This window comes from Microcaecilia unicolor, chromosome 12, assembly GCF_901765095.1.
Source record: "Microcaecilia unicolor chromosome 12, aMicUni1.1, whole genome shotgun sequence".
NCBI lineage: Eukaryota > Metazoa > Chordata > Amphibia > Gymnophiona > Siphonopidae > Microcaecilia > Microcaecilia unicolor.
In genome coordinates, this window is record NC_044042.1 from 43,804,864 (window position 1) to 43,929,137 (window position 124,274).

The window sequence follows — 124,274 nt, forward strand, 5'->3', positions numbered from 1 at the left end:
AGGAGCAGGAGATGAATGGGACTGGGAGGGGTGGGAAGCAGAGGGAAGGAGCAAGAGATGGATGGGACTGGGAGGGGTGGGAAGCAGAGGGAAGGAGCAGGAGATGGATGGGACTGGGAGGGGTGGGAAGCAGAGGGAAGGAGCAGGAGATGAATGGGACTGGGAGGGGTGGGAAGCAGAGGGAAGGAGCAAGAGATGGATGGGACTGGGAGGGGTGGGAAGCAGAGGGAAGGAGCAGGAGATGAATGGGACTGGGAGGGGTGGGAAGCAGAGGGAAGGAGCAGGAGATGGATGGGACTGGGAGGGGTGGGAAGCAGAGGGAAGGAGCAAGAGATGGATGGGACTAGGAGGGGTGGGAAGCAGAGGGAAGGAGCAGGAGATGGATGGGACTGGGTGGGGTGGGAAGCAGAGGGAAGGAGCAAGAGATGGATGGGACTGCGAGGGGTGGGGAGCAGAAGGAAGGAGCAAGAGATGGATGGGACTGCGAGGGGTGGGGAGCAGAGGGAAGGAGCAACAGATGGATGGGACTGGGAGGGGTGGGGAGCAGAAGGAAGGAGCAAGAGATGGATGGGACTGGGAGGGGTGGGAAGGAGCAGGAGATGGATGGGACTGGGTGGGGTGGGAAGCAGAGGGAAGGAGCAAGAGATGGATGGGACTGCGAGGGGTGGGGAGCAGAGGGAAGCCTACTGGAAAGAAGACACTGAATAAAACAGAAGACACTGGGACCAAAGCGAATAGAAAAACTAAATGATCAGACAACAAAGGTAGATAAAAGTATTTTATTCATAATTTATTAATTGAAATGTGTCAGCTTTTTGAAATGTGCATCTGTGATATTTTGCCTGTAAATTCAATTCCTTCCTCCACATTAGCATATTCATTTGCATATGTATATATGCAAATGATATGCTAATATGCTCCGCCCATTCTTTGCCCCCCCCAAATGAAACAGTCAAACTACGCCTATGACTAAATGGCACATGAAACATTCCCTGGTATCTTCTCTCCATTTTCAAGCAATAGCTGTCAACCATGCCAGTATCTGCAATCTCTTTTTCTTAATTTCCAACACTGATCAGGACCTTCAACATGCTCAGTCAATCCCCTTGGGAATAGCGGTCAAGTCTCTAGCATCCAGGCCCTGTTCCCAGCAAAAGCAGGAGAAACTTCTGTAGGCAGAGAGCAACCCCTGCTCCTCTGTTGCTTTATTTTCTACTTATAGCACTATCCTCGTACTCTGTCTTTCTGAATAAATTATAGGCTGGTATAACTATATCCTAGTTATAGTAACATATGGGTTGATATTCAGCCCACGGTCGTCAGTGACTTTTAAGCCACCAACAGCTGTGAGTAGAATTAAGACTAGATATTCAGTGCTGGACAATGTTGGACATTGAATATTTGGGTCAGTTGTGGACCTAGAAGATATGTGGGTGGCAGACGATATTCAGTGGCGGCATCTGCAAAGAAAAGACCAACAGTGAATACGGAGGATCCTCTTGACTCCACCCATGGACCACCGTGGCACTAACTGCAGAGTGTTGAAGTGGTCAGAGTAGATGTTCAGCAACACTGTGTGGTTAAGTACTGTTGAATATCCAGGAACAGCCCACAGAGCAGGGTTTAAGCGAATAGGAGCCTCTTGTACCAACTTAAACTCTAGTGAACCACTATTGTCATGAAATCCAAGTCTGCCCCTGCTCAGAACTTTATTCCCAATTCTATGGGCTGCTTTGGATTTAGCATTGTCAATTCAATGCAAGTATGTAATGTTTTACTTACCTGAGAGCTTTCACTACTATATATGTTGTTGGACCACTAAATACAGCCTGATGGTGAAGTCATTGGTTAATTGCAGGCAGAATGTTTCCACTAAATCTATACAATAATAACATGGGAAGGGTATTTTCAATATGACATCTAAATCCAATGTTGGATGTTTTGCTGAAAACATCCAAAAAAATGGCCATTTTCGAACCACATAATGGCTAGTTCCTAGATGTTTTGTGCTCAGTGAATTTTACTTTTGTGACTTTCGAAAAAATGTCCAAGGGAAAAACACAAAAATCAGGCCATTGGGATGTCTGGGGAGGGGGGTCAGCATTCTTAGTAGAGTGGCACCGCACACATCCCAGCAGAGCAATGGGGCACCCTAGGGGGTAGGCACTACAGAGGACTTCACATAAAAGGTCCCAGGTACACATCTCACTGTTACCCCCTTATATTGTATGGTGAGCCCTCCAAAACCCCACTGTAGACCAATACAATAGCCCTTATGCCTGCAGGTTTCACCTATATGTGGGTACAGTATGTTTTTGGTGGGCTTTGGAGGGCTCATACTTTCCACCACAAGTGTGACAATTAGAGTGGAATATGGGCCTGGGTCCCCTTCTCTACAGTGGACTGTACCAACCACTAGGCTACTCTAGGGACCTGCTTGCTCCTCTAATAGGCCTGGTCATAACCTCTGAAGCTATCATAGATGCTGGTATGTACTGTTTTTTTTCATATCTTTGGGGGGGTGGGGGGGGGGGGGGGGTAAGGGACCACTGGGGAAGTAACAAGGGGGGGGGGGGTCATGCCTTAATCCCTCATCCCTCCAGTGCTCATCTGGTCATTTAGGGCACCTTTTAATGACCTAGTCATGACTGAAACAAGTCCAGACCAAAACTTCCAACTTTTAGCCCTGGATGTTTTTGCTTTGTTCCATTATGGCAGAAAAACGTCCAAATTGTGGGAACACCCAAATCCTTCCCCCAACATTCCCCCTTGTGATTTGGATGCACTGCAGATGAACTTCATAGAAAAACGTCCTAAAATGTGTTTCAAAAATAGTGATTTTTTTTTTTTACATTTGTACCCCATGCTTTCCCACTCATGGCAGGCTCAATGTGGCTTACATGGGGCAATGGAGAGTTAAGTGACTTGCCCAGAGTCACAAAGAGCTGCCTGTGCCTGAACTGGGAAGTGAACTCAGTTCCTCAGTTCCCCAGGACCAAAGTCCACCACCCTAACCACTAGGCCACTCCTCCACTCCACTGGACGTTTTTGCAAGAAAAGTATCCATCTGCTGCTTTTTGTCACGTTTTGTATGTTTTTCTGTTTCAAAAATGAGCCCCTAAATATTCTAAAGATTAACTGGCCATATATCTTGCATAATCTGAGTGTGCCAAGTTGAGCATAGTGCTGGAAAGGTCTGTCATCTGTTCATTTTATTTTTCTTTGCTGTACCATGTAATAGCAGTGCACTGAGGCTGTTGCAGTCATTAAAACAGAAACATGGTGAAATGTGTTGATAGAATGACTTGTCAAATTAATGACTTCAAAATTTAGAGTGTAGAATTAACAGTAAAATTATAGTGTCACTAGCAGGGTATTCTAAGGCATGCTAGAAACCAACCTCATACTTCAAAATGTGAAAATACTGCACACAAAAACAGGATGATGTAACTATATATGACTGCGACCTTTGGGCAGACTGAATGGACCGTTCAGGTCTTTATCTGCCATCATTTACTATGTTACTATGTTTTGCTGCTGAAAATGAGCTATATTTGGGAACTCGAAAACCTAAGTAACCTTACTGGTGCCATACAAAGAGGTGAGAGTCCTTAATGTTCAATTTGAGCGGCATTTTAGAAAGGACATCCAAGTCTGTATTTATTTATTTATTAGGATTTATTTACCTTTTTGAAGGAATTCACTCAAGGCGGTATACAGTAAGAATAGATCAGACATGAGCAATAGGCAATTACAGCAGTAAAAATATTCAAAAATAATACAAAGTATGACATGGTATACTACTTACAATGTCAACACAATACGTAATAGAACATTATAATTGATAGTGAAGAGTAAAGCTCATGTATTTTAGAGCAGGATCTGACGACATCAGGGGCGTAGCTGGGTTCAGGCCCACCCAGCAGTGGAGGCAGTGGAGTGGAGGGAGCAGGCTGAGCTCCAATCCTGCATCTGCCTCCCTCTCTCTCTCATGGCAGCACTTCCCAGACAATGCCTACTGCCACCACGATCGCAGGATCTACCTCCCTCCGTCTCAGCACTCAGCAGCAGCGGTAGCGATTCATACACGTTGCCTCCTGCTTCTAACCCAGAAGTGTCTCCTCTGCCGCGTCCTCCTGCCCTAGCAGAAACAGGAAGTTGTGATAATGGGGGCGGGACGTAGCAGAGGAGACGCTTCCGGGTTAGAAGCAGGAGGCAGCGTGTATGAATCGCTACCGCTGCTGCTGAGACAGAGGGAGGTAAATTCTGCGATCATGGCGACGGTAGGCAGCGTCTGGGAAGTGCTGCTGTGAGAGATAGGGAGGCAGATGCAGGAACGGAGCTCAGCCTGCTTCCACTGTAAATTTTTGGGGGGGAGAAGAGGGCGGGCAGGTGGAATGGAATGGGAGGGAAGGATGGGGGCGAAGGAGAATCACAGGACATGGATGGGAGTGGGAGGGGAGGGCAGGGGAGAGAGGAGAATCGCCGGGTATGGATGGCTGGAGGGAGGGGACAGGGGAGAAAAGAGAATTGCTGGATATGGATGGATAAAGGGGGGCAGTGGAAAGAACAGAATTGCTGGGTATGGATGAATAGGGGCAGGGCAGAGAGGAGAATTGCTGGATATGGATGAATAGAGGGGGCAGAGGAGAGAAGAGAATTGCTGGGTATGGATGAATGGAGGGGGCAGGGGAGAGAAGAATTGCTGGGTATGGATGGATGGATGGAGGGGACAGGGGAGAGAAGAGAATTGCTGGGTATGGATGAATGGAGGGGGCAGGGGAGAGAAGAGAACTGCTGGGTATGGATGGATGGAGGGGACAGGGGAGAGAAGAGAATTGCTGGGTATGGATGGATGGAGAGGAGGGGAGAGGAGATTTGCTGGACATGGGTGGATGGAGGGGAGGAAAGAGGAGAGACGAAGGTTGCTGGACATGGGTGGATGGAGGGGAGGGCAGGGGAGAGGAGGGTTGCTGGACATGGATGGATGGAGGAAAGACAGGGGAGAGGAGGGTTGCTGGACATGGATGGAGGAGAGGGAAGGGAGAGAGAAGAAATGCTGGACATGGATGGAGGGGATGGAAGAGTGAGGAAGGAGATGAGATGAGGGAAAAGGAAGAGAGGAGAAAAACTGCACATGGATGAAGAAAATAGGCAGAAGCTGGATCCACTGGACAGTCAAGTTTGCGGAGGATCCAGCTGTTACTTACGGATATAGAGCAAGAAATGAAGAATAAAGGCAGAAAGTAAAGAACTAAATGGAAAGGAAGCCCTGCAAATGGAGTTAAGAGGACAGATAACAGCAGAATCAGATACTGGGCCAGCATGATCAGAAAAACAAAGTCACCAGACAACAAAGGTAGAAAAAATCATTTTATTTTCATTATAGTGTTTGGAATATGTCCACTTTGAGAATCAGGTGCTCAACATTAAAAGTTTATATTTATTTACTTATTTATGGCATTTTATCCCACATTAAACATGAATTAGATTGGAACCTGGGATCATTTTAATTTTTTTTCCTGGAGAGAGTAATGCATTGCCTCCCCCCCCCCCCCACCCCCAGGCTCTCTCCCTGGCCATAACCAGCTCTGCAATTTTGAGGGAAGGTGTACAGGTGGACGGGGGGGCACAGAGGTGGACCGGGAGAGAGAGCCTGTTGCAGTGGCGTTCCTAGGGGGGCTGACACCCGGCGCGGATCGCCGATGCGCCCCGCCCCCCTGGGCGCAGCGCCCCCCTGGAACAGCGCGACCCCCCCCCCCGGTGAAGAACCCCCGATCCCCCGGCGAAAGAACCCCCCAGGTGCACGCCGCTGGGGGTGGGGGTGCCGCGCGCCTGCCGGCTCTTCGTTCTCATGCTCCCTCTGCCCCGGAACAGGAAGTAACCTGTTCCGGGGCAAAGGGAGCATGAAAACGAAGAGCCGACAGGCGCGCGGCACCCCCCCAGCGGCGTGCACCCAGGGCGGACCGCTCCCACCGCCCCCCCCCTTGGTACGCCACTGGCCTGTTAAACATTTACCAGCACACCACTGTCTAGAGCCCACCCATCCAACCTGTTGGCCCACCCAAAAATTGTCCTAAAATACATGAGAAATGGACATCCGTGTGCTGGTGACATCCATTCATTTTACAAACTAAAAGAACCACATTTTGAACAGGGCAAAAGAAGGGACATGGATATCTTTGTGGCAGCATAGGAACATCCATGTTATAAAATGGCCCCATAGACATCCATGAAGAGCAGAAGAGTAGCTTAACGGTTAGAGCAGTGGGCTGAGCACCACCAGTGGACCCAGGTTCAAATCCTACTTCAGCTATTTGTGATTTTGTTTGTTTTTAAACTGTGAGCCCTTCAGGGACAGAAAAATACCTGAATATACTGCTTCACTAGCCTTCAGGCTTTGTAGATTTGTTATACATTCAGGTACAATAGGCATTGTCCTGTTCCTGGAGTGCTCACAATTTAAAAACAAATTAAAAAAATCCACAAAGGGCTGAAATGGAATTTGAACCTGGGTCCCTTGGCTCACTAGCTGCTGCACTAAGCATTAGGCTTTAGCTCTGCATAGATGTCTGTTAAGAAAATATTATCACCCCAAGTTATTATATGAGACAGGCACTAGTTGGTTCTTACAAGATGATTCTGTATAACTATTTCATGGTGTTTTCCATATAATAGACTAGTATCATTCGGTCTTTACAAATTGTATTTGGTTTGATGAAGAATTTCAAGCTTATTTGCTACCACTATTATGAGATATAGGGTCATTTTCGAAACAGAAAAACCTCTACAAAATGGCAAAAAGCAGCAGATGGATGTTTTTTCACCATAATGTACAAATCACTATTTTTTAAACTTATTTTTAAGATGCTTTTCTCTGCAGTTCATCTAAATCTCAAGGGGGCGTATTTCGGGCTAGACTTGGGTGGGCTTACGATTTGGACGTTTTTCTGCAATAATGAAACATTAAAATGTCCAGGGCAAAAAGTAGGATGTTTTTGACTAGACCTGTGCATTGGAGTCAGGTAAAGTGAGCCCTTGGGCTTTTGCTGGATACTGACTAGCGGCAGGCGGAGCTGGAGCTGGAGACAAGCAGGGCTGGAACTGGAGCTGAAGGCAAGCAGGGCTGGAAGTGAAGCTGAAGATAAGCAGGGCTGGAACTGGAGCTGAAGGCAAGCATGGCTGGAAATGAAGCTGAAAATAAACAGGGCTGGAACTGGAGCACAGGTCAGGAAAAGTAGGCCAAATCTGAATAGGAGATTCTGCATGACCAGGCACCCACAACTAGGCAAGAAACCTGTTGCAAAGTCTATGCATGAGAGTCCCATCATTCCTTACAAGGGCCCTCATTAATGATATCACAACCTCAGGTGCTCTGGAATGATGCACTGAAGAATACAGCAAGGGCACCAGAGAGAGGCTAGAATACTGGGGCATCAGACTGAGGCTAGGATAGTCTCTGGAATGAGGTTTGGGAAACAGGCATCAGAGCAGGAGGAACATAGTGCCAGGGAAGCAATGTGGAGAAGCCATGGAGCACAACCACTGGAACAAAAGATGAGTTGGGATGTGGGGGCACGGCCGCAGCCATGACACCATGTTTCAATAATGACTAAGTACCAAAAGGTGCCCAAACTGACCAGATGACAACTGGGGAGCTCCTCTAAAGGATTTAGATGATTAGTGTAAGGTATACGTTGTATGACACTGTCATAATATGGTATATCGTTTTTTAAAGGTGGGTACTTTTTCACCTCTCCTCCCTCCATTTTTTATTTAAAAAAAATTCTTGCATGTTTTTTTTTCTTCAAACATTTCCCAATTCTAATTTCTATTTTCATTTTCAGTTAGTGCACAGACCATAGAAGTCTGTCCGGCATTGGCCACAGTTCCCATTACTCTTGCCTAAGATAACACCTCAACAGCTGCATTGTTTCCATTCTCTTTATATTTAGGCATCCTCTGTGTCTATCCTACCCTCTTTGTGAAAAAGTATGTCAGGAGGTCTTCAGATGAGTTTTCGTCTGTGTGTGTTTGTTGCAGCTCCAGCCCTGTTTGTTCCTGTCCTGCCAGTCTTCAACTTCAATCTCAACCCTGCTTGTTCCAGTCCTGTAAGTCTTCTTCTTCAGTTCCAGCCCTGTCTGTCTTCAGCTTTAGTTTCACCCAGGGGCGTAGCTACGGGGGGGCACGGGGGCCTGGGCCCCCGCTAATTATGTCCGGGCCCCTGGTCTGGCTGGTGGGGGTCCCCAACCCCCACCAGCTGAAGCCTTCTTCAGCGCCGTCTCTGGCGCAGCTGCGTTCCTGCCCTGCTCTTCTTGCTCCTCCTGTCCTGTGCACTCTGATGCTCCTTTACGTGAAACTGAGAAGGAGCGTCAGCGAGCACAGGACAGGAGGAGCAAGAAGAGCAGGGCAGGAATGCGGATGCACCGGAGATGGCGCTGAAGAAGGCTTTGGCTGGCGGGGGTTGGGGACCCTTGCCAGCAAAGGTATTTGTGAGGCGAGGGGGGGGAGGAGGCGCGAGGTGGTTGTCGGGGGGGGGGGGGGGGGTGAGGCAAAGCTTCGAGTCGTGGCAGATGGGGGGGGCGGCTCTCAAAATGTGCCCCCAACCACGGGCTCTAGCCCCCTCCCATCGTAAGGTCTGGCTACGCCCCTGGTTCCATCACTGCTTGTTCCAGCCCTACCTGCTGTCAGCATCAGTTCCAGCTCTGCCTACCTCCAGCTTCAGTCCTGCTTGTCCGAGTCCTGCTGTTCTCACCCTGCCTGCCTTCAGCTTCAGCTCCAGTTCTGCTTTTATTTATTTGGATATTGCTCACACCTTTTTCAGTAGTAGCTCAAGGTTAGTTACATTCAGGTACACTGGATATTTCTCTGTCCCAGGAGGGCTCACAATCTAAGTTTGTACCTGAGGCAATGGAGGGTTAAGTGACTTGCACAAGATCACAAGGAGCGGCAGTGGGATTTGAACTGGCCACCACTGGATTTCAAGACCGGTGTTCTAACCACTAGGCCACTCCTCCATTCCTGTTGTTCCAGTTCTGCTTGTTCGACTACTGCTGTTCCAGCCCTGTCTGCCTTCAGCTTCCACTCCAGTCCGGCTTGTTCCAGTCCTGCATGTCTTCCACTTCAATTCCTGTCCTGCTTGTACTGGTCCTGTCTGTGTTCAGCCTTGATTCTTATTGGGTGGTTTGCCTGCTGCGTGGCCCAAGTGCTCACTATATACCTGACTTTTGTGACATGTGGAGAGTGATCAGAATAAAGCAAATATGCTAAACAAATACTTCTCTTCAGTGTTCATGGAAGAAAATCCTGGAGAAGGATCACGGTCAGCTGCCAAAGGTATATGTGGGAATGGAGTGGATATTACACCGTTCACAGATGAAAGCTTGAAAATCTGAACGTGGACAAAGAAACGGGGCCAGATGGGATAAATCCCAGGATACTGGCAGAACCTCGTAAGAATTTATTTAATAGATCTTTAGAGATGGGAGAGGTTACATAAGAACATAAGAGTAGTCATACTGGGTCAGACCATCTAGCCCAAGTGGCCAAGCCAGGTCACAAGTACCTGACAGAAACCCAAATCATGGCGACACTCCATACTACAAATCCCAGGGCAAGCAATTGCTTCCCATGTCTATCTCAATAGCATCAATAGCAGATTATGGACTTTTCTTCCTGAAATTTGTCCAAAGCTTTTTTAAACCCAGATACACTAACAGCTGTTACCACATCCTCTGGCAAAGAGTTCCAGAGATTATTCATTGAGTGAAAAAATATTTACTCCTATTTGTTTTAAATGTATTTCCTTGTAACTTCCTCGAGTGTCCCCTAGTTTTTGTACTTTTGGGATTAGAGACAAGCTGATGTGGTCCCTCGGCTGATGTGGTCTCTCTTCTCAAAAGCGGGGACAGGGAAGAAGTGAGAAACTACAGGCAGGTAAGCCTCACATCGGTGGTAAGAAAATTAATGGAGTCACTTCTGAAGGAAAAGACAGTTAACTTTTTAGAAGCCAATGGGGCTGCAGAATCCGAGGCAAAATGTCTTTACCAAAGGAAAATTCTGCCAAATGAATCTGATTGATTTCTTTGACTGTGTGACCAAAGAATTGGATGAAGGACATGCAATCTGCCACGTTTACTAAACAGGAACTGGGTTTGTGAGCCCTTTGGCCAATGCTGAGGGGCAGCAGCGGCAGGCAAAACCACCCCACACCAGAAGCAAGGCAGAACAAACGTACCGGCAAATCCAGGCAAGGTCTCTTAGGCGGGCAGCAAGAATAGTCCAGTAACAGTCCGGGTCTAGGCAGGCAGCAGGCAGAAGAAAAGTCCAAAAACAATCCGGGTCTAGGCAGGCGGCAGGCAGAAGAATAGTCCAGTAGACAAGCAGAGTCAAAGCCAGAATCAGGAAATCAGACTAGGCAGAAGTGTAGCACAGCACCAACAAACCAGGGACTTTAGACGCAATGCAAAGGCAAAGCAGAAATGTTCCAAGATGGCTGATAAGCCCAGAAGCAGTTGGAACTCAGCTGCTGCAATCACCAGGCAGCTACGGGTGCTGTGCAGGCTCAAACAGCACAAGCAAACCTGGCAGCCTGGAACGGGTGACGGTCCACAGCAGCCACCGGTTCTGGCCACCAGAGGGCGAAGTGAACACAGACGTAACAAATAGATGTAATCTACTTGGATTTCAGCAGAGCCTTTGGTACTGTTCCTCACAGAAGACTCATGAATAAGCTAAGAGGGCTGAACTTAGGACCCAAAGAGGGGCATTTTCAAATGGGGGCGCCTATCTCTAAGGACGTCCCAGCGAAGCAGAAGGGAAACTCGTATTATCAAAACAAGATGAGCAGCCATCTTTTGTTTCGATAATACAGTCGGGAACGCCCAAATCTCAACATTTAGGTCAAACTTAGAGATGGTCGACATAAATGTTGAGATGGTCGACCTTAGAGATGGTCGTCCCTGGTTTTCGGCCATAATGGAAACCGAGGGCGCCCATCTCAAAAACGACCAAATCCAAGTCCCCCTGACATGCCAGGACACCAACTGGGCACAATAGGGGGCACTGCAGTGGACTTCACAAATTGCTCCTAGGTACATTGCTCCCTTACCTTGTGTGCTGAGCCCCCCCCAAACACCCCCAAAACCCACTACCCACAACTGTACACCACTACCATAGCCCTTACGGGTGAAGGGGGCATCTACATGTGGGTACAGTGGGTTTTGGGTGGGTTTTGAAGGGCTCACATTTACCACCAGAAGTGTAACAGATAGGGGGGGATGGGCCTGGGTCCGCCTGCCTGACGTGCACTGCACCCACTAAAAACTGCTCAAGGGACCTGCATACTGCTGTGATGGAGCTGGGTATGACATTTGAGGCTGGCATAGAGGCTGGCAAAAAATGTTTTTAAATTTTTTGGGGGGTGGGGGTGGGAGGGGGTTGGTGACCATTGGGGGAGTAAGGGGAGGTCATCCCCAATTCCCTCCAATGGTCATCTGGTCAGTTCAGGCACCTTTTTGAGGCTTAGTTATGAAAAAAAATGGACCAAGTAAAGTCAGACAAATGCTCGTGAGGGATGCCCTTCTTTTTTCCATTATCGGCCGAGGACGGCCATCTCTTAATCACGCCCCAGTCCCACCTTCAGTATGGTGCCGACACACCCCCTTGAACTTTGGTCGACCCTGCGACGGAAAGCAGTTGAGGACGCTCAAAATCAGCTTTCGATTATGCCGATTTGGGCGACCCTGAGAGAAGTACGCCCATCTCCTGATTTGTGTCGGAAGATCGGCGCCCTTCTCTTTCGAAAATTCCCCTGAAAGTTGTGAACCGGATTGGAAATTGGTGGTACATGGAATCTGCTTGGTGGAAAGGAATGGGAGTAGTTGAGTTTCTCGGGGTCAGATACTGCGGCAAATTCTGTTTAATATATTTGTGAGAGACATTGCTGAAGATCAGTAGGAAAAGTTGCCCTTTTTGCAGATGATAGAGTGGAGTAGAAACCATGAGAAGAGATCTTCATAAATCAGAAGAATGGTCAAAGGTCTGGCAATTAAAACAATGCCAAGAAGTGCAGAGTGATGCACCTGGGGTGCAGAAATCCAAAAGAGATATACCAGATAGGAGAAGAGAGATTGATAAGCACAGCTCAGGAGATGGACCTTGGGATGATGGTGTCTAAGGATCTCAAGGTGATGAAATAATGCAACAAGGCAGTAGCCATGGCCAGAAGGATGCTAGGCTGCATATAAAGAGGGGTATAACCAGCAGAAGAAAGGAGATGTTGATATCCCTGTACAAGTCGTTGGTGAGGCCCCACTTGGAGTATTGTGTTCAGTTTTGGAGGCCATATCTTGCTAAGGACATAAAAAGACGAAGCGGTTCAGAAAAAAAGTGATGAAAATGGTACGGGTTTTGTCACAAGACATATGAGGAGAGCCTTGAGGACCTGAATATGTATATCCTGGAGAAAAGGAGAGGCAGGGGTGATATGATACAGATATTCAAATATTTGAAAGGTATTAATCTACAAACAAACCTTTTCCAGAGACAGGAATTAGTGGACATGAATTGAGGTTGTTTGTGGTGGTGGTGGGAAATGACTCAGGAATAATGACAGGAAGTACATTTTCATGGAGAGGATGGTGGATACGTGGAATGCTTTTTCGTGGGAGGTGATAATGAAAATGGTAATGGAATTCAAAATGCATGGGATAAACACACAAGATTCCTATATAAAAGGCATGGAACCAAACAAGCTCAGCAGTGATTAGAAGGCAACACCAGTTATTGGGAAGCAAAGCCAGTGCTGGGCAGACTTCTATGGTCTGTGCTCTGATCATGGATGGACAGATTCAGCTTCAACAGCTGGAGAACAAGGCCAATGCCAGACAGATTTCTACAGTCTGTGCCCTGATCGTGGCTGGACAGATTTGGATGGGCTGGAGTGGGGCTTCGATAACAACTTCAGTAGTTGGAGAACAAGGCCACTGGCCAGTGCAGGGCAGATTTATATGGTCTGTGCCCTGAAAATGGCAAGGACAAATCAAGGTCAAGTATGCATATGTAGTATCACATCATACCTTATGCTATGAGTTTTACAACTGTTTGGTGATGCAGTCTCTGTTGTTAATTTTACTTTCCCTCATGGAGTTAGCACTATTCATCAGGAGGGGGCTTTTGATTCAATTAATTCCCCAGATAGAGTAGGTTTGACTAAGTTTTTGGAGTCCTCACAGGATTTCATAACAAAAAGAGCTTTGCTAGTGACTTTTTCTACAGAAGCCCAAAAGGTTTTACTGATAAAAGTCTTATTTTCTTGGGGGGGGGGGGGGGGGGGGGAATCCAAGATGACAACTGTCTGCTAGGAGGGCAGGCTTGTTGGAAGTGCTTTGCAGCATTTTGCCTGAGAATTAGTTTTTCTTTATATTACTTCTTTGCAATGTCTCTGGTTCAAGGGGAAGTTAGGAGCCACCCATATGAGACTCCTAAACACACCCAAAACCAAACAGCTATTGATTACCTCCTATGTTGTTCCTCCTCAACCAGGTCAGGGATCGCTGGTTGAGGAGGCTTTGGCCCACCATCTCTTGGAGTGTTCACTGAGCCCAGATGCGAGGAGTTTACCTCCTCCTCCCCTTCCCCCATTGGGCTTCAGTGGAGAGGTGTCACAGGAAATCTTGAGGAGTATTTTGTTGAGCTGTGATTGGGACCTGCCATGGTGAATGACCTTCTGGATTTGGCAGCCCCACTTGATGATTCCAACCGTGGAGCTAGTGGATCGATCGGGGAGGCTTCATTTATATTTCCAGGGCAGAATTCAAAATCGGTATCAGCAACCCTGAAGCTGGGAAATTTGGTGCAGGCTTCTGGCACAAAGTGCCAAAAAAGAATGCCTCTGCTCCGATGACTATCCACTGGTGATAACACTAGATGCCATATGGTCAGTTCTAGTGCAACTGGACATTCGGTATCTAGAATTACAGAAGATCTTGCTGGAATATCAAACACATTAGAAATTGATAAAACTCATCATGAAGAAAAAAATTGGAATCTTGATTGGTAGAGTGGAAAAGGTAGAAAAAGCAGTGGAACAAAGTAATGTGATTAATTCATTTGCTCAGGATAGAATTTTTGTATGTCAAAGATTAGAGTTGGTGGAGAACAAGTTAAGATCTTTGAACTTAAGATTTGCAAACTTTCCCAGGGTGCCCTTTGAGTTACTGAGAGACACCCTGAAGAGATATTTTTCTGATATCCTAAAGGTTCCAGCTGAGGTATAGAGCCATAACACTCTATCAAGAAGTGGACTAGTGGTCAGTGCAATGGGCTGAGAAGCAAAGAAGCTAGGGTTCAATTCCTGCTTTTGCTATTGTACTCACTCTGCTGCTCCCCAGTATCTCTCCACACTCATCCTTCCCTACACCCCTTCCCGTGCACTCCGCTCCATGGATAAATCCTTCTTATCTGTTCCCTTCTCCACTACTGCCAACTCCAGACTTTGTGCCTTCTGTCTCGCTGCACCCTACACCTGGAATAAACTTCCTGAGCCCCTACGTCTTGCCCCATCCTTGGCCACCTTTAAATCTAGACTGAAAGCCCACCTCTTTAACATTGCTTTTGACTTGTAACCACTCACCTCCACCTACCCTCCTCTCCTCCTTCTTGTACACATTAATTGATTTGATTTGCTTACTTTATTTTTTGTCTATTAGATTGTAAGCTCTTTGAGCAGGGACTGTCTTTCTTCTATGTTTGTGCAGCGCTGTGTACGCCTTGTAGTGCTATAGAAATGCTAAATAGTAGTAGTAGTAGTAGTAGTAGGTATATCCTAAGTGTTGTTTCTTGCCAGTAAAATCTAGGCAAAGAGATAATGAGAAAGTTGGCATTTCTAATGATAGTCTTAATGTTTCCGCCATCCTAGAGAGATCAGCAGATGAAGAGACTAACAGGGCTACTTTACTAGTATCCTTTGTAATCCAGCATGACAAAAAGAGAACATTTACTTTGCTTTGTCATTACTGTACTGCTTTGTTTCTTGGTCAGAAATTGTGGTTATTTCCTGATTTATGTAAGTAACACAAGATAGAAGAAATTGGGGATGCAGGTTTTTGTTAGGTTTCCTTGTAAATGTATAGTTATTTGTGAATCTCATAGATATATTTTCTTTGATTCTGCATAATTTCAAACTTTGCTTGAAAATATGAAGAGGTCTAATTTAGCTGGGTCTGTTTCTGGGATCTAGTTACATCTGCTATTGGTTTTGTGGGTGAGAGTTTATGGAAAGTGGGAATGCACAATGTAAAGGGGAAGTTTAGACAGTCTTTTCCTATCTTATAGCTATATTATATCAGGTTTAATATTCCTCTTTTCCTTATTGGATCCATTTAGATTTCAGTTCTATGTTGTTAACTGATAAAGATTTTTTTCTGAGTTTTTGCATATTTTCTATATACCTTTGGTTTCCAAATTAAGATTATGTTAATTTGATATATATATTGTAAAACTGCTAAATCATATTCTTTGTGGTCAAGTTATTGCAATGTTTCCTGAGGTCTCTAGGTCTATGCATTATTTCATCAATAAAGTTCCATTACCATACTAATGTTCCGTTTTCTCCACCCTCTCCTGTGAATTGTTTCTGATTTTGATAATCTTTGGTATGACCAGCCTCTTTTGCTTCTTTCCCTCTTTTTTTCAGCAGTATTCCAAGGAAGATCTCACTCACAATGTATCTACAGAAAGGTCCTATCTTATGAGTGGCCATTCACGATCAATGCTTCAACATGGCTAGTACCATGGTATTGAGGCTCATGGGAACAGTTTAAAATGTCATCTATGAAAAATTACTCAACACTAATTTTCTTAGAGGTCAATATTCAAATGATTTAAGTGGGTAGAAGAGGCTCCTGCCAAGTTAAATTGCCTTTGTGGGGCTATCCACTGACTGGGTAGACCCGCTGAATATTTTCACTTATCAGCCATTTGGGAACTGGGCCTCAGAGGGGCATTATGGGAGCAGAGTTGGGGAGAAGCCAGCATTTATACAAATGCCGGAATATTCAGTGCCAGTGCCAGCAGAGCTAAGAGGGCATATAGGACCACACAAAGATTGGTCCTAACTAGGCCTGCTTAGGCTGCTTAGCTATGCAGGTATTGGCACTGAATATCATGCAGCACCACCTGCATAACTTCCAAGTACTGGCCTAAAGTGTTCTAATGTTCCCTCCCTCCATCCTACTCCCTAAAACAGCAAGAGGGCCTTCTTCCTATCTCTCTCCCACCCTCTCCATAGCAGCAAAAGACAGCCCTTTTCCAATTCCCCCTCCTACCCCCCCCCCCCATAAAAGCAACAGACAGTCCCCTTCTGATCCCGCTGCCATCCTCCCCATAGCAACAACAGACAGTTCCCTTCTGATCCCCCTCCCCTCCTCCTCATAACAGGAACAGTCTCCTTCCAATCCCCCCCCCCCCCCCACCTCCTGTAGCAGCAACACATTTTTTTCTGAGAAGTTCTGAGAGAAGAGGACAATTCTGTGGTAAGTGAACACTATTTTGCTTTGTGCTTTGGGAACTTAAAGATTGGGGTTTAAAGGAGGAATTGTAGGTTAGTGAGAGGCAGAATAAAAATAGAAAAAAGCAAATTTTATCAACTAATCTCCGTTGTCTTTTTTCCCTTAGTTTTAAAACTTGAATTTTGTACCACAGCGTTAACAGCCTCTAGCAGGCACTGCAGGATCAAGTTTAGTATTAAAGGGGAATAAAAAGAGAGGGGGGTGGGGAGGGAAATAGATTGAGAATTCTGCAGGAAACAAAACATTTCTTGGAATCACTAGGGGTTTAAATTCTATGTGTAAAGGGGAAAAGGATAGTGATAGGAGCGTACTACCATCTGCCTGGCCAGGACGAACAGACGGATTCAGAAATGTTAAAGGAAATTAGGGACGCAAACAAACTGGGCAACACAATAATAATGGGTGATTTCAATTATCCCGATATTGACTGGGTAAATGTAACATCGGGGCATGCTAGGGAGGTAAAATTCCTTGACGAAATCAAGGACTGCTTTATGGAGCAGCTGGTACAGGAGCTGACAAGAGAAGGAAACATTCTAGACCTAGTCCTTAGTGGAGCGCATGATCTGGTGCGGGAGGTAATGGTGCTGGGGCCGCTTGATAACAGTGATCATAATATGATTGGATTTGATATTAGCTTTGAAGTAAGTATACATAGGAAATCAAATATGTTAGCGTTTAACTTTAAAAAAGGAGACTATGATAAAATGAGAACGGTGCAAAAGAGACTTAGAGGAACGGCAGCTAGGGTCAAAAATTTACATCAGGCATGGAAGTTGTTCAAAAACACCATCCTGGAAGCCCAGGCCAAATATATTTTGCATATTAAAAAAGGAGGACGGAAGACCAAACGCCAGCTGGCATGGTTAAAAAGTGAGGTGAAGGAAGCTATTAGAGCTAAAAGAAAATCCTTCAGAAAATGGAAGAAGGAACCGACTGAAAGTAATAAGAAACAGCATAAGGAATGTCAAGCCAAATGCAAAGCGCTGATAAAGAAGGCTAAGAGGGACTTATAAAAAAAAGATTGCGTTGGAGGCAAAAACACATAGAGGGGCATAATCGAACGGGGTGCCCAAGTTTTCCTGAGGACGTCCTCGCAGGACATCCCCACGAAGGGGCGGGGAAACCCATATTATCAAAACAAGATGGGCAGCCATCTTTCATTTCGATAATACGGTCGGGGACGCCCAAATCTCAACATTCAGATCAACCTTAGAGATGGTTGACATAAATGTTGAGATGGTCGACCTTAGAGATGGTCGTCCCCGGTTTTCAGTCATAATGGAAACCAAGGATGCCCATCTCAAAAATGACCAAACCCAACTCATTTGGTCGTGGGAGGAGCCAGCATTCATAGTGCACTGGTCCCCCTGACATGCCAGGACACCAATCGGGCACCTAGGGGGCACTGCAGTGGACTAACTGATGCACTAACTGAACGGAAAAAGCCCTTCCCTTACCGATTCGGAAAGTAATGGGCATGCATGAAGTAAATCACATGCAAATAAGCAGCTCACTGTTAGCTCATTTGCACACGATTTTCTTCCTAAGGAGGGGAAGCCAGTGCATAGCAGCCAAACATTATGCGTGGCTGCTCTGCGCATGCCAAAGACGGCTTCATACATGCAAACAATCTGCATGTATAATAGCTGTCTACAACCTTAAATAAATTGCCATCTACAACCTTAGAAAAATACAAGTCCAGGTGAAAAAGTCCAAGTGCTCATCAGGGACGTCTTATTTATTTATTTATTTATTTTTTTAAGAGTATGGGTGAAGGACGTCCTTAGCTATGCCTCCATCCCTGCAATGGCAGTTGAGGAGGTCCAAAATGTGATGTTTCTGTGAGAAGGATGCCCATGCCTGCTATGCCTCTGACACCCCCTTTATTTATTTGGATTTTGGATCACAAGTATAGCAGTGGGATTTGAATCGGCCACCTCTGGATTGCAAGACCAGTGCTCTAACCACTAGGCCACTCCTCCACTCCACTCCTTTGAAATTTGGCTGTCCCTGTGGGGAGGCAGTTCAGGACATCCAAAATGTTTGAAAGAAAGACGTCCACGCCTTCACTATGCCTCCGCTGACACACACATATCTCCCCTCCCAGGGACCTGCATACTGCTGTGATGGACCTGAGTATGACATTTCAGGCTGGCAAAACAAGTTTTTAAAGTTGTTTTTTTCAGGGTGGGAGGGGATTAGTCACCACTGGGGGAGTAAGGGGAGGTGATCCTCAATTCCCTCCGGTGGTCATCTGGTCAGTTTGCGCACTTTTTTGAGGCTTGGTCGTGAAAAAAAATGGACCAAGTCAGCCAAATGATCGTCAGGGACACCCTTCTCTTTTCCATTATCGGTCGAGGACGCCCATGTGTTAGGCACACCCCAGTCCTGCCTTCGCAATGCTTCCGACACGCCCCTGTAAACTTTGGCTGTCCCCACTACGGAAAGCAGTTGAGGACGCCCAAAATCGGCTTTCGATTATGCCGATTTGGGCGACCCTGAGAGAAGGACGCCCATCTCCCGACTTGTGTTGGAAGATGGGCGCCCTTCTCTTTCGAAAATGCCCCTGATAATAAATTTTTTTTAAGGTATATTAAAAGTAGGAAGCCGGCAAAAGAATTGGTTGGACCGCTAGATGACCAAGAAGTAAAAGGGGTGATCAGGGAAGACAAAGCCGTAGCGGAGAGATTAAATGAATTCTTTGCTTTGGTCTTCACCGAGAAAGATTCGGGTGAGATACCGGTGCCAGAAATGGTATTCGAAGCTGAGTCGGAGAAACTGAATGAATTCTCTATAAACCTGGAGGATGTAATGGGGCAGTTCTACAAACTGAAGAGTAGCAAATCTCCTGGAACAGATGGTATTCATCCCAGAGAACCGATAGAATTGAAAAATGAACTGGTGGAGCTATTATTAGTAATATTTAATTTATCCTTAAAATCGAGCATGGTACCGGAAGATTGGAGGGTGGCCAATGTAACGCCGATTTTTTAAAAAGGTTCCAGGGGAGATCCGGGAAATTTTAGACTGGTGAGTCTGACGTCAGTGCCGGGCAAAATGGTAGAGACTATTATAAAGAACAAAATTACAGAACATATTCAAAAGCATGGATTAATGAGACAAAGCCAACATGGATTTAGTGAAGGGAAATCTTCCCTCACCAATCTACTACATTTCTTTGAAGGGGTGAACAAACATGTGGATAAAGGTGAGCCGGTTGATATTGTGTATCTGGATTTTCAGAAGGCGTTTGACAAAGTATCTCATGAAAGACTCCAGAGGAAAGTGGAGAGTCATGGGATAGAAGGTAGTGTTCTATTGTGGATTACAAAACTGGTTAAAAGATAGAAAACAGAGAGTAGGGTTAAATGGTCAGTATTCTCAATGGAGAAAGGTAGTTAGTGGGGTTTCCCAGGGGCCTGTGCTGGGACTGCTGCTTTTTAACATATTTATAAATGACCTAGAGATGGGAGTAACTAGTGAGGTAATTAAATTTGCTGACAACACAAAGTTATTCAAAGTCGTTAAATTGCGGCAGGATTCTGAAAAATTACAGGAGGACCTTACGAACTTGGGAGACTGGGCATCTAAGTGGCAGATGACGTTTAATGTGAGCAAGTGCAAAGTGATGCATGTGGGAAAGAGGAACCCGAATTATAACTACGTAATGCAAGGTTCCACGTTAGGAGTCACGGACCAAGAAAGGGATCTAGGTGTCGTCATTGATGATACATTGAAAACTTCTGCTCAGTGTGCTGCTGTGGCTAAGAAAGCAAATAGAATGTTATGTATTATTAGGAAAGGAATGGAAAACAAAAATGAGGACGTTATAATACCTGTGTATCGCTCCATGGTGCGACCGCACCTCGAATATTGTGTTCAATTCTGGTCGATGTATCGCAAAACAGATATAGTGGAATTAGAAAAGGTGCAGAAAAGGGAGTGGCGTAGGAAGGGGGGGTGGTGGGGTGGTCCGCCACGGGTGCATGCCGCTGGGGGGGTGTCAGCTCTGCTGGGCGCCTGCTCCCTCTGCCCCGGAACAGGTTACTTCCTGTTCCGGGGCAGAGGGAGCGGGGAGCCGGCGGAGCCGATGCAGCTCCCGGCGACGTGCACTTGGGGCGGACTGGCCCTCCCGCCCGCCTTCGCTAGTGGTAAGAATGCGCTCCAGGGGGGGCGCCAAGGGGGTGGTGCACCGAGCTGCACCTGGGGGGGGGGGGGTGCACAGCAGCGACCCGCCCCGGGTGTCAGCCACCCTCGCTACGGCACTGAGAAAAGGGCGACGAAAATGATAAAGGGGATGGGACAACTTCTCTATGAGGAAAAGGCTAAAGCAGCTAGGGCTCTTCTGCTTAGAGAAAATACGGCTGAGGGGAGATATGATAGAGGTCTATAAAGTAATGAGTGGAGTGGAACGGGTAGACATGAAGTGTCTGTTTACGCGTTCCAAAAATACTAGGACTAGGGGGCATGCGATGAAGCTACAAAGTAGTAAATGTAAAACGAATCAGAGAAAACATTTCTTCACTCAACGTGTAATTAAACTCTGGAATTCGTTTCCGGAGAATGTGGTAAAGGTGGTTAGCATAGCAGAGTTTAAAAAAGGTTTGGGTGACTTCCTAAAGGAAAGGTCCATAGACCATTATTAAAATGGACTTGGGGAAAATCCACTATTTCTGGGATAAGCAGTATAAAATGTTTAGTACTTTTTTGGGATCTTGCCAAGTATTTGTGACCTGGATTGTCTACTGTTGGAAACAGGATTGTGGGCTTGATGGACATTTGGTCTGTCCCAGTATGGCAATACTTATGTACTGTGATATCCCCCTCTTCACTCAGGGTGACCTGGTTCTCAATATGCAGATCATATGCAAATTAGTGTTTTACCCCTTCTCGCTCAGGGTGACCTGGTTCCCACTAAGCAAATTAAAGAGGTCTCACCAACTGCATATTTCTCAGGCAACTCCTTATTCCAGCCCCTGGGCACACTTCTTCTAACTTAATACTTTATGCTTTTATAGGTCTTCACACTGAGCCTCCCCACACAGATACATGGGCTCAGTACTAGCTTCAATACTTTGGGGACTTCTAACCCCAGGCTTTGCAGTCTGCTTCTCTCAGTACTGGGACACACAGTCCCCGCTTCTTTGGACACACAGTCCTGGACTCACAGTCCTTCCTTCTTTGAACACACAGTTCTTTACAAGTACTTGGGACACACAGTCCTTTGAACACATAGTTCCTATAAGTACTGAGGACACACAGTCCAACACTAATGCTTTAGGGACTTCTTACCCCAGGATTTTCAGCCTGCTTGTCTCCTTTGGACACCCAGTCCACCACAAGTCCATAAGGTTAGCCAGTATCTTCCAGGGGGGAACTCTCTTATTCTGCTGCCAGCTCACTTCTCTCCCCTTCACACTCAGGTGGGGTATAAAGTGGTTAATAGCTAAATAGGACCCAGCCCATAACCACCTGCACCTGTAGCCACCCCCCAGGACTCTCCCTAGTCCTAGCAACCTCCCATATTTTCCCTGGACATTTTTAGGGGAACAGCGCCATCTAAGGGCCTGCCCAGGATAGGACAGCCTCTCACTTCTCACAGTATTTATGCAACAGGCAGCCCCTTTCTGACTGTCAGGATCTCCAGGTTAGTCTGGAATCGTGCGCCCTTGGGCTGCTGACGAGGAGCGGCAGCAGCATGCAAAACCCTCCAACCAGGACTGGAGTAGAAGCTGTAGGCAAGTGAGGCAGGAATAAGCAGAACCAGAATGGACTTGGTTTGCAGGGACCAGAATCAGGAAACCCAAGCAGGAATCAGGAACTAGTGTGACTGGAACAATACTTCACCTGCGCTTGACCGCCGTTCCCTAGGGGTTGAACCCCTAGGTGCAGGCAGCTGGCAGGACTTACTGGACAGAGTGGATCAAGACAATCTTGACTAGAAAGGGTACAGGATGCAGGATCTCAAACAGGTAAGAAACAAACACAAGCTGGGCTAGAACAGGGTACAAGGTATAGGGTCTCAAACAGGCAGGAGACAAACACAAGCTTGGTTAGAACAGGGTACAAGGTACAGGGTCTCAAACACGCAGGGAACAAACACAAACTTGGCTAGAACAGGGTACAAGGTGCAGGGTCTCAAACAGGCAGGAAACAAACACAAGCTAGGCTAGAACAGGGTACTAGGTGCAGGGTCTCAAACAGGCAGGAAACAAACATAAGGTTGGCTAGAACAGGGTTCAAGGTACAGGGTCTCAAACAGGCAAGGAATACAGACTAGGGACACTAACTAAGAAACAAGGCTAAACAAGACAAGGCATAAGTGCACTGAGCACAAACACCAACCTGGACCTTTGGTGTTGAAAAGGCAAAGCAGAAAGTTTCCAGAGGCTTAGCTGCAGCAATCTCAAGACAGCTAAGGGTGAAGCTAGCTGCCAAACTACAAACCAAGTCTGGATGGCTAGAACATCTGGACCAGACCGGAAAGAAAGTCTGGAATGTATAGGAAGACAGTCCACGGCAGCCACCGGCTCCAGCCACCAGAGGGCGAGGCGAGCACAGCCAAGGAAAACAGTCACAATCGTGACAGTACCTCCTCCTCAAGGCTCCCCCACCCCCAGTCTCCACGGGCAATTCCGGTCTCCATGGATAATAGTGGTGAAACCTATGGAGGAGTTACAAAACATGACCACGGGTAGCTGGACTGGAACTTGAACAGGAATCAAGAACTGATCCGGGACTGGGACCCAGACTGGAATCAGGACTGGGACCTGGACTGGAACTTGGACTGGACTCAGGAACTGAACAGGAACTGGGACCCGGAGTGGCCTCAACATCTTGGCTGGAACTCAGACTGGGCTCAGCGTCTGGACTGAAACTGGAACTCCACTTGAACTCAGCATCTTGGCTGAACTGGAACCCGGAGTAGACTCAGCTTCTAGGCTGGAACTGGAACTCGACATGGACTCAGCATCTAGGCTGGATCTGGAACTCGGCTTGGACTCAGCATCTTGGCTGGAACTGGAACTCAGACTGGACTCAGAAGCGTAGGTAGAAGGGCAGTTCAGGCTGGACTGTAGGTAAGCCCGGAGCTTGGGATTTCTAAGACGCCTTCTTTCAGTGTCAGCCTCTGGAGTATTCCGCAGGACTGGTAGGGAGACAAGTAGGCGGCGGTATTCAAAGAGCGGGGTCGTAGGATCAATGGCAGAAACTGGGTTTTCAGCGATCATAAGCTCCCGGACACGCTTTCTCTCTGCTGCCGCTTCAGGACGTCTCTTCAAAGCTGGATCAGACAAAAGTGTTCCATGATACTTATAAAGTGTCATGAAAGGATCAAAAACCATAATTAAACTGGAACCGAACTTCACATGGGAGACAGGAGCTAAACCCGGGTGGTGACGTGGATTGCCAACAGGGGAAAGAGTCCTAGTCTGGAAGGCCAGCTGGTAGGATGATCTTGCCGAGCTCATGGCCTTTGCAATCTGTCAGGATCTCCAGGTTAGTCTGGAATCGTGCGCCCTTGGGCTGCTGACGAAGAGCAGCAGCAGCAGGCAAAACCCTCCAACCAGGACTGGAGCAACAGGACTGGAGTAGAAGCTGTAGGCAAGCGAGGCAGGAATAAGCAGAACCAGAATGGACTTGGTTTGCAGGGACCAGAATCAGGAAATCCAAGCAGGAATCAGGAACTAGTGTGATTGGAATAATATTTCAGCTGCACTTGACCGCCGTTCCCTAGGGGTTGAGCCCCTAGGTGCAGGCAGGTGGCAGGACTTACTGGACAGAGTGGATCAAGACAAACTTGACTAAACAGGGTACAGGGTACAGGGTCTCAAACAGGCAGGACACAAACACAAGCTTGGTTAGAACAGGGTACAAGGTACAGGGTCTCAAACAGGCAGGAAACAAACACAAGCTTGGCTAGAACAGGGTACAAGGTGCAGGGTCTCAAACAGGCAGGAAACAAACAAACACAAGCTTGGCTAGAACAGGGTTCAAGGTACAGGGTCTCAAACAGGAGGAAACAAACACAAGCTTGGATAGAATGGGGTACAAGGTGCAGGGTCTCAAACAGGTAGGAAACAAACACAAGCTTGGCTAGAACAGGGTTCAAGGTACAGGGTCTCAAATAGGCAAGGAATACAGACTAGAAACACTAACTAAGAAACAAGACAGAAGTGCACTGAGCACAAACAACAACCTGGACCTTTGGTGTTGCAAAGGCAAAGCAGAAAGTTTCCAGGCGGCTAATAAGCCCATCAGCAGCAGAGGCTCAGTTGCAGCAATCTTAAGGCAGCTAAGGGTGAAGCTAGCTGCCAAACTTCAAACCAAGTCTGGAGGGCTAGAACATCCAGACCGGACCGGAAAGAAAGTCTGGAATGTATAGGGAGACAGCAAGACAGTCCAAGGCAGCCACCGGCTCCGGCCACCAGAGGGCGAGGCGAGCACAGCCAAGGAAAACAGTCACAATCGTGACACTGACCTCACTCCCTATAGCATTGATGGCCCTCTTCTGAACCCCCTCCCATCCCCATAACAGCCTCTAAGGACCCCCCCCCCCCCATAAATGTCTCCCAGGTCTACTTTCTTAATCCCTGGTAGTCTAGCAGTAGACAGGGAAGGAGTGATGCCCACTCATTCTAGCCCATTGCAGCTTCCCATTCAAAATGGCTGCGTGACCTCTAGTGGCAATCTCACAGTACTTTGGTGGTACTGTGAAACTGCCACTAGAGGTCATAGCAGCCATTTTGAAGGGGAAGCCATAATGGGCAGGAGTGAGTGGGCATCACTCCTTCCCTGTCTACTGCTAGACTACCAGGGACTGAGAAGGTAGGCACAGGAGGAGGCCTAAAGGAGTGGGGTGATCCATAGGTGCTGGCTATTGTTGTTAAGAGGAGTGGGAGGGGGAATCAGGGCCATCTGTTGCTACTATGGGAGGGGAAGGAGGAGGGATAGGAAAGGAGCTATCTGTTGCTGTTACAGGGTGGGAGGGGAGATCAGAATCTGGGGGGAGGGGGGAGTCAGGCCCTGGCTGGATACCCTTATTCAGGTCCTGGCTGATATTCAGCTGGGATCCACAAGTGTCTCATGTGGATGCTGGTCTGAATATTGGCTGAGACCCGCATAAGCTCCAGTTGGCAGCACATGCCAAATTAGCCCAGGATATTCAAAACCAATGCCTGGATGTGGCCTGACATTGAATATCTGGGGTTAATTCTGCCCATGGCAATCAGTGTTTCAAAAAATGCTGATCACCTGGGACTGAATATTGATTAGTTATTTGTGGAAGCTGCAGCTAAACTCCATCTTTGTCTAAATGGGTCAGAGGAGGGAGGTAGGCAAGAAAAAGCTGGCATGGAACAAAAAACTTAAGCTGTAACCTTTATGACTCTACAGACTGGACCACCTAATTTCTGACTAGAAGAGAACAAACAAAATTGTACTGCGTTGTCACCCTCCGGTCTCCACCCCACTCTTCCTGTCTCTCACCTATCCACCCCCATCCTGTTAGACTGTCACTGAAATGCTTTGATGTTTCAGTTATTTATACTGTCATCTACCAACATTTGCTTATTTCCGATCTGACGAAGAAGTGCAACCTTCGAAAGCTAATCAAGAAATGTATTAAGTTATGTCCAATAAAAAAGGTGTCATCTTATTTTCTTTTCCATGTTTTATTTTATTTCTATTGATTGCCTTTAAAAGTGGAACACGGCTACCACACCTCTCTACTGACTACAGAACTAAAGCACTACCACCAAGAAGCCAGAAAAAGTTTAGTTTATTACACAATATATAGACAGATAAGAGGAGTTTTATTATATTGAAGTTTATTTTAAAAAATTGAATAAAAATGATATTAGGAACACAATTAGAATATTAACAGGCATATTTTCAAAGCACTTTGGGAGGCTAAGTTCCATAGGTTTCTATGGAACTTTGGAAGGCTAAGTGCTTTGAAAATATGCCTCTATGTGTCCTTTGGATATTTAGAAATATTTGCTAAGCTAGACCAAAACATGTATTTGGAAAAGGTAAGCAACATCTTTGGAGAAAGGTTTCATTTGTCATCCTTTCAGAATGTTTCTCCTCCTGCACGTGAGGGCCAGAAGGCATCTTGGAGAAACTGCTATTTGGCTTTAATAGCTTTCTTTTTCTTTCAACACGAAAATGACGATGACGATCACAATTATAATGAACCCTACGAGGATCCCGACAATGTTGAGGATTAGAGCCAGCCGGGAAGCATTAGCTGCACGATCAAAGTCTCCAGTACCAGAAGCATTTTCAACCTGGGAAAAACAAAGGCACATTAGAAAGATTTACAGACAAAGCCCTCCCTTTCAAAATAACTTCATCAGCCAAACCCCCAGGGATACATGTTTGCATCCGATTTACAAAGACATCCTCCTGTGTGTGAGATTCTTCAGTTACAAATCTCATAAGAGGCACATTTAAAAGGAAATTTGAAAGAAGGTTTTTTTTAGCCTGCCATTGAAAGCTAAAAGAGCTGAGTGGGCCAGTCGTTTTCTGAGGCTTTTTCCTTTTTGTTTTTTTTTTTTGGTGTTTAATTGTTGTGCATGTTTTGACATTGAATTCTATGGGTACACAAAAGAAGCAAGAGTAAGGGAGGACCAAAAGATCTCCAGCAGCCAGAAAAGTAGAAAACAAGTATTGATTGGAAAAGCACCATATCCTATATAATAATTTGCACCTCCAACATTCCACATCTGGATGCCTGGGTTCGTAACATCCATTCCCACTCATTGCCCCGCCCTCACGTCAAAACGTAATGATGTCAGCGGGCAGAACAATGAGGGGGAAGGGAAACAATGAGGCGAGATGATGTCAGGAGGAGAGAATTGCGGGACATAGAGGGGAGGGAGGGAGGAAGGGAAGGGGAGGGCAGGGCAGAGGAGAATTGATGGACATGGATGGGATGGGAGGACAGTCATAGGCGCTCCGTATAAGAGGCTTGGGGAGGTCTCCCCAGCCCAACCGTGACCTTCCCATGGATGCCGCCCCCCCAAACAGAGGGCAGCCAGGCAACTCTCGGACGGTCCCTCCGTTCCTTCCCGCCCTCAGCTCCCCGATCGACAGCCCTTCTCTCTGTTCCTCCCCCCCTTGCGTGTGTTTAACCCTTTTACTTTCAGGCACAGCGATGGCAGTGAAGAGGACAACACAGCAGGCTCACCTCCAGCTTCTCCCTTCCCACACACAGTGTCCCACCTTCTGCGATGATGCATTTCCTGTTTCCGCGAGGGCGGGACACTCTGTGAGGGAAGGGAGAAGCTGTGTTGTCCTCTTCACTGCCGTCGCTGCACCTGGAAGTAAAAGGGTTAAACGCGCGGGGGGGGGGCTGTCAGGGAGCTGAGGGAGGGCATGGAGAATCGTGGTCATGGATGGGAGGGCAGGGGGAGAGAAGAGATGGCTGGAATTGGAGAGAAGGGCAGGGGGAGAAGAGATGGCTCGACAGGAGAGGAGGGGAGGGCAGGGGAGAGAAGAGATCGCTGGACAGGACAGGAGGGGAGGGCAGGGGAGAGAGGAGAATTGCTGGACATGGATGGATGGACGGGAGGGCAGGGGAGAGAGCAAATTTGCTGGATATGGATGGATGGAGGAGAGGGCAGGGGAGAATGGAGAGTTGCTGGACATGGATGGATGGAGGGGGCAGGGGAGAGAGCAAATTTGCTGGATATGGGTGGATGAATGGGGGTAGGGGAGGGAGGAAATTTGCTGGATATGGGTGGATGGAGGAGAGGGCAGGGGAGAATGGAGAGTTCCTGGACATGGATGGAGCGGAGAGCAGGGGAGAGAGGAGAATTGCTGAACATGGATGGATGGACGAATGGAGGGGGCAGGGGACAGAGGAAATTTGCTGGATATGGGTGGATGGAGGAGAGGGCAGGGGAGAATGGAGAGTTACTGGAGATGGATGGATGGATGGATGGATGGATGGAGGGGAGGGAAGTCAGTAAGGAGAAGCACATGGATGGAGGGGAGGGAAGAGGGGAGAAATGCTGGACATGGATTGAGGGAAGGGAAGAGAGGAGAAATGCTGGACATGGATGGAGTCTGCATACTCTTTATCTTTTAAAAAATACTATAAATAAAAATCACAATTAAAACAAAAATAAAATAGATAAAACATTCCGTATCTCAAACCCCTGGAGCATATTACTCATTATACACCCTTCCCAATTATTACTTATCATGATAGACCATTTCTCCTAATGGTTCCCTTAAAAACATAATCACCATTACATGATAAACTTGCTAGCGTCTATTTCATTTGTGTGAGAAAAGGGTCTTTTTTACTAGTTTCCAATAAAGACTTGTTTTCTACTCATCTGACAGCTGGTCATTTTGCTTCCTGTGTGCTTTGGTTGTGAATTCTATTTCGGTGCCATTTGCATCATTGTTGTCAAATAATACCCAAGTCTGGGTGCCTAGGAGCCAACAGATTAATTTCTTCTTTAAATCAGAGCTAATTGCAATGTTCCAATACACTGCAGAGGAGAGAATGAAAATGGTACAGTGAAATATTTCTAGGAGTCACTGGACCAGGATGGAGAGCCTGACATAAGACCTGGAACAGGTGCAAACCACAGGAGAATCTGCATGGTTGTAGGTTTTCTAATAATGCAGAGATATACCAAAAGAGAGCACAGCAAAGGAGCTGATGCTACCGAAAAGCACAGAGTGCACCAATAACATTCAAAAGTAAGACAAAGTTTAATTTTCTGGTTTACAATCAAGGAAGGTGGATACCCTATGGTAAAAAAAAATGCCTTAATAAAATACACAAAAGCAGTCAGGGAGAAAACAGAACAAATACAATCTTAGAAAGTGATAACTTTTAATTCCAATATTCTTCTAAGTACATATATCAAAACTCCTAAGTTTCCAAGAAAGAAATGCTGTCATGAAAAGAATTACTGACCAGTATCAGGGCCAGATGCACAAAGGTATCCATTAAATATGCCTGGCGTGGGAAAACTTAGAGTCACAAACTAGACCACCGTGGAGATTTTTTATTTTTTTGGTGGGGGGGGGGGGGGCTTGAGAGGGATTTGTTTTTGCTTGGGAGAGCTGAGAGGGGTGCAGGGGAGGTTAGAGTTGGGGTACACTGGACCATCAGGGCGATTTTTAAAGGTCTTGGTGAGTGTCAAGAGGTTGGTACACTGAGCACCTACCATGGGGAGCAGTGTGTTTGCACTATACAGTGCAAGCACACTGTTCCCCATAAGGACAGGTCCAGACCTGTCATAAAATTTTGCACATTTAAGATAGGTGCTCAGGTCTGTACATTGCTCAGAATGCTCATTTTAATAGTAATGAGCTTGGTGCGATGCATTTACATAGGGTTGTCAGTAGCTGCTACTGGGAACGATAAAAGGGACACGTGCATTACATGTTAAATAACGTTTCCTTTAGACAGGCAAAAGATGGGCCCTCAGTTTGTTGTTGTTGTTTAAACCAACATATCAGATGCCCAACATGTTTCAATATGGTGCCTACTTCAGGGGCTTCATGGAACCTAGGGGATATGTCTGCTAAAGGATGTTAAGCCCTAATGTGCACTTAGCATGTTTGAAAACACTTACTGCAAGACACGTTAAAAAGTTTTGTGGAAGGCAACCTTTTAGTGAGCACTAAGCATGTGTTATTTTTTTCTGATTATTTTTGCTGGAGGTGTGGCATGGGCAGGGAAGCGTTAATCATATCCATATTAGCGAGTGCTATCTGGTTAATGCTGGCTTAATGTGTGAACCCTTAGCACTTCCTAAATAAGAGGCAGTACATGCTCCCTTGTTAATTTCAGGTAATGCCCACTAATACAAACATTAGTGCATGAGCTTAAACAAAAGAAAAACATTGAAAATGACCTACATACAGGGCACACTAGAAATGGGCTTAGCACCTGGGAAGGTCTCATGTTAGCATGTGCTAAGAGTCCATTTCCTAGTGCCCTTTGGTAGACGTACCCTTAGGTGTTACAACATCAGGGCAGTATACCAAAGGAGCAAAGGACTCACCAGATACCATCACAAAGGTGATGGTGTTACACCCCTATATAAGGGAAAATTAGGTTCTTACCTTGATAATTTTCTTTCCTTTAGTCACAGCAGATGAATCCATTAACTGATGGGTTGTATCCGCCTACCAGCAGGTGGAGATAGAGAAAACTGAAAGCACATGGTGTTCCTGGACGCCCAACTCCCTCTGCATTCAGTATATGAAATTTCCAAAGCAGAGTGAATAAAAAAGGCAATATAACATTAACTTTCCTCACAGAGAACAAACAACACAGAACCGGGGCAATAACCAAACAAAGGAGGGATGTTATCAAACTCCTGCAATAAAAACAGCATGTAGAAACTCTGATAGCTTGTCTTCAAGTACTCCTGATGAGGCACAATGTCTATATGCAACATCTGTACAAAAACTAACATAATAACATAGTAGATGATGGCAGAAAAAGACCTGCACGGTCCATCCAGTCTGCCCAACAAGATAACTCATATTTGCTGCTTTTTGTGTATACCCTACTTTGATTTGTACCTGTGCTCTTCAGGGCACAGACCATATAAGTCTGCCCAGCACTATCCCCGCCTCCCAACCACCAGCCCCTCCTCCCAACCACCGGCTCTGGCACAGACCGTATAAGTCTGCCCAGCACAATCCTCACCTCCCAACCACCAGCCCTGCCTCCCAACCACCGGCTCTGGCTCAGACCGTATAAGTCTGCCCAGCACTACCCTCACCTCCCAACCACCAGCCCTGCCTCCCAACCACCGGCTCTGGCACAGACCGTACAAGTCTGTCCAGCACTATCCTCGCCTCCCAACCACCAGTCCCGCTTCCCACCACCGGCTCTGGCACAGACCGTACAAGTCTGCCCAGCCCTATCCCCGCCTCCCAACCACCAGCCCCGCCTCCCGATCTTGACTAAGCTCCTGAGGATCCATTCCTTCGGCACAGGATTCCTTTATGCTTATCCCACGCATGTTTGAATTCCATTACCGTTTTCATTTCCACCACCTCCTGCGGGAGAGCATTCCAAGCATCCACTACTTTCTCCGTGAAAAAATACTTCCTAACATTTTTCTTGAGTCTGCCCCCCTTCAATCTCATTTCATGTCCTCTCGTTCTACCACCTTCCCATCTCCGGAAAAGGTTCGTTTGCGGATTAATACCTTTCAAATATTTGAACGTCTGTATCATATCACCCCTGTTTCTCCTTTCCTCCAGAGTATACATGTTTAGTTCAGCAAGTCTCTCCTCATACGTCTTGTAACGCAAATCCCATACCATTCTCGTAGCTTTTCTTTGCACCGCTTCAATTCTTTTTACATCCTTAACAAGATACGGCCTCCAAAACTGAACACAATACTCCAGGTGGGGCCTCACCAACGACTTATACAGGGGCATCAACACCCCCTTTCTTCTGCTGGTCACACCTCTCTTTATACAGCCTAACAACCTTCTAGCTACTGCCACCGCCTTGTCACACTGTTTCGTCGCCTTCAAATCCTCAGATACTATCACCCCAAGATCCCTCTCTCCGCCCGTACCTATCAGACTCTCCCCGCCTAACACATACGTCTCCCGTGGATTTCTATTCCCTAAGTGCATCACTTTGCATTTCTTCGCATTGAATTTTAATTGCCAAACCTTAGACCATTCTTCTAGCTCCCTCAGATCTTTTTTCATGTTTTCCACTCCCTCCGTGGTGTCCACTCTGTTACAGATCTTAGTATTATCCGTAAATAGGCAAAGTTTACCTTCTAACCCTTCGGCAATGTCACTCACAAATATATTGAACAGAATCGGCCCCAGCACCGATCCCTGAGGCACTCCACTACTCACCTTTCCTTCCTCCGAGCGAATTCCATTCACCACCACCCTCTGGCGTCTGTCCGTCAACCAGTTCCTAATCCAGTTCACCACTTCAGGTCCTATCTTCAGCCCCTCCAGTTTATTTAAGAGCCTCCTGTGGGGAACCGTGTCAAAAGCTTTGCTGAAATCTAAGTAGATTACGTCCATAGCTCGTCCCTGATTCAATTCTCCTGTCACCCAATCAAAGAACTCAATGAGATTCGTTTGGCACGATTTCCCTTTGGTAAAACCATGTTGTCTCGGATCTTGCAACTAAAGTCAGTCAGGGAGGGATCATGGATTCATCTGCTGTGACTAAAGGAAAGAAATTATCAAGGTAAGAACACAATTTTCCCTTCCTTGTCATCATCAGCAGATGAATCCATTAACTGATGGGATGTACCAAGGCAACTCCGCGAGTAAGCACTTGCACTCCAAAATGCGCATCCTGCCATGCTGCCACGCACGAAAGAGAGCTGAGAAGCCCAGGTAGCCGCACGACAGATCTCCTGAAGAGAAAATACACCTCTTTCAGCCCAAGAGGAGGACATTGCCCTCGTAGAGTGCGCTTTAAATATTTCAGGCGGCGACCGCCCTGAAAGCAGATAAGCCGGAAAAAATGAGTTCCTTAAGCCATTGGGCTATAGTGGCCTTAGACGCCAGAAACCACCGTCGGGGACCTGCCAATAGAACAAATAAATGATCAGAATTCCTAAACTCATTTGACAGAGCCCTGCGGACATCCAAAAGGCAGTTACGAACAGTTACCCCAGATTCCAAGAACTGCAGAAAAGGATCCCGACAGGAAAGAGCCTGAAGCTCACTCTTCTAGCTGACATCATTGCCACTAAAAAAACTGTCTTGAGAGTCACATCCTTCTCAGAAGCCCGTTTAAGAGGCTCAAACAGAGATCGCTGGAGCGCCTTCAACACGAGCCCCAGGTTCCAAGCCAGACATGGCGACCGCAAAGGAGGAAGGAGATGAAGCGCCCCTCTGAGAAAACGGGGAATATCCGGATGAGCAGCAAGAGACAATCCGGAGACTTTCCCCCGGAAGCAGGCCAATGCTGGCACTTGAACTCGAAGGGAATTGTAGGCCAGGCCCTTTTGTAGCCCGTCCTGCAAAAAGTCCAGCAAGAGCGAGACTGTTGCCAGAGTCAGCGAGATAGACTTTGGCATACACCTCGCCTCAAAGGTGCGCCAGATCCGAGCATAAGTCACAGAGGTAGACCGCATGTGAGCCTGCAAGAGCGTGGCAATAACCTTATTAGAATAGCCCTTGTCCCTTAATTGCGCCCTCTCAAGAGCCAGGCCATAATGTAGCATGATACCAGAGTTGTTTAAATATTTTGTTAGATCAGATACAAAGATAAAAGGTTCTGCTGCAAAGAGATTTCAAGTTCCTCTTTTCCTCCCACCTGGAAGACTGAACAAAAGCTTGGCTGGGTGTGAATATCCGTGCATCAGCATAATAAAAACTCGAAGAGGGACAGTAGCCACAGAGACTGCAGTAACAAAAGACTCCACCTAAGACTCAGACTGAAACATATACAGGAAGCCATTTGCCAGCAGAAAGCCATTTGCCAGCAGGAAGCCATTTGCCAGCAGAAGTCCAGACCATGTGATAAAAGCCAGGCGCACGCTCCTCTCTGGGCTTCTCTTCTCTTTTGCTGCTCTTTTCTTCCCCCCCCCCTCCACGGGCTGCTGTAAGGATCTCTGGGCTCCTGTTACCTGCCTCATGCTGCCCATCGCTCAGCTGGATAACAGACACTTCAACAATTCTGCAACAAAGACTTTGTAAGTTAACTTATGATTCAGACCTGTTATCTTGTCGCAAATTTCTCCTGTAAGCAAGATTCTTAAAAACTACCTCTCGCTTGTAACATTATTACATTACCTGTATTGTAAATAAACCTTTTTAAAGTTGAATATATGGTCTTTTATGCTCCGAGCACATGTTCTTAAACCTTGCAGTGCAGGTTAATGTAATTTCACAAATATAATATTTAATTCCCCCTTTTTTCTTACAAATGTAAATCTTATTACCTTATAGGTAATTTGTGGAGAATACAATATAGAATCAAAATATATATATTTCAACACAAGTAACATTTACTGTAACAGTAAGACCAAAGTGGCAAGGATCTTCCATAGTCACCGAACCCTGAACTAACAGGTTTGGAACCAGAGGCAAAGGAAGAGGCATCCGCTGGAGATCCGTGTACCATGGACGCCTTGGCCAATGCGGGGCGATGAGAATCACCAATCCTCGGTGCAGACGAATCCGAAGTAGAACTCATCCTATCAAGGGCCAAGGAGGGAACACGTACAGGAGGCCCGAGGGCCAAGGTTGAGCCAGGGCATCCAACCCCGCCGAGCGAGGATCTCTCCTTCTGCTTAAAGCAGCACATTAGTAAGTTTATAGGTAATACAGTAGTGGGATTTTTAATGCATTTTTTAGCGCTCAATGTTTGGCTTTCAGACTACATCTTTTTGGTGTTTTCGATTATCGTTTATTTTTTAAACGGAAATGAGGCTGCGCTTCTGACAGTCTTTTACACGCACTTATAATGGTACATCATGTGCGACTCAAATATATATTAGCAAGTGAACTTTTTATTGTAAGATGCTTCTAGCATATGGTTTCAGACGCTTCAATATGACATTGCACTAAGAGTCTATATACATCGTAGTATCCCATTGATTTTAGGTGATGTTTATCTTCGGTGCACTATTTAGCGAAAGGAGTTCTCGTACATATACAATTACATTTTGTCAGTCGGGGTAGTACACAATATAGTGGTCATCTAACACACACTATCTATAGCAGCTCACTATTATATTACAATATAGTGGTTATCTAACATACACTATCCACAGTAGCTCACTATTAAATTTGGCAAATGAATGGCATTATATTACTGTATTTGGTTTTTTTCATTTTTATTTATTTATTAATTTGGGGATTTGCCGTATGAGCTGTTTTTTTCTTGCCTACTATGCAACACAAGTGAGTAATCTTTTCATTGTACATAACTGAGTATTTTATTTTTATTTTTTAATTTTTGTTTTGTCATTTTTTCACTTTTTATTTATTATTTTTTATCCTTTATTTTTATTTTTGATTTTCTATTCTTCTATTTTTATTATTTTTTATTTTTTAATCATTCCCCCCTTTTTTATATTTGGTATTACATATCATTGTTTGATTGTGTCCATTTTTATTCTTTATAGTTGTTCCTTTCTGAAGGTTTCAAATTAGGTATGTGCCCTCCTTCTATTTTATTATTCTATTATTTGCCAGTTTGTTATATCTAATTGTATACATTTATTAAAAAACATATTTTTTATATTTATATGTGTTTAAGTTTTAAGCTTACATCAGTGCCCTTGCTTTGCTGTTGTGTTATCTTATATTAGATTAGATTATTGTTTATATATATGTTGATATACATTTTTAAATATTTTAAAGATTTATGTCAAAATTAGTTACTTTATATATTTGTTACATTACATATTATATATAATGTTTTATATACATGTGTTTTGCAACGTGCTTATTTATTTATTTGCATTAAGTGTTTTTTTGGTACACTTTTTATGTATATTAAGTAATATTTTTAAAATATTCCACATTATTTATCTATGTCTATGCTTTGTGTATATGTATGAATGACATTCTATTATGCTTGCACATTTTACTATTGGTTTATTTGTCTATTCGTAGATATATGATATATTATGGTTGTACGAGTTTTATATTTTATATTTTATTTATAATTTGATACATTTGTTTATTGTAGCCCCTGACGCAGCCCTTAGTGGGCGAAACACGGCCTGTGTCGGGCAATTTATTCATATATGTTATCTTCAAATAAATCTTTTTGATGTTATATTGATCTGCTGACTTTCTTTTCCACAGAAAAACTTCGTCTGCCAGTTCCCATTCCGCCGGGTTGATTTGATGTCTGCTGAGGAAATTGGCTTGCACATTGCTCTGACCGGCTATGTGAGCCGCGGACAGCAGCTCTAGGTGGCGCTCGGCCCAGTCGCAGATTTGAGACATCTCCGCAGCCAGGGCCCTGCACTGAGTGCTGCCCTGGCGATTGATGTATGCCACTGCTGTCGTGTTGTCTGACAGAACTCGGACAGGAAGACCCTTCAGCGTCCTGTGGAAGGCCAGAAGAGCCTGAAATATTGCTCTCAGTTCCAAGCGATTGATGGACCATCCCACTTCCGCGGTGGACCACAGACCCTGAGCATAGCGTCCCTGGCAATGAGCTCCCCAGCCCGAAAGGCTGGCATCCGTTATCACCAGACACCAAAAAGGAAGAGCCAGTGGCATCCCCTACCGCAGCCTGCTGTCGGAAAGCCACCAATCCATACTGCGCTGGGCCGCAAGAAGCCACTGTAGTCTGCGTTGGTATTCCTGGGAAATTGGAGACCATTGCTGAAGCAGAGCAAGCTGCAGCGGTCTCAAGTGAGCTCTGGCCCAGTGAACCACCTCTATGGTGGCCATCATCGATCCCAGGAGATGAACAAAGTCCCAAGCTTGAGGGTGAGGCATCCGCAGGAGCAGGCGGACCCAATTCTGAAGCTTGAGCCACCTGCTGTCGGGAAGAAAAATGAACCCCGGCCATGTCAAACCGGACCCCCAAATACTCGAGAGACTGAAAGGGGGTCAGGTGACTTTTGGGCATATTGACTACCCAGCTCAGATTCTGAAGAACTGTAACAACTTTGGCTGCGGCAAGTCAACTCTCGTCTGCCGAATCCACTCTGATGAGCCAGTCGTCAAGATAAGGGTGAACTCTGATACCCTCGCGCCTGAGAAAGGCAGCCACTACCACCATGACCTTGGAAAAAGTCCGAGGGGCAGTCGCCAGGCCGAAAGGCAAGGCGCAAAACTGGAAATGTTGGCTCAATACCGCAAACCGGAGAAACCGCTGATATGGCGGCCAGATGGGAATATGCAAGTACGCTTCCTTGAGGTCCAGAGACGTGAGAAACTCTCCTGCTTGTACCGCTGCAATGACGGAGCGCAGGGTTTCCATGCGGAAGTGTCGCACTCCTAAGGCCTTGTTGACTCTGCTTAAGTCGAGGATAGGTCTGAACGACCCGCCTTTTCGAGGCACCACAAAATAGATAGAGTAGCGACTGCAGCCGCGTTTGGCGGGAGGAACCGGAACCACCACTCTGAGCTTCAGCAACACTTTCAAGGTCTCGTATATTGCCGCCCGCTTGACGGCAGTGCCACATTGGGACTCCAAAAACGTGTCTCCTATTGGGGCGGCAAATTCTAGCCGGTAACCTTCTCTGATCAGGTCTAGGACCCACTGATCTGAAGTAATCTTGGTCCACTCCTCGAAAAAGAGGGAGAGATGACCCCCTACTGCGGGAAGCGACGAGTGGACTGGCGCCCCATCATTGTGGAGGACGCCCCTGAACTCCTGGACATTGCCCAGACGCCACCGCGTGTTTGTCCGAACAAAAAGAGTTCCTCTGCTAGAAACGGGTACGCTGACCAAACCCTGCAGAGTGCCCCAGGCAATACCTGCGAGCTTCGCGAAAACGTGGCCTGGAAGAGGAGGGAAAAGAAGGACTTTTGGAAGAAGGCCTCGGCCTATCCTCAGGCAACCGTTGGAACTTAGAGTCCCCTAGGTCCTTAACAATCTTCTCCAAATCCTCCCCAAATAAAAGAAGGCCCCGAAAGGGTAACCTCACCAGCCTTTGTTTAGAGGCCATGTCAGCTGCCCAATACCGGAGCCAAAGAAGGCGGCGGACAGCAACCACCACAGACATCTGCTTAGCCGAAGCTCTGACCAGATCATAAAGGGCATCAGCCAAAAAAGACAGGGCAGATTCCATATGCGGGGCTCTCCTTTGTCCAAACATGTGGACAAAGGGCAGCCGGTTGATATTGTGTATCTGGATTTTCAAAAGGCGTTTGACAAGGTACCTCATGAAAGGCTACAGAGGAAATTGGAGGGTCATGGGATAGGAGGAAATGTCCTATTGTGGATTTAAAACTGGTTGAAGGATAGGAAATAGAGAGTGGGGTTAAATGGGCAGTATTCATAATGGAGAAGGGTAGTTAGTGGGGTTCCTCAGGGGTCCGTGCTAGGACCGCTGCTTTTTAATATATTTATAAATGATTTAGAGATGGGAGTAACTAGTGAGGTAATTAAATTTGCTGATGACACAAAGTTATTCAAAGTCGTTAACTCGCGACAGGATTGTGAAAAATTACAGAATGACCTTACAAGACTGGGAGACTGGGCGGCTAAATGGCAGATGATGTTTAATGTGAGCAAGTGCAAGGTGATGCATGTGGGAAAAAAGAACCCGAATTATAGCTACGTCATGCAAGGTTCCACGTTAGGAGTTACGGACCAAGAAAGGGATCTGGGTGTCGTCGTCGATAATACACTGAAACCTTCTGCTCAGTGTGCTGCTGCGGCTAGGAAAGCGAATAGAATGTTGGGTATTATTAGGAAAGGTATGGAAAACAGGTGTGAGGATGTTATAATGCCGTTGTATCACTCCATGGTGCGACCGCACCTTGAGTATTGTGTTCAATTCTGGTCGCCGCATCTCAAGAAAGATATAGTAGAATTGGAAAAGGTGCAGCGAAGGGCGACTAAAATGATAGTGGGGATGGGACGACTTCCCTATGAAGAAAGACTAAGGAGGCTAGGGCTTTTCAACTTGGAGAAGAGACGGCTGAGGGGAGATATGATAGAGGTATATAAAATAATGAGTGGAGTGGAACAGGTGGATGTGAAGCGTCTGTTCACACTTTCCAAAAATACTAGGACTAGGGGGCATGCGATGAAACTACAGTGTAGTAAATTTAAAACACCAGCCACAACACCCCCTGCTCTACTGGCAAAGCACAGGAGTCACCCCAGGCAGAAATCCAGGAGCTGAGAAGCGACATCCACACCTGCTGGGAGATAGAGATATACTGAATGCAGAGGGAGTTGGGCGTCCAGGAACACCATGTGCTTTCAGTGTTCTCTATCTCCACTTGCTGGTAGGCAGGTACAACCCATCAGTTAATGGATTCATCTGCTATTGATCAAGAACCCCCCCCCCCCCCAATATTCAAAAATTTATGGTACTGAATTCTACATTTACTGATGGTCTCTCTTGGTCTGTGCAAGTGACTGAGATGTCATATTCACATCACATAGAAACTTCATGCCAGCTAATCTGGAACATTCCAGCATGTTCTCATATTCCTAGGGTTTGTTGCAATATTTGCAATGATGCTTCTTGAAAAGGTAGATTTTTTTTTTTGTATTCCATCAGGTAATTTAGGTATGGTATGGCAACTTTGCTCTATGGGTTCACAGCATGTTCTTCTGCCTAGTTTTGTGTTATTTCACTATGTGCTTGTCATAAAGCTGCCAAGTTGCCCGGTTCTAGCCCAGTCCTGGATTTCCAGCAACCCTACCCTGATGCATTATGGCAAAGCTTCTCACCCAGTCAGTCAGGGTTTCAGGTTATCCACAAAGATATATGAGATAAATCTGCAAACATTACCTCCATTGTATGCTGCCCTGTTTCATGCATATTCATTGTGGATATCCTGAAAACCTGACTGGCTGGGTGTGCCCCAAGGACTAGGTTGAGAAGCACTGCATTATGGGTCCCACAGCACTGCTCACAGAATCCAGTTCCACAATACCACATTGCTTTGGGATGTAAGTTCAGAAGCAAGACTAGCTAAAAAGTCTCCCTCCTGGAACTGGGAAACTTGGCAGCTCTGTATTAGGACTGCTGTTCCTGAGATGACACCAGAATAGGAATATTCATCCAATAGCGCTGCCAAGTTGCTCATTTCCAAGATTTTGGGCCATTCCTGGATTTCCAACAACCCCATTCTGTTGCATTAAGGGATCTGCAGCACTGATTTCAAAGAATAGATGGGACTATATATACTACACTGCTTTGGGTTATAAGTTTAAAACCAAAGCTTCCCTCGTGGAACTGGGTAACAGGGCAGCTCTGCATTCAAACTTAATATTAAAAGCATGATGGCTCATTTTGTAATTTTCTAGGATCACTCTTGTGAAGGGTTCTGAACCCAGTTCTGTGGATACACCTAGCAAGTCAGATTTTCAGGATATCCACCATGAATACTGTCACAACTAGGAGACCCCTAGTGGCTGCTCCTGGTCTCCATGGGAGGCGAAATGCTTCTGCCCAAGTGTACCTAGTAAAGCACTACTACTCCTTCCTCCAACAATTCAGGTATGGAGGGGTGGGGAAGAGGGCCAATAGACCACCAGGTTGGGGGGACTTTGCAGCCCACTGGGCCACTAGGGCTTTTTTGGGGTGTGCGAGGGGGGGGGTTAGGGTGTCTGGAAATCCACCAGATCTGCAGCCTCCTGTGAACTTGTGTCGGGAGGGTCGGGGGGACTGGAGACCTCCAGCCCCGTGTCACTGGCTTGGAGTGGGGGTTCGATGGGGGTACTAGGCCACCAGGGCCTTGCTGTTTCAGGGGGTCTGTTGGTCCTATGAACCTCCAGCCCCTGTGTTTGACAGGTCTGGGATTTTGACAGCCCAGACCTTTCAAACAAGTGTGGGAGGACTGCGCCTGAGTGCTATCTATTATCTCTGATCATAGGGGTGGTAAAGCCCCACACTGTTTCATCGCTACTTTTAGAGCGCTGTTTGGAACAGTGTGGAGCTTTTGATCATCTGGGCACAAGTGCTTCCCTCTCTGTATTGGCTCTTACTTCACTCCCTCAAAGGATCTGAATTGCTTCAGAGTCTCCCCCTTTCCCTGGGATAAACCATTAAGAAACTCCAGACTGCCCAGAACACCGCAGCCAGACTGATATTCGGAAAGGCGAAATATGAAAGTGCCAGACCCCTTAGTGCCAGAGAAAAATTGCATTGGCTCCCACTAAAAGATCGAATTGCATTCGAAATCTACACCTTAGTTCATAAAATTATTTATGGAGATGCCCCATCTTACATGTCAGACCTAATAGACCTACCAGAGAGAAACAACAAACGTTCATCACGTACCTTCTTAAACCTCCATTATCCCAGCTGCAGAGGACTTAAATACAAATCTTTACATGCATCTAGCTTCTCATACATCTGCACACAACTATGGAATGAATTACCGATCACCATAAAAACAACACACGACTTCCGGAAATTACTGAAGACTTACTTGTTCAAAAAGACGTATAAAAAGGATCCCCCATAACGAACTGACTCCTATACTACACCAGATACAACTATTATGGAACTCTTCTAATGTGTTTATTTTAATTACATCCTCATTACTGAATATTATATCTTATCCTGATGTCTTTATGTTATGTTTTATCTAATTATCCTACATGATATTCTTATGCACCTTATTTGTAACAATTATGAAGCTCTTATTCTGTTAATATGATTGCAATAATATTCTTATGCACCTTATCTGTATCTGTCTTCTGAAATTCTTATTCCATTAATGTGATCGTCGTACATTGTAAGCCACATTGAGCCTGCAAATAGGTGGGAAAATGTGGGATACAAATGCAGCAAATAAAAAATAAGCTGTCTACAGCTCTAAGGGGCCAAGCTGTCCTCTCTTTCTGTTTACAGGCTTCTAATATACAGACTTTGCAAAGGGTGGCAGCCACACCCCCATAGGCGCCCAGCAAGCCTCCGCTCGCTGCCTCCCCACGGTATCCGGAGCAGCATCAGCACAACAACAGAAAGAAGAGCGACAACAGGAAGTAAAGCAGCACAGCTGTAGCCTGCAGGACCTGACCTTCCGTTCTGCCCATTCGCCAGCGTGTGAGCGCGGTGAAAGACGCCCCGCCCCCCGACTCACGCTACTGCCAGTCCACTAGCGATTACAGCAGGCCTGCCAACTCTGCCTTCGTCACTGATGCGTTGTCCCTCCGTTTCCTGCTTCCATGAAGGCGGGACATATCACAGGGAAAAGTCCGAGTTCAGAGGCAGGGCTGCTATGGTCTCTACAGTGCAGCACTGCACGCCACAGAAGAAAGACTAAGGCATGTGTCCGAGTACTTCTGAGGGGGAGGGGTACTAAGGGAGAGACTAGAACCAGGAGGGGGAGAAGGAAGGAGTGTGACTTACAGGGAGAGACTGGAGAGGGGTGGCAGAAGAGAGCTTGCTTGCTGAATCTTTGGGGGAGAGAGAGATGAGGCCTTCAGCTCTCTCACAAAGGTTCAGCTTGAACCTTTGGGAGAGAAAGAGAGCTGAACGTGCTGCTCTGATAGTCCTGGGTGGGTAGGGAAGGAGGGCAGGCAGGCAGGAGGAAGAAAATATGTAAGACCCTGGAGGGGGAGACAAGTTATAGATGTGGACTGGGGGGGGGGGGGCGGAGGGGGAAAGAGAGCTTGCTGAACCTGCGGGGGAGAGCTGATATTCATCTATGGTGGTAATATTTGATTTAAAGAGAGAAAACTGCTCATGGAGGAAGAAAATAGGCAGAAGCTGGTCCACTGGACAGTCAAGTCTGTGGAGGACCCAGCTTTTTCTTACGGCAAGAAATGAAGAAGAAAGGCAGAAAGTAAAGAAATAAATGGAAAGGAAGCCCTGGAAACGGACAGATAGTAGCAGAATCGGATACTGGGCCAGCATGATCAGAAAAACAAAGTCACCAGACAACAAAGGTAGAAAAGATAGTTTTATTTTCATTATAGTGTTTGGAATATGTCCAATTTGAGAATTAGGTGCTCAACATTAAAAGTTTATATTTATTTACTTATTTATGGCATTTTATCCCACATTAAACATGAATTAGGGTGTTTTGTGGCTCTACACATATCATGATATTATGATCCCTTGTTTCATATTGTTGACATTTTCCGTATGGGTGGTATATTGGTGTATTAGGTTCTGCCCAGTGTAATATTTATGGTACAGTAAGGTTCTGAGTGTGTTTTTGCACAAAGTTGTGCATAGTGTTTTGCAGTTGAGCGATTGTGGTTAGTATATGCTTTGAGCAACCACTTTATTCTTTCACATATGATACATAGCTAATATCTAAGTTTAATAAAAGGTATTGTGACTTTTATTTTATTTTTTTTCTGTGTGTTATCAGACAATTATGGATTTAAACCCCACCCGTGGTCCCACCCCTAACCCCGCCCCCTTTAGCCTCCCCAAATAGTTGGGCCACCGACCGCCTATGCACACCCCTTTGCTATAGCTGCCTGGAGAGGTAATGAGGCTAGCAGCCCACCTGTAGAGGAAAGCAGGCTGAAACTACCTCTCTCAGATGCCTTGATTTCTGCCCTGGGCTGCCTGCTGAGGTAACCCACTTGAATGTGCTTTTTCTTTCCTTTCCCTCACAGGTTCTGCACAGCCTAACTGTGCAGCTTTCTCCAATACCTGCATGATGAAGTTGTAAGATAAAAAAAAAGTCTTTCTGCTTTACTTTCTGCCTTTATCTGGGAAACTTGGGGTCTTCTGGTTTTCTTGCACCTGCTAACATTCATCTTCCCCAGCTTGCAGAGCTATGACTGGTCTGCCCAGTCACAATATGCAAGTGATAAACTTGCGTGCACCATTTCAATTGCATACTACAAAAATAGTCAGTGGTCTTCCTTATAAAGTGTATGGGGACAGACTTAAAGACCTACCAGATCTCAATATGTATACTTTGGAAGAAAGGCAGCAATCTCACCTTCAGTATTGCGTTCAATTCTGGTCGCTGTATCTCAAAAAAGATATAGAGGTGCATAGGCACCGACTCGGTGGGTGCTGTGGGTGCTCGAGCACCCCCAATAGTCACCCACCGGAAGTTCCCTGCTGCAGGGTGGCCCCCCTCCCTCCGAAATTTGCATCTCACCTTGCATCCAAACCAAAGTTTCAGCGTGCTTGTCTGACATTGCTGTCTGGATGTCTCAACGCCACCTGTAATTAAATATGACCAAAACCGAGCTTCTCATTTTCCCCCCCAAACCCACCTCCCCGCTCCCCCCGTTTTCTATTTCTGTTGATGGCTCTCTCATTCTCCCTGTCTCCTCAGCTCGAAACCTTGGGGTTATCTTTGACTCTTCTCTCTCCTTCTCTGCTCATATCCAGCAGACCGCCAAGACCTGTTGTTTCTTTCTTTACAACATCCGTAAAATCCGCCCCTTTCTTTCTGAGCACTCTACCAAAACCCTCATCCACACCCTTGTCACCTCTCGTTTAGACTACTGCAATCTGCTTCTTGCTGGCCTCCCACTTAGTCACCTCTCTCCTCTCCAATCGGTTCAAAACTCTGCTGCCTGTCTCGTCTTCCGTCAGGGTCGCTTTACTCATACTACCCCTCTCCTCAAGTCGCTTCACTGGCTCCCTATCCGTTTTCGCATCCTGTTCAAACTTCTTCTACTAACCTATAAATGTACTCACTCTGCTGCTCCCCAGTATCTCTCCACACTCGTCCTTCCCTACACCCCTTCCCGTGCACTCCGCTCCATGGATAAATCCTTCTTATCTGTTCCCTTCTCCACTACTGCCAACTCCAGACTTCGCGCCTTCTGTCTCGCTGCACCCTATGCCTGGAATAAACTTCCTGAGCCCCTACGTCTTGCCCCATCCTTGGCCACCTTTAAATCTAGACTGAAAGCCCACCTATTTAACATTGCTTTTGACTCGTAACCACTTGTAACCACTCGCCTCCACCTACCCTCCTCTCCTCCTTCCTGTACACATTAATTGATTTGATTACTTTTTTTTTTTTTGTCTATTAGATTGTAAGCTCTTTGAGCAGGGACTGTCTTTCTTCTATGGTTGTGCAGCTCTGCGTATGCCTTGTAGTCACTCATCTTACCTCCTCGTCGGAGGAGTTACATCTGCAGCTGCAGCCCAGGAAAAAGCGTGCAGGCAAGAGACTCAGAGCTGTTCCGTTTGGTCTCTCTGAGCTCTGGTCCCGCCCTCATTTCCTGTTTACGCAAGGGTGGGACCAGAGCTGAGAGAGAGCAGACGGAACAGCTACACGAATTTGGAGATTAGCACTTTTTATTTTAATTTGTGGTTTAATTTGTGTTCCCCCCACCCCCCTTGTTAATTTTGTTGTTCAAGTTTGTCTCAACACACATTTCAGCATAGTCTGTTCTGTCATGTGCCCTTTCTTCATATTTAGATTATTGCCTTCTCATTTCCACACAAAGCATCCATCATTTCTCTTAATGTTCTTACTGTACACATCCGTGAAGACACTGTGACTCCTGTAACAGTTGCTGTCACCTCTACTGTTTGCTAACTCACCTACCAGCTTCCTGATTCCCACACCTGCTGTTTTAATTTGCACTTTACCTGAGGAGTCCATTACAGTTGAATCAGCACATGCAGTGATCAGTCAGGAAGTTCTGTTCCAGTGTAACCTTAAGGCAGACAGAGCAATGGGCGGTTCCCATTCAGAGTCCTCAGAGGTGCAGATGTGAATCAAGGTTGCCAATTGGGCGGTTTTCCCCAACCCGCGGCAGGAAATTTTTGCCCGCTGCAGGTCGCAGTTTTTTGGGCTGGTTTTTGGGGTTCTTCGGTGGTTTTTGTGCGGTTTTTCAGGCTGGTTTGGGCGGGGCTAGTGACATTTTGGGCATGGGTAGTGACGGTTTGGGCGGGGCTAGTGACGTTTTGGGTGGGGGTATTGGCGTTTTGGGCGGGGCCGGTGATGGTGGAGGCGGGGCCGGTGACGGAAGAGGCGGGGTCGATGACGGCGGGGTCGATGACGGCGGGGTTGGTGACGGCGGGGCGGGGTTGATGACGGCGGGGGTGGGGGTGTGAACTTTTTGGGCGGGTTTCGGGGCCGAGTACCTGGCAACACTGATGTGAATGGATTTAGTGTCCAGGCAGACAGAGCAATGTGACCTGTCTTTCACATAATCTTATCTAATCTTGGATTTCTAGACCACAAAAGGTCCAAAGCAGTTTACATAATATAAAGTACTGATCATAAATTGCAGAAACATAATTTATAGAAAGTGAGGTCACGATCAACAATTGATGTCACGCAGATAATTCTGAAATAGGTCTTCAAAATCTTCGAGAAGGTTATGTAGGAAGAAATTTGTTTCAAAGTAGGAAGAAGATTATTCCACACTAGCACAGATTGGAATAGAAAAAAGGTTTCTAAAGACTTTTTTATAACGAGCATCTTTGAATAATGGAAAACAGTGTTCCATGACCGAGTAGTTGAAAGAATCAGCCACATTGAGCCTGCAAAAAGGTGGGAAAATGTGAGATACAAATGTAACAAATAATCAGGGCTTTTTTTGAGGGGGTACTTGGGGGTACTGAGTAGCAGCACCTTTTCCATTGTCTGCTAAAATTGACTCATGGTCCCCAAGTTTTAATGAAAGAGCTCAGGCTCTACACACCAATTCTGCCTTTTCATAGATTCTGTGACTGGTTGCAGGGGGCCTGGCTATTGTGGGGTGGGTCCCTCAGTGATCACCCCACCCCTGAAAGGTGGCCTGGCATTTGAGTACCGGCACCTTTTTCACTAGAAAAAACACACTGCAAATAATAATAATAATAATATTAAAATGGGTCAAAAGGATGGGCGCATGATCCTGTAAAATCTTTAAAATACTACAAGATTAAACTCTCTGTGACCACAATTGAGATGTGCAAATTTCAATTTATTTGTTAATTTGGAGTGGCCTAGTGGTTAGAGTGGTGGACTTTGGTCCTGGGGAACTCGATTCAATTCCCACTGCAGGCACAGGCAGCTCCTTGTGACTCTGGGCAAATCACTTAACCCTCCATTGCCCCAGGTACGAATAAGTACCTGTATATAATATGTAAGCCACATTGAGCCTGCCATGTGTGGGAAAGCGCGGGGTACAAATGTAATAAATAATAACAGCTCTGAGTCTCCTGCCTGCATGCTTTTTCCTGGGCTGCTGCTGCTGTGCAGATGTAACTCCTCCAACCAGGAGGTAAGATGAGTGACTTTTAAATTCAGAAGGAGGGAGGGAGATGGGGGGGCCACCCTGGAACTGGGAGGGAGGGTGAGGGGGCCTGGGAGGGAGGGGGGCTGGAACTGGGAGGGTGAGCAGGGGGGCCTGGAATTCAGAGGCAGGGAGGGAGGCCTGGAACTCGGAGGGGGAGGGGGCCTGGCCTGGAACTGGGAGAGTGAGAGGGGGGGCTGGAACTCAGAGACAGGGAGGGAGGCCTGGAACTCGGAGGGAGGGACAGGGGAGGGAGGGGGGCAGGGGAATTTACCACTTGTAAAAAAAATAAAATAAAAAAATTCAGCACCCCCAATCATTTTGAAAAGTTGGCTCCTATGTAGAGGTGTAGCATGATATGAGTTTAATTGTCAGAGTTATTGATATACTAGCATCCATACGCAGTACATCACGCCTGAATTCACACGTAACCCCGTATCAGATAATTTCTAGTGACTATATAAATCAGGATCCGAATGACGATGAAACAGACCCTACTATTGTTCACTATATCAAACAACTGGTAGAGGATAAAACCACTCTACAAGCCAGAGTCACTCAAGCTCTTGAGAAAGCAGCTCAATCAAGAAGTAAACATTCTGCTATTAGTTCCCTCTTTGAAGTAGGTTCTCAGGTAATGTATCGTAAGCTCTTTAAGGGAAAGTGGGGCCATGCTCTTTCTCCAGGTTGGAATGGCCCTTATACAGTATCCAACCGTATATCCCCCGTGGTATATCAGATCAGCTTTCCATCAGGAAAGACAAAATGGGTACACATATCTCAGTTAGCGAATGATACATACCTGTAGCAGGTGTTCTCCGAGGACAGCAGGCTGATTGTTCTCACGACTGGGTTGACGTCCACGGCAGCCCCTACCAACCGGAAGAAAACTTCGCGGGCGGTCCCGCACCCAGGGCACGCCCACTGCGCATGCGCGGCCGTCTTCCCGCCTGAGCGCGTCCGTTCCCACTCAGTTGAATGAGAAGCAAAGGAATGAGTAAAACGCAACTCCAAAGGGGAGGAGGGAGGGTAGATGAGAACAATCAACCTGCTGTCCTCGGAGAACACCTGCTACAGGTATGTATCATTTGCTTTCTCCGAGGACAAGCAGGTTGCTTGTTCTCACGACTGGAGTATCCCTAGCTCTCAGGCTCACTCAAAACAAGAACCCAGGTCAATTGAACCTCACAACGGCGAGGGCATAACAGAAATTGACCTACGAAGAACAACTAACTGAGAGTGCAGCCTGAACAGAATAAAATCGGGTCCTGGAGGGTGGAGTTGGATTCAAACCCCAAACAGATTCTGCAGCACCGACTGCCCGAACCGACTGTCGCGTCGGGTATCCTGCTGGAGGCAGTAATGTGATGTGAATGTGTGGACCGAAGACCACGTCGCAGCCTTGCAAATCTCTTCAATAGTGGCTGACTTCAAGTGGGCCACTGACGCTGCCATGGCTCTAACACTATGAGCCGTGACATGACCCTCAAGAGTCAGCCCAGCCTGAGCGTAACTGAAGGAAATGCAATCTGCTAGCCAATTGGAGATGGTGCGTTTCCCGACAGCGACCCCCTTCCTATTGGGGTCGAAAGAAATAAACAATTGGGTGGACTGTCTGTGGGGCTGTGTCCGCTCCAGATAGAAGGCCAACGCTCGGTTGACGTTCAGCAGGGCGGGTATGCGGTCTGGGAAAGAATGCTGGCAAGACGATTGACTGGTTAAGATGGAACTCCGACACCACCTTTGGCAGGAACTTAGGGTGAGTGCGGAGTACTACTCTGTTATGATGAAATTTGGTATAAGGAGCATGAGCTACCAGGGCCTGCAGCTCACTGACTCTATGAGCTGAAGGAACTGCCACCAAGAAAATGACCTTCCAGGTCAAGTACTTCAGATGGCAAGAATTCAGTGGCTCAAAAGGAGGCTTCATCAGCTGGGTGAGGATGACGTTGAGATCCCATGACACTGCAGGTGGCTTGACTGGGGGCCTTGACAAAAGCAAGCCTCTCATGAAGCGAACGACTAAAGGCTCTCCAGAGATGGCTTTACCCTCTACACAATAATGGTAAGCACTAATCGCACTAAGGTGATTCCTTACTGAGTTGGTCTTGAGACCAGACTCTGATAAGTGCAGAAGGTATTCAAGCAGGTTCTGTGCAGGACAAGAACGAGGTTCTAGGGCCCTGGTCTCACACCAGATGACAAACCTCCTCCACTTGAAAAAGTAACTCTTCTTAGTGGAATCTTTCCTGGAAGCAAGCAAGACGCAGGAGACACCCTCAGACAGACCCAACGAAGCAAAATCTACGCCTCAACATCCAGGCCGTGAGAGCCAGAGACTGAAGGTTGGGGTGCAGAAGTGCTCCGTCGTTCTGCGATATGAGAGTCGGAAAACACTCCAATCTCCACGGTTCTTCGGAGGACTACTCCAGAAGTAGAGGGAACCAGATCTGACGGGGCCAAAAAGGCGCTATCAGAATCATGGTGCTGTGGTCTTGCTTGAGCTTCAGCAAGCTCTTCCCCACCAAAGGTATGGGAGGATAAGCATACAGGAGGCCGTTCCCCCAATGGAGGAGAAAGGCATCCGACGCCAGTCTGCCATGTGCCTGTAGTCTGGAACAGAACAGAGGCAGCTTGTGGTTGGTCTGAGAGGCGAAAAGGTCCACCGAGGGGGTGCCCCACTCTCGGAAGATCTTGCATACCACTTTGGAATGGAGCGACCACTCGTGCGGTTGCATGACTCTGCTCAGCCTGTCGGCCAGACTGTTGTTTACGCCTGCCAGGTATGTGGCTTGGAGAAGCATGCCAAACTGGCAAGCCCAACGCCACATCCTGATGGCTTCCTGACACAGGGGGTGAGATCCGGTGCCCCCCTGCTTGTTGATGTAATACATTGCAACCTGATCGTCTGTCCGAATTTGGATGATTTGGTAGGACAGCCGATCCCTGAAGACCTTCAGTGCATTCCAGACCGCTCGGAGCTCCAGGAGGTTGATCTGAAGATCTTGTTCCTGGAGGGACCACACCCCCTGGGTGTGGAGCCCATCGACATGAGCTCCCCATCCCAGGCGAGATGCATCCGTCGTCAGCACCTTCGTGGGCTGCAGAATTTGGAATGGATGTCCCAGGGTCAAATTGGTCCGCATTGTCCACAAGTGCAGCGAATTGCGGCAACTGACGGACAGGCGGATGACATCGTCTAGATTCCCGGTGGCTTAGCACCACTGGGAAGCTGGGGTCCATTGAGCAGATCTCATGTGAAGACGAGCCATGGGAGTCACTTGAACCGTAGAGGCCATATGGCCCAGGAGTCTCAACATCTGCCGAGCTGTGATCTGCTGAGACGCTCTGGTCTGGGAAGCGAGGGACAGGAGATTCTGCGCCCTCGCCTTGGGAAGGAAGGCCTGAGCCGTCTGAGAATTCAGCAGAGCTCCTATGAATTCCAGAGATTGGACTGGCTGGAGATGGGACTTCGGGTAATTTATCACAAACCCCAGCAGCTCCAGAAGGTGAATAGTGCACTGCACGGACCGAAGAGCTCCTGCCTCTGAGGTGCTCTTGACCAGCCAATCGTCGAAATACGGGAACACGTGCACTCCCAGCTTGCGTAGATACACCGCAACCACCACGAGACACTTCGTGAACACCCGTGGTGCAGAGGTGAGCCCAAAGGGAAGCACACAATACTGAAAGTGCCGTGTCCCCAGACGGAATCGGAGATACTGTCTGTGAGCTGGCAGTATCGGGATGTGAGTGTAAGCGTCCTTTAAATCCAGGGAACATAGCCAATCGTCTTTCTGAATCATGGGTAGAAGGGTGCCCAAGGAAAGCATCCTGAACTTTTCTCGGACCAGATATTTGTTCAGGTCTCTCAGGTCTAGGATGGGGCGCATCCCCCCTGTTTTCTTTTCCACAAGGAAGTACCTGGAATAGAATCCCAGCCCTTCCTGCCCGGGTGGTACGGGCTCGACCGCATTGGTGCTGAGAAGGGCGGAGAGTTCCTCCGCAAGTACCTGCTTGTGAAGGGAGCTGAAGGATTGGGCTCTCGGTGGGCAATTTGGTGGAGTGGAGACCAAATTCAGGGTGTATCCACACCGCACTATTTGGAGAACCCACTGGTCGGAGGTTATAAGAGGCCACCTTTGGTGAAAAACTTTCAACCTCCCCCTGACCAGCAGGTCGTCTGGCACGGCTACTTTGATGGCGGCTATGTTCCCATGGATCCAGTCAAAAGCCCGTCCCCTGCTTTTGCTGTGGAGGCGCAGGGGGCTGCTTAGGCGCACGCTGTTGACGGGAACGAGCGTGCTGGGACTGTCCCTGTGCCTGAGGAGGCCTTTGGGCCGGCTGGGAGTACCTACGCTTGCTGTAGGCGTAGGGAGCAGCCTGCCGGGCCTGGGAAAAACGTCCACCTGCAGAGGTGGATGCTGAAGGCGCCCGGTGGGAGAGCTTGTCGAGAGCGGTTTCCCGCTGGTGTAGTTGATCCACCAACTGCTCGACCTTGTCGCCGAAAATGTTATCCCCCTGGCAAGAGACATCCGCCAGCTGCTGCTGGGTGCGGTTGTCCAGGTCAGAGGCACGCAGCCAGGAGAGTCTGCGCATCACTATACCTTGGGCCGCAGCTCGAGATGCCACATCACAGGTGTCATAGATACCCCTGGACAGGAACTTTCTGCACGCCTTCAGCTGCCTGACCACCTCCTGAAAAGGCCTGGACTGCTCTGGAGGGAGCTTGTCGACCAGGTCCGCCAGTTGCCGCACATTATTCCGCATGTGAATGCTCGTGTAGAGCTGGTATGATTGGATGCGGGTCACGAGCATGGAAGATTGGTAGGTCTTCCTCCCAAAAGAGTCCAGAGTGCGAGACTCCCGCCCAGGGGGCGCCGAGGCGGTATCCCTCGAACTCCGTGCTCTCTTGAGAGCAGAGTCCACGACCGCCGAGTCATGAGGCAATTGAGGCCGCATCAACTCTGGGTCTGAGTGGATCCTGTATTGGGACTCCGCTTTCTTGGGGACGGTGGGATTAGATAGTGGCTTCAACCAGTTCCGAAGCAGTGTCTCTTTAAGGACATTGTGCAACGGCACCGTGGAAGACTCTCTAGGTGGTGATGGATAGTCGAGGACTTCGAGCATCTCCGCCCTCGGCTCATCCACAGTAACTACGGGGAAGGGAACGCCGATAGACATATCCCTGACAAAAGAGGCAAAGGAGAGGCTTTCAGGAGGTGAGAGCTTCCTCTCCGGTGAAGGAGTGGGGTCGGAGGGAAGGCCCACAGACTCCTCTGAGGAGAAATTTCTGGGGTCCTCCTCCTCTCCCCCACGAGGCCTCCTCCTCGGTGTCGGACATGAGCTCTCTCAGCTCAGACCTCAACCGGGCCCATCTCGACTGCAAGGAACCACGTCCTTGATGATGGCGTCGAGCGGTGGACTCCCGCGCCGGCGAGGACGAAGGTCCCTCCATCGACGTCGACTCCACATGAGTGGCGTTCGATACTGGTGTCGCAAGCGGCGTCGGCGTCGGAGGTCTCAACATCGGGCCAGAGCCCACCAGCGCCTCCATCAACGGCGCCGTGCCGGCAGAGCCTGGCGCATCAGCCCTTCCAGGATCCCGGGAAGGATGGCTCAGAGGCACTCGTCAAGGCCCGCTGTCGGGAAAGGCAGGGGGGCCAGTGTGGGTACCGGTGCCGGAAGCTGTTCGGGTCCAGGAGACAGTACTGAGATACCCGCGGACCCACGCAGCGACACCTCTTCGACTGAGGGGGAACGCTCCTCCCGGCACTGCCGCTTCCTGGGCGTCGAGTCGTCCCTCGATGTCCCGGAGCTGGCAGTCCCGTGCGCCGTGGGCAACCGATGACGGTGCTTCTTGGCTTTCTTGCAATGCCCGTCATTGGCGCTTCGCAGAAGAGATGAGGAGGAGGTGGAGCCCCCCCGGCCTCGAGGTATCGGATCCGACAGGGTTCAGTCCCGATGGCCCTGAGCAGCGGGAGTGGCCGGGGCAGACTGCCCTCGCGGCCGCTCACCACCGCCATCACCGGCAGGCCGGCGGGCCAAAGGTACCTGTGCTCCTGGGGGTCGATGCCATAGTCGGCGCCGATGTCGTCGACATCGGTACCGGTACCGAAGACCCTGCCGTCGACACCGATGCCGTCGAGGTCGACGTCGAAGGGCCGGCGCAAGTTCCAAAAAGACGGCCCCGCAGAACTTGCCTCGCAACCTGTGTCCGCTTTCTTAAGCCGAGACACAAGGTGCACGTCTTGGAATTATACTCCGGGCCGAGGCACTGGAGGCACCAAGCGTGAGTATCGGTCTGCGAGATCTGCCGGCCACACCGACCACACTTCTTGAATCCGCTCGGGACCTTCGAGGACATCGACGGAAAAATCGCGTTGGTGAAGTCAAAATCGTCGATGGTGGCGGTGAAAAATACACCCGAAAAAGTAGAAACGATCGCGCGGCCACAAGGCTGCGACGACGCGCCCTCGCGGCTAAGAACAATGAGGAAAACTCTTTTTCGCTTTTTTAAAAAAATAAAAGTAAACGTGAACGCATATCGAATAAAGAAAAAAACGCGGCTAGGCCGCAAACCGGTTTCTGGGGCTGACTAAGAGAAAGACGGGAACACGTCTCTCTCCAGCGCGGAACAGAAAAAAACTGAGCGGGAACGGTCACGCACAGGTGGGAAGACGGCCGCGCATGCGCGGTGGGCGTGCCCTGCGTGCGGAACCGCCCGCAAAGTTTTCTTCCGGTTGGTGGGGGCTGCTGTGGATGTCAACCCAGTCGTGAGAACAAGCAGCCTGCTTGTCCTCGGAGAAAAAGAAATACACCTGATCAGTTTTCAATCATAATGCATAATGTGATCGCCTTTTGTATGTTATCTTTCCTCCATATAACCACTATCAATGCACATGCATGTCTCTATTGTGATCATACAGTCAGCACATGGGAATAGTTTCTCATCTGTGTGCCCTACTGTATACCCTATATGCACAGAGTCCCTATCTTTCACATTCAGAATATATATATAAATGTTGCTCCTTGTATTTATCTGTTTATTCCTTTCTACACAAAGACATAGTAACATAGTAATGTAATATATGATAACATACCCTGTTTCCCTGAAAGTAAGACATCCCCCGAAAATAAGACCTAGTAAAGGTTTTCCTGAATTGGTAGATATAAGGCCTCCCCCGAAAGTAAGACCTAGCAAATTTTTGTTTGAAAGCAGGGCCAGCGAGAGCCGGACAAGGCCGCCCCCAGGCCGCCCCCCCACCCACCCGAGGTCACTGGGCCCCCCCTCCACCCACCCTCCGTTGCTCCCAGAACTAACCTTAAATGCCTCCTTTCACCTTCGCAGCAAGCAGCAGCAGGGCAGACCTCTCCTTCCTTCCATGCCCCGCCCTCGCGGACGTTACGTCAGGTGAGGGCGGGACACGGAAGGAAGGAGTGGCCTGTCCTGCTGCTGCTTGCTGCGAAGGTGAAAGGAGGCGTTTAAGGTTAGTTCCTGGAGTGACGGAGGGCGGGTGGACCAACCCCGAAAAATAAGACAGCCCCTGAAAATAAGACCTAGCGCATTTTGGGGGGCAAAAATTAATATAAGACAGTGTCTTATTTTCGGGGAAACACGGTATATTAAATGTTTTTTCCTGGGGCTCTGGGGGGGCTGTTCCAGGGTGTTGGTGGATGCTGCTGGCTGGAAAAGGTTTAAAGTTTAGTTTGGGAATTGTTAATGGAGTTAGCTGAAGAAAGTGTGAGATGTTAAATATGTTTTTATTTTTCAAGGAATAAACTATGATTAAGTGGGGATTGTACTATAAAATGTTCCTTGCTGTTTTGGGTACAAGTCAGGTTAAAATTGACTTTGAAATTCTCTGTATAGGAAGTTTTACATTTACTTCTATGGGGGAGGGAGATTCTAAACAGATCAGAGAAAAAAAAAACAGTCTTTAGCTGACAAGCTGATTGGTTGAGTGATGTCAGGTGTTCCTCTAGTGGGGGTGAGTTGCCAGGGAGACTGCTGAGTGAACTGAAGACCAGAGCAGGGAATGACTGGGAGAGAAACCTATGCTGAGTGTGTGAAGTGTGGGAAATGAAGGTATATTTTATGAGTTTAAAGTGAAATAAGTGACATTGAAAAAGGGTACTTTGATATTGAAAGTCAGCTGAGGTGAGTGAATGTTCCAGTATAGCCCTGAATTTCCAGAGATAAGTGATTTACCATTTTAGGGTGAGAGAGGCTTTGATTTGTGGTGGGAATTGTACTACATGAGAAAGCCTATAAGGGTGTCAGGAAAAAGTGTGTAAGGATTTTAACTGTGACACAGGGTGTAAGACTGAAGGTGAATCTGTGATTTGAAGAAAATTGCTAGCAGGCAGTGTCTGTGTGGAAGGTGTGTTTTGTGCATATGTTCTGAGTTCAGTACAAGGTTTGTCAGGTGGCAGATTAAGCCCTGCTTTTGTATGAGTGTGCTGTATTCTCCAGATTGATCTGATAGCTGTACAGGGAAATGCTATGTTTTTACGTGAAGTCTGTGAGATGCAATGTTGAATCACCATTTGAATATGGAATGGGTTACTGTGTGAGATCTCTGAATGCAGTGTGAAGCCTGCTGGATTTTAGAACAGGGAATCAACAGTGAGAAATAGGTTTTGTAGTGAGACAACCTTTAACTTATTTTATTTCAATTAGAGAGTGTGGCCACAGTATTGAGAACTGATTAATTGTCACCAGAGTGGAGTCAGTTCCTGGACATGCAGGGAGTTTTAAGGGCTTTGCCTCCATTTATTTTCTTTATAAGTGAGGTTTTAGGAAGAAGAATTCTGTAGATCATCCGCTGAAGGATTTCCAGATGAGCTCCAACGCAAGAAAGACATCATTTAAGTAAATTCAACTACAGCTAAGTGACATTGCCAAGGGTGTTGAACAGAATATATGATTTTTTTTTCACAACATTTTAAAGGAAAACAAAGGAACAGACCATCAGATATTAAAAATCCATGAGATCCCTGCAAAAACATCAATAGTACACACAAAGAGACCAATTTTTACATCAGGAAAGAGAATAACCACAAATATCTGGATTTTGAGAAAAGACAATTTAAATACTTATCTGAAAAGGTTCTTTTCTGCCTTTTTAAGTGAAACAGACAAAGTTAAGGGTATACATGTAGTTCTACATTTGAATGTTGAATATGTTATTGCAATTCTATTAAGCCTCACACTAATTGTGAATTTGAGTTTATTTGAATGAAAATTTGCTTGCATTTGTATCTAATAAAGAAAAAGATAATTTGCATATCTGAAAGTTTGGTCCTTCCATTTCAGGAACAAATCCTAAATTTAGATTCTTTTCCTCCTTTATTCTTTGAGAGTAAAGGACGAGGTTAGTTTATTTGTTCCACTCCCTCGGCTGTGAGTGTGTGTTCCCTGGATATTCGTCACGACTACAAACATCAGGTATCTGGGAGCACATCACTACAGTCCAGCCGAGAGGGGTGGTAACAGTAACATAGTAGATGACGGCAGAAAAAGACCTGCATGGTCCATCCAGTCTGCCCAACAAGATAAACTCATATGTGTATACCTTACCTTGATTTGTACCTGCCTTTTTCAGGGCACAGACCGTACAAGTCTGCCCAGCAGTATTTCCCGCCTCCCAACCACCAGTCCTGCCTCCCATCACTGGCTCTGGCACAGACCGTTTAAGTCTGCCCTCCACTATCCTCGCCTCCCAACCACCAACCCCTCTTCCCCCACCTGCTCTGCCACCCAATTTCGGCTAAGCTTCTGAGGATCCATTCCTACTGCACAGGATTCCTTTATGCATATCCCACACGTTTGAATTCCGTTACCGTTTTCATCTCCACCACCTCCCGCGGGAGGGCATTCCAAGCATCCACCACCCTCTCTGTGAAAAAATACTTCCTGACATCTTTCCTGAGTCTGCCCCCCTTCAATCTCATTTCATGTCCTCTCGTTCTACCACCTTCCCATCTCCGGAAAAGATTTGTTTGCGGATTAATACCTTTCAAGTATTTGAATGTCTGTATCATATCACCCCTGTTCCTCCTTTCCTCCAGGGTATACATGTTCAGGTCAGCAAGTCTCTGCTCATACATCTTGGAACGCAAATCCCATACCATTCTCGTAGCTTTTCTTTGCACCGCTTCCATTTTTTTAACATCCTTCGCAAGGTACGGCCTCCAAAACTGAACACAATACTCCAGGTGGGGCCTCACCAACGACTTGTACAGGGGCATCAACACTTCCTTTCTTCTGCTGATCACACCTCTCTCTATACAGCCTAGCAACCTTCTCGCTACGGCCACCGCCTTGTCACACTGTTTTGTCGCCTTCAGATCCTCGGATACTATCACCCCAAGATCCCTCTCCCCCTCTGTACCTATCAGACTCTCACCGCCTAACACATAAGTCTCTCGTGGGTTTCTACTCCCTAAATGCATCACTTTGCATTTCTTCACATTGAATTTTAATTGCCAAACTTTAGACCATTCTTCTAGCTTCCTCAGATCCTTTTTCATGCTTTCCACTCCCTCCCGGGTGTCCACTCTGTTGCAAATCTTAGTATCATCCGCAAATAGGCAAACTTTACCTTCTAACCCTTCGGCAATGTCACTCACAAATATATTGAACAGAATTGGCCCCAGCACCGATCCCTGAGGCACTTCTCTACTCACCTTTCCCTCCTCCGAGCGAACTCCCTTTACCACCACCCTCTGTCGTCTGTCCGTCAACCAGTTCCTAATCCAGTTCACCACTTCGGGACCTATCTTCAGCCCATCTAGTTTATTTAAGAGCCTCCTGTGGGGAACCGTGTCAAAAGCTTTGCTAAAATCTAAGTAGATTACGTCTATAGCACGTCGATGATTCAATTCTCCAGTTACCCAATCAAAGAATTCAATGAGATTCATTTGGCACGATTTCCCTCTGGTAAAACCATGTTGTCTCGGATCTTGCAACTTATTGGCTTCCAGGAAATTCACTACCCTTTCCTTCAGCATTGCTTCCATTACTTTTCCAATAACCGAAGTGAGGCTTACCGGCCTGTAGTTTCCAGCTTCTTCCCTATCACCACTTTTCTGAAGAGGGACCACTTCCGCCGTTCTCCAATCTCTCGGAACCTCTCCCGTCTCCAAGGATTTATTAAACAAATCTTTAAGAGGACCCGCCAGAACCTCTCTGAGCTCCCTCAATATTCTGGGGTGGATCCCGTCCGGTCCCATGGCTATTTCGAATTCAGGCTGGCCACCTGGCCAGAGAAACATGTGACCACATTCCCACATTCTCAAGCATTCTGTAGTTTTGCTTAGCTCTGAAAATGAGTTCTAAGCCTAATAAAAAGGGGAATCTTTGCCAGTGGAATTGGGGAGCTCATCTGTGAGTAAACGTACGTACTGCACAGAGAACTATATTTCCTGGTCAACAGACTCATGGCTATCGCTGTAAATGCCCCCCCCCCCCCCCCCCCAGCTGATGTCAAGAGCCTGGATGTAGTGATTAATGACCAGTAATGTATGTATATTATGATGTATAGTTTATTATTGCTTCTTCTCCTAGTCAAGAGACTCCTGGCTTTGCTTGGAGGTAGTAATTAATGACCAGTGATATGATATTTCTTTATTATTGTTTCTCTTCAGATATATAGCTTAATCATTGTGTATCTTAGACAATAATGATTTATACACTCTCCATTTAAAGTGAACTTCTAATAAAAGTCTCATTTACCTAATACGAATCCAAAAGAATCCACAGTAATTATTGAGTAGTCTGTGTCAGTGAGGCAGGCTGTAAAACCAGGTCAGTACAGTACAGTATCCCGTGGTATTTTTAGCACACTTCATGATGATCTGAAAAGCACTTACACAGTGGCTCAATATGCCCATCAATCCAGAAACACTGTAACTTATTAAAATTCAAACTTGAAGTGAAAGCCAACAATAGTTCTAGAATTTATTTTACTAAGTTTGATCAGAGTACCATCACAGAATAAAGAAGACTTCTTTCAAAGTCATCTTTGGTGTATGAAAGACAAAGGTGAAAAATGATACAACATCTATGCAGATGTATGATTTTGACCATCTATTGAGTCTTATTCTTGTTCTTGTTACCCACAGATGGTTTCTAAATAATATTATTTTTATTTTATTTTTATTTGTTACATTTGTACCCCGCGCTTCCCACTCATGGCAGGCTCAATGCGGCTTACATATACAAGTACTTATTTATACCTGTACTTATTTATACATATACAGGTACTAATAATATCATTAGGTACATAGAGGTTAATTCTATAAAGTGGACGCTAACATTTAGGTACTGAGTATGCATGTAAAAAATTAGAATAATGGCATGCATGTGTGTTTATGTACACATGTGAATATAAATACCAAATTCCATCTAAGCCTTATTCCATATATATGTGCATATCTTACATAGTGCATATTTTATAGGTAGGCACACATATACTGTAAGCAGAGTCTGGGCAAAGCATGTTTGGAACTCACATTTATGCACATACAGTGGTGGAAATAAGTATTTGATCCCTTGCTGATTTTGTAAGTTTGCCCACTGACAAAGACATGAGCAGCCCATAATTGAAGGGTAGGTTATTGGTAACAGTGAGAGATAGCACATCACAAATTAAATCCGGAAAATCACATTGTGGAAAGTATATGAATTTATTTGCATTCTGCAGAGGGAAATAAGTATTTAATCCCTCTGGCAAACAAGACCTAATACTTGGTGGCAAAACCCTTGTTGGCAAGCACAGCGGTCAGACGTCTTCTGTAGTTGATGATGAGGTTTGCACACATGTCAGGAGGAATTTTGGTCCACTCCTCTTTGCAGATCATCTCTAAATCATTAAGAGTTCTGGGCTGTCGCTTGGCAACTCGCAGCTTCAGCTCCCTCCATAAGTTTTCAATGGGATTAAGGTCTGGTGACTGGCTAGGCCACTCCATGACCCTAATGTGCTTCTTCCTGAGCCACTCTTTTGTTGCCTTGGCTGTATGTTTTGGGTCATTGTCGTGCTGGAAGACCCAGCCACGACCCATTTTTAAGGCCCTGGCGGAGGGAAGGAGGTTGTCACTCAGAATTGTACGGTACATGGCCCCATCCATTCTCCCATTGATGCGGTGAAGTAGTCCTGTGCCCTTAGCAGAGAAACACCCCCAAAACATAATATTTCCACCTCCATGCTTGACAGTGGGGACGGTGTTCTTTGGGTCATAGGCAGCATTTCTCTTCCTCCAAACACGGCGAGTTGAGTTCATGCCAAAGAGCTCAATTTTTGTCTCATCTGACCACAGCACCTTCTCCCAATCACTCTCGGCATCATCCAGGTGTTCACTGGCAAACTTCAGACGGGCCGTCACATGTGCCTTCCGGAGCAGGGGGACCTTGCGGGCACTGCAGGATTGCAATCCGTTATGTCGTAATGTGTTACCAATGGTTTTCGTGGTGACAGTGGTCCCAGCTGCCTTGAGATCATTGACAAGTTCCCCCCTTGTAGTTGTAGGCTGATTTCTAACCTTCCTCATGATCAAGGATACCCCACGAGGTGAGATTTTGCGTGGAGCCCCAGATCTTTGTCGATTGACAGTCATTTTGTACTTCTTCCATTTTCTTACTATGGCACCAACAGTTGTCTCCTTCTCGCCCAGCGTCTTACTGATGGTTTTGTAGCCCATTCCAGCCTTGTGCAGGTGTATGATCTTGTCCCTGACATCCTTAGACAGCTCCTTGCTCTTGGCCATTTTGTAGAGGTTAGAGTCTGACTGATTCACTGAGTCTGTGGACAGGTGTCTTTCATACAGGTGACCATTGCCGACAGCTGTCTGTCATGCAGGTAACGAGTTGATTTGGAGCATCTACCTGGTCTGTAGGGGCCAGATCTCTTACTGGTTGGTGGGGGATCAAATACTTATTTCCCTCTGCAGAATGCAAATAAATTCATATACTTTCCACAATGTGATTTTCCGGATTTAATTTGTGATGTGCTATCTCTCACTGTTACCAATAACCTACCCTTCAATTATGGGCTGCTCATGTCTTTGTCAGTGGGCAAACTTACAAAATCAGCAAGGGATCAAATACTTATTTCCACCACTGTATGGGTAAATTCAATAAAGGTTGCCCACAGTTAGGCATCAAAATTTTGAGTGCTAGGTGCCAATTCTATAATGGAAATTATGTGCATAATTACCGTTATAGAATACAAATATAAGTTGGCATTCATGCACCTAACTTTAGGTGTGAACACTTATACCACGTCAAAGGCTGGTGTAAATGCTTGTTCTTGTACATGTAATTGATAGTATTCTAGAACTTACATGTGCAATTGCAAGACACACCCATGGCCCACCTCTGTGCATGCCCCCTTTGTAGTTGTGTGCCACAGCCTTTAGGCACTATCTGGGCAATATTCAAAACCATTTAATAGGCCAGGAACGGCATCTGGCTGCTTAAATAGTACTTAGCCGGCTATCCACTGATATTCAACAGCAGAGAGCTGGCTGTCACCCACTGAATGTTCCCAGTTAGTGCTTAGCAGCTAAGGGGCCCTTTTACAGAGCCATGGTAAGCACAACATGGGTTTACCGCTTGCTCTTTCGGGACTACAGCCGGCCGAACATGGCAGCTGAAAGCAGTTCCACCCCGAGCGTGCGCCATTTCCAAGGGAAAAAGAAAACCCCCAGAAATGGCTTGTGCAGCAATAACCCGGCAGTAATCGGGCATTGCCATGCGATGCCTGGTTACCGCTGGGTTAGCACGGGAGCCCTTATCGCCACCTCAGTGGGTGGTGGTAAGGGCTCCCCATCGCACGGTCATGTGGTAAGAGTTCTTTTACCACATGGCCATGTAACTCTTACCACAAAGCCATGTGTGCCTGGGTTTGTTTTATCCATTGCAGTAAAAGGGCCCCTACGTTTGGTGGCCAAATCTGGACACGTCAATAGCAGGTCTATCTTTGGCCACTATGAACTTAGCTGACCAGTGCTGAATATCGGCTTGTCTGGGCATGTTCTTAGTGGCCAAAAATAAACTGGATATTCAATGCCAGACACCAGAAATGGCCCAACATTGAATATCCAGACTCAGTGCCGACCACAGGAGGCAGCCCGGCTAGGTCTGATTATCAGCCCCTGTGTTTATAGAATAGTGCCTAAGTGCAGTTAATTGTGTTACTGGAAATCAGAACTAATTAATGCCAATTAAGGGCCATTATTGGTAATTAAAGCCAATAAGCACCTAATTTAACAATTAAGTTAGACATGAAATTGCCACTATTCTACATCCTGTACAAACAATTTTGCATTCTAGTTGTGAAACTGTGCGCACAAGTTTATATAATGAGGGAGATAACTTATAGTATACAATAAATTATTTTTGGCATCAGCTCTATGGCTGGCATAAAGTTTTATACCTAGTTTATAGACATGTATTTCACCTGTTACACTAATATTCTATAAACAAAAGTAGACACTACTTTCCTTTATAGCAGTGTTTCCCAAGTCCGCACCTGGTATACCCCTTGCCATTCAGGTTTTCAGGATATCCATAATGAATATGCATGAAAGAGATTTGGAGAAAAAGCCAATAAACTGCTATTCTGGTAGACACAAAAAAGCCACTACTTATCCCTGGGGTCGGTAACATGGAATCTTGTTACTCTTTGGGATTCTGCCAGGTATTTGTGACCTGGATTAGCCCCTGTCGGAAGCAAGATGTTGAGCTAAATGGACCTTCGGTCTGTTCCAATAGGGCAATTCTTATGTTCTTACATGAATAGATAGAGCTCCAAAGTACTCAGTTCCAGGAGGGAGATTTTGGGCCAGTCCTGGATTCCCAACAATCCTATTGTGATGCATTAAGAGACCTGAGGAATTGATTTCAAAGGCTTGAAGTAAGAACTACAAATACCAGACTGCTGACCCAAAACTCTACCTCCTGGAACTGGGCTAAAATGTAATGAATAAAGCGAATGCTAAATACCTGTATAAGGTATTCTCCGAGGACAGCAGGCTGATTGTTCTCACTGATGGGTGACGTCCACGGCAGCCCCTCCAATCGGAACACTTTTCTAGCAAAGTCCTTTGCTAGTCCTCGCGCGCCCATGCGCACCGCGCATGCGCGGCCGTCTTCCCGCCCGAACCGGCTCGTGCCGGCCAGTCTCATACAGTGGTGGAAATAAGTATTTGATCCCTTGCTGATTTTGTAAGTTTGCCCACTGACAAAGACATGAGCAGCCCATAATTGAAGGGTAGGTTATTGGTAACAGTGAGAGATAGCACATCACAAATTAAATCCGGAAAATCACATTGTGGAAAGTATATGAATTTATTTGCATTCTGCAGAGGGAAATAAGTATTTGATCCCCCACCAACCAGTAAGAGATCTGGCCCCTACAGACCAGGTAGATGCTCCAAATCAACTCGTTACCTGCATGACAGACAGCTGTCGGCAATGGTCACCTGTATGAAAGACACCTGTCCACAGACTCAGTGAATCAGTCAGACTCTAACCTCTACAAAATGGCCAAGAGCAAGGAGCTGTCTAAGGATGTCAGGGACAAGATCATACACCTGCACAAGGCTGGAATGGGCTACAAAACCATCAGTAAGACGCTGGGCGAGAAGGAGACAACTGTTGGTGCCATAGTAAGAAAATGGAAGAAGTACAAAATGACTGTCAATCGACAAAGATCTGGGGCTCCACGCAAAATCTCACCTCGTGGGGTATCCTTGATCACGAGGAAGGTTAGAAATCAGCCTACAACTACAAGGGGGGAACTTGTCAATGATCTCAAGGCAGCTGGGACCACTGTCACCACGAAAACCATTGGTAACACATTACGACATAACGGATTGCAATCCTGCAGTGCCCGCAAGGTCCCCCTGCTCCGGAAGGCACATGTGACGGCCCGTCTGAAGTTTGCCAGTGAACACCTGGATGATGCCGAGAGTGATTGGGAGAAGGTGCTGTGGTCAGATGAGACAAAAATTGAGCTCTTTGGCATGAACTCAACTCGCCGTGTTTGGAGGAAGAGAAATGCTGCCTATGACCCAAAGAACACCGTCCCCACTGTCAAGCATGGAGGTGGAAATGTTATGTTTTGGGGGTGTTTCTCTGCTAAGGGCACAGGACTACTTCACCGCATCAATGGGAGAATGGATGGGGCCATGTACCGTACAATTCTGAGTGACAACCTCCTTCCCTCCGCCAGGGCCTTAAAAATGGGTCGTGGCTGGGTCTTCCAGCACGACAATGACCCAAAACATACAGCCAAGGCAACAAAAGAGTGGCTCAGGAAGAAGCACATTAGGGTCATGGAGTGGCCTAGCCAGTCACCAGACCTTAATCCCATTGAAAACTTATGGAGGGAGCTGAAGCTGCGAGTTGCCAAGCGACAGCCCAGAACTCTTAATGATTTAGAGATGATCTGCAAAGAGGAGTGGACCAAAATTCCTCCTGACATGTGTGCAAACCTCATCATCAACTACAGAAGACGTCTGACCGCTGTGCTTGCCAACAAGGGTTTTGCCACCAAGTATTAGGTCTTGTTTGCCAGAGGGATTAAATACTTATTTCCCTCTGCAGAATGCAAATAAATTCATATACTTTCCACAATGTGATTTTCCGGATTTAATTTGTGATGTGCTATCTCTCACTGTTACCAATAACCTACCCTTCAATTATGGGCTGCTCATGTCTTTGTCAGTGGGCAAACTTACAAAATCAGCAAGGGATCAAATACTTATTTCCACCACTGTATGTAGCATGACAAAGAGAAGGGAAGACACAACTCCAAAGGGGAGGCGGGCGGGTTTGTGAGAACAATCAGCCTGCTGTCCTCGGAGAATACCTTCTACAGGTATGTAGCATTCGCTTTCTCCGAGGACAAGCAGGCTGCTTGTTCTCACTGATGGGGTATCCCTAGCCCCCAGGCTCACTCAAAACAACAACCATGGTCAATTGGGCCTCGCAACGGCGAGGACATAACTGAGATTGACCTAAAAAATTTACCAACTAACTGAGAGTGCAGCCTGGAACAGAACAAACATGGGCCTAGGGGGGTGGAGTTGGATTCTAAACCCCGAACAGATTCTGAAGCACTGACTGCCCGAACCGACTGTCGCGTCGGGTATCCTGCTGCAGGCAGTAATGAGATGTGAATGTGTGGACAGATGACCACGTCGCAGCTTTGCAAATCTCTTCAATAGTGGCTGACTTCAAGTGGGCTACCGACGCTGCCATGGCTCTAACATTATGAGCCGTGACATGACCCTCAAGAGCCAGCCCAGCCTGGGCGTAAGTGAAGGAAATGCAATCTGCTAGCCAATTGGATATGGTGCGTTTTCCCACAGCCACTCCCCTCCTGTTGGGATCAAAAGAAACAAACAATTGGGCGGACTGTCTGTTGGGCTGTGTCCGCTCCAGATAGAAGGCCAATGCTCTCTTGCAGTCCAATGTGTGCAGCTGACGTTCAGCAGGGCAGGAATGAGGACGGGGAAAGAATGTTGGCAAGACAATTGACTGGTTCAGATGGAACTCCGACACAACCTTTGGGAAGAAATTAGGGTGAGTGCGGAGGACTACTCTGTTATGATGAAATTTGGTGTAAGGGGCCTGGGCTACCAGGGCCTGAAGCTCACTGACTCTACGAGCTGAAGTAACTGCCACCAAGAAAATGACCTTCCAGGTCAAGTACTTCAGATGGCAGGAATTCAGTGGCTCAAAAGGAGGTTTCATCAGCTGGGTGAGAACGACATTGAGATCCCATGACACTGTAGGAGGCTTGACAGGGGGCTTTGACAAAAGCAAACCTCTCATGAAGCGAACAACTAAAGGCTGTCCCGAGATCGGCTTACCTTCCACACGGTGATGGTATGCACTGATTGCACTAAGGTGAACCCTTACAGAGTTGGTCTTGAGACCAGACTCAGACAAGTGCAGAAGGTATTCAAGCAGGGTCTGTGTAGGACAAGAGCAAGGATCTAGGGCCTTGCTGTCACACGAGACGGCAAACCTCCTCCACAGAAAGAAGTAACTCCTCTTAGTGGAATCTTTCCTGGAAGCAAGCAAGATGCGGGAGACACCCTCTGACAGACCCAAAGAGGCAAAGTCTACACTCTCAACATCCAGGCCGTGAGAGCCAGAGACTGGAGGTTGGGATGCAGAAACGCCCCTTCGTCCTGTGTGATGAGGGTCGGAAAACACTCCAATCTCCATGGTTCTTCGGAGGACAACTCCAGAAGAAGAGGGAACCAGATCTGACGTGGCCAAAAAGGAGCAATCAGAATCATGGTGCCTCGGTCTTGCTTGAGTTTCAACAAAGTCTTCCCCACCAGAGGTATGGGAGGATAAGCATACAGCAGACCCTCCCCCCAGTCCAGGAGGAAGGCATCCGATGCCAGTCTGCCGTGGGCCTGAAGCCTGGAACAGAACTGAGGGACTTTGTGGTTGGCTCGAGATGCGAAGAGATCTACCAAGGGGGTGCCCCACACCTGGAAGATCTGTCGCACTACACGGGAATTGAGCGACCACTCGTGAGGTTGCATAATCCTGCTCAACCTGTCGGCCAGACTGTTGTTTACGCCTGCCAGATATGTGGCTTGGAGCACCATGCCGTGACGGCGAGCCCAGAGCCACATGCTGACGGCTTCCTGACACAAGGGGCGAGATCCGGTGCCCCCCTGCTTGTTGACTTAATACATGGCAACCTGGTTGTCTGTCTGAATTTGGATAATTTGGTGGGACAGCCGATCTCTGAAAGCCTTCAGAGCGTTCCAGATCGCTCGTAACTCCAGAAGATTGATCTGCAGATTGCGTTCCTGGAGGGACCAGCTTCCTTGGGTGTGAAGCCCATCGACATGAGCTCCCCACCCCAGGAGAGACGCATCCGTGGTCAGCACTTTTTGTGGTTGAGGAATTTGGAAAGGACGTCCCAGAGTCAAATTGGACCAAATCGTCCACCAATACAGGGATCTGAGAAAACTCGTGGACAGGTGGATCACGTCTTCTAGATCCCCAGCAGCCTGAAACCACTGGGAAGCTAGGGTCCATTGAGCAGATCTCATGTGAAGGCGGGCCATGGGAGTCACATGAACTGTGGAGGCCATGTGGCCCAGCAATCTCAACATCTGCCGAGCTGTGATCTGCTGGGACGCTCGCACCCGCAAGACGAGGGACAAGTTGTTGGCTCTCATCTCTGGGAGATAGGCGCGAGCCGTCCGAGAATCCAGCAGAGCTCCTATGAATTCGAGTTTCTGCACTAGGAGAAGATGGGACTTTGGATAATTTATCACAAACCCCAGTAGCTCCAGGAGGCGAATAGTCATCTGCATGGACTGCAGGGCTCCTGCCTCGGATGTGTTCTTCACCAGCCAATCGTCGAGATATGGGAACACGTGCACCCCCAGCCTGCGAAGTGCCGCTGCTACTACAGCTAAGCACTTTGTGAACACTCTGGGCGCAGAGGCGAGCCCAAAGGGTAGCACACAGTACTGGAAGTGACGTGTGCCCAGCTGAAATCGCAGATACTGTCTGTGAGCTGGCAGTATCGGGATGTGCGTATAGGCGTCCTTCAAGTCCAGAGTGCATAGCCAATCGTTTTCCTGAATCATGGGGAGAAGGGTGCCCAGGGAAAGCATCCTGAACTTTTCTTTGACCAGGCTGTCGAGAAGGAGGATTGTACCTACGCTTGCCAGAAGAGTAGGGAACAGTCTTCCTTCCCCCAAAAAATCTTCTACCTGTAGAGGTAGAGGCTGAAGGCTGCCGGCGGGAGAACTTGTCGAATGCGGTGTCCCGCTGGTGGAGCTGCTCTACCACCTGTTCGACTTTTTCTCCAAAAATGTTATCCGCACGGCAAGGCGAGTCCGCAATCCGCTGCTGGATTCTATTCTCCAGGTCGGAGGCACGCAGCCATGAGAGTCTGCGCATCACCACACCTTGAGCAGCGGCCCTGGACGCAACATCAAAGGTGTCATACATCCCTCTGGCCAGGAATTTTCTGCACACCTTCAGCTGCCTGACCACCTCCTGAAAAGGCTTGGCTTGCTCAGGGGGGAGCTTGTCCACCAAGCCCGCCAACTGCCGCACATTGTTCCGCATGTGTATGCTCGTGTAGAGCTGGTAGGACTGAATTTTGGCCATGAGCATAGAAGAATGGTAGGCCTTCCTCCCACAGGAGTCCAAGGTTCTAGAGTCCTTGCCCGGGGGCGTCGAAGCATGCTCCCTAGAACTCTTAGCCTTCTTTAGGGCCAAATCCACAACTCCAGAGTCGTGAGGCAACTGAGTGCGCATCAGCTCTGGGTCCCCATGGATTCGGTACTGGGACTCAATCTTCTTGGGGATGTGGGGATTACTTAATGGCTTGGTCCAGTTCGCCAGCAATGTCTTTTTGAGGACATGATGCATGGGTACTGTGGACGCTTCCTTAGGTGGAGAAGGATAGTCCAGGAGCTCAAACATTTCAGCCCTGGGCTCGTCCTCCACAACCACCGGGAAGGGGATGGCCGTAGACATCTCCCGGACAAAGGAAGCGAAAGACAGACTCTCGGGAGGAGAAAGCTGCCTTTCAGGAGAGGGAGTGGGATCAGAAGGAAGACCCTCAGACTCCTCGTCAGAGAAATATCTGATGTCTTCCTCTTCTTCCCACGAGGCCTCACCATCGGTGTCAGACACAAGTTCACGGACCTGTGTCTGCAGCCGTGCCCGGCTCGACTGGTAGACTCCCTCGTCCGCACCGGCGAAGCTCCCTCCGCCGACGTAGTCGGGGAGCCTTCCTGGGAGGCTACCGCAGTCGGTACCGCACGCGGCACCGATGCCGGAGACCTCACCCCGGGCAATGGGCCAGCCGGCGCCTCGCTCGACGGTACCGGTGGCGCAAGCACCCCCGATACCGGAGGGGTAGGGCGCAACAGCTCTCCCAGGATCTCTGGGAGAACGGCCCGGAGACTCTCGTTCAGAGCGGCTGTGGAAAAAGGCATGGAAGCCGATGCAGGCGTCGATGTCAGAGTCTGTTCCGGGCGTGGAGGCTGTTCTGGGCTGTCCAAAGGGGAGCGCATCGACACCTCTTGAACAGAGGGTGAGCGGTCCTCTCGGTGCCGATGCCTACTGGGTGCCGACTCCCTCGGCGACCCAGAGCTCTCGGTGCCGACACGGGAAGGGGACCGGTGACGATGCTTCTTCGACTTCTTGGGATGAAGCATGTCACCGGAGCTTCCCGGCACCGACGAGGAGGACGTAGAATCCAGCCGTCTCTTCCTCGGGGCCGAGGCCGAAGGAGGTCGGTCTTGGGGGGGCTGTACCGCAGGAGCCCTCAGGGTAGGGGGAGACCCACCCGAAGGCTCACCGCCACCAGCAGGGGAATGGACAGCCCTCACCTGCACTCCAGACGAAGCACCACCGTCCGACGACATCAGCAGACGAGGAGGTCTCGATACCACCGACGCCGACGCAGCCTTCCGATGTCGCCCCGATGCAGAGGGCCGATGCCTCGATGCACTCGGGGACGAAGATGAAGGTCCAGGCACCGACGACGTCGAAGCAATCGATACTCCCGGTGCCGATGCCGACGAAGAGCCCGAGAACAAAACGTTCCACTGGGCTAATCTCGCTACCTGAGTCCGCTTTTGCAAAAGGGAACACAGACTACAGGCCTGCAGGCGGTGCCCAGCCCCCAGACACTGAAGACACGACGCGTGCCTGTCAGTGAGCAAGATTACCCGGGCGCACTGGGTGCACTTCTTGAAGCCGCTGGAAGACTTCGATGTCATGGGCGGAAAAATCGCGCCGGCGAGATCAAAACTCGAAATGGCGAAAATGGCACCGCAGAAATAGGGGGAAGAAAAACTTCGACCGAGGCCTAAATAGGGCCTACCCCGACGACGAAAGAAAACTTACCGGGGCAAAGACTGGAAGTACGGGAAGGGAGAAAACCATAAAGGTCTCCTTCCGACACCTTTTTTTTTTTTTTTTTTTTTCAAGAACGAAGTCGATGAACGACGCGCGAGGTCAACTTTGGGGCGCGAACGGCGAAACACGACCGTACCGAGCGCGGACAAAAGAAGACTGGCCGGCACGAGCCGGTTCGGGCGGGAAGACGGCCGCACATGCGCGGTGCGCATCGGCGCGCGAGGACTAGCAAAGGACTTTGCTAGAAAAGTGTTCCGATTGGAGGGGCTACCGTGGACGTCACGCATCAGTGAGAACAAGCAGCCTGCTTGTCCTCGGAGAATATATATTTGATTCTATTCTCCACCAATTACCTATAAGGTAATAAGATAAGCATATGTAAGAAAAAGGGGGAATTAAATATTATATTTGTTGAATTACATTAACCTGCACTGTAATGTTTAAGAACATGTGCTCAGAACATAAAAGACCATATATTTAACTTTAAAAAAGGTTTATTTACAATACAGGTAATGTAATAATGTTACAAGCATAAGTACATAAGTACATAAGTAATGCCATACTGGGAAAAGACCAAGGGTCCATCGAGCCCAGCATCCTGTCCACGACAGCGGCCAATCCAGGCCAAGGGCACCTGGCAAGCTTCACAAACGTACAAACATTCTATACATGTTATTCCTGGAATTTTGGAGTTTTCCAAGTCCGTTTAGTAGCGGTTTATGGACTTGTCCTTTAGGAAACCGTCCAACCCCTTTTTAAACTCTGCTAAGCTAACCGCCTTCACCACTTTCTCCGGCAACGAATTCCAGAGTTTAATTACACGTTGGGTGAAGAAACATTTTCTCCGATTTGTTTTAAATTTACTACACTGTAGTTTCATCGCATGCCCCCTAGTCCTAGTATTTTTGGAAAGCGTGAACAGACGCTTCACATCCACCTGTTCCACTCCACTCATTATTTTATATACCTCTATCATGTCTCCCCTCAGCCGTCTCTTCTCCAAGCTGTATAGCCCTAGCCTCCTTAGTCTTTCTTAATAGGGAAGTCGTCCCATCCCCGCTATCATTTTAGTCGCCCTTCGCTGCACCTTTTCCAATTCTACTATATCTTTCTTGAGATGCGGCGACCAGAATTGAACACAATACTCAAGGTGCGGTCGCACCATGGAGCGATACAATGGCATTATAACATCCTCACACCTGTTTTCCATACCTTTCCTGATAATACCCAACATTCTATTCGCTTTCTTAGCCGCAGCAGCACACTGAGCAGAAGGTTTCAGTGTGTTATCGACGACGACACCCAGATCCCTTTCTTGGTCCGTAACTCCTAACGTGGAACCTTGCATGACGTAGCTATAATTTGGGTTCTTTTTTCTCACATGCATCACCTTGCACTTGCTCACATTAAACATCATCTGCCATTTAGCCGCCCAGTCTCCCAGTCTCGTAAGGTCCTCTTGTAATTTTCACAATCCTGTCGCGATTTAACGACTTTGAATAACTTTGTGTCATCAGCAAATTTAATTACCTCGCTAGTTACTCCCATCTCTAAATCATTTATAAATATATTAAAAAGCAGCGGTCCTAGCACGGACCCCTGAGGAACCCCACTAACTACCCTTCTCCATTGTGAATACTGCCCATTTAACCCCACTCTCTGTTTCCTATCCTTCAACCAGTTTTTAATCCACAATAGGACATTTCCTCCTATCCCATGACCCTCCAATTTCCTCTGTAGCCTTTCATGAGGTACCTTGTCAAACGCCTTTTGAAAATCCAGATACACAATATCAACCGACTCCCCTTTGTCCACATGTTTGTTCACTCCTTCAAAGAGGCAGTTTTAAGAATCACAAGTGGAAATGTGGTTTATCAAGATATCAAGTCTGAATTATAAATTATGCTGGATATGATAACTCACTTTGATAGAGTCTGGTAGCTGGTTGGAGTGATGAAGGAAATCCTCTCTGCTGAAGTAGTCTTTTGTTGTAAAGTTGTGGTTGTTGCCTGGAAAAGTCTTGCCAGGATGTGGGTAATGTCCAGCAGAGAGGCAGGAGGCAGGACCAAAGAGAGCGAAACCAGTCAGGAATCCATGAGCCCAGTGTCCAGAGGAAGAGAGCCCCAGCCCAGCAGCAATTCCAGCTCCTTTTCTAGTAAAATGGTCTCATCTGTTTTTAGTAATGGGTCACCTGGTCGATGACATCATCTGGACATCTGCTGGTCCATTGTCTGAGAGTGATTGAGCTTAGATGGGCTTAGTTTTTGTCTGAGAATAGGTGGAGGTAAAGTCTTTTGTTAGGTGCAGTCTCTGTGATTGATTCTTTGGAAAGGAACATCTGCTGGTCCATTGTCTGAGAGTGATTGGGCTTCTTTTGTCTGATAGATGGGCTTCTGAGTCTGAGTAATAGGTGGAGTTTCACTGTCTTTTGTTACTGTAGTCTCTGGGATTGCTGTCTTTGGAGAGGTGTTGATGGCATTAGGTATCCACCCAGCTAGTTCATGTTCTCAGTAGTTTTCCAGAGGGAAGGGGGAATGTGAAATGAAAGCCAGACTAGTTTATCTGATCCTGTCCCCATACGTCATTAAAGCTGTATTTTTTTATATGATTTAGATCTGATCCAGCAAAATCAATAATTCTGACAATTAACTCATATCATGCTACAGGGCAACTTAGTAGATCTAGTACAAGCTGTATGCACATAGGTTTATCTGAAGTGAGTGAAGCTGTTCTCCGGGGCAGGTTTGGGGAGGGGTTACTGTTTCTGTGCATACTTTATAAAATACACATATATACATGTAAGTAAACCATGAAATTTCTCTGTACTGTAGCAGACATAAATGTGTGCATGTACTTTCTGAGATAATTTTCAAAGAAAAGATATGCATACATTAAATTTAGATTTTTAGCCCTCTAGGGACAGAAAAAGTACCTGCACATAATGTGTACAGCGCTGCGTATGTCTAGTAGCACTATAGAAATGATTATTAGTAGTAGTAGTAGAAATTATGCGCACAGAGCTATCAATAGTTAAGAAGCAGCTACATTTGTTTCTTCAAGTTTTTTTGTCTTAGGATATGGTTATAAAAAACCAGACAGTGTTGTATTGTATTGTGTTACTTTGTTTTTAATTGTGGTTTTAATTATATATGTTTTATTATAACCTGCCTAGGTAATAGATGGGCCAGAAAGGTATAAAATAAATAAATATGTCCTCACACCATATCTGTACACCACCAAGCCTTCAATGACTACACACATAAATGAAATATGTGCTAAAGTTTAACAGTGAGCATGGGCAGCTCAATGCCAGTACTGTACTGTGGAAGGTTCACATGAATCCCCAAGTTGGATCTTGGGACTAGGGCTGCTGAAGAGGAAGTGTTTTGAGGGAGGGGGGAGTAGGAGGAGTAATGTGTTGCTTATTGCTAAAAGGTAATGCCTACTAGCTGGATTCAAGGTAAATAGGCTTCTTCATGGAAAAGATTATTTTGAGAGGTGCTGCGGTTGCGATCTTCAATCTAGAAACATCTATAAGGAGAAAATTAGCCACAGATGCAGTTTCTTTCACAGCTCCAATTTCCATCACCCGCACAAAGACACAAACATTATACACAGCCAAGCTACACAGTACTGCTGTACATGTTCTGACCCAAAAGACAGGGCAAACTGAATCCTCCAAACAAAAATCCTAGCACTTTAACAACTCAGGATGACGACATCTTCAGCTGAGATACCCAGGAAAATCCTACTACAATACAAAGAAAAGAAAACAATAGAGCAAGGTAAACCATAAGATCCCTACAGGCACTGCTATTAGACAAATCACTGAAAGAAATATTCCCTGTTCCTTGAATTTTATATTTCCAGTAACAAGAAAAAAGTACAAAAACTGGCAAGACTGAGAAGTATAACCCTCAAAAACTACTCATGATTTTTTAAAGGTAACCCCGTAAAAGGCATTAGAGGATATTTTAGAATGTTTAGATGACATTTACATAGCTAATGGTGGATTTACATATGTAAATGGGGCTTTATGTATACCTAGTGATTTTAAATCAGGCAGCACACTGAGATTTAAATGGGCATATTTTAGACTTGTTTGGTAGTCCCTTAAATACAGGTCTAAAATATATCGATATATATGTAAATCTGTATCTATCACACACACAGGATAGATGTACTAAAAAGTATTCTCCAAGTTATGTCTATGAGAAAACTTCTTAGTTAGTACATCAGCCCCTTCTGTGCAGTACCAGATCAGGAAGGAAGGGTTAGGTTGGAAGACAGCTTTTGGGGTTCAGTCTGTGATGGTTCAGGAAGCTGGCTTCACTAGGGTGTTGCCAAGGAGATGGAGTGGAAAATATCAGGGCATAAAGAAGACAGTCCATGGCTCTCCAGTGCCTCTAGTAGTTAAAAGTATGATTTCACTGGTAGTTCTTCCATGGCATGTCCCCTGATTGAGATGCTCTTACAATCAGACTAATAGGGAACTCAGCAAAATTGTAACAAGCCTGCTAAGTGTAGAAATATCTCCTTAACTCATTTCTCTAGTGTATTCAAATCTGGAAGTAATTCTATCTGTCCCCTCATAGCTATCGTTGTGGAGTTTTAACGTCCAGAAAGGGGATAGGGCAGACAGCTTGGGGTCTCTAAAACACACAGTAGCAAGGTCTCCCCTCCCAGAAAAACTCCATAAATACCAAGAAAAGATTAGTTAATGTGAAAATGGCAAATGATTCCTTAAAAATGAGGAATTTGTAGCTTAATTTGCCAGGCTGTGATAATTGGATACTAATAGTTGAAACAATGCAGCTTGCTTGAGGAGGTCTGGCTGCAATTAAGGGAGAAGACTAATGACGGGGAAAGGAGATACAAGCCAAATCCAGACTTTGCTTATGTGCTACAAAAGAAAAAACACACACACACACAAATGATAAAGATTGCCAAATACTGTCCAGCATAACAATACCATCACTTGTGGCTGAAGGGGAGGAGGAAGGTTCCTTAGACTCAGAGTAAACACATACGTTTGAATAGTATTTATTGGTTTGGGTGTACAATTTTACTTCTTATACGGTGACCAAAAAGTACCACTTCCTTTGCAAGTATGGGCTTGAAAACTTCTATTTACAACATGGGTTTCCAAGCATTGAAAAAAAACTGGGCAGAAATGTGTATAAAAAAAAGAGAAGCAGTCAAAGCTCAAGAATCCAAGGAAAGGCCTGAGGGTTTTTATTTTCCTCCATAAGAGACACCAACAATCCAGCCAGTCTACAGCAGAGAAAACAGTATGGCAAATAGCTATTTTTGGTATGGGCACATCCTTGAGACCTGGCTTAACCCATTAATGCCCATTGTTCCCATAACAAATTAATTTGTTCCCATAAGGCTTATTATGACCAAACTTCTATTCCACAGATACCTTAACAGTTCTATGCGGATTACTACTACTACTACTTAACATTTCTAAAGTGCTACTAGGGTTACGCAGGAATTACAATGCACATGCCAAACATGATCTAATTTCCCAGTAGTACATATCTGTGAAATAAAAATGTTTTCAAGGTTTTCCTAACAAAAAAACAAACAAACAGCACCATGGGCCTTTAAAAATGGAACACAGTTCTTTAATGAATGAGCCTTGACAAAAAGACCCGGCACGGGCCGTGTTTCAGTGACTAGCACCTGTGTCAGGGGTCACAGTGATGACGTGGAAACCTTGGGGAATAACTCGAATATATTCCTCTACAATATATTATTCCTTACCCCACATCTCATATAGTAAAAGCTACAAAGCACCAAGGCACTTTCACTTTCTGTGTCGGGTCTTTTTGTCAAGGCTCATTCATTAAAGAACTGTGTTCCATTTTAAAGGCCCGTGGTGCTGTTTTTTTTGTTTGGACTTTAGTTTGTACTTCGTTCCCTCTCTTTTGTTATATTCAAGGTTTTCCTAAACATTAAATAATCAGGGAGTAATCAAATCTGAGATGGCAGTGAATTCCAGACTAAACCTGCCTGATACTTAAGCGAGGAATTAAACACCTTATGTGATTTAATCCTCTTTACCGATGGGAAACACAATAACATTTGGTTACAAGTCATTTAAAAAAGACATTTTTGAGGAAATGTAATCGAATCACATAGATAATCTGGAGCATCACCACTCATGTTTTTAAAAATAATAGTACATAAGGTAAGAGGTCTTTTAGCACTGGATGATTGTTAGCATGAGCTATAAATGTTAGAACACCTTAGTAAAAGACCCCCTTAAATTGCAATCTGGTTTCTAATGGGAGCCAATGCAGCTCCACAAAAAAAAACAGGACAACAGAATCGAATTTGAGGGCTGTATATATCAAATGTGCTGCAGTATTCTATATGACCTGCACCTGTCTAATTAAAGCTTTGGAACATCCAACATAGATAATATTACAATAATTTATCCTAGATAGAATTAAAGTCTGGACTAATAATCTAAAACATTTACTGGTGCAAAGTATTTACGAATTGCTCTGTTTTTGCAACATATAAAAAGACTAGTCTACTTCTACCCCCTCCCCCCCAAAAAAAATTTAGATAGAAACTCAAAGGTGAAAGTGTCTGTTTTGATGGTAAAACTCTGAGGGATCCCAATCCTATCAAATGAACCTATCCACAGAAACCTAGTGTTGTCTCGATTTAATTTAAAGCCATTGGGCCAAAATCCAATCCTCAATCAATTGTGCATACTCTGAAATTTTGTTCAATGTAGTAGACAGGGGTCAACCACCGAGGTGGAGAAACTGGATCCACTACAAAAAGAACACAACAACAACAGCAGGGGAGTAGCATGATCAACAAGACTCTTTCAAGAACCAAGACGATGGGCTGAAGAGATATGCTCTTTATTCTGTAACAAAGTTGGACTCGACACGGCACTGTGTTTCGGCAACAGGGCCTGCCTGAGAAGTGTGTGAATATATTAAAACATGTCACAGGAAACTGACCTATATATATTTTGTAGCTTGAGAGAAAATCACAAGATAGAACAAAGTCTTTAAAAATAGGTGGATGCAAGCAGCGTTAATGTAGTGGACAAACTCTGGGTCAGAAGGTAATCCCTGGACACCAAGTTATGCTCTGCTGTTGCAGCAAAGATTTTCCTTGTGTAATAATAGAACCTATCACCATTTCAGTAAATAGTTCTTAAAACCAGACTGTGATGGATGCAGAATGCTACGTTTATCCAGGTAATTTTCCAGCAACTTGGTAACATAACCCTCCATAATTTTCATAAACAATGGAATAGATGCAACAGAAGGATAGTTACTCATTACTTGTAAATTCCCTCTAGAGTTTTTGGGAATTAGTGCTAAAACAATCTCCCCCCCCCCCCCCCCCCCCCCCCCCCATTCAGTCATGTGGTCAGTGCAGTTAGAAAAGCAGTGCTGGCATTGTTCATCATGTGAACTGCACATGAGTTCATTGGCATACCGAGCTAACAGAAGCCTGACTTCCTGGATGGTCTGGTTCAAAATACTCCCATATATGGTCCCCAGGAATACCAACTGATCCATTCACGACATCAAGTTGCAAGACAGTACTTTATTGTAAATGAGTCCGAATAGTTTTCACCTTATTTCTAAATTATAAAGCCAATTCATCGGCTGTAGGAATGTTAAATCCAGATTCTAACATTAAATCATCAATATTTATAAGGCTGTCAACTAAGTTAAACAATATTTGTATACTTAGATGAGTAGTACTCACCTGATGAAATAAACACAACAGTTAGCACAGGAGTAATGAGCATCACCTACAACTTCTCTGACTTTTGGTGAAAGTCAATTGTGAGGTCTGAGCCAGGAACTGAGGATGATCTCTTACTGGTTTTCGGGTTGGGATTGAGAACCTGTATACAGTCCAGAGTTGGGTGACGTATATATTTTCAAACATTTAGACTTACAAAGTTCCATAGTAACCTATAGAACTTTGTAATTCTAAGTGCTTTCAAAATGAGCCTCCAATGGGGTTAACATCTCTCCACCTGACCCTACTAGGAGCAGGAAACTGTCTAGACATTGCCCCGTTTATTGACCTCTCCTTCTGTCTTTTCTGTTGCAGCTTCTTAAGACTCTCCCAGACTGTGTCTCTTTCATTACAATTTGTGGACTAAGCAAAAGATAGTGAAGATAAAATATTATCTGGCAATGAAAATGAGGCAATTATCTAATATCAATGATACAAATATCTCAGAAATATTGAGAGTGTCTTTTCTTCTGTGGATTTTTTATAATAGCTTTTGAGCTAAAGCAAACTGCTTGATTCTTGTGCACAATTGAGCTGCACATGAGAAACATGCTTTCCTTTGTGTGCCTGTTTGTCTATTTATTATCATTATTTGATATGTATGCTGTAACTGTGCCTGCTTTTAAGGTATGTCAAATGTTAAAGACATCTGTAAAAGAAAGAGTAAAATGTGCAAGTCACAGAAGAAAAAGAGAAAAAGATAAAGGAACTTACCCGGAGAGAACAGACCAGAGCGATTACTCCCAAAGGGAAGCAGCAGGCCAATACGTTAAAGATGGAGAGAGCAAGGTAGGATGGTATGTTCCTTTGACCCGATTCCATGGTTTAAATTTGGATATCCTCTTTTGCTTCACTATAAGTTTACTGCAAAGCTGTAGGCGTGTTGGACACTGTTGTCAGGAGCCAACTACTATAATAGGGAAAGGGAGTTAGATTACTGAAAAGTTTCAACTCTGGATTTGCAAAAGAAGTCAACACCCACGCTTCGATCAAGAAGCGGAAGAATGGATGCATTTAGAATGTATACTGGGTGTAGAATGAAAGCTGTAATTAGGAGGTGGGGGGGGGGGGCGGAAATCGGGGGGGGGGGAATGGGAAGGGGTGGGGTGGGGAAGTGGGTTTACAGGGGGGGAGGAGGGCGCATATGGATATAAGGATGGCGGGTGGGGCGGTAGGGGACTTAAAATAGAGAGTGGCTGTACTAGAACATTGAATATATAATTTCTTAAAATTTATTGTTATTGGCAACTTGAAAAATATGTATTCTAATATGGCAATTGTGTTATTGAGATGTTAAATCTTTCTAAGCTCTCAATAAAAACTTTAAAGTTAAATAAAAACAGAAGTCAATACTCTCCTTTTTTACTCCATCCTATTATCATCAGTGAAGTGCTTCCCCTCTTCTCCCTCATCGTTTTTCTTCTAACAGAAGTGATTTTATTCTATTAATTATTTACACTGCAGTGATATTCAGTCCCATTATAGACAGGCCATGGAAGTTGGAATTGAGATGTGCAGGTCAGTACATCTCAAGTTTCACCAGTATTTTAGAACAGAATCTGCAGACATAGAGCTTGTTCTAAAATACAGGAGAAGTGGATGTTTATGTGCTGGATGCATGCATAAAACATCCATTTTAGCAAAATAAACAGAAGATATTGACAACTCAAAACCAGCACATACCTGGTTATCTTTGCAACTTTAGAAACATGACCACGTATTATCCAGACACTGTCACAGTGATTGGTTTCACTTGTCAGTTTGGCATCTTGGGGGGGGGGGGGGGGGGGGGGGAAGAGAAGGGACCAAAAAATCACTGGATTGCTAAGGGGACAACTTCCCTTAATCCTTCCAGTGGAGTGCCACTCAATTGCAGCTGCTTACCAAATCCTATACGCAGTGGCGTACCAAGGGGGGCGGTGGGGGCAGTCCACCCCGGGTGCATGCCGCTGGGGGGTGCCACGGCGCGCGCCTGGTGCGAGAGTTCGCTAACTTCTCTCGTTCGCTGCAGCTCCCTCTGCCCTGGAACAGGTTACTTCCTGTTCTGGGGCAGAGGGAGCTGCAGCGAACGAGCAGTTAGTAAACTAGTAGCAGGCGCGCGCTGCGGCACCCCCCCCCCAGCGGCGTGCACCAGGGGGGGGCTCTTTCGCAGGGGGGGGTCTTTCGCCGGGGGGGGGGGGGGTCCGCTCTGCATCGGGGCAATTGTGTTATTGAGATGTTAAATCTTTCTAAGCTCTCAATAAAAACTTTAAAGTTAAATAAAAACAGAAGTCAACACCCTCCTTTTCTACTCCATCCTATTATCATCAGTGAAGTGCTTCCCCTCTTCTCCCTCATCGTTTTTCTTCTAACAGAAGTAAGTGATTTTATTCTATTAATTATTTACGCTGCAGTGATATTCAGTCCCATTATAGACAGGCCATGGAAGTTGGAATTGAGATGTGCAGGTCAGTACATCTCAAGTTTCACCAGTATATTAGAACAGAATCTGCAGACATAGAGCTTGTTCTAAAATACAGGAGAAGTGGATGTTTATGTGCTGGATGCATGCATAAAACATCCATTTTAGCAAAATAAACAGAAGATATTGACAACTCAAAACCAGCACATACCCGGTTATCTTTGCAACTTTAGAAACATGACCACGTATTATCCAGACACTGTCACAGTGATTGGTTTCACTTGTCAGTTTGGCATCTTGGGGGGGGGGGGGGGGAAGAGAAGGGACCAAAAAATCACTGGATTGCTAAGGGGACAACTTCCCTTAATCCTTCCAGTGGAGTGCCACTCAATTGCAGCTGTTTACCAAATCCTATACGCAGTGGTGTACCAAGGGGGGGGGGGGGTGGGGGCGGTCCGCCCCGGGTGCACGCCGCTGGGAGGTGCCGCGGCGCGCGCCTGGTGCGAGAGTTCGCTAACTTCTCTCGTTCGCTGCAGCTCCCTCTGCCCTGGAACAGGTTACTTCCTGTTCTGGGGCAGAGGGAGCTGCAGCGAACGAGCAGTTAGTAAACTAGTAGCAGGCGCGTGCTGCGGTACCCCCCCCCCCCAGCAGCGTGCACCAGGGGGGGCTCTTTCGCAGGGGGGGGGTCCACCCTGCATCGGAGGCGCCACCCCTGGGGGCGGGGCGCCGCCCCGGGTGTCCACCCCCCTAGGAACGCCACTGCCTATACGTGCTTGGTAGCAGGTGTAACTCCTGACGTTGATCTTTTAGGACATAGAAGTTTAGTCCCCTTCTCAAATGGGGAATAAATGTCTATTAAGTTGTCACACTCTTGTCCCACCCAAAACACACCCAGACCATACCCTCTTGCCATTTGCATGCACTTGGATTTGATGCATGTATATCCCAGCTTTGTAAAATGGGGATTTAGATGTTTACGCAAGTTACGCTTTTCTGTTGGTTTATGCACGTATCTAATGTGAATAGGGGGCTTATAAATTGAGGGCCATCATTTCATAGGTACCAAGACATATGGGTTCTAGAGAAAGACTTTTACCTTGTCTGTTTTTTCAGTTTTCATGTCATTGTATTTTTCTGCTTGTTTTGCAGTATAGTAACATATGGTCCAACCAGTCTGCCCAACAAGGCAGCTACAGTTGTACCTGTCACTCTTTCAGGTTACACCCCTCTATGTCCTGTTCAAACTGTGAAGGTCAATTAAGATTTGTTTTGATTCCAACCTTTCTATATAGGGATCCTCTGTGTTTATCCCACACATTTTGAATTCTGTCACTGCTTTTGTCTCCACCACCTCCACCAGGAGGGTATTCCAGGCATCCACCATCCTCTCGGTGAAAACATATTTCCTGATATTACTCCTAAGTCTATTGCCCTATACCCTCAATTCATAACTTCTAGTTCTACCATTTCCCCATCTCTGAAAGAGATTTGTTTGTATTTAGATGTTTGTATCATATCTCCCCTGTCCCTCCTTTTCTCTAGTGTATACATATTGAGGTCCTCAAATCTCTTCTTATATATCTTCTGGCACAAACCCCATACCATTTTTTTCATCTTCCTCTGATCTGCTTCAAGATTATTTATGTGCACAGAGGTTCTTTTACTAAGGAGTGCTCATGTTTTTGGGGCGCACTAAAATTGTGGGCGCGCTAAACGTTAGAGACGCCAATGCATTCCTATGGGTGTCTCTAACGTTTAGCGTGCCAATTTTAGCGTGTGCTAAAAACGTGAGTGCGCCTTAGTAAAAGACGCCCTTAGTGAGATATGGCCTCCAGGTGCAGGTACCCACCAGGCCAACTTTCCTGTTTTCCCATCACACTTATAAATCACATTTTTTGCTAAGGGTTCTGGGAGTACATAAAAGGTGTTCTATGTATTTTGGATGAATGGATGTTTTAGTACTCCAATTGTTCTCACTGGTGTTCTAGTTACCCATTTTCAGATCATGCTAGGTATTCTATTTGTTGGTCACTTTCTCAGCAGATGGCAGTTGGGACATTCTGCAAAGTTCATGTTCCAAAGAAACTTTAGGCGAAACAAGTTTCATATTTGCCGGCCTAATTTAAGTCCTTAGAGAAAACACTGGAGAGCTGATCTGTTGCAATGTTTCACCCTGGGGTGGGGAGCCATCAGTCACTAAATGGCACATGAAACATTCCCTGGTATCTTCTCTCCATTTTCAAGCAATAGCTGTCAACCATGCCAGTATCTGCAATCTCTTTTTCTTCATTTCCAACACTGATCAGGACCTTCAACATGCTCAGTCAATCCCCTTGGGAATAGCGGTCAAGTCTCTAGCATCCAGGCCCTGTTCCCAGCAAAAGCAGGAGAAACTTCTGTAGGCAGAGAGCAACCCCTGCTCCTCTGTTGCTTTATTTTCTACTTATAGCACTATCCTCGTACTCTGTCTTTCTGAATAAATTATAGGCTGGTATAACTATATTCTAGTTATAGTAACATATGGGCTGATATTCAGCCCACGGTCGTCAGTGACTTTTAAGCCACCAACAGCTGTGAGTAGAATTAAGACTAGATATTCAGTGCTGGACAATGTTGGACATTGAATATTTGGGTCAGTTGTGGACCTAGAAGATATGTGGGTGGCAGACGATATTCAGTTCCAGCATCTGCAAAGAAAAGACCAACAGTGAATACGGAGGCTCCTCTTGACTCCACCCATGGACCACTGTGGCGCTAACTGCAGAGTGTTGAAGTGGTCAGAGTGGATGTTCAGCAACACTGTGTGGTTAAGTACTGCTGAATATCCAGGAACAGCCTACAGAGCAGGGTTTAAGCGAATAGGAGCCTCTTGTGCCAACTTAAACTCTACTGAACCACTATTGTCATGAAATCCAAGTCTGCCCCTGCTCAGAACTTTATTTCCAATTCTATGGGCTGCTTTGGATTTAGCATTGTCAATTCAATGCAAGTATGTAATGTTTTCTCCGAGGACAAGCAGGCTGCTTGTTCTCACTGATGGGGTGACGTCCACGGCAGCCCCTCCAATCGGAATCTTCACTAGCAAAGTCCTTTGCTAGCCCTCACGCGCCCGCGCGCACCGCGCATGCGCGGCCGTCTTCCCGCCCGAAACCGGCTCGAGCCGGCCAGTCTTCTTTTGTCCGCACTCGGTACGGTCGTATTTTTCGCCGTGTCGAGCCCCGGAGAGTCGACCTCGCGCGTCCATATTGTTGAACGTGTTTTTTCTTCGGAAAAGCTTTTCTTCTACTCGGGAAGTGCTCCGGAACCCCTCCACCGGGTTCCGTTTCAATCCTCCCCGTATTTCCAGCTTTTGGCCCCGATAAGTTTTCTTTCGTCGTCGGGGTAGGCCTCTTTTCGGCCTCGGTCGAGATTTTCTCCCTCTAAAGTTTTTGGTGCTCTTTTTCCGTCATTTCGGACTTTGATTTCGCCGGCGTGATTTTTCCGCCCATGACATCGAAGCCTTCCAGCGGCTTCAAGAAGTGCACCCAGTGCGCCCGGGTTATCTCGCTCACTGATCGACACTCGTCGTGTCTTCAGTGTCTGGGGGCCGAGCACCGCCCTCAGAACTGTAGTCTGTGTTCCCTGCTTCAAAGGCGGACTCAGGTAGCGAGACTAGCCCAGTGGAACGTTTTGTTCTCGGGCTCTTCGTCGGCATCGGCACCGGGATCTTCGAGTGCATCGATGTCGTCAGCGTCCAGACCATCTTCCTCGGCCGCCCTTGCATCGAGTGCATCGAGGCATCGGGCCTCTGCATCGGCGCCGAGACATCGGATAGCTGCATCGACGCCGGTGGTACCGGGACCTCGTCTGCTGATGTCGTCGGACGGTGGTGCATCGTCAGGAGTGCAGGTGAGGGCTGTCCATTCCCCTGCTGGTGGCGGTGAGCCTTCGGGTGGGTCTCCTCCCACCCTGAGGGCTCCTGCGGTACAGCCCCCCCGAGACCGACCTTCTTCGGCCTCGGCCCCGAGGAAGCGACGGATGGATTCTACGTCCTCCTCGTCGGTGCCGGGGAGCTCCGGTGACATGCTTCGGAAGAAGTCGAAGAAGCATCGACACCGGTCTCCTCCCCGCGTCGGCACCGAGAGCTCTGGGTCGCCGAGGGATTCGGCACCCAGCAGGCATCGGCACCGAGAGGACCGCTCACCCTCTGTCCAAGAGGTGTCGATGCGCTCCACTCTGGACAGCCCGGAACAGCCTCCTCGCCCGGAACAGGTCCTGACGTCGACGCCTGCATCGACCTCACAGCCTTTCTCTGCAGCCGCTCTAAACGAGAGCCTCCGGGCCGTTCTCCCAGAGATTCTGGGAGAGCTGTTGCGCCCTACCCCTCCGGTACCGGCGGTGCTTGCGCCTCCGGTACCGTCGAGCGTGGCGCCGGCTGGCCCATCGCCCAGGTTGAGGTCCCCGACGTCGGTACCGCGTGCGGTGCCGGCAGCGGCCACCTCCCAGGAAGGCTCCCCGACTACGTCGGCGGAGGGAGCTTCGCCGATGCGGGCGAGGGAGTCTACCTCTCGACGCCCCCATCGTGGACGTGGCTCCACTGAGTCGAGCAGGGCGAGGTTGCAGACACAGGTTCGTGAACTTGTGTCTGACACCGAGGGTGAGGCCTCGTGGGAGGAAGAGGAAGATCCTAGATATTTCTCTGACGAGGAGTCTGAGGGTCTTCCTTCTGATCCCACTCCCTCTCCTGAAAGACAGCTTTCTCCTCCCGAGAGTCTGTCTTTTGCTTCCTTTGTCCGGGAGATGTCTACGGCCATCCCCTTCCTGGTGGTTGTGGAGGACGAGCCCCGGGCTGAAATGTTTGAGCTCCTGGACTATCCTTCTCCACCTAAGGAAGCGTCCACCGTTCCCTTGCACCATGTCCTAAAAAAGACATTGCTTGCGAACTGGACGAAACCCTTAACTAATCCCCACATTCCCAAGAAGATCGAGTCCCAGTACCGGATCCATGGGGACCCAGAGCTGATGCGCACTCAGTTGCCTCACGACTCTGGAGTTGTGGATTTGGCCCTAAAGAAGGCTAAGAGTTCTAGGGAACATGCTTCGGCGCCCCCGGGCAAGGACGCTAGAACCTTAGACTCCTTTGGGAGGAAGGCCTACCATTCCTCTATGCTCGTGTCCAAGATCCAGTCTTACCAGCTCTACACGAGCATACACATGCGGAACAATGTGCGGCAGTTGGCGGGCTTGGTTGATGCTCTTCCCCCTGAGCAAGCCAAGCCTTTTCAGGAGGTGGTCAGGCAGCTGAAGGCGTGCAGAAAATTCCTGGCCAGAGGAGTTTATGACACTTTTGATGTTGCGTCCAGGGCCGCTGCTCAAGGTGTGGTGATGCGCAGGCTCTCATGGCTGCGTGCCGCCGACCTGGAGAATAGAATCCAGCAGCGGATTGCGGACTCGCCTTGCCGTGCGGACAACATTTTTGGCGAAAAAGTCGAACAGGTGGTAGAGTCTCTCCACCAGCGGGACACCGCATTCGACAAATTCGCCCGCCGGCAGCCTTCAGCTTCTACCTCTACAGGTAGACGATTTTTCGGGGGAAGGAAGACTGTTCCCTACTCTTCTGGCAAGCGTAGGTACAATCCTCCTTCCCGACAGCCTGCGGCCCAGGCTAAGCCCCAGCGCGCTCGCTCTCGTCAGCAGCGTGCGACTCAGCAAGGCCCCGCGGCTCCCCAGCAAAAGCAAGGGGCGAGCTTTTGACTGGCTCCAGCAGAGCATAGCCGACATCCAAGTGTCCGTGCCGGGCGACCTGCCAGTCGGAGGGAGGTTGAAAGCTTTTCACCAAAGGTGGCCTCTCATAACCTCCGATCAGTGGGTTCTGCAAATAGTCCGGCAGGGGTACACCCTCAATTTGACCTCAAAACCTCCAAATTGTCCACCGGGAGCTCAGTCTTACAGCTTCCAACACAAGAGGGTACTTGCAGAGGAACTCTCCGCCCTTCTCAGCGCCAATGCGGTCGAGCCCGTGCCATCCGGGCAAGAAGGGCTGGGATTCTATTCCAGGTACTTCCTTGTGGAAAAGAAAACAGGGGGGATGCGTCCCATCCTAGACCTAAGGGCCCTGAACAAATATCTCGTAAAAGAAAAGTTCAGGATGCTTTCCCTGGGCACCCTTCTCCCCATGATTCAGCAAAACGATTGGCTATGCTCTCTGGACTTGAAGGATGCCTACACACATATCCCGATACTGCCAGCTCACAGACAGTATCTGCGATTTCAGTTGGGCACACGCCACTTCCAGTACTGTGTGCTACCCTTTGGGCTCGCCTCTGCGCCCAGGGTGTTCACAAAGTGCCTAGCTGTGGTAGCAGCGGCACTTCGCAGGCTGGGAGTACACGTGTTCCCATATCTCGGCGATTGGCTGGTAAAGAGCACGTCCGAGGCCGGAGCCCTGCAGTCCATGCAGATGACTATTCGCCTTCTGGAGCTACTGGGGTTTGTGATAAATTACCCAAAGTCCCATCTTCTTCCAGTGCAGAACCTCGAATTCATAGGAGCTCTGCTGGATTCTCGGACGGCTCGCGCCTATCTCCCAGAGACGAGAGCCAACAACTTGTTGTCCCTCGTCTCCCGGGTGCGAGCGTCCCAGCAGATCACAGCTCGGCAGATGTTGAGATTGCTGGGCCACATGGCCTCCACAGTTCATGTGACTCCCATGGCCCGCCTTCACATGAGATCTGCTCAATGGACCCTAGCCTCCCAGTGGTATCAGGCCGCTGGGGGTCTAGAGGACGTGATCCACCTGTCCACGAGTTTTCTCGAATCCCTGTATTGGTGGACGATTTGGACCAATTTGACTCTGGGACGTCCCTTCCAAATTCCTCAGCCACAAAAAGTGCTGACCACGGATGCGTCTCTCCTGGGATGGGGAGCTCATGTCGATGGGCTCCACACTCAAGGAAGCTGGTCCCTCCAGGAACGCGATCTACAGATCAATCTTCTGGAGTTACGAGCGATCTGGAACGCTCTGAAGGCTTTCAGAGATCGGCTGTCCCACCAAATTATTCAAATTCAGACAGACAACCAGGTTGCCATGTATTATGTAAACAAGCAGGGGGGCACCGGATCTCGCCCCCTGTGTCAGGAAGCCATCAGCATGTGGACCTGGGCTCGCCGGAACGGCATGGTGCTCCAAGCCACATATCTGGCAGGCGTAAACAACAGTCTGGCCGACAGGTTGAGCAGGATTATGCAACCTCACGAGTGGTCGCTCAACTCCCGAGTGGTGCGCCAGATCTTCCAAGCGTGGGGCACCCCCTTGGTGGATCTCTTCGCATCTCGAGCAAACCACAAAGTCCCTCAGTTCTGTTCCAGGCTTCAGGCCACCGGCAGACTGGCATCGGATGCCTTCCTCCTCGATTGGGGGGAGGGCCTGCTGTATGCTTATCCTCCCATTCCTCTGGTGGGGAAGACTTTGTTGAAACTCAAGCAAGACCGAGGCACCATGATCCTGATTGCTCCTTTTTGGCCGCGTCAGATCTGGTTCCCTCTTCTTCTGGAGTTATCCTCCGAAGAACCGTGGAGATTGGAGTGTTTTCCGACCCTCATCACGCAGGACGAAGGGGCTCTTCTGCATCCCAACCTCCGGTCCCTGGCTCTCACGGCCTGGATGTTGAGGGCGTAGACTTTGCCTCTTTGGGTCTGCCAGAGGGTGTCTCCCGCATCTTGCTTGCTTCCAGGAAAGACTCCACTAAGAGAAGTTACTTCTTTCATTGGAGGAGGTTTGCTGTCTGGTGTGACAGCAAGGCCCTAGATCCTCGCTCTTGTCCTACACAGACCCTGCTTGAATACCTTCTGCACTTGTCTGAGTCTGGTCTCAAGACCAACTCTGTAAGAGTTCACCTTAGTGCAATCAGTGCATACCATTACCATGTGGAAGGTAAGCCGATCTCAGGACAGCCTTTAGTTGTTCGCTTTATGAGAGGTTTGCTTTTGTCAAAGACCCCTGTCAAGCCTCCTACAGTGTCATGGGATCTCAATGTCGTTCTCACCCAGCTGATGAAACCTCCTTTTGAGCCACTGAATTCCTGCCATCTGAAGTACTTGACCTGGAAGGTCATTTTCTTGGTGGCAGTTACTTCAGCTCGTAGAGTCAGTGAGCTTCAGGCCCTGGTAGCCCAGGCCCCTTACACCAAATTTCATCACAACAGAGTAGTCCTCCGTACTCACCCTAAGTTTCTGCCAAAGGTCGTGTCGGAGTTCCATCTGAACCAGTCAGTTGTCTTGCCAACATTCTTTCCCCGTCCTCATTCCTGCCCTGCTGAACGTCAGCTGCACACTTTGGACTGCAAGAGAGCATTGGCCTTCTACTTGGAGCGGACACAGCCCCACAGACAGTCCGCCCAATTGTTTGTTTCTTTTGACCCCAATAGGAGGGGAGTGGCTGTAGGGAAACGCACCATATCCAATTGGCTAGCAGATTGCATTTCCTTCACTTACGCCCAGGCGGGGCTGGCTCTTGAGGGTCATGTCACGGCTCATAATGTTAGAGCCATGGCTGCGTCGGTAGCCCACTTGAAGTCAGCCTCCATTGAAGAAATTTGCAAAGCTGCGACGTGGGCTTCTGTCCACACATTCACATCCCATTACTGCCTGCAGCAGGATACCCGACGCGACAGTCGGTTCGGGCAGTCAGTTCTTCAGAACCTGTTTGGGCTTTAGGATCCAACTCCACCCCCCGAGGGCCCTGTTTGTTCTGTTCCAGGCTGCACTCTCAGTTAGTTGGTAAATTTTTTAGGTCAATCTCAGTTATGTCCTCGCCGTTGCGAGGCCCAATTGACCTTGGTTGTTGTTTTGAGTGAGCCTGGGGGCTAGGGATACCCCATCAGTGAGAACAAGCAGCCTGCTTGTCCTCGGAGAAAGCGAATGCTACATACCTGTAGAAGGTATTCTCCGAGGACAGCAGGCTGATTGTTCTCACAAACCCGCCCGCCTCCCCTTTGGAGTTGTGTCTTCCCTTCAGAGTTTTGTCTTGCTACATACTGGACTGGCCGGCTCGAGCCGGTTTCGGGCGGGAAGACGGCCGCGCATGCGCGGTGCGCGCGGGCGCTAGCAAAGGACTTTGCTAGTGAAGATTCCGATTGGAGGGGCTGCCGTGGACGTCACCCCATCAGTGAGAACAATCAGCCTGCTGTCCTCGGAGAATACCTTCTACAGGTATGTAGCATTCGCTTTACTTACCAGAGAGCTTTCACTACTATATATGTTGTTGGACCACTAAATACAGCCTGATGGTGAAGTCATTGGTTAATTGCAGGCAGAATGTTTCCACTAAATCTATACAATAATAACATGGGAAGGGTATTTTCAATATGACATCTAAATCCAATGTTGGATGTTTTGCTGAAAACATCCAAAAATCAAGTGGTGAAAATGGCCATTTTCGAACCACATAATGGCTAGTTCCTAGATGTTTTGTGCTCAGTGAATTTTACTTTTGTGACTTTCGAAAAAATAAAAATGTCCAAATTGTGGGAACACCCAAATCCTGCCCCCAACATGCCCCCTTGTGATTTGGATGCACTGCAGATGAACATCATAGAAAAACATCCTAAAATGTGTTTCAAAAATAGTGATTTGGTTGTTTTTGCAAGAAAAGCATCCATCTGCCGCTTTTTGTCACTTTTTGTACGTTTTTCTGTTTCAAAAATGAGCCCCTAAATATTCTAAAGATTAAGGGTAAATTAGACCTTACCTGCTTATTTGCTTTCCTTTAGTCACTCCGGACCGGCCCAGAATGTGACTGATGGGTAGTGTACGCCTTCCAGCAGGTGGAGACTGAAAAAAAAAGTTATGACTCTAGCCAGCCAATAAGAGCCCTCGCCAGCTAAAGAAAGATCCAGTAATAGTGCCAAAGCAGAAGTAAAGCCATAGAAGGAATACAGAACCTGTGCATCCAAAAACCTGAGCAACCACCGGCACATTGCCAACTACAGGTGAGTGCCTTTAAGCATATCATGGTCCTTCAAACCAGACATTTCAGTAAAATTCTTTACTATGTTTTTTCTTTCTTTTTTTTTTTTTAACTACATAGATCAACCAACTAACAACACAGCTCCGAACAAACACAGATATCTGAAGGGAGGGGTCTTGGCCGGTCCAGAGGGACTAAAGGAAAGCAAATTAGCAGGTAAGGTCTAATTTACCCTTCCTTAGCATCCCTCTGGACTGGCCCAGAATGTGACTGATGGGAAGTAACAAAGCAGTGAAAATATGGGAGTGACCCTAGCAGCCCCGCCGACAAAACGCACGCTTCAAATCAACCTGACGACAACTAAGGACGTCTAAACAGCAGTGCTTAGACAAAGAATGTAGAGACGACTAGATCACCGCCCTACAAATGGCTTGTGGAGGCCCCAGACAACGGTCTGCCCACGAGGCTACCTGACCTCATGTAGAATGAGCCTTAACATGCTATAGAACAGGTTTACCAGAAAGAAGATAAGCTGAAGTAAACATTAAAGTCATTGAAAAATAGTAGGTTTAGAGGCCAAGAAACCCCCTACGCTCACCTCCAAACAGAACAACAAATCCTCAGTTTGGCGGATGACAGCAGTAGAATCAATATTGTGCTTGAACACCCATTTGACATCCAAATAGTTCAAATACCTCTGCTCCTCTGAACCGGAAAAAAGAACCGCAGACAGGCCATAGCACCGGTTGAGAACCATGAAACCCAAGTCACTACTTTGGGAAGAAAGGAAGGGACTGTCCGCAACACTACTCGATCAGAACAGAAGTGCAAAAACGGAGATCAACACGGCAGCTCCTGCAACTCCAAAAGTCGCCTAGCCGAAGCAACTGCTACCAAAAATACTGTCTTCCAAGACAGTATTTCCAAAGTACGACAAAGGCTCGAAGGGAAGCTTAGTAAGAACCCCAAGCACCAAACTCTGAGCCCAACGAGGAAAAGAGCATTGCAATGGAGAACAAAGGCTATTAACCCCTCTCAAAAAACGCACCACATCCAGATGACGAGGGAAAGAGCTCCCTAGAAAATGACCACGAAAAGACTACAAAACCGCAACCTGCACCCTAAGAGAAGGGAAAGAAAGGCCTTTGACAAAGCGCCCCTGCAAAAAATCCAAAATTACAGAACCAAAACACTAAAAGGAGATAGGCTAAAGGTTTTACCCCAGTCCCCAAATATCCTCCAAGGGCGCACATAAATCAAAGAAGTAAAACATCGACGAAAGCGAAGCATAGAAGCAAAGAGTTGAACAGAATAACATTTCTTAATCAGCTTAGCCCTTTCAAGAGCCAGGCCATAAGACAGCATCGATCCGGATCCGAATGAATGACAGAACCCTGCGAGAAGAAACCTCACTGGACAGGAAGACTGAAGGAGAGGTCCACTAGAAGACATCGAAGAACGACGCAGTACTCCCCTTGAGGTAAGACCAGCGCCACCAAAATCAGACATCCCAAGTGTCTCGACCTTCTGAAAAAGAAGAAGCCCTATCAGAAGCCATGGAGGAAAAGCATACACTAGATCAGCTGACCAGGACTAAAGAAGAGCGTCCACGCCCTGCGCTCTGGAATCCTTGTACTGACTGAAGAACAGAGGAAGTTTTGCATTGCTGATGGAGGCAAACAGAACCAACCTGATAGACCCCCCAACAATCGAGGAACAGCCACAACGCCACTTTGGTTAGCGACCACTGTCTTGAATCGAACCTGTGACAACTGAGAAAAAACTGCTTGAACGTTTAGGACCTCTGCTACATGATCCTCTGAAAGAACCACCAGCTGAGCGTCCGCCCATTGATGCCATAGCTATGCCTTTCACTGCAAGTGCAGAGTCGTCATTCCTCGTTGCCGAATGATATACGCGACCGGTGCGATATTGCCTGAAATTACTCGAACTGCTCTGCCTCTCAGAAGAAGAAACCTCTGGAGCTCCAGACGAATCGCTCTGGTCCCTAACAGGCATGATTGAAAATAATGTCCTCTGAAGAGACCAGAGACCCTGAGCAAACTGCCTCTGACAGTGAGCTACGCAGCCGTGGAGACAGGCATCCATCAACACTACAGACCAGCAGAGCTGATCTAAAGGCATACCTTTGGTCAAAAATTGAACTCCCGAAGCCACCAATATAGACTGGTCTTCACCTGGAGTGAAAGAGGCAAAATATGATGAAGCGAAACCTTCTGAGATTACCATGTCCACAGTAATGACCTCTGAAGAGGCCTTATGTGAGTCCTAGCGTAGGGCACCACCTAGCTTGCTACCGCCATGGTCCCAAAACCTGCAGAAAATCACTTGCCGATGGTCTCAAATTCTGCCCAAAGTGACGGATTTTAGTCTGAAACTCCTTGAGGACTCGAGTCGACGGTAAAACACGCGTCTCTGCCTTGTGCCGAAATGAAGTCCCAGATACTCTATCGACTGAGAAGGTAGAAGACGGCTCTCTGCACATAGACTACCCAAGATAGGGACTGCAAGAATTCTACCACCTGAGCTGCCACCTGAAGATTCTCGTGGTAAAACGCTGCCCGAATCAAGCAATCATCCAAATAAGGATGCAATAAAATGCCCTCCGTTGTAAAAGCGATCGCTACCACGACCTTGGTAAACGAAGGAAACAAAGATATGCAGGACAATAGAAATGTGGAAATAGGCTTCTGTAAGAACGATTCCCCTGGCCGCACTACAACAATGACAGGCCACAAAGTCTCCATTCGAAAAGAGGGCACCTAGAGGCCTTGAGTGACCGCCCTGAGATCTAAAATCGGACGGAAAAAACCTTCTTTCTTGGGAACCAGAAAGAAAATGAAGCAACGACCTTAACACTGGACCGCCCGATGGAGAAATTGGTCAAAAGTCCAGAAGTCTGCCGAGACTAACTGACAACTCCAACTTTGATGGGAGAATGACAAGGAGATTCTGAAAAAAAAATATGTGACAAAAGTTGAACGAACTCCAATGCGTACCCTTCTCGAATAATCTCCAATACCCACTAATCAGAATTCATCTAGGCCCACGCTTCTTGAAATGGCGCCAAGCAAGCACCTACAGGGAGTAGAGGCTGTGTGCGCACATCTGCATTGCTGAGAGCAGAAGACCTAATTGTTATGCATCTGACGCAGTAAGACACATAAGAGCAGACTAATGCTAGAATACTAAAATAGCTATAACAAATTTAATTGCCTAATTGTGACACCCAAACTTTAGGTGACCTGTTGAGAATAACCCCCTAGGGATCAGTATGCAAAGTGACTGAACTGGAAAGCGCTGCAGAATGTTAGCACTAAATGCCTAAGTTGAAACCAGGTATTCAGTTGGTAGTGTGGGAGCAGATGTGGGAACTTTAGGAGACAGGACGGCAAACTTGAAGGACCTATGGTGTGTCCCAGAGTGGCAACGCTTATGCTCTTAGGTTCTCAATCAGCCTTTATTGGAGGAGTTTGAGCAGCCAAATAAGACTAGAAGCCCTACTGTTGGATGGTTTGACTTGGTTAGTTAGGGCTGAATGCTGACACTGAACCAGGAAGGTGTCAGCTGTGCACATATCCCCAGACGCTGGTACCTGGACATGGCCCAGCCTTGGGCTAAAGTTATAAGAAAAAAATTGAATACCAAAACTTGGAAACTGCATTAAAAGCTTCCTATTGCAGACATCTGCACCCCATTGTAAGCTGGAAAAGAAACAAGGGGGGGGGGGAGGGAAGGAGGAAAGGAAAGATGAGCTTAAAACAGCCTTAGAACTGCTCTCCACAAAAGAAACCTTTTCAGTCTATAAGCCAACTGGCCATCTGCAAAGCTGGAAGACCATACAGACCCCAGCAAAATAACATAGCAACAGCTTAGAAATGACAATACAGATGGCAGTGAACTGAGAAAAAACATTTTTTTTTTTTAAACTGAGGATGCCATACTAAGCATGCTCCAGAGCAACCCCTGTTTGACATAGCAAAGATCCAATGGGTGCCCCCCCCCCAATTTTTTTTTCAAAAAGCTAGAGACAATAGCTTTGCCTGCTTTCTGATCCGTTCCTCTTGCTGTTTTGTCAAGAGAGTGAAACATAAAGTGAAGCTGTTGCAGAGAGCGCTATATCTAGCGCTGCATACATGCTAGGTCCCGACCACTTAGCTCAACTGGACACATACCTCTAATGACTCAATATAAAAGGCTGAGAAAGGCTAAAGCCCCCCCCCCCCCAGCCGCTAGATCGCGGCTGATATACTACTACTACTACTTAACATTTCTATAGCGCTGCTAGGGTTACGCAGCGCTGTACAATTTAACATAAAAGGACAGGCCCTGCTCAAAGAGCTTACATCCAGCACGAGGATACTAACCTGTTTGTCTCGCAAGTATGCTGCACTACTCTCTCCTACTTCATGATTAAATTCAAAATGGTGGCGTTTCCCGCCGAAAATCGGCATTGGAGACGAGGAAGATGCAACCGGAGACACAAGAATGGAGTCGGACCCCCCTCCGACGGCGCCAACGAGATTTCAGAACCAGCATCCTGGGCGTCCTAATTCAAAAACCGTGCAGCACTGGCACACCTATACACATACACACACATCCAACTGTAAACCCCACCGCTTCCAGTCTGAACAGCGGCTGAAATCACCTACATCGGGAAAAACTAAAATAAACAAAAAACAGCTGATCAGCTAGCTGCTGATCTCTCCGGAGCTGCCCTGTTCGTTATTACTGGCCACAAACGGCTCAGCCAAGATTGCAGACCGGGAGGCTCGTTTTTTTGTTTTTTTTTTAATTCAATAGCTGCCTCTCCCATCCTCTAAAGCTGCACTCCTTGAGGCGCTTGAGGAAAATGTAATGTTGCTTTAAAAAGCAAAACAGGGCGGGGGTCACGTGATGGTCTGAGAGAGGAAGTCGCATTTGTCTTCTCTCCGGGGCTTCCCCTTCTACATTCCCCGTAAAACGAGCAAAAAAAAAAAAAAAAAAAACCGAACGAAAAACTGCAAAACTTAAGCCTACCTAGCGCACATACATGGATCTCTTTGTAACAAAAGAAACTCGGGCTTCAACGGCGAAATCGGCGAAAAAAACAGCCGAGAAACATCGAGGGACGGAAGAATCCAAGATGGCGCCTAGCCCGATCCCTGAGCGCCCTCCACAATTTCACCCGCTACAGCTCCAACAGATTACAGAAGCGGTGAGAGAGGCTTTGAAACCGGAGCTGGCAAAGTTATTCGACCAGATAGCGGGAGTAGAATCGCTACTGGGGGACACAACGAGGAGGACGGGGGAGCTTGAATTACGGGTGTCAGAGCTGGAGGATTCAAGCACGGGCAGAGGAACACAGCTGCAGGACTTACAAAACTTGCTGCGAGCCCAGGCAAAGCATTTAGATGACTTAGAAAACAGGTCTCGCAGGTCTAACCTGCGTCTGATTGGAATCCCCGAATCAATATCAGATCGAGCTCTGCCCATACAATTGGAGAGTTGGCTTAAATCTGAGTTTGCCCTGTCTGACAGCAATGGGCCTCTGTGTTTGGAGAGAGCACACCGTTTGGGCAGGAGAATTGAAGGGGGAAACAGACCGAGAGTAGTCATCATAAAAGTCCATAATTTTCTACACAAAGAAGAAATCCTGAGAGGTGCTAGATCCAAATGGGACTCACTTACATTTGATGGATCAGCAGTAAAAATCTTCCAGGATTACTCAGCCGCCCTACAGGAGCGCAGGAAAGCATTTGGACCTCTGTGCCGCCACTTGGCAGCGAAAAACCAAAGATTCATGCTATTGTACCCAGCTCAGCTTAAAGTATTGGAACAGGGGGGCTGGAAGATGTATCACTCTCCAGAAGAGGCCCAGACCCTCCTACGGGACAATTCTACATCCTCCCCGGGCCATAATGGCTGAAAGGGGCATGCATGAACAGGTAGCAGGTTGTGCTGGTATCAGGATGCAGGCGCGCTGCAGCTGCAACGCAGCTAGAGCAAATCTTGCACAAAGTTATAACATGGTTAAATGTTATGGAGTTAATTTGGATCTGTATGTTTGCAGATGTGTTGATTTGAAGTATATTAATGTAATTCTAACTCAGCTAGGCTGAAAAGATTGTAAAGAGAAAGGGGATGGGGGAGGGGGGCCCCTACCATTAACTGACCGGAGCTCTCCTAGTAGATGTTGCGAAAGGAGAGGTCAAAGGTGATAAGGGGGGGAGGGATAAAGGGTAGGGGGGAAGTTTGGGAGGAGGGAGGGTGGATGAGAAGGGGGAAGGGGAAGTTATAGGAAAGAAGGGGATTGGATGCACGGGGAAAGTCCTTGAGATATTTGGGGTTAGAGCGGGGAGGCTCGGGTGGAGCTGGGCACTGGAGTCTCCCAATCCTTCAATGCAGTTTGATAACACTGGAAATAACTTTACTCAGGAAAGGGGGGTGCCCGGACTAGATTTATAACATGGAATGTAGGGGGCATTACATCTCCAATTAAGAGGGCAAAGATTTTACAAGCCTTAAAGAGACACCACGCAGACGTGGCTTGTATTCAGGAGACAAGACTATCTCAAGAGGAGTTACAAAAGTTGAAGAGAACCTGGGTAGGTGAAGTACACGGTGCTGCGGCCGAGGGAAGGAAAGGAGGGGTTGCAATCTTAATCCGAAAGGGGGTAGTGGCGAGAACTCATCTAGTGGGTAGTGACCCAGGGGGGAGATATGTGGTGGTGCGTCTTTGGTTACAACATGTGGAGTATTTAGTAGTGGCGCTATATGGTCCAAATTTGTATGACAGATCCTTTTATGATCATCTAATTCAAGTATGCCTACCGCATGGGTCTCTGCCACTGCTTGTGATGGGAGATTTCAATTTAGTGGCTGACCCTAGTCTAGATTGCTCATCCCCTAGGAGGGCGGTCAGGGGAGGCCCGGAGGTGAGGGCATTGACACAGTTTATCCAGACACTTGGAGTGGTAGATTCTTGGCGCACGTTACATCCAGAGGTGCGAGAGTATACCCACCTGTCCAGGGCCCATGGGACTCTCTCACGGCTGGACTACATTTTGGTGGATCAAAGGGTGTTCCCCTATGTGAACAAGGTAGAGATAGGCCCGGAGGAGATTTCGGATCACTCCCTGGTGTGGTTAGACTTAGAGGATAGGGACCTGGGGGTTGGGGGAAGAGGGTGGAGATTTCCCTCGTACTTAGCAACAGACCAAAAATTTAAACTACATTTGCAGAAGAGTTGGGGGGAATATTCACAATTTAATAAAGAACATAGGGACTCTCCCCAGCTGTTCTGGCAAGCGGCGAAAGCAGTTCTGAGGGGGGCGGTGATTGCGTTTACTGCAAAACGGGAACGAAAAATTAACGGGGCAATTATACATCTAGAACGTAGACTTGGGAAAGCCAGACGCCGATTTGTGGCGGCTCCATCGAGCTATAATAAGGAGCAGATGAAAATAGCTCAAGTAACGCTAAACTCACTACTACATGAGAGAGCCTTGAGAGCCCTGGCGGTTGGGAAATTCCGCTTCCAGAGATATGGGAATAAATCAGGTGTCACGTTAGCAAGAGTAGTTAAAGCCTGGGGTGGCCCTAGAGCGATAGTGGCTGTGAAAGATAAGTATGGGCATATTCAGAATGGGAGGGAAGGAGTAAAAAAGGTATTCCAGCAATTCTATAGCGACCTATATAAAAATATATCCCCGCCATCATTGGAGTCGGTGACAGAATATTTGTGGAGGGCCAGAATGATGACACTGAAGGCAGAGGAGGTGGAGGTCCTGAATAGGCCTATCACAGGAAAGGAACTACAAGATATAATTAAGTCTCTCCCTGCGAATTCAGCTCCAGGCCCGGATGGCTTCTCGAGTGAATTCTATAAAATCTTAAATCCACACATAGTAGGCCCCATGCACTCATACTTTGAGGAGGTAGTAGCTCAGGGACAGTTCCCGGCTTATGCAAATGAGGCACTGATAACCTTGTTGCTAAAGTCAGGAAAGCCGGAGAATCAGGCTGGTTCTTTCCGGCCCATTTCCTTAATCAATGTTGATACAAAAATCCTAGCCAAACTACTAGCAAACAGAATACAGGAGTGTTTACCTAGTCTTATCGGTCAGGAGCAAGTGGGTTTTATTCGCAATAGGCATTCAGGAATCAATGTGAGACGACTACTGTTGGCTCAGGCTCAGATTCAGCGTTCAGGCGGAGAGGCGATGCTGGTTAGCCTGGACGCTGAAAAAGCTTTTGATAAAGTAGGATGGGATTATATGTTTGCGGTGTTGAGGCATGTGGGTGTGGGGGGTTGGGTTTATGGGGCTATCCAGTCACTATACTCAAATCCTCGAGCGGCCGTGCTGGTTAATGGGTCTAGAACACAACAGTTTCCTATCGCGAGGGGGACTAGGCAAGGATGCCCCCTCTCTCCGCTCCTTTTTGTGCTATCTATTGAACCCCTGATCAAAACTATTCAACAGGGAGAGGGGGTGCCAGGGGTGACAGTTGGTGGAGAGAAAGTAAAGGTGTTAGCCTTTGCGGACGATCTATTGATAATATCAGAGTCCCCGAGGGTGGCATTGCCAGCGCTGCTCGAGGAGATAGAATGTTTTAGTACACTCTCAGGGTTTAAAATTAACCGGGAAAAATCACGCATAATGAGGTTACCCGAGCGACTGGATGGCCCCGGCCCAGACGATTTCTCTCTGCAGAGAGCAAAGACAGAGATGAAATACTTGGGTGTCTTAATCCCTAACACATTAAGTGATTTGTATGAGATAAATATTCAAAAATTAATGAAGGACACAGCGAGGAAACTTGAGCAGTGGCGGGGCCTTCCTATCTCTCTGTCAGGGCGTATAGCACTGTACAATATGATGATTATTCCCTGCTGGTCATATATGTTTCAAACTTTACCCCTACACCTCACTAATAGGGATGAGAAACGAGTGAATGGAATGTTGAGAAAATTTTTGTGGAGGGGAAAAAAGTCGAGATTCCCACTGGAAAGTATGTATGTCCCGAAGGAATATGGTGGAATGGGCTTGCAGAGTGTGAGACATTTAGGGATTGCTTGTGCAATGAGACACGTTACAGATTGGTTCCGCAACTCTGCGGACTTCTCAGCCACCACAATGGAATTACGGCTGTTTGCACCCACAAACTTTAGCAGTTGCCTGCATGGGAGTGGAGGGGCCTCTCCAATACTAAACCTCTCAAACATTCTACCGCAAGCACAAAAGGCATGGAGCTGGATTTGTAGATTACATCAATTTTCCCCAAGAGTCACTCCACTGCTGCCAATCTGCGGGAATCCTGAGTTTCAACCTGGCTTGATATATAGAATTTTTGAACAATGGAAAACGCGAGGTATAATCTATATTCTCCAGATTCTAACGCGAGAAGGAAAACTGCAATCATTTCAGAAGTTGCAGGATCGTGGTCTGCTGCGCCCCAAAGATTATTTTCATTATTGGCAATTATTGCACTATACGAAGAGTTTGTCTTGGGAGGCCTTGGCGGAGGACGTGCAGGAGGAATTACCAATGGCATTCTCGTTGGGATCACAACAGAAAGTTCCTTTGAGGTTCCACCTCCGACATATCAAAGACACAGCTGCAGAGCCAGATTTTAACAAATATGCTGAGGCCTGGAGCAGAGACCTGGAGGTAGTCATTTCAGCCGGACTGCTCAAAGAACATGTGTTGGCCCTTAACAGAGTGTCACCTTTAACAGACTACTGGGAATTACAATACCGTTTTGTGTTTCGGATGCATATGCCGCCTCGACGGGCATTTCATGTGGGGGTTTCCCCTGATGGGGCATGCCCCAAGTGTCATTTTGTTGGAGCGACTTTGGGGCATATGTATTGGACTTGCCCGGTAGTGAAGAATTTCTGGATGGCCTTACTAAAACAGGTTTCAACCTTGTGGAGAACTAGATGGTCACACTCTCCGATGCTGCTATTCGGGAAGCCTTGTCTACAGGCTCCCCGGCCAAGAGGGCTTATTTTATTTGTTCAGCGAGCCATACTGATTGCAAAAAAGACTATTTTAGTGGACTGGTTATCCTCAAGAGGCCCCTCACTCCAGAACTGGCGAATGCGGATGGTGCAACTATTACGTTTTGAGAGAATGATGATAAAAGATGGAAACCCGATGGAGTTGGATAAATTCTGTTTGAGATGGGGCCCGTTTTTAGACTCTATGCCCCCAATAGCTAAGAGTACCCTCTTGAACATTTGACTGGCTCACGGAGCTCCGGACATTCATTCCCAGATTGCTTACTGAGACACAGGGAGGGGAGGGTGGGATTGAGTCGATAATGATGTACCAACTTGGGGGGTCCTGGGGGGACATCTGAGTCCAGTCCCCTGGGGACTACCCCATTCGGGACTTTGCCTTTCGGCATTAAGCTTGGACACTCAAGGGAGGGAAGGGAGAAAACTAAAAATTGGTGATGATGTTTGGTGATAGTATAACTGTGAAGTAATTATGTTATTGTCAAGTCTGCTACTTACCTGTTGGTGTGGACTACTTTTGTGTGTCATCAATAAAAATGATTGAATAAAAAAAAAAAAAAAAAAAAAAAGCAAAACAGGCTAGCAGAGACAAAATTAGCCAGCATGAGGGAGGATAGGGGGGAAGGGACTCGGCCTTCCAAGTGTGGTACCCCCGAGGCTCAGAGAGACCCCCACAGGCCTCCGCCTCAACAAAGCAGGGTTTTTTTTTTTCACAATGCACAGGGAAGCAAAACCAGAAAGAAACAGTCAAAGAATACTTTAAACATAAAATAGAAAGAAATAGAGAGAGACTGAAGGGCTCACCACCTTCCACCTGCTGGAGACTGAGATTACTGGATCTTTCTCTAGCTGCCGAGGGCTCTTATTGGCTGGCTAGAGTCAAAACTTTTTTTCTCAGTCTCCACCTGCTGGAAGGCGTACACAACCCATCAGTCACATTCTGGGCCGGTCCAGAAGGACGCTAAGGAACTGGCCATATATCTTGCATAATCTGAGTGTGCCGAATTGAGCATAGTGCTGGAAAGGTCTGTCATCTGTTCATTTTATTTTTCTTTGCTGTACCATGTAATAGCAGTGCACTGAGGCTGTTGCAGTCATTGAAACAGAAACATGGTGAAATGTGTTGATAGAATGACTTGTCAAATTAATGACTTCAAAACTTAGAGTGTAGAATTAACAGTAAAATTATAGTGTCACTAGCAGGGTATTCTAAGGCATGCTGGAAACCAACCTCATACTTCAAAATATGAAAATACTGCACACAAACAGGATGATGTAACTATATATGACTGTGACCTTTGGGCAGACTGAATGGACAGTTCAGGTCTTTATCTGCCATCATTTACTATGTTACTATGTTTTGCTGCTGAAAATGAGCTATATTTGGGAACTCGAAAACCTAAGTAACCTTACTGGTGCCATACAAAGAGGTGAGAGTCCTTAATGTTCAATTTGAGTGGCATTTTAAGGTTATCAATAGAAATCAAACAAAATAAAACATGGAAAAGGAAATAAGATGATACCTTTTTTATTGGACATAACTTAATACATTTCTTGATTAGCTTTCGAAGGTTGCCCTTCTTCGTCAGATCGGAAATAAGCAAATGTGCTAGCTGACAGTGTATATAAGTGAAAACATTCAAGCATTCTATGACAGTCTGACAGGGTGGGAGGATGGGTGTGGGTAGGAGGTATGTATGGGGACATCAAAGCATATCATTGATATTCTAACAGGATGGGTGTGGATAGGTGAGGGGTGGGGTGATCAACAGAGAAATACAGCTTTATGGTTTATAATGGGCTAGGAACCCCAGATCCTTGTTAAGTCCTTTCTGTTGGGTGTTAAAATATTCAATCATTCTGACTTCAAAGGTCTTACGTTCTTGTATGGTTTTAAAGTTACCTTTCAGGATTCTCACTGTGAAGTCACTGGTACAGTGTCCTGGTCCTGTAAAATGCTGACCAACAGGGGTGGAAGCCCTACTGGCACCAGTATTGTTCATGTGATGTCTATGTAAATTGAATCTTGTCTTAAGCATCTGGCCTGTTTCTCCAATATAGCATCCTTCGTTACATTTTTTACACTGAATGATATATACCACATTGGAAGATGAGCAAGTGAAAGATTCCTTTATGTTGAATATCTTTCCTTTGTGGATGACTGTGGGGTCCTGTGAAATATTTTGCCATAGTTTGCAACTGGATAAATTACAGGGAAGTGTGCCCTTCTGTTCCTTTTCAGTCTGTGATGGAAGTTTACTTCTGATTAGCTTGTGTTTTAAGTTGGGTGGCTGTCGGAAGGCCAGTACTGGTAGGGATGGGAATATCTCTTTCAGTAATTCATCCTCCTGGAGTATAGGTTGTAGATCTCTTATGATTTTCCTCAGTTTTTCCAGCTCTGGATTGTTTGTCACTACAAGGGGGATTCTGTCTGTGGATTTTTTCTCCTTGTACTGTAGCAGATTCTCCCTGGGTGTTTTGAGGGAGGAGGCAATATTCTTGGAGATTATTTTGGGGTTGTAGCCTTTCTGTTTGAAGGATGCAGTCAGGCTTTTAAGGTGTCTGTCTCTGTCCCCTGGGTCAGAGCAGATACGGTGGTATCTTGTGGCTTGGCTGTAAATGATGGATCTTTTTGTATGTGAAGGATGGAAGCTGGAGTTGTGGAGGTAGCTGCATCTGTCTGTGGGTTTCTTGTATATAGATGTTTGTATACAGCCATCACTGATTGAGACATTTTAGAAAGGACATCCAAGTCTGTATTTATTTATTTATTAGGATTTATTTACCGCCTTTTTGAAGGAATTCACTCAAGGCGGTGTACAGTAAAAATAGATCAAACATGAGCAATAGGCAATTACAGCAGTAAAAATATTCAAAAACAATACAAAGTATGACATGGTATACTACTTACAATGTCAACACAATACATAATAGAACATTATAATTGATAGTGAAGGGTAAAGCTCATGTATTTTAGAACAGGATCTGCCAACATACAGCCTGTCCTAAAATACATGAGAAACGGACATCCATGTACAAACTGAAAGAACCAAATTTTGAGCAGGGCAAAAGAAGGGACATGGATATCTTTGTGGCAGCATAGGAACATCCATGTTATAAAATGGCCCCATAGACATCCATGAAGAGCAGAAGAGTAGCTTAACGGTTAGAGCAGTGGGCTGAGCACCACCAGTGGACCCAGGTTCAAATCCTACTTCAGCTATTTGTGATTTTGTTTGTTTTTAAACTGTGAGCCCTTCAGGGACAGAAAAATACCTGAATATACTGCTTCACTAGCCTTCAGGCTTTGTAGATTTGTTATACATTCAGGTACAATAGGCATTGTCCTGTTCCTGGAGTGCTCACAATTTAAAAACAAATTAAAAAAATCCACAAAGGGCTGAAATGGAATTTGAACCTGGGTCCCTTGGCTCACTAGCTGCTGCACTAAGCATTAGGCTTTAGCTCTGCATAGATGTCTGTTAAGAAAATATTATCACCCCAAGTTATTATATGAGACAGGCACTAGTTGGTTCATACAAGATGATTCTGTATAACTATTTCATGGTGTTTTCCATATAATAGACTAGTATCATTCGGTCTTTACAAATTGTATTTGGTTTGATGAAGAATTTCAAGTTTATTTGCTACCACTATTATGAGATATAGGGTAATTTTCGAAACAGAAAAACCTCTACAAAATGGCAAAAAGCAGCAGATGGATGTTTTTTCATCATAATGTACAACTCACTATTTTTTAAACTTATTTTTAAGATGCTTTTCTCTGCAGTTCATCTAAATCTCAAAGGAGCGTTCAGGCTGGACTAGGGTGGGCTTATGATTTGGACGTTTTTCTGCAATAATTAAACATAAAAATGTATATGGCAAAAAGTAGGGTTTTTTTTGGCTAGACCTGTGTCATGGAGTCAGGGAAAGTGAGCCCTTGGGCTGTAGTGGCAGACGAACCATCTGGGCAGGACAAAGCACTAAGGCAAACCCCAGCCCAGGCGGAGCTGGAGACAAGCAGGGCTGGAACTGGAGCTGAAGGTACGGAGGGCTGGAAGTGAAGCTGAAGATAAGCAGGGCTGGAACTGGAGCTGAAGGCAAGCATGGCTGGAAATGAAGCTGAAAATAAACAGGGCTGGAACTGGAGCACAGGTCAGGAAAAGTAGGCCAAATCTGAATAGGAGAAACTGCATGACCAGGCACCCACAAATAGGCAAGAAACCTGTTGCGAAGGCTATGCATGAGAGTCCCATCATTCCTTACAAGGGCCCTCATTAATGATATCACAACATCAGGTGCTCTGGAATGATGCACTGAAGAACACAGCAAGGGCATCAGAGAGAGGCTAGAATACTGGGACATCAGACTGAGGCTAGGATAGTCTCTGGAATGAGGTTTGGGAAACAGGCATCAGAGCAGGAAGAACATAATGCCAGGGAGGCAATCTGGAGAAGCCACGGAGCCCAACCACTGGAACAAAAGATGAGTTGGGATGTGGGGGCACGGCAACAGCCATGACACCCTGTTTCAATAATGACTAAGTACCAAAAGGTGCCCAAACTGACCAGATGACAACTGGGGAGCTCCTCTAAAGGATTTAGATGATTAGTGTAAGGTATAAGTTGTATGACACTGTCACAATATGGTATATCCTTTTTTAAAGGTGGGTACTTTTTCACCTCTCCCCCCTCCATTTTTTATTAAAAAAAATTCTTGCATGTTTTTTTTTCTTCAAACAATTCCCAATTCTAATTTCTATTTTCATTTTAAGTTAGTGCACAGACCCCCATCTGTCTGGTATTGGCCACAGTTCCCAATACTCTTGCCTAAGATAACACCTCAACAGCTACTTTGTTTCCATTCTCTTTATATTTAGGCATCCTCTGTGTCTATCCTACCCTCTCTGTGAAAAAAGTATGTCAGGAAATACTTTTTCCTAGAGGGTACTGGATGCCTGGAACACCCTTCCAGGAAAGGTGGTAGAGCCAAAAAGAGTGAGTGAATTAAAAAATGCATGAGATAGATACAGGGGATGCCTAAATAGCAAGAGGATGGAAACATAACATGGCTGGTGAGGTCAGTGGCGTTCCTAGCCTGGATGGCACCCGGGGCGGATCGCCGATGCGCCCCTCCCGGGTGCAGTGCCCCCCCTGCGAAATGACACCCCCCCCCCCCCGGCGAAATGACACCTCCCCCGGGTGCACGCCGCTGGGGGGGTGCTGTGGCGCACGCCTGTCGGCTCCGAAAGTTCGCTAACTTCGCTCGTTTGCTGCAGCTCCCTCTGCCCCGCAACAGGAAGTAACCTGTTCCGGGGCAGAGGGAGCTGCAGCAAACGAGCGAAGATAGTGAACTCAGAGCCAGGCGCCCCCCCCCCCCCCCCTTGGTACGCCACTGGGTGAGGTGTTTTCTTGGAAAAGAGTAGTGGGAACTAAGGCCAATGCCACACAGACCTCTACTGTCTGTGTCTCACCTATGGCAAAAGACAAGTGAAGCTTTAGCAACTCCAGTGTTGTCAGTGGCGTACTAAGGGGGGGGCGGTGGGGGCTGTCCGCCCTGGGTGCACGCTGCTGGGGGGGGGGGGGTGCCGCGCGTCTGTCGGCAACGCTCGTTCTCTGCTCCCTCTGGCCCCGGAACGGGTTATTTCCTGTAATGGGGCAGAGGGAGCAAGGAACGAGCGTTGCTGACAGACGCGCGCCGCCACCCCCCCCCCCCCCCCGCAGGTAAAGATGCACCGGGGGGGGTGTCGTTTCGCTGGGGGGAGCTGCCCCTTTCTCGTCCCTCCCCTCCCCTTACTCTGCTATCCCAATCCCTGGTGGTCTAGAGGTACCTCTTCGGGGCAGGAAAGAGCCCCCTCTTTCCTGCCCGGAGCTGCTAGCTGCCCTGCATCCTCCTGTCCTGTGGTGAGTCCGGCGCTCGGCATTTCAAAATGGCCACCGAGAGTTGAAGCAGCCTCGCGAGACTTCAACTCTCGGGGGCCAATCCAGGTCACAAATACCTGGCAAGATCCCAAAAATGTACAAAACATTTTATACTGCTTATCCCAGAAATAGTGAATTTTCCCCAAGTCCATTTAATAATGGTCTATGAACTTTTCCATTAGGAAGCCGTCCAAACTTTTTTTAAACTCCGCTAAGCTAACTGCCTTTACCACATTCTCTGGCAACGAATTCCAGAGTTTAATTACACATTGAGTGAAGAAATATTTTCTCTGATCCGCTTTAAATTTACTACATTGCAGGGGCGTAGCCACGGGTGGGCCTGGGTGGGCCCAGGCCCACCCATTTCCACCCAAGGCCCACCCAAAAATAATGGATCAAAACCGCAACCACGATCGCGATTCCAACCGCAGCTTCACTTGAGTCTTCTTTTCTCTTTCCCCTCCCTCACCCCTGCCGTAAGCATCCGTTTAAATTAAGGGCGGGGCCAGCAGTGATTCGCTGAGCACTCCAGAGCCTTCCCTCTGCCACGATCTGCCCTCTGGGAAACAGGAAGTTGCGCTGAAGAGAGCTGATCGTGGCAGGGAAGGCTCTGGAGCAGGTCTCTTCATCTGTGATCAGCGATAGTGAGGGAGGAAAACGGAGTGAGTGGCTGTACCTGTAGGGTGGGAGAGGGACAGGCTGGGAGACAGTGGCTTCACCTGCATGGGGATGGGAGGTGGGGGGGGGGGGCTTGAGGCCATAGGGAAGGGATTGGAGAGAGGTTCTGGACCTTCAAAAGTGTGTGTGTGTGTGTGGGGGGGGGGGGGGTTGGCTGGAGAAAAGGGAGAGAGATTCTGGACCTGCAAAAGGGGGGAGATGGCTGGCTGAAGGGAAGGGAGAGAGGTTTGGGACCTGCAAGGGGAGAGGTTGCTGCTTGGAGGGTAGGGAGAGAGTTTTGGATTTGCAAAGGGGGGTGGTGGCTAGCTGGAAGGAAGGGAAGTTCTGGACCTGCAATGGGGGGTGGCTGGCTGGCTGGAGGCAAGGGTAAAAGGCAAGGGAGAGAGATGCTGGACCTGAAAGGGGGGGGAGGAAGATGGAGGGAAGGATGAGAGGTGCTGGACCTGCAAGGGAAAGAGGCTGGGGGCTGGAGGAAAGGAAGAGAGTTGTTAGACCTGCAAGGGGGGCAGGCTGGAAGGAAGGGAGAGAGGTGCTGGACCTGTGGGGAGGGGGGCTAGAGGCTGGAGGGAAGGCCTGCAGGGGAGGCTTGAGGGAAGGGAGAGAGGTGCTGTATCAGGAGGAGAGATTAGAGGGAAGGGAGAGAGATGGCAGATCAAGGGGATGAAGGAAGAGGGAGACAAATTGTTTAACCCACAGTGGGAGAAAGAGCCAAAAGCTGGAAGAGAGAAGCAGAGTAGCTGGATAGGTGGGATCGGAGAGCAGAGAGACATTGGTGTGAGTGAGGAAGAAAGGGGAGATACAGAAACAGACGTGAGATGCTATATTGGAATAACATATGAACACAGAGGGGTAATGCCTGACAGAGAGGGGGGAATGTGAGAATAGAGAGGCTATGCTGGACACTTGGAGGGAGGGGTATATGGTCACAGGGGAGAGATACTAGACATAGGGGACAAGAGGAACTCAAAAGGGAGATACTGGGCATGTGAGGGCATAAGGACACAAGGGGTGATGCTGGACACAGGGGTAGGGGATAGAAGGGTGGTGATGGATGCAGGAATTTGAACATACTGGAGATACTGGACAAGGAACTATAGGGACACAGAGATGGGAGATGGATGGTGGACATGCAGAGAGAAGAAATGACAAATAGACAGGAGACCCTGGTAAGTGAATTAAGACAGAAGAAAGCAGAAACCAGAGACTAGAACCAAGCTGATTTGAAAAATAAAATAATCAGACATCAAAAGGTAGAAAAAAAATCATTTTTTTTTTCAATTTTGTGATTAAAATGTGTCACATTTGGAATGTACATCTTGCCAGAGCTGGTGTTAGACATGGCTGGAGCCCAGGCCATAAATTTGGGAGGGAACCCCAAAGCCCATCACCAGACTGCACTGTCTTCAGCTTCCGTCAGGCTTGTGGCTCTCTCTGGCCAGGCCACCAGGGGACCAAGAGCAATTGCTCTAGTTGCACTCCAACACCATCCCTGGTACTATGTTTATATTTTGCACAGGAGGAAATGCATTTCTTTCTGTATCTCTGGTATTGTATTACATGCAAGTTTTGGCTTTTTGGGGTTTTGGTTATATTTATGTTTATACATTTTAGTCAATTATTCTATATTTGGCATTTTTATTCCGTGTGTGTGATTGAGGTATTCTGTTAGCATGAATTTTCTATGTAGCCTTCTGTAGTAAGTTTGGTTTGTTTAGTTTTCCCAATAGATGTATTGATATTTTACGGCCCCACTGTAATATGTAGGGCAATGCCTTTTTCATAGATAGGATCCTTCTTTGGGAAGTTAGTGCTGGCATTGTAGATTTGCATTAGGTTATGAGTGACATTTTGTTTTAAAGATTGTTTAATTTACTATATGGCGGCTGTTGAGATTACGGTGAGTTTTATGGGGAAATGTCCTAACTCTGCTCTGTACCCATTTGGGGGAGGGACAGGGGGTTCTGTGGATGCAGAATTTATTTGCCTTTAATACTACCTGGGATCATTTCTATAGCGTGTAACTGGAAAGATATGTTGAAAAGTGTTTGGTCTTGCTATACAGGCTAAGTATGTGTGTTAGGGACCCGAGGCTCAATGGAGGCGGAAGAGTGCAATCTCTTGTACTTCCCCCTGAAGCCTGCACTGCTACCCTTATTGAAGTTATTGGGAGTGGAGCAGAGCTGGAGCATGGGGTGGGGTATCAGGTGGCAAGTTTTTCAATTTCAAAAAAGTTGGCAACCCTGGTGCCCACCCATCTGACTTGTTGGCCCACCCAAAAATTGCTTTCTGGCTACGCCACTGCTACATTGTAGCTTTATCGCATGTCCCCTAGTCCTAGTATTTTTGGAAAACGTGAACAGACACTTCACATCTACCAATTCAACTCCACTCATTATTTTATAGACCTCTATCATATCTCCCCTCAGCCACCTTTTCATCAAGCTGAAGACCCCTAGCTGCTTTAGCCCTTCCTCATAGGGAAGTCGTCCCATCCCCTTTATCATTTTCATTGCCCTTCTCTGCACCTTTTCTAATTCCTTTATATCTTTTTTGAGATGTGGCGACCAGAATTGAACACAATATTCGAGGTGCGGGCGCACCATGGAGCGATACAAAGGCATTATAACATCCTCATTTTTGTTTTCCATTCCTTTCCTAATAATACCTAACATTCTATTTGCTTTCTTAGCCGCAGCAGCACACTGAGCAGAAGGTTTCATCGTATCATCAACAACGACACCTAGATCCCTTTCTTGGTCCGTGACTCCTAACATGGAACCTTGCATTACGTAGCTATAATTCCGGTTCCTCTTTCTCACATGCATCACTTTGTACTTGCTCACATTAAACGTCATCCGCCATTTAGATGCCCAGTCTCGCAAGGTCCTCTTGTAATTTTTCAGAATCCTCCCACGATTTAACGACTTTGAATAACTTTGTGTTGTCAGCAAATTTAATTACCTCACTAGTTACTCCCATCTCTAGGTCATTTATAAATATGTTAAAAAGCAGCAGTCCCAGCACAAACCCCTGGGGAACCCCACTAACTACCCATTGAGAATACTGACCATTTAACCCTACTCTCTGTTTTCTATCTTTTAACCAGTTTTTAATCCACAATAAAACACTACCTCCTATCCCATGACTCTCCAATTTCCTCTGGAGTCTTTCATGAGGTACTTTGTCAAACACCTTCTGAAAATCCAGATACACAATATCAACCGACTCACCTTTATGCACGTTTGTTCATCCCTTCAAAGAAATGTTGTAGATTTCTGAGGCAAGATTTCCCTTCACTAAATCCATGTTGACTTTGAGGCATATTTTCAAAGCACTTTGGGAGGCTAAGTTCCATAGGTTTCTATGGAACTTTGGGAGGCTAAGTGCTTTGAAAATGAGCCTCCAAGTCTCATTAATCCATGCTTTTGAATATGCTCTGTAATTTTGTTTTTAGAATAGTCTCTACCATTTTGCCCAGCACCGACGTCAGACTCACCAGTCTATAATTTCCTGGATCTCCTCTGGAACCTTTTTTAAAAAATCGGCGTTTAAAACCCGCCAATCTTCCGGTACCACACTCGACTTTAAGGATAAATTACATATTTCTAACAATAGCCCCGCAAGCTCATTTTCCAGTTCTATCAGTCTCTGGGATGAATACCATCTGGTCCAGGAGATTTGCTACTCTTCATTTTGTAGAACTGCACCATTACATCCTCCAGGTTTACAGAGAATTTATTAAGTTTCTCCGATTCGTCAGCTTCAAATACCATTTCCGGCACTGGTATCCCACCCAAATCTTCCTCGGTGAAGACCGAAGCAAAGAATTCATTTAATCTCTCCGCTATGGCTTTGTCTTCCCTGATCGATCGCCCCTTTTACTCCTCGGTCATCTAGCGGTCCAACTGATTCTTTTGCCGGCTTCCTGCTTTTAATATACCTAAAAAATTTTTTACTATGTATTTTTGCCTCCAACCCAATCTTTTTTCCCGAAGTCCTTCTTAGCCTTTCTTTATCAGTGCTTTGCATTTGACTTGACATTCGTTATGCTGTTTCTTATTATTTTCAGTCGGTTCCTTCTTCCATTTTCTGAAAGATTTTCTTTTAGCTCTAATAGCTTCCTTCACCTCACTTTTTAACCATGCCAGCTATCATTTGGTCTTCCATCCTCCTTTTTTAATACACGGAATATATTTGGCCTAGGCTTCCAGGATGGTGTTTTTGAACAGTATCCACGCCTAATGTAAATTTTTGACCCTCGCAGCCGCTCCTCTAAGTTTTGTTTTCACTGTTCTTCTCATTTTATCATAGTCTCCTTTTTTAAAGTTAAATGCTAACGTATTTGATTTCCTATGTATACTTACTTCAAAGCTAATATCAAATCTGATCATATTATGATCACTGTTATCAAGCGGCCCCAGCACCATTACCTCCTGCACCAGATCATGTGCTCCACTAAGGACTAGGTCTAGAATTTTTCCTTCTCTCGTTGGCTCCTGTACCAGCTGCTCCATAAAGCTGTCCTTGATTTCATCAAGGAATTTTACCTCCCTAGCGTGCCCCGATGTTACATTTATCCAGTCAATATCGGGGTAATTGAAATCACCCTTTATTATTGTGTTGCCCAGTTTATTTGTGTCCCTAATTTCCTTTAACATTTCTGCATCCGTCTGTTCATCCTGGCCAGGCGGACGGCAGTACACTCCTATCACTATACTCTTCCCCTTTACACATGGAATTTCAATACACAGTGATTCCAAAAAGTGTTTTGTTTCCTGCAGAATTTTCAATCTATTTGATTCAAGGCTCTCGTTAATATACAATGCTACCCCTCCACCAATTCGATCCACCCTATCACTACGATATAATTTGTACCCCGGTATGACAGTGTCCCACTGGTTAGCCTCCTTCCACCAGGTCTCAGAGATGCCTATTATATCTAATTTTTCATTTAGCGCAAGATATTTTAACTCTCCCATCTTATTTCTTAGCCTCCTGGCATTCGCATATAGACATTTCAAACTATATTTGTTGTTCCTACTTACATCATGCTTAGTACTTGACAGTATTAATTTGCAATCTTTTGTCTGATTTTTATTTGGGGACACCTGATCTACTATGGTCTCTTTTGCAACCTCACTGTCAGGACACCCTATCTTTCCTGTTTTGGTGATATCTTTGAAAGATACCTTATCCCGAACCATGCGCTTTTGAGCGATGGTCGGCCTCCCCCCCCCCCCCCCCATTTCTAGTTTAAAAACTGCTGTATCTCCTTTTTAATTGCCGACGCCAGCAGCCTGGTCCCACCCTGGTTAAGGTGGAGCCCATCCTTGGAATAGGCTCCCTCTTCCTCAGAATGTTGCCCAGTTCCTAACAGATCTAAAACCCTCCTCCCTGCACCATCGTCTCATCCACTCATTGAGACGCCGGAGCTCTGCCTGTCTCTTGGGCCCTGCGCGTGGAACGGGTAGCATTCCAGAAAATGCTACCCTAGAGGATCTGGATTTGAGCTTTCTACCTAAGAGCCTAAATTTGGCTTCCAGAACCTCTCTCCCACATTTTCCTATGTCATTGGTAAGAGGAACCCGAATTATAGCTACGTCTTGCAAGGTTCCGCGTTAGGAGTTACGGATCAAGAAAGGGATCTGGGTGTCGTCGTCGATGATACGCTGAAACCTTCTGCTCAGTGTGCTGCTGCGGCTAGGAAAGCAAATAGAATGTTGGGTGTTATTAGGAAGGGTATGGAGTCCAGGTGTGCGGATGTTATAATGCCGTTGTATCGCTCCATGGTGCGACCGCACCTGGAGTATTGTGTTCAGTACTGGTCTCCGTATCTCAAAAAAGATATAGTAGAATTGGAAAAGGTACAGCGAAGGGCGACGAAAATGATAGTGGGGATGGGACGACTTTCCTACGAAGAGAGGCTGAGAAGGCTAGGGCTTTTCAGCTTGGAGAAGAGACGGCTGAGGGGAGATATGATAGAAGTGTATAAAATAATGAGTGGAATGGATCGGGTGGATGTGAAGCGACTGTTCACGCTATCCAAAAATACTAGGACTAGAGGGCATGAGTTGAAGCTACAGTGTGGTAAATTTAAAACGAATCGGAGAAAATTTTTCTTCACCCAACGTGTAATTAGACTCTGGAATTCGTTGCCGGAGAACGTGGTACGGGCGGTTAGCTTGACGGAGTTTAAAAAGGGGTTAGATAGATTCCTAAAGGACAAGTCCATAGACCGCTATTAAATGGACTTGGAAAAATTCCGCATTTTTAGGTATAACTTGTCTGGAATGTTTTTACGTTTGGGGAGCGTGCCAGGTGCCCTTGACCTGGATTGGCCACTGTCGGTGACAGGATGCTGGGCTAGATGGACCTTTGGTCTTTCCCAGTATGGCACTACTTATGTACTTATGTACTTATGGTACCCACATGTACCAATGACATAGGACAGCCGGCTCCTCCCCAGCACTATCTAAAATCCTATCTAGGATTTGTAGTAGATTGGTGAGGCAAGATTTCCCTTCATTAAATCCATGTTGACTTTGTATCATTAACCCATGCTTTTGAAATATGCTCTGTAATTTTGTTCTTAATAATAGTCTCTACCATTTTGCCCGGCACCACATTGGAACATTGCTCTCTTTCAATAAAGCTGTTTTAATTTATAGTCATTGGTTAGCATGTTGCTGCTTTGAGTTCTCTGGATGTGTTTACATACACATCATTTTCAGAGACAGGGAAGTGGTAGAACCAGAAGACAGGAACTGAGGTTGCAGGAAGACAGAAGTATCATCGAGAAATTGTTTTTTTTTTCCCTTTTATGGAGAGAGTGATAGATGGTTTGAATACCTTCCTGATGGAGGTGGTGGGGTCAAAATCAGTAATGGAATTCAAAAACGTGTAGGATAAACACAGAAGATCCCTATACAGAAACAGGAAGGAATCAAAGCAAAACTTAAATGACTTACACACTTAAACTAGGCATAGATGGGTATAACCTACATGGAGAGGCAGGTATATCTCCAACCACCTTATTAGGCAGACTACATGGACCTATCAGCACAAGTGCCAGTAAGAATTAGTACTTATGCATGCATTTTATAAGGTATTTACAAAATTATATGTGATGTGGAAGAAATGCATAAGGAATGGTTATTTGGTTATTCATCCTTTCAAATAATACAAGGAATAAGGGACACAGCATAAAACCAGTACCACTTTAAAAAATAAATTTAAGAAAGCATTTTAAATTAATTTAATTTAAAGGGAAAGTTATCAAGGTGTGGTATAAGGTAAGTTTTTACTGCTTCTTGATTTACCACAGGAGTCACCAACATTAGTGCACTGGCCCAGGCACATTGGGCTGCCAAGCCGTACTACTGCTACAGGTCAAGTTTTCATATAAGGGTTTCATTGCCCTATTATGGAAACATGACCCCCTAGCTATAGCATCATGAAAATACCACAAGGGATTGCTGGCACCATTTTGGCTTTTAGTACTGCTGAGAGCAGGAGCAACTGGGAACGATTCCTGTCTGCTCATTAGACATCAGGTAAAATTTAAGGTAAGGGTGGGAGGCCTTTGGGTGGGAGGCAGTCTACACAAGGAGTGGGGCTTCCAAGTAAGGGAGGTACACCTGGAAGGCCCTGGTTTGGCTTTGCTATTGGGGGGAGGGGCACAACAGGGGCTTTCTGTTGAGAGGGGCGTGGGAAACTACTAATTTTTAAAGATGCTGGCCCCTTTATAAATGTCCCAGAAGCACAAGGACATGGCATAGAAGACCAATGCTCCTGAGTGGTGAAATTATTTTACAGGCTATACTGTAACTTGTGGTCTGCACTAGGTACACATACAAGCTGCAGTACAATATTTACATAGTAAAGAGTTATTTTACATGCATTTACATATTTTGCTTATCATCACTATGTACCTCCCCACCCCCCCGTGACTTAAATACTGTATTAGGGCAAGACAACCCGCATTGTGCAGTTGAAGTTGCAATAAGAGGCAAATAATGTGAGTTATGGCCCTTATGCAGCTTGATAACTTCCCCGCTTTGACATTTATAGACTGTTTATATCTTAAGAGAGCATAGACTAGGTGCACAACAAAAACTATAAAATGAAATATAAAAGACTAAAATATAACAACAGATCAATTAACAACTGGGGAAGGGAATTGATATACTGCCTTTCTGTTTTTTTGCAACTACATTCAAAGTGGTTTACATCATAGGAGCCAACTTTTCAAAATTATTGGGGGTGCTAAGCCCAGTGGAAATAACCCTTCCTTGAACACATACAAGGAATTTTCTCAATATTGGGGGTACTCAAGCACCCACAGAGTCGGCTCCTATGGTTTACATATTATATACAGGTACTTATTTGCATAGGAGCCAACTTTTCAAAATTATTTGGGGTGCTAAGCCCAAAGGAAATGACCCCTCCCTCGACACATACAAGGAATTTTCTCAATATTGGGGGTGCTCAAGCACCCACAGCACCCACAGAGTCGGCTCCAATGCTTATTTGTACCTGGGGCAATGGAGGGTTAAGTGGCTTGCCCAGGGTCACATGGAGCTGCAATGGGAATTGAACCCAGCTTCCCAAGATGAAAGTCTACTGCACTAATCACTAGGCTACTCCTCCATTCCACTCCTCCTTGGGTAAGAGAAATTGGATTTGATATACTGCCTTTTTGTGAAACAGTCAAAGCGGTTTACAATTTTTATATGCAGGTACTTTCACTGTCCCTAGCTGGCTCACAATCTAAAGGGTCCTTTTACCAAGCTACGGTAAAAAGGGCCCTGTGGTAACAGCAGTGACTATTTTTGCTGCACGCTGCAGCCCTTTTTATCAAAATGGGTAAAAAGGCTGCAAAAAGGTCCTCCCAGGGACTTTCACTAACCACACCCTCTCCAAAAGACATTACACATGTGATACCCTCAAGGGAGCCTGCCTTCTCTGCAGTAGCCCCCACACTCTGGAATGCACTGCCTGAAAGGCTGTGCTTAACACAAGATTATCTCTACTTCAGGAAGCAGGTGAAAGCTTGGCTCTTCAACCAGGCCTTTAATGGAAGAAGTAAGTAACTCCTTAGTCTCACTTGCACACACAAGGAGTGACTCAGGCTGCATATACTGCAACAGGACATGCTTATCCACTCCTACCCTAGCTGAGATATTTAACCATTTCTCTGACCTCATGTGCAACTTTCTTTAAATCAATCACCTTACTTTCTAACTCTTCCTACTTTCTCACCTATCTATACGTTACATCTTTGCTTTACCCTTCGCTATCAATTATAATGTTCTATTAAGTATCATGTTGACATTGTAAATAGTAAACCATGCCACACTTTGTATTGTTTTTGAATATTTTTACTGCTGTAATTGTCTATTGCTCATGTTTGATCTATTCTTACTGTACACCGCCTTGAGTGAATTCCTTCAAAAAGGCAGTAAATAAATACTAATAAATAAAAATACATGGCAATGCAGTTAGATTGCTCTTAATGTGGGGCCATGTGGGGGGGGGGGGGGGGGGGAGAGCACTTACCACCACCCATTGAGGTAGCGATAAGGGCTCCCGCGCTAACCTGGCAGTAACTGGGTAGAGTGCGGTCCTGCCCGATTACCACCAGGTAACCATCACACACACAAAAAAAGTCAAGCCCAATTTTCCGTAGTGCAGGAAATGGCATGCACTGAGGCTGGAAGGGCACGCAATTAGCCCGCGTTGGGCTTACCACCGCTTTGTAAAAGGGCTCCAATACCCTAAGTATTGTACCTGGGGCAATGGAGAGTTAAGTGACTTGCCCAGAGTCATAAGGAGCTACAGTGGGAATCAAATCCAGTTCCCCAGGTTCTCAGCCCACTGCAGTAACCATTTAGCTACTCCTTCACAGATATGCTGTAGAATTGTTTGCTGGAGGATGTGGTCAATGCTAGTAGTATAGTTGGGTTTAAAAAGGTTTCAATAAGTTCACAGAGGATAACTATTATTCAGGCAGGCGAGGATTGCAATGGATCTTCCCATTGAGATACACCATACACTCCCAACTGGTGATTCAGATTGGCCAATGTTGGAGACAGGATGCTGCACTCAATGAACCTTTGGTTTGATCCACCATGGCTTTTCTTATATTCTCATCAGGAGCATAGCCAATTTGGGGGTTGGGAGGAAGGGACTAGGCACCTTCACTTTACTTTAAACCCATTCAATCTGAGCTATGATGGAAGAGAAGAGTAAGGATTGCAAGCACAAAGAGCCTACTGCGGATTAGTAAAAGGACCCCTAAGTGACCTGCCCAGAGTCCAGACAAGGGCCTGCAGTGGCTCCTAGGGCACTACACTAACCATTAGGTTACTCCATCACTCTACAAGGTGCCACAAATATGAGATTTCAACCCTAGCTTCTCTGGTGAGTAGTAGCCCACTAAGCTAATTCTCTTCAACATCATCTTTAATACAATTTAGGTGCAAGCATATAAGTACATACATAAGTACATAAGTATTGCCATACTGGGAAAGACCAAAGGTCCATCAAGCCCAGCATCCTGTTTTCAACAGTGGCCAATCCAGGTCACAAATACCTGGCAAGATCCCAAAAATGTACAAAACATTTTATACTGCTTATCCCAGAATTAGTGGATTTTCCCCAAGTCCATTTAATAACGGTCTATGGACTTTTCCTTTAGGAAGCTGTCCAAACCTTTTTTAAACTCCGCTAAGCTAACCACCTTTACCACATTCTCAGGCAACGAATTCCAGAGTTTAATTAGACATTGAGTGAAGAAATATTTTGTCTGATTCGTTTTAAATTTACCACATTGTAGCTTCATCGCATGCCCCTAGTCCTAGTATTTTTGGAAAGCGTGAACAGACGCTTCACATCTACCTGTTCAACTCCATTCATTATTTTATAGACCTCTATCATATCTCCCCTCAGCCGCCTTTTCTCCAAGCTGAAGAGCCCTAGCCGCTTTAACCTTTTTCTCATAGGGAAGTCGTCCCATCCCCTTTATCATTTTCGTCGCCCTTCTCTGCACCTTTTCTAATTCCACTATATCTTTTTTGAGATGCGGCGACCAGAATTGAACACAATATTCGAGGTGCGGTCGCACCATGGAGCGATACAAAGGCATTATAACCTCCTCATTTTTGTTTTCCATTCCTTTCCTAATAATACCTAACATTCTATTTGCTTTCTTAGCCGCAGCAGCACACTGAGCAGGAGGTTTCAACATATCATCGACGACACCTAGATCCCTTTCTTGGTCCGTGACTCCTAACATGGAACCTTGCATGACGTATCTATAATTTGGGTTCCTCTTTCCCACATGCATCACTTTGCACTTGCTCACATTAAACATCATCTGCCATTTAGACGCCCAGTCTCCCAGTCTTGTAAGGTCCTCTTGTAATTTTTCACAATCCTCTCGCGATTTAATGACTTTGAATAACTTTGTGTCATCAGCAAAGTTAATTACCTCACTAGTTACTCCCATCTCTAGGTCATTTATAAATATGTTAAAAAGCAGCAGTCCCAGCACAGACCCCTGGGGAACTCCACTAACTACCCTTCTCCATTGAGAATACTTACCTTTTAACCCTACTCTCTGTTTTCTATCTTTTAACCAGTTTTTAATCCACAATAGGACACTACCTCCTATCCCAAGACTCTCCAATTTCCTCTGGAGTCTTTCATGAGGTACTTTCTCAAACACCTTCTGAAAATCCAACCGGCTCACCTTTATCCACGTTTGTTCACCCCTTCAAAGTAATGTAGTAGATTGGTGAGGCAAGATTTCCCTTTACTAAATCCATGCTGACTTTGTCTCATTAATCCATGCTTTTGAATATGCTCTGTAATTTTGTTCTTAATAATAGTCTCTACCATTTTGCCCGGCACCGACGTCAGACTCACCGGTCTACAATTTCCCAGATCTCCTCTGGAACCTTTTTTAAAAATCAGCGTTACATTGGCCACCCGCCAATCTTCCGGTACCACACTCGACTTTAAGGATAAATTACATATTTCTAACAATAGCCCCGCAAGCTCATTTTTCAGTTCTATCAGTCTCTGGGATGAATACCATCTGGTCCAGGAGATTTGCTACTCTTCAGTTTGTAGAACTGCACCATTACATCCTCCAGGTTTACAGAGAATTCATTATGTTTCTCCGACCCGTCAGCTTCAAATACCATTTCCAGCACCGGTATCCCACCCAAATCTTCCTCGGTGAAGACCGAAGCAAAGAATTAATTTAATCTGTCTGCTACGGCTTTGTCTTCCCTGATCGCCCCTTTTACTCCTCGGTCATCTAGCGGTCCAACTGATTCTTTTGCTGGCTTCCTGCTTTTAATATACCTAAAAAAAATTTTACTATGTGTTTTTGCCTCCAACGCAATCTTTTTTTCGAAGTCCCTCTTAGCTTTCCTTATCAGTACTTTGCATTTGACTTGACATTCCTTATGCCATTTCTTATTATTTTCAGTCGGTTTCTTCTGCCATTTTCTGAAGGATTTTCTTGTAGCTCTAATAGCTTCCTTCACCTCACTATTTAACCACGCCAGCTGTCGTTTTTTAATACACGGAATATATTTGGCCTGGGCTTCCAGGATGGTGTTTTTCAACAACATCCATGCCTGAATTTTTGACCCTTGCAGTTACTCCTCTAAGTTTTGTTTTCACCGTTCTTCTCATTTTATCATAGTCTCCTTTTTTAAAGTTAAACGCTAATGTATTTGATTTCCTATGTATACTTACTTCAAAGCTAATATCAAATCCGATCATATTATGATCACTGTTATCAAGCGGCCCCAGCACCATTACCTCCCGCACCAGATCATGTGCTCCACAGGACTAGGTCTAGAATTTTTCCTTCTCTCGTCGATTCCTGTACCAGCTGCTCCATAAAGCTGTCCTTGATTTCATCAAGGAATTTTACCTCCCTAGCGTGTCCTGATGTTACATTTACCCAGTCAATATCAGGGTAATTGAAATCACCCATGATTATTGTGTTGCCCAGTTTGTTTGCGTACCTAATTTCCTTTAACATTTCTGTATCTGTCTGTTCATCCTGGCCAGGCGGACGGTAGTACACTCCTATCATTATCCTTTTCCCCTTTACACATGGAATTTCAATCCACAGTGATTCCAAGAAGTGTTTTGTTTCCTGCAGAATTTTCAATCTATTTGATTCAAGGCTTTCGTTAATATACAATGCTACCCCTCCACCAATTCGATCCACCCTATCACTACGATATAATTTGTAGCCCGGTATGACAGTGTCCCACTGGTTAGCCTCCTTCCACCAGGTCTCAGAGATGCCTATTATATCTAATTTTTCATTTAGTGCAATATATTCTAACTCTCCCATCTTATTTCTTAGCCTCCTGGCATTCGCATATAGACATTTCAAACCAGTGGTGTAGCCAGACTGCCAATTTTGGATGGGCCTGAACCCAAAGTGGGTGGGCACAAAATTTTCTCTCTACCCCCCTTCCCCAGCAAAATTTAGTCACGCTAATCAGATGCATTTGTCACACAGGGTAAAGTGCTGCTTTTCAGTGCATCAGATTTCAGAAAATGTATTTAATAGCCTAACACCCTTTTCAATGAGCTTTCAGAGGCCAAAACCTCCTGCCTCAGGTCAGTATAATGCTGTTACGGTATCCTCGCCTGACCTAAGGAAGGAAGTATTGGTCTCTGAAACTTCATTAACACAGGTACCATATTACTTTATCCTAAATTAAAAATAAAATTATTTTCTTTACCTTTCTTGTATGGTCATTTACTTTTTCTCATTGTGTCGCTCCCAGTCTCTAGATTCTGCTTTCCTTCGTTTTCGCTTAACTCTTCTGCCACGGTTTCCTGGCCATTTCTCATTTTTCTCTCCTTTTTCTTTGCTTTCTTCAATATTTTTCTGCCTCTCTCTCTCTGTCCTGATTTAATTCATTCTTACTATCCATTCTTTAATTTCCTTCATCTACTTATGGCTTTTCATCTTTTTCTCACCCTTGTTCTCCCCATGCCCCTTCCTCTTATTCTCCAGTCTTTCACTACTCTCCTTTTCCATCCAGCAGCTCTCTTCTTTCTCTCCCCATCCTTCCAATCTCCCCTCTCTCTCCCCATCCTTCCAGTAGTCTCCCCTCTTTCTTTCTGCATCCTTCCGTCCAGTGTCACCTCTTTTTCCCTACCCTTCCATCCAGCGTCTTCCCTCTTTCTCTCCCCATCCTTCCATCCATCTATCCTCTCTCCTGATCCTTCCATCTAATGTCTCTCTCCCTCTTTCTAACCAGTGTCTCTGTATCACTCTACCCTTTTCTGTTCAGTGTCCCTTCTCTCTCCACATCCTTCCAGTCTCTCACCTTTCTCTCTGCATCCTTCCAGTCTCTCCCCTTTCTCTCCCCATCCTTCCATCCAGAGTCTCTCTCCCCATCCATCCGTTTTCCCTCTTTCTCTCCCCATCCTTCCATCTGTTTTCTATCTTTTCTCCCCATCCTTCCATGTTTTCCCTCTTTCTCCCCATCCTTCCATGTTTTCCCTCATTCTCTGCCATCCTTCCATCTGTTTTTCCTCTTTTCTCCCCATCCTTCCATGTTTTCCCTCTTTCTCCCCATCCTTCCATGTTTTCCCTCTTTTCTTCGACGAGGCCCGCCCTGCATGCCAGCGCCAGCTCCCATTGCCGGCCACTGCTGCTTTTCCTGTTGAGCAGCAGGGCCGGCGCTACAAAAAGAAGAAGCGCTAACGGCGCTAAAGACCGTAGGACGAGAAATGTTTAAAAAAAAAAAAAGCGCGGCACCGGCAGGCACTGTCTCGGCAACGGCAGCCTTGAGGCATTGGCTGCTGAGGCATTGGCTGCTGGCTCGCAGGCTCCTCCCGCAGACGGGAGGAGCCTGCGAGCCAGCAGCCAATGCCTCAAGGCTGCCGAGACAGTGCCTGATAAGTCCCTTTCTTCCTTTCTCACTGACTTTGATGCTTGGCTTTCCTCCTTTCTCAAACCTTCATCTCCTTCCCTCATTCTTGGGGATTTTAACATTCATGCTAATGATCCCTCTGACTCTTATGCTTCACAGTTCCTTCCTTTAACATCCTCTTTCAATCTTCAACTGTGCTCCACTGCCCCCACTCACCAGAATGGCCACTGTCTTGATCTTATCTTCTTCTCAAACTGCTCACTCTCCAGTTTCTGTGCCTCAACTCTTCCCCTCTCTGACCATCATTTGATAACTTTCACACTTAAACACCCTCCTCCCCAGTCCTGTCCAATCTTAACCAATACATTTAGAAATCTTCAGGCTATTGACCCTTCTACTCTGTCCTCCAATGTTTCAAATCTCCTCTCTACCACTATGTTATCCAAGTCTGTCAATGAGGCTGTCTCTTCCTATAATACTATTCTGTCCTCTGCTCTGGATACTCTCGCTCCTCCCATTCCCCGTTCTGTAAAATGTAGCAAACCCCAGCCTTGGCTGACCTCTAGAATCCGCTACCTACGTTCCTGTGCCTGCTTTGCCGAACGCCTTTGGCTGAAATCCCATGCCCATGCTGACTTCATACATTTCAAATTCTTGCTGACCTCCTTCCAGTCTGCTCTTTTACTTGCCAAACAGGACTATTACATCCAGTTGACAAATTCTCTTGGCTCAAACCCTCGACGTCTCTTTGCCACACTGAACTCTCTCCTCGAAGTGCCTTCACCTCCAACTCCCCCTTCACTTTCTCCCCAGATTCTGGCTGAGTTCTTTCATGATAAGGTTCACAAGATTAAACTTGAATTCTCAACCAGGTCACCTCCAACTCTCCTTCCCTTAGTCCATTCTCTCAACCCTCCAACCCCTGCCTCCTTTTCTTCCTTTTCTGAAATCACTGAAGAGGAAACTACACATCTTCTTTCCTCCTCCAAACTAATTACCTGTTCCTCTGATCCTATTCCCACCCTAAAAACACAACTAAAAACTAAAAACACAAGTCAGGAGACTCGAACGTGCATGGCAAAAAATAAAAATGAACATACACTCAAAGCTTGGAAACAAATGCAAAGAAAATACAAATATACAATAAGACAAACCAAAAGAGCATACTACAAAACCAAAATAGGACCAGACTACAAAGATGCACATAAACTCTACCAACTTGTGAATAAACTAATAGACACCACACCGGTTACCACAGCCAGCACAGGCACCCCATCGGCAGACCAACTTGCCAAATACTTCAATGAGAAAATTATAAAACTTCGATCCACATTACCACTCAATACCAACGATCACGAAAAATTTATGGATTGCCTGGACCCTTCTCCCAGTGAATACCCAGCAGACCGAACCTGGAATGACTTCGATCTGCTAACCGAAGATACCATCAATCAAGCACTCAACAAATTCTCCAAAACCCACTTCAAACTGGATATCTGCCCCAGTATCCTAACAAGGTTTGCCCCAAAACGCTTCATTACAGACCTTACGTCACATCTGAACTACATGCTACAACACTGACTTTTCCCCAAGGACAAAGGAAATATATTACTTACACCCATACCCAAAGATGTAAAGAAAAAATTAAACGACACAACCAACTATCAACCAGTAGCATCCATCCCCCTAATAGTAAAACTAATGGAAAGTATGGTAACCAAACAACTCACCAATTACCTAAACAAATTCACAATAATACATGAATCACAGTCAGGATTTCGATCTAACCATAGTACTGAAACAGTGTTAACCACTCTCATAACCAAATTTAAACAACTAATTGCAACTGGAAACAATATGCTACTCCTACAATTTGATATGTCCAGCGTGTTCGACATGGTCAGCCACCAAATACCTCCGAACATCCTAGACTACTTTGGGATTTGAGGAAACGTACAAAGATGGTTTAAAGGCTTCTTAACAGCAAGAACTTATCAAGTGATTTCAAACTCAAAAACGTCAACAGCATGGAAACCTGAATGTGGAGTACAAGGATCACAGCTCTCACCAACCCTTTTTAACTTAATGATGACACCTTTAGCCAAATCGCTATCCAACCAAGGACTCAACCCATACATCTATGCAGACGATGTCACGATATACATCCCGTTCAAACAAGACATAACCGAAATCACACACAACTTCCAAATAATGAACTCTTGGGCGGACGCATTCCAAATAAAGCTAAACGCAGAAAAAACACAATGT

The 124,274-nt window shown here is 46.5% G+C and overlaps 1 protein-coding gene across 1 annotated transcript; it reads right to left on the reverse strand.

Annotated features, from left to right (window-relative positions):
• Positions 1-26,548: 26,548 nt before the first annotated feature.
• On the reverse strand, positions 26,549-79,043 carry LOC115482126 (synapse differentiation-inducing gene protein 1-like). The gene is made up of 2 exons (XM_030221696.1): positions 78,821-79,043; positions 26,549-26,863 (listed from the first exon to the last, which is right to left on the reverse strand). The coding sequence occupies exons 1-2, from the start codon at positions 78,926-78,928 to the stop codon at positions 26,711-26,713; spliced, it is 261 nt and encodes an 86-aa protein (XP_030077556.1). The 5' UTR covers positions 78,929-79,043; the 3' UTR covers positions 26,549-26,710.
• Between the last annotated feature and the right edge of the window lie 45,231 nt (positions 79,044-124,274).

What these genes read in the sequence shown, in the direction of transcription:
- LOC115482126 (XM_030221696.1), bottom strand. Translation starts at nt 78,928, where the DNA reads ATGGAATCGGGTCAAAGGAACATACCATCCTACCTTGCTCTCTCCATC. An exon ending in CTCTGGTCTGTTCTCTCCGG is followed by an intron (nt 26,864 to 78,820) that starts GTAAGTTCCTTT and finishes TGTTTTTCCCAG; the next exon opens with GTTGAAAATGCTTCTGGTAC.